At 37.4% G+C, this 144,179-nt stretch overlaps 3 protein-coding genes, 2 long non-coding RNA genes and 1 other non-coding gene across 8 annotated transcripts; 4 read left to right on the forward strand and 2 right to left on the reverse strand.

Annotated features, from left to right (window-relative positions):
- Positions 1-13,617: 13,617 nt before the first annotated feature.
- On the forward strand, positions 13,618-37,203 carry LOC109178923. Its single transcript, XR_002053792.1, has 3 exons — positions 13,618-13,628; positions 30,057-30,061; positions 37,124-37,203. It is a non-coding gene; the product is annotated as an uncharacterized LOC109178923 (long non-coding RNA).
- On the reverse strand, positions 27,883-31,095 carry LOC109178922 (E3 ubiquitin ligase BIG BROTHER-related-like). 2 transcript variants are annotated; one of them, XM_019328472.1, is made up of 7 exons: positions 30,731-31,080; positions 30,335-30,452; positions 29,995-30,041; positions 29,542-29,586; positions 29,335-29,456; positions 28,503-28,611; positions 27,883-28,082 (listed from the first exon to the last, which is right to left on the reverse strand). In XM_019328472.1, the coding sequence occupies exons 1-7, from the start codon at positions 30,788-30,790 to the stop codon at positions 28,026-28,028; spliced, it is 558 nt and encodes a 185-aa protein (XP_019184017.1). In that variant the 5' UTR covers positions 30,791-31,080; the 3' UTR covers positions 27,883-28,025. The 2 variants fall into 2 exon arrangements, with proteins under 2 accessions (XP_019184017.1, XP_019184018.1); XM_019328473.1 differs by lacking the exons at positions 27,883-28,082; positions 28,503-28,611 and adding an exon at positions 28,962-29,124 and having other exon boundaries at positions 29,311-29,456; positions 30,731-31,095.
- A 3,642-nt stretch (positions 37,204-40,845) lies between the features above and the next one.
- On the forward strand, positions 40,846-40,917 carry TRNAD-GUC. Its single transcript has one exon. It is a non-coding gene; the product is annotated as a tRNA-Asp (tRNA).
- A 3,521-nt stretch (positions 40,918-44,438) lies between these two features.
- Positions 44,439-66,411, reverse strand: LOC109178918 (ammonium transporter 3 member 1-like). Of its 2 annotated transcripts, XM_019328470.1 has the most exons (5): positions 65,871-66,411; positions 65,414-65,656; positions 58,932-59,217; positions 57,802-58,350; positions 44,439-44,449 (listed from the first exon to the last, which is right to left on the reverse strand). In XM_019328470.1, exons 1-4 carry the CDS (start codon positions 66,279-66,281, stop codon positions 57,824-57,826), a joined length of 1,467 nt encoding a protein of 488 aa, XP_019184015.1. In that variant the 5' UTR covers positions 66,282-66,411; the 3' UTR covers positions 44,439-44,449; positions 57,802-57,823. The 2 variants fall into 2 exon arrangements, with proteins under 2 accessions (XP_019184015.1, XP_019184014.1); XM_019328469.1 differs by lacking the exon at positions 44,439-44,449 and having other exon boundaries at positions 57,607-58,350; positions 65,871-66,410.
- Positions 66,412-73,406: 6,995 nt separating this feature from the next.
- LOC109178920 lies at positions 73,407-87,348 on the forward strand. The gene is made up of 3 exons (XR_002053791.1): positions 73,407-73,701; positions 75,330-75,335; positions 87,337-87,348. It is a non-coding gene; the product is annotated as an uncharacterized LOC109178920 (long non-coding RNA).
- A 33,030-nt stretch (positions 87,349-120,378) lies between these two features.
- LOC109178961 (ent-kaurenoic acid oxidase 2-like) lies at positions 120,379-122,490 on the forward strand. Its single transcript, XM_019328510.1, has 7 exons — positions 120,379-120,611; positions 120,695-121,169; positions 121,253-121,531; positions 121,617-121,706; positions 121,838-122,023; positions 122,132-122,253; positions 122,356-122,490. The coding sequence occupies exons 1-7, from the start codon at positions 120,379-120,381 to the stop codon at positions 122,471-122,473; spliced, it is 1,503 nt and encodes a 500-aa protein (XP_019184055.1). The 3' UTR covers positions 122,474-122,490.
- The last annotated feature ends 21,689 nt before the right edge of the window (positions 122,491-144,179 follow it).

Genomic DNA, 144,179 nt, shown 5'->3' on the forward strand with positions numbered 1-144,179 from the left:
CAACGCAACAGGAACATCAACTATGGCTGGAGATACACAGCTATCGCTTCCGCTCATACGAGGTCAGATCTCTCGTATACTATTGTTCAGTATTAGTTAGACTATTTATATCTAACAATAAACTTCAACAAACAACCATACTAAAGCGCAACCGGTCGCCCTGCAAAATCGAGAATAAACCTGCAAACCCCTCCGACACTGCTTGCATGGTTATATCCTCCAGTCGCACACCTAATAGCACTCCTTCGCTAGTCCACACTTAAACAACACATGCACCCCCGTCTCCTCCGTCACTCTGCAAATTTGACAAAGCGCCGGGCACAGCACTCTCCTCCCTCGCAACACATCTGCTGTTGGCAAACAACCTCTACACGCCTGCCACACAAATGCTTTAATATTTGGCGAAAGTGTCATCCCCCACACATCTGTCCACCCTAACCACCCCTCCCTTACAAAATCTCCAACTAAAACCCTATAACAGCTCTTCAACGTAAACCTCCCCCTTGTCTCCGCAGTCCAGAACAGCGTATCTTGCCATCGATGTCTAGGCAACGGAATACTCATCACTAAACTCGGGTTTCTCTCGTTCAAAATGTCACAGACAACTTCCTCATCCCACCCTACGCTTGTTGTCAGGAGTAGGCCGCTTACTCTCGCATTTACCAAATGCTTCGTCATCTCCGTCTCAACCTCCCTATTCTGATCATATGGGAGCCATGCATCGCCCCAGACCTTAATGTCCTCCCCATTGCCCACTCGCCAACAACATCCCCGCTTCAGTATGTCCCGCGTTTGCCAAATGCTATGCCACACGAAAGATGAGCAGCTACCTAGCTTGGCTTCCATAAACGACGAGGTTAGGAAGTACCTCGCCTTGAAAGCCTGCCCAGCCAGCGAATTGGGGCTTTGAACAAACCTCCAGCCTTGCTTACATAGCATTGTCATATTAAATTCTCGTATCCTCCTAAACCCCATCCCCCCAGCTTCTTCGGTACACGCAACGTTTCCCACCTCGACCACCTTATGCCTCCCCTCAGAGCCCCCCGCCCACCAGTAGCGATTCATGGCTATTTCGATTTCACGACACAGCTCCTGGGGGAAGAGAAAAACGTTCATTGTGTACGTTGGGATTGCCTGCAACACAGTCTTGATTAGAACTTCTCTACCCGCTTTGGATAAAAAGCGGTTGTTCCAGCCTTAGATGCATGCTAGTATATGCTCCTTGACAAAACCCAAGACCTCTCGCTTGTTCCACCCCACCAAAGAGGGCAACCCTAAATACCACCCACTAACAAATATAGTTTAAAATGTATTTAAAGAAGGATAAGCGGTAAATTAGTAATGTATTCACGATTCTTTATATGGTTTAAATTTTAATAAATATTATGTCCATATTTTTAGAAGGTGTAGCAAATGTATTAATGGTTAATAATTTATTTTGTAATCAAACATCTTGTTGAAAGGCAAAGACCAGGGTAACAATAGAGTCACCATCTCCAATTGAGAACGCAGATACGCTCGGTCGTTGTTATATATATATATATATATATATATATATATATATATATATATATATATATTCTTTGGTTAACTATTATTTATACTTATACTTTTTAAATTTGTGTTTTTATAATTGTAGTGTTGTTATTGCATTATTTTTGTATTTTTCTTATAGATTTATTATTCATTATTATAGGTATTGATTTGATTGGAAATATTAAGTTTTATTTATAATTTTAAGGATTTAAAAATTTAGTTTAAACAAACTTCGGTTAATCGACTAACCGAAAAAACTTTGGTTCGTTTAATTCGATAATAAAAAGTCCGGTTCAGTTAACGGTTAAAGATTTAAAAATTTCAATTAATTCGATTCAGTTAACCGAATGCACACTCCTAAAAATACGCATGCCCTAAATAGGCGGTAACTGTCCATGGCAACAACGTTGCAAGAATTTTAGCAATTGTTATACCATTGGCCAGAGTCCACAATGCATAATTGTTATACTATAAATTAGGGTTCATCTTGCATTGCGCACTCTAGTCCAAAAGAACATTCGAATTTTGTGTTTGTAGTTAACGGTTTTCAAGTACATATGGACACATAATCTAAATATAATTTTAGATCAGACAGAGTCCACAATATGCAAAGTGGACCTGGTTCGTGGTATAATTTGCAGAATTTTAGTATCGTTGCAAAGAAGGTAAATGGTACCGGAATGCACCAATATATGAATTCGATGGCAATGAAGGTAGATGGTACCAGAATGCGGTTGTTATACAGTGGACCATGGTCCGGAAACGGCGTTGTTTCTTTAAGTAAAGAACGACAGCCGTTAAATTTTAACAAATCTTGTATTTTTGTTGTGCTCATAACAAAATGAAATTACAATATAATGTATCTATAATATAACTGAATAACTTGTCCACAGCCGTTAAATTTTAACAAATCTTGTATTTTTGTTGTGCTCATAACAAAATGAAATTACAATATAATGTATCTATAATGAAACTGAATAACTTGTCCCGCATATTGTGTTTATATTATCAAATGAAACTGTAATTGAATTTAAATAATACTTTAGTTGTGTTGAAATGAAACTGAATAACATGTTCTCACATATTGAGTGTATTTTGTCAAATAAAACTGTAGTTGAATTGAAATGATACTTTAGTTTTGTTGAAATGAAACTAGAATATAATATGTACCAAAAGAAACTGATTGTACTAATTCCACGTGCTAGCGGTCCAAGTACTTAAATGAGATCAAGTAATAACAAATAAAGATATTTTATTGATCAAGAAGGACCTAATACAATCTAAATGATTATCCCGAGGGCCGACTGGCTGCGGTCGGGCAGCTCTGTAGATAATCTACCGATCGTCCAAAAGTCCCCCTCACTGTAGCCGCCGTGGGTATTTATAGCCGCTTGGCCAGAGACACACCTCTGGCCGGCCGGCATGTAGCCCACGTAACATCCACGCGTCTTCACCCAGCTAGCCGTCTCTGTCAACGCATAGCATTGCCACGCGTCTTTCCTCGAGATCCTTGACTTCTCGCCAGATAAGGCCCATCGAATGGGTGTTAAAGACCGGTCGGGAAGTCCACCGATCGGGTCCGACCAGTTCTCCTCTCAAGAATATCCGACCTGCAAAACCTGCACAAAGAACAAGAGAAGTCGAGTCGTGTCGGTCGGTCGGGATATACCCTACCAAGAGCCCCCCAGCCCGGGCCTTTTTGACCGCTCAGAAAAAAACAGGACGGATGAAAAGGTCTAATCACTCGGCCTTTAATCTCGACCGGACAACTGTCACTTGTCGTGCCACGTGTCGGCCCCTGCGCGCCTTGAAGTCTGCAATGGTCACATCGCGCAAGTGGGCTGTTTTCCCGCCCAAATATTTCCTATAAATAGGCGCTTCTAGGTTCATTTGAACTTTTACCATTCTGCGAGAATCAACCGGAGCTTCCCGAGCGAGTAGTACTGTGCATCGATCGAGCAACAGCTTCCAACTTTTTTAGCAGACAGCACTCAATAGGTAATGTTAGGAATAAAGTGTAATGGTTTTGATATGCCAAATATGTATTTGTAGATCCCCCAATTTTATTTCTTAGGTCTAGTAGAGTCTTAGACCATGATCGGGAAATTATTTACATTGGAAAAGAGAAAAACAGAGGAAGATGCATGAAAATAGAAGAAGAAGATATAAAGCCTAAAATCAAGAATTTGTCTGGAGAAAATGACAAATTGAAGAAGAAGGTGAATGATATGAAATCACGACGCTACTACTCAAAGAAATATCCCAGAAGAATTTTCGTGAAGAAAATTAAGATTGGAAGATTGCATGAATTTGACTTGGAGATCAAGTATCTATGGAAAGAAAGGAGTACATTAAAGATGATTGGAGATTTAACCAATAAGCTGTATGGATGAAGTGGAAGATGCTTGATATGTTATGTGAAATGGCTCAAGTTTGAAACTCACCGTTAACAATTTTACAAGGTAAAATTTGAAAAGCCAAATCTAATTAAATCTGATGGAGTTGGGCGGGCGTTGCACTTAGGAGCCTATTTCATAGGAAGGCTTTGGGCGTGGGAATCAATTCAAGATGGGAGCCTATTTCATAAGAAGGCTTTGGGCGTTGATTACAAGTGGAAATTGGGAAGCAAGCAATTTTCACATGGGAATCAATTCAAGATGGGAGCCAATGTAGAATTGATGGGAGCCAATGTAAAATGGGAATCAATTCAAGATGGGAGCCAATGTAGAATTGAAATTGGGAGCCAATTGAGGTTGGGAGGAAGTTCAAAGCCAGACGTGAGAATGAAGAAGATGAAGATGAACTTACAGTAAAAATATTCTCACAAGAAAAAATACTAGTTTAACTAGTATGGGATTAAATTGAAGAATATTTTTTAAATCCCAAAGAAACAAGGACCACTTCAGAGCTAATCAGAGAAGCCGTTCTACACCCAGATATTTCCACTCAACGTAAAACCAGAGGAATATCATATGAAGTTTGGGAAACCATTCGCATGAAGTTCAAGCTCTCAAACGGCTAGCTTATCCTTTCTGACATCTTTGCAGAAGATAAGATAAGATCTCTGACAAAAAGATACAAGATTTCAAAAATGAGATCGTCTCTTTCCAACGGACATATCCTCATTACCAGCTATAAAATGATGAAGATGTGAAAACTTGAAGATGACGGAGCAGAGATCACGAACTTAAGAAGAGAGTAGAGATTACGAACTCATCAGATATACGAGCAAAGAGCCTAAAAGAGAATAGAGCAAAAATCTCATTTGGTACAGAGCATACCAAAAATCTTCAAGTGAGAAGTGAGAAAAGAAAAAGAACTCAGAGAGCTTCAAGAGAAAAATATTCTAAGAGTTCTTAAACAGAGCAAAACAGAGCAAATATATCAAGTGCTTTACTTGATATATTCAAAGAGAGAAAACACTCAGAGCTATAAAGAGAAATCATTCCAGAGTGTTTATCTTCATCAAAGAGACCTGCGCATCATTGAAGATCAACTACAGAGTCTCAGAAGTTGGAAGCAAGACAACACTTGTTTTGGAGCAAAACAAGAGAAGGGAGGAAAGTAGCACGGAGCTGTGAAATCCTGGATTGTCACACGGAGCTGTGAGATCCGAAGCAGCAGTGTCAGAGGCACTGGGCGTGATTAGTGCGGGCTTTGTGATCAAAGCACTAGATCACGGGATACGTTTCTACCGGAGTGTGGAAGATGGGGGGAAAGTAACGCGGAGTCGTGAAATCCTGGGATAGTAGCGCGGCGACGTGAAACCTGAAGCAGTAGTGTGGTGTCACTAGGCGTGATTAGTGCGGGCTTTGTGATCAAAGCACTAGATCACGGAAATTCATTGTATCTTGGAACCAAGAAGTGGTAGATATAGTGAATTGCTCTTGGAGAGAAGAGCAAGTGGAGTAGGAGGATTACACCACCTCGCGAACCACTATAACTGTCTTGTGTTCTTTACTGCTTTCTTTACTTACTGCTCTTTACATAATTGCTCTACACGAAATATACTGCTCACACAATCTCACACACACTTTATCTTTATTTAATTCCGCTGTGCACCATACTCTAACAATCTAGTTAAAAGTTTCGGTTTATCTCTGGCTTAGCAATTGTTGTGCTGTGCGAAAAAGTTTGAAAGTCTATTCACCCCCCCCCTCTAGACTTTCACCTTACCTCTTTTGGGACCAACAATTGGTATCAGAGCCTGTAGCCTATTTGAGTCAGTTTATACCAACCTTTGGTATTAAAACACGTTGCCCAACTGGGTTAACTGTTTTTTACTGCTAGGCTGATCCATTCTACAAAGTGTGTGAATTGGATTAATCTTTCATATCTCTCGTGATGATGATGAAGAAAGATTTAGCTCAAAATCTATTATTCTCACTTGATAAATTTGATGATTGGAAAGTTCGTATGCAGGTACACTTATCGGCTTTACACGATGAAATGTGGGAAGTTATTTCCACTGGCCCTATAGAAATATTAAAAGTCAATACGGCATTTGTTATATCCCCAGATGCTCCACAGTACGTACAAAAGCCTAAACCGGAATGGACATCTGATGATAGAACGTGGAATAATCTTGAAAATATTGCCAAGGATATTCTATTCAAAGCCGTTGATGATACAATATTTTAGAAGATCTGAAAGTGTGCTACCGCAAAAGAAATATGGGAAACTCTCATCAAGATTGGCAAAGGAGATGAACAAGAAAAAGACAATAAGCTCACAATCGCCATGAAGAAGTTTGAAGATTTCAAAATGCTCTCAAATGAAAGTGTTGCAGACATGGAAGCTCGAATGATCAAAGTTCTTGGAGAGATTAATGATCTTGGCAAAAATATTAGCCAAAAAGAAATTAATCTCAAAATCCTACGAGGCTTACCATCTGCATGGGATATGAAGGTTACGGCTATGTGCGATCACCGAGATCTAAGAATGTTGTCAACAGACAAATTATTTAGTGATCTAAAAGCATATGAGTTCGAAATGAAGGCCAAAGATGATGATGTTCATGAAGCTCGAAATGCTGCTCTAATGGCCGAACAACCGTCAACCTCCAAGTCAGTAGAAAATAATGTTGATTTTATGAATGACGAACAGTTTGCTCTTTTTGTCAAAAAGTTTAGAAGGTTTATGCGAAAAGGAGACAACAAAAATTCTGCTCGTGGAAAATTCGTCTCTCGCACCCCACAAGAAGAAAAAGTCGAAGAGAACAACAATTTATGCTACAATTGCCGCAAACCCGGACATTTTAAAATAAATTGTCCATATCTGATCGTTAGCAAGTATCAAGGCAAAAATGTTGAATCCACGCCGAACAAATCCGAAAGCAAAAGGTTTAAGCGCGACAAAAGAAAAGCTCTCGTTAGCAACGAACCAAACGAAAATGATGATTCGGAGGATTCATCATCAAGCGATGGATGTTCATGTTCGGATGATGATACAGCGCTTGTATGTAAGTCAATTGAGTTGAGTACAAGTGAAGATTGTCTTATGGCTCTTGAAGCAGAGGAAGAAGAGGTAACATCTAATTCTTTCAATTCTGTTAATTCTTCTTTTTCTCGTGAATCTATTGACAATCTAATGCGAGAATGTCAAAAGATTATGCTCACTCATCCTCAACTCAAGGAGCGCAATAATATTCTAATTCTTGAAAAAGAAGAAATGAATAAAAAATTGCAAGATGCTTTACTTGAAGTGAGTAAATTGAAGAATGAAAATATTCATCTTCTAGAAGAGTGTAAAGCAAGAGAGGTTAGAAAACATAACCTTCAGGCAACCACTGCTACGTTCACTAATTCGTCTAAAATTATAGATAAAATGGTGAACATGCAAAATCCATCAGGAGATAGAACCGGAATCGGTTATGACACCACATGTTCTCAAACCCCTCAAAATCTTACTAATTCTACTACTACTTTAAATAATAAAGTTCAAGTGGTAAAATTTGTTAAAAGTCAGAATAGCACGATGAGACAAGGACTTGGCTATCATGAAAAAGCAGAGTTGAATGTTGAAAGGCCGAAACAATTCAATTACACGGCAAAGCAACAAAAATTCTTCAAGCAAAGATATGCCAAAGAGTCAAGTGCAAAAAGATTTCATAGAAAAGAAGGAAGCTTTTCTAGAAATAAAGTTGGGAAATTTTATCCCACTCAAAAGGATTGGTTGTGTAATAGATGTAATGCTTTTTATAGAACAAAGCAACCATTCTCTTCCCAGGTGCCAAAATATAAAAATGTTTTTCAAAATCCGGCGCCAAAAATGTTTTCTAAAGTGAGTTATGATTATCGTGTCTCTAATGGTTACAAATCACCTCATCTTAACTCAATAAGATCAAGGTGGGTTTGGTTACCAAAAATCACTAACAGTAAAGAACCCAAGCAAGTATGGATACCTAAAGTTAATTAATCTTTTTTGCAGGATGTTTGGTACATCGATAGTGGTTGCTCACGCCACATGACTAGAAATAAATCATATCTAGTGAATTTCAAAGAAATCGATGAACCAAAAGTTATATTCGGAGGAAATCAAAATTATGGAACTACAAAAGGAGTTGGCACGATCAAGAAAAATGGATTGAAGATTGAAGATGTTTCTTTCGTTGAAGGATTAAAATTCAATTTGTTGAGCACTAGTCAATTTTGTGATAAAGGCTATCTTGTAGAATTTTCTAAAGATAATTGCCTAATCAAAAATGAGCTCACAAATGAGATTGTTCTCTCTGGAAAAAGACGAAAGAATATGTATGTTGTTGATTGGAGTACAAGCAAAGATTCAGTGTGCTTAATGGCCAGAAATTCGAATGAAGCTAATTGGGAATGGCACAGAAGCTCAACCACTTAAACTTCAAGACTATCAATCAGCTTGCGAAGAAGAATCTAGTAGAAGGCTTGCCAGATATTATCTTCAAGAAGGACCAAGTGTGTGATGCATGCCAACGTGGAAAGCAAATCAAATCATCATTCAAATCAAAGACACACGAGTCAACATCAAGACCGCTAAGCTTACTACATATGGACTTATTTGGACTGGTTGATCCAGTAAGTGTAAGTGGTAAGAAATATACTCTCGTTGTTGTTGATGATTTTTCCAGGTACACTTGGACCGTGTTTTTCAAGAAGAAAAATGAAGTTGAGCAAGTTCTACCGAAGCTGTTGAAGCAACTACAAAATGAGAAAGAATTGAAAATATCAAAAATACGAACGGATCGTGGAACCGAGTTCGTGAATGGAGTTATACAAGCTTTTTGCAATTCACATGGAATTTCTCATCAATTATCTGCCGCAAGAACACCGCAACAAAACGGTGTTGCCGAAAGAAGAAATAGGACACTCAAAGAAGCCGCACGAGTGATGATTAGTGCTGCCGGTCTCCCGAAACGATACTGGGCGGAAGCTATCAATACTGCTTGCTACACGCAAAATCGAAGCATGATCCATAAGCAGTACAAGAAGACACCATATGAGCTTTATAAAGGGAGAAAACCAAATATTGGTTATTTTCATATTTTTGGATGCAAATGTTATTTCATATTAATGATAAATTGCATCTAAAAGTTTTTGATGAGCGTGCAGATGAAGGAATTTTTCTAGGATATTCGACTACCAGCAAGGCGTTCAGAGTTTTGAATAAAAGATCAATGGTGGTTGAAGAATCCATACACGTGGTATTTGATGAAAAATCACAAATAAAAAATGGCGCTCTGGACGAAGATTTCGAACAAAATGGTAACAAGTGTCATATTGATTTTTGTGATACTAATGATACGTGTGAAGATGATGTTTTGCAGGGAATGGATGAGTTGGAAATTAATTCTCTAGAAAATCCCATCCCTCATCCAGAAGAAGATGGAAATTCTTTTAATAATAGTTTTGGAGGTGATGCCGCACGTGAGAATGGAGATGCAGTACGGGTTGAGGTTGGTGATCCAATTAGTGATCAAGTTACTGGTGAAGTTGGTGATCAATTTCAAGAAGAATTAAATGATGAAATTCGAATCAACTCTTCCAGTACACAACAAATGGATCCACCCAGTACCATGCACCCATTTGAACCAGATTTAAGATGGCTCAAAAATCACCCTCCAGAATTAATTATTGGGAATATTCATGAAAGCGTGAAAACAAGATCATCTACCATGGAAGCATTGTTCACGTGTTATCTATCTCAAATTGAACCAAAAGAAGTTGACGAAGCTCTAAATGATCCGGATTGGATAAATGCTATGCAAGAGGAGCTCGATCAATTCAAAAGAAATGATGTTTGGGAACTTGTTCCAAGACCGGCGAACCACAATGTTGTAGGAACCAAATGGGTCTTCCGGAACAAAGCAAACGAAGAAGGCGTGGTTGTTAGGAATAAAGCAAGGCTCGTTGCAAAAGGATACTCTCAAGAAGAAGGAATAGATTTTGATGAAACTTTTGCACCAGTGGCTCGACTCGAAGCAATCAGAATTTTCCTAGCCTACGCCGCACACAAAGATTTCACTGTTTAACAAATGGACGTGAAAAGCGCATTCTTGATTGGTCTACTCGAAGAAGAAGTTTATGTCGAACAACACCCAGGTTTTGAGGTAAAAGGCGAAGGTGATAAAGTCTACAAACTTAAAAAGGCATTGTATGGGTTGAAACAAACACCTAGAGCTTGGTATGATACTTTGTCAATGTTCTTGATAAGCTGTGGATTCACCAAAGGCCTTGTTGACAAAACTCTATTTAGAATTCAAGATGGTGATCATATTTTATTAGTGCAAATATATGTTGATGATATTATTTTTGGAAGCACTAACAATTCTTTGTGTGATAAATTTTCGAAGCTTATGCAGAATAAATTTGAAATGAGCATGATGGGTGAATTGAATTACTTCTTGGGCTTACAAGTCAAACAACTGAAAGAAGCAGTATTCATCAATCAAGCAAAGTACACCCGCGACTTGATAAAGAAGTTTGGCCTTGATGGAAAATCATCGATCAAAATTCCGATGAGCACATCAATAAGGCTAGACAAAGATGAAGATGGAAAGGATGTCGATCAAACAAAATATAGAGGAATGATTGGTTCTCTTCTATATCTTACTGCAAGCAGGCCGGACATTTCTTATGCTGAAAATTCCATTGCAACTAGTACCGCCGAGGCCGAATACATTGCTGCAGGAAGTTGTTGTGCGCAAATTTTGTGGATGAAACAACAATTGAAGGATTACGGAGTTAATTGTGATGACGTTAGTATTTATTGTGATAATACTAGTGCAATCGCTATAACTCACAATCCGGTGCTTCACTCAAGAACCAAACATATCGACATTCGACATCATTTTATAAGGGATCACGTTGAAAAGAAAAATCTGAAGATCGAATATATCCCTACGGAAAACCAAGTTGCTGATATTCTCACGAAGCCTTTATGCGAAACGAGATTTTCTACGTTAAGGCACGAGTTGGGAATGATCGAAATGAGCTAAGTATCACTGGACTTAATCTCTCTATTTAATTTGATACTTGTGCTCAAAACAAATTGTTTTACGTGAATAATTTGTTTTATGTGATTATATGCATGTTTTTATTCGAATTTTTTTTGTGATAAAATTGCAATATGTGTTAGGAATTTAATTGTGTATTTGCATGTGTTATTTAACGTGAGATCATTGTCATGCAAATTAATTTGATGAAATGTGCAATTCCTGATTTATTTGATTATTTGTTTAAAATTGCATGTTTTAATGCGTTAATTAGTTTATAAGTATTTGTTCATGTTTGTATAATTTAAATAATTTGTTTGCATGAACAATTTGCTTTAAAAATCTAATTCAATATGTTTATTGCATTATATATGTGTTACGTGCATATATGGTTTATGTGATATAATTTGATATAAAATGTTTTAGAAATCTGAGCTGATAGTTAAATTTTTGTTAATTTCTAAAATGTTTTAGAATCTGATTTGTGTGCAAATTATGTGAAGAGGTTTCTAATTATTAATTTGGAATATATGTGTTAATTTGTTAGTTTCCAAAATTTGTTTGTTTTAATTGAAAATTACCGTGTATGTGTTTAATGTATATTAGCATGTGTGATTAATTATTTGTGGAATAATTTATGCTACTAACGAGATGTTTGAGTGTGATTATATTTGTGGTACACGATTTTGAGAAGGAAATCAGGAGACAAAGGAGGAAAATCATAGTTTAATTGGGTATCAAACCTCCACCCATAAACTCCTACCCTTTCTAAACCTCCACCCATCTTAAACCTCCCCCCATAATCATCTCCTAAATCAAATCTTTCCAAACAGATTCACCCTCTCTCTCAATCAACACCCGCATCTCGCCTGTCAGAAAAATCACCCTCTCAATCGATCCCCATAAACCAATCTCAAGGAGATCAGAACCCAAATCCTCTCTAAATGTCTCTTCAAATCTCCACCCTCTACACCTTACGTGTATTGGGTATTTCTAAAGAGGTGTGTGCATTAAATGCTCTTGTCTGCTAATGATCACATTTTCTCTTTCCTCGTAACACCCTCTATCAGATGACTCATCTACCCTAAACTCACCCAATCGACACACCTCAACCAAAGGGTACAATTGAGAAATCTCTTCACTCTCTTAAATCCGAAAAACCCCTTCGAGTCATCCTCCTCATATAAACCCCTCTCTTATATTTCAAAAACTCTTTCAAGACCTTCAGAATATCAGAAAACTCTCTCTCAAAAATTATCTCTCCTCTAACAATCATCTGATCATCATGGCTCAATCTGGAAGAAAGCAAATCGATCTTATTCTCTCCCTCTCGCAACAAGTGACAAATGGGATGGTACTCAACCCTGATTTTTTCAAACTAGGTTCTACCGACAAGGACACGACCGAGAAAATTCTTCAAGCTCTAAAAGACTGCGGACTGTTTGATTCTTTGTTGGTCCCGATAGAATGAGATGAGAGTCTAGAGGGGGGGGTGAATAGACTCTTTTCGTTAGAAGCCCTAAACGTCACCTTTCGGTGTCTTGGCGCAGCGGATAAGATAGATTCATTTTAAAATACTTTGCACGAGTTTACGTAATTAGACAAACTTTCGGTAATGATAATGAAGAAATGATATGAGAGCAAAATAAAAAGCGTAAGTAAGGAGATAAGGAGGACACGAGATTTTATAGTGGTTCGGCCAATGTTGCCTACTCCACTCTTCTTCCACAACTGTTGGAAGGATTGCACTATCACTCTTAGTACAATTACACAAAGACTTCCTTGATCACTAAGCCGGACAGCCTTCGTAGGTTTTTCAACTCCTCGAGTTTACTCCGCCTCTATCAACTTCTTCTCCTGAGTTGAGGTTGGTAGAAAATGATTTCTTGAATTCTCCAACAAAGAGATCTTGACTCTGAGATATGATAGCTTCAAACTGATGTCAAGACTTCCTTGAGGTGTAAGACAAGTGATTCTCCAAGTAACTTAACACCTCAAAAACTGGTTCACAAAAGCTTTTTGTAAATCGTAGACGTTTCAAGAGCTTTTGTAAGTGAGTAAGTCGAGTGATAATGAACCAGCACCTTCTTAGTTGATGAAGGTGAGTTTATATAGGTGATGAAAATCCATCCGTTGGAGGGAGATGAAATTTTCGAACCTTTTAACCATTGGACAAGGACCGGGGAGCTTCATGCATTAAATGCTTCATTAATGAGGTTGTACCATGTAACCGTTGAAGGTATAGAAAGCATTAGGGTTTTGTCCTTTAGCTCCAAGAGATAGTACATCTTCATTTAATGCTTCTTGAAAAGTGAGTCCCATAAAATGAAGTCCTTATTGTCCTAGGATGTTGTCAAATCAGACAGGTGAAACATTTTTCTCGTTGTTGAAGAGAAGTAATGTTTAATGAAGATCGTCTTTTACAAACACTGTCCTTTCGTGTTTGTTGACAACTCCTGCTTGACTCTCGTTGTTATTCTTCATGTCTCGTGTCTTATTTCGCCTTGGAGATCCTAACATCTAGTCATAACTCATTTTCGTGTGTTTGTCTAGCTTAACACGAATTACAAAAGAGTTATGGCAACTCTCGTCTAGGACGAAAGTAGCGAAACAAAAACAGCTAATGGTTAGGGGTCTACTTTTCTACATTACATTGGTATCATCAAAATCCTAATACAATGTTCCTAACAATTTCCCCCTTTTTGATGATGCCAAAACCTATACTCTTCTTATAAGGCTGATAAAAGTTCCATAAGGATTTTTCTTATATAAAAACAGCCATACTCGAGAGTTTACAAGTCTTTTTCTAGATAAAAGCGTTTAATAAGCGATATAAGAACAAGTAACTCAAACAGGTGACACGAGATGTGTAATAATGAGAGCTTCATATATAAAGATGTGATCATTACAAAAACTTCATAAAAGGAATATAGCAAAAGTTAACTTACATTTCTAAAAGCTTTGATTTCTGTTGTTCAGCTTCCTTGAGCTCTTGGTCATCCTTTTCTTTTTGTCGCTTTAGCATCCTGTTGAAGTCAATTTTCTCATTGATTTTTGCTCTGAAGACTTTGATAGGATTAGTCCTGACAAGCTCTTCATGTTCTCCTTTGATGTTCAGACCAGTGTAACTGTTGTAGGCTTCCCGAATGTTGCTTCCTTCAACAATACCATACTTCCACCACGAGATCAGTTCAAACGAATTCATGCCTTCTTGGTAGCTCTTTCCTGCTTCCTTGTGCACTTTGAAAGCTGCATTATGCATGACATTTTGTGGGGAATCTTTGGTTACACTCGAAAGATCTTCAATGAGATTGTTGATCCTCTTTCTTTCCATTGCTTCATCTTCTCTTCTCTTTCTTTCTTCATCATGCTTCCTCCACAGTTCTTTGTTTGCTCTTTTGATTCTTTCATTTTGAGTGCTCATGTGGTTTTGTCTTGTATGGTTGTCCTTTGTTTTCAACCAAGTGGGATTATTGCAACCCTCGAATCGTTTGCCACTACCTTCTTCATATGGGACAAAGTCCACAAAGTTTCCTATGCCATCCATAGTTACTTTGTTGTCTCTCATAAGCTTTTGCCTTAATTTCATCTGTTCTCTCTTTGGCAGTCCTGTGAAGATGTATTTGGCTTCAGAACCAAATGATTGTCGAGGCTTGATTTGTTTGGAAGATTGGTATCGACCATATCTTGACTTCGAGGAGTAATGACCACGAGACTTGGAAGATGGATTCGGGTTCCTTTGGTCATAGTCTCTTGGTGTCCGAGAGGGAGAGTGTCGTGCTTCACGAGCTTGATCTTTCATGCTATCTCTCGGCTGATCATCATCCTTATCTTTGTCATTATTTCTCTTTTCCCCCTTTTTGGCATCATCAGCACAAGTGGTAGGAGGAATGGAAGAGACCTTGTTGATTGCAAGCAAGATATCCTGAGCATATCCGAGAATTTGAAGTGCATATTCGCCCAGTTGGTACGAATTGTCCTGATATGTGTCAATCTTTGTACAGGCCAAATCCATACGCTCTTTGAGACCAAAATGAGAGTGTTTGATTTCGTGCTGTTGTCGCGCAACTTTGTTCAAAGAAGCTTCGAGATCATAAAGTTTCTTTGTCATTCGCTCAAGGACCTTGTGATCTGATTGGCTTTGTTGCTGCGGTTGAGGCTGTGCTGGAGGTGGAGATCGAGGTTTAGATTGAGCTGCTATCAGAAAATCGACCTTCTTGCATAGATCATCCATAACTTTCGTGTCCTTTTCTCGTAAAGCAAGATATTGCCTATGGATGGTCTCGGCTGAATGAACAGTTCCTCTCATGATGTTCATGATAGTTCTTGGGGACTTCGCAGGGGATTCTTCCTCAATGTTTGTTGGTGATGTGTCCATGTGATCATCTTGAGGTGGTGCTTCCCGGTTTCCACCACTATCTGAGCTAAGAGGGATTGGTGAAGCTTCCAGTTTGCCTTCACGCATTCTTTCGCTACCGTGCTTGATTGGAGTCTCGTCTATGGGTTGGATATGCGGAACAATAGCGCGAGATAGATCTTCGGGATGAATAGTTGAAGCTTCTTTCGAGTCTTCACTGTCAGATGGTAGTCTTCTTAAGGGAGATCTCTGAGGGTAGGTGTCATAGTCAGGACCGATCAAAATTGTGTGACTGTCTTTGGGTTCGGTTTCTTGAGCACCTTCATTGCCCATCTGATCATCATTATCATCATCGTCATCATTATCATCATTCTCATTATCATCATCATTATCATCATTATCATTATCATCATCATTATCATCATTCTCATCATCCGTATCGTCAACATCATCATTATCTTCATCTTCACCTTCATCACTCTCGCCTTCTTCAATCTGTCGTCCAAGCTCATCTTTCGTGCCACTGATATTACAATTTGGATCATTTTGGTGTTCCTTCTCTAAAGTGGTCTTGATCTTTGAAAGCAACATGGCATATCGAAGTTGCTTCAGTTCTTCTTCATAAACTGGATCCAAGGGTGGCTTGTTGAGCTCGATGCAGATTGGAGCTTTATCTCTCCCGAGAGTGCGATTTGTCATCTTGTAAGAGAAAACGCGATTGATCTCTTCAATTCGAAGAGCTTTTGAAAGATCATCAGTGCCAATCCATGCAAGTGCAAATTCCTCTTCATCCTGCATTGCATCAAAAGTTTCAAGAAAGATCCGCAGGGGAGCAGTGCGCCACTTTTGCCATTGTTGAACTCGTTTGTAATCTCGTTCAATGGATTCTCTAAGTAATTGATCTGGTGAAGGTTGAGGAACCTTTACTTCTGGAACTGGGGCTGATGGTTTCGGGATGTCTGGAGGTTGTACCTGCACTACTGCTGTCTCGTCTACCAACACAGGTTCTTGTGTCAGAGTTACCTGCTCTGTATTGATAGGTTCTTGTGGCAGACAAGGTAAAGCGATAAAGTATCAGTCGCCTCTTTCGTCTTTTCTGGTGACCCAGGTTCTTGTGGAAGACTTAAGCGACTGGCCTCCATGTCTACATTAGCAGGTTCTTGTGTCAGCTCTCGAAGGAGTTGATCTGCCAAAGTAGGTTCTTGTGGATGGTGGTCTTGAGGAAAACCGAGATCAGACTTGGGTTCTTGATCATCAGGAATTTTCTCAGGAAGAACATCTTTCGGTTGACCTTCCCCCTCAGAAAGTGCTTCTTTCGTGTCTCCTTCTTTCGATGTAGCTTCTTTCGGTGTAGAAGATTTCTTCGGGAAAGATTTAGCCTTGACTGGAGACCGAAAGTGACTGTCTTTGATAATTCTGGAGAGAATTAAATTATCTTCATCTTCGGATGAGTCTTTGACTACGATTGATTCTGGTAGAGGGGAGGGTGGAATAGGATCGTTCTTCTTTTGTGGAGATTTTGGTGAGATTGGAACACCTGAAGATTCTTCTGCCTTTTTCGCCTTACTCCTAGAGGAGTGCTTTTCTCGTCTTTGTCGTTTCGGCTTTGGCTGCTCATCTTCTGAAACCCTAGGTGTTCTTGATTTTCGCTTGGCTTTGACTTGCTCGATAGGGATTCCCAACTCCAACGCCTTCTGCTCATCTAATCCTGAACCAGAAACTCCTTCCACCATGGAAATCCCAAGCTTTCCAACAGAGGACCTAACTTTCATTGAATCCAGAGTACCCTTCATCGTAGGGGGAAGTATGTGGGACGCGCATGGATTCCTTGATTATTTGACTATCACTTCCAGAGTCAATAATCATCATGTGGTTCTTACCGCAGAGGACGTTCGATCAACATACGGGTTTCCACAAAGAGATGAGTCTTACAAGACAGATATTATCTATTATCATCTCGACCCAGAGGACTTCTACGAATCCATCAAGAACAATCACGCACCATCCAAGGCAGAAATCTCATGGCCGTTGAAGAAGAAATGGTTCCGGCTAGACTATGAGTTCACTGTTGATATCTTCAATAAACTCGTCGATCACAAGACCTCGGGCACGGATGATGTGACGAAGGAGAAATTGAAAATGCTGCATGCCTTCTTGAATAGATTTAAAGTCGACTGGTCAAAGATCATTTTCAACAATATTGTTCACACCATCACTTTTCATCGAAAAAGTCCAGGAGACATTGCGAAGAAGTTGGGATATGGTTTTGTAATAAGCCATCTTCTGGAAACGAAAGGAGTCGTCCTACGCCCAGGAATTCGGCCTGGTCAGACAAGCATGTCATATGAAACAAAAACCATCAAGAACACCTAGGGTTTCATCGGGGTCGAGCGGCTCGAGCAGTGACAGCGGCAGCGACAGCAGCGCCTCAACGAGCGGCCACAAATCTCCGACCGAAGAGGTTCGAGAAACGCCCACGAGGACTATTGGGTCCGACCACGGGGCTTCCGTTCCTGCACATGACCGGGAAGCCACACCTGACCCGATCGAGGAAGAAACGACTATAGCAGCCGCCGCACTGGAATTCGTCTTCCTCAATAGCGAAAGTGTTGAACAGCAAAAGTGCCTGCTGACGACCGGCGAAGTGGCGAAGATTGCTGCAAGGCTAAGTGGTCGGGTGCAATTCGTTACCCGACGGAGCCTAGGGAATATAAAGGAACGCCACCAAGGGAAGTGGATCGGGATGCATTTCGATTCTCTGCTAGCCCCGATCACTTTCCCCTTTTCCCCCCTTTTGACTGCGTTCTTGGGCTATTATCGAGTATTACCCGCCCAAGTATGCCCGAACGCGCATCGTATCCTGGCGTGCTTACCGCAGATTTGCGCTCGGCACGACGTTGCATGCTCGATGGAGCTTTTCAACTTCATCTACCAGGTCAAGCCCTTGGCGGCTAAGTACGAGGGTGGCTTCCTAATGGCTCAATCCCGGGCTGATCTGTGTTCGATCGAGGACTTGCTCGGGAACAACCGAGGATGGAAGAATCAGATTTTCTCGGTCAAGTATGAACCATGGATTCTCCCGGTCGATCAGACGTGGGGGACGCACTACAGGAAGCAAGTGCAGCAGGTCGAGACCCAAGCCCTCCGCGAAGCAACTTTCCGGATTTCTAGTGAAATTTACGAGCACAAGATTTTCCGGACAAAAGAAGCGTACGACGCCGCCCGATTGCCGCCACCTCGATACGACCTGGACCAGAAGTACAAACCCTAACTAACGGGCGTATCGGTTGCCGTAGCGGCTCCCCAGGCCGAGCCGGTCAATGAAGGCCTAACGCTAGCCTAGCTTTCCTGACCGTAACTCTCCCGATCGTAATCTGTTTTGCGTTCTTAACAATGTAATTTTTGTTTGCAGAGATGGGTCCGCCACGCAGCTTCTTGACGGCCAGTGCGCCCCGAGCCCCCCGAGCCAGAATAGTGCTCGGGAAGAAGAATACTAATGCCGGGTCATCCGGTGACAAGAAGACCGAAGGCGCTTCTATCCTGGACGCTCGTCCGCTAGGCGCTTCGACGATAACCACAGCTGAAGGGGTCGTGGTCGTGGACACGTCGACCGATGCATTGGCTCCCCGAGCCGTCGGGCGCAAGGGGAAAGAAAAGATGGCCGTGAAAGACACAGACAAAGGGGGCGCACTCAAGCGTCGATGAAAACAGAACAGCCCCCTGAGCGGGGCTGTCACGGGCGATGAGTCTATCCTCACCCGGATCGGTAATCTCCGGCCAGCCAAGGAGGATATCAGCAAGCTAACGCCCGGGCAGGCGGCCGAGAAAAGCGGCCAAGACTTGATCGAGGTACGATTTTGTTACTTCTTTAGTTCCAGCAAACTGTAGTCACTCGAGCTAACGTGTTTTCTTTTGTAGTTGTCCCGAGCGATCCAGCATCTTTAGCGCCGAGCGCTGTTGGCCAATGAAGCCAACGCTCTGAGGGAAATCGCCAAGCAGCAAGGAAAAGAGAATGCTGAGCTCCGTGACAAGCTGAAAGCGTCCGAGGATGCTCTAGCTATTGCCGAGAAAGCCGCTCGGGAAGCATTGGTGGAGGCGGCCGAGCTCAAGTCCCGACTAGGCAACCTCTCAGGCCTGGAAAAGTTCCTTTGTCGGGATGAGGCCTCGGCTGAGAAGTTCTTCAAGGAATTGATGAAGAAGAAGCTCGAAGAGGATATGATCTGGATGTTCGGGCACTGGGCCTTCAAGTCCGGCCAGCGGACTATGAGGGAGGAAACCCGATCCATCATGGAGGAGGTTTTCGAGGGCGACGATTTGAAGTCCGTTCTGTCGACCCTTCCCGACGAGGTTTCCGACCCCGGTCTGGCTCCTTTCACCGATCCCTCTGCCCCTGAGGCTACAGCTGAGCCCATCACCGGCGAGAAGGCTGTAGAAAAGGTCGTGTAGTGTCCGACCGGTTGTGCGATTTTACTTTTAACTTTTGTGAACTCAAACTGCTCGGGAGCCCGGTCCCGTTTGTACCGGGAAACCTTTGAATTTATGAATGAAAGAAGTTTTTGCTTCTCTTATACTTTGTCCGATGTGAATGTTTTTAATTTTTACGATCACTCGACCGTTCTTTTTGCGATCAACCTTAATTACTCTCCTTAGCCCCCACTGTCGAACACATGAGGAACAAATGAGTGCGAGAGTAGTCAAGGAAGGTTGATCGGGCTATGCTCTCCCGGATAGCCTGTTTTCCCGAGCGATGGCGTGACACAACCGTCCGCTGAAGATGACCGTTTTACTTCGGACGTTAGAATCTGCCCGAATGAAATGTAGAGGATGTTAAAATCCTCAAGGCTTTTACCCCTATCGGTCGGTCCCGAGGGAGAGGTAAACCTATATCGGCTATAACAGAATTTTGTAATCCCGGTATACTCGGGCAAGTTTTAGCGACATTGTGGTCATTGGGCTTTCGCCCGACCAGGCTGTCGCCCGACTGGATCGTTGATGCCGAATCTTGATCAGATGAAAACACAAACCGAATAACTTGGAATTTAACCAAACTACTTGCTATGTACATATATTGGTAGTCGGTCGAGCCGCCGTGCACAGATGAGCGAGCAATCATCGATCGACATTAAAAATTTATTCCCGTTCGCAGACGGACATAGTAATACACATTGTATATATACAACCAAAGATGAGCGTGTCCACTCGCAGGTGGAGCCCCACCCCATCCGAAATTATAAGACGACATTAATGTTGAAATAAAACCAGATTCTCAAAATTCCAGGTGCCTTCGATCACTCGCCCAGTAGATGTTTCCAACCGGTAAGTGCCCGGGCGAACAACGACCGTGATCACATAAGGGCCTTCCCAATTTTGAGCCAGCTTGCCTCCTTGTAACGGCTGGCTCGCTTCTCGACGTCGTAGCACATAGTCTCCGACTTGAAAATATCGTGGGTTAACCCGGACGTCTTTCGTGCTTTTGACCCTCTTTTGGTACTCGGCCATTGCGCCGAGCTGCTATCTCCCTCTTCTCTTCAACGCCGTCTAGATCCATGGCCATAGAGTGTTCATTCACTTCCGCATTATAAGATCGCTCTCTGGCGGTCGGGATCCATGCTTCGATTGGTAACCGTGCTTCAGCGCCATAAACTAAAGCGAACGGCGTTTCCAACGTTGCCTCTCTAGGGGTCGTGCGATATGTCCAGAGCACGTATGGGAGCTCGTCAGCCCAACTACGACCGGCTGAGTGTAACTTTTTCCTCAAACCCTCCAAGATTGTTCGATTGGCGTTCTCTACTTGACAATTGCCTTGCGGGTAAGCCACCGACGATCAGATTGAGGTTATCCCGATCGTTGCCAAGAAATTTGGAAAATATTGGCTCACGAATTGTCAACCGTTGTCACTGATCAAATGAACTGGCACGCCGAAGTGGGAAATAACATTCCGCCAGAAAAAACCTGGCGCACTGCTGAGAAGTGATCGTGGCTAACGGCTCTGCCTCGATCCACTTGGAGAAATAGTCAATGGCCACAATGACAAAGCGCCTTCGACCGGATAACTGCGGAAAGGGTCCCAAGATGTCTACCCCCCAACGATCAAAAAGAATCGCGGTCGTGAACGGCTAGTAAAACATGGACGGACGGCCAGGCATCCAGGCATATAGCTGACACGTCTCACACCCTCGGGCAAGCTTTTCACAATCAAGCTGAATGGACGGCCAGTAATATCCGATCACCATGATACGCCGGGCAAGCGATCAGCCTCCTTGATGAGATGAACATATGCCTGAATGCAATTCGTTCATGACTAAATCAGCTTCAAAAGAATTCAAACATCTCTGCAAAGGGCCCTGATACGACCGTCTATACAAACGATTGTCTTGGACTTGGAATCTCAGAGCCCTTAACTTCGCCTTTCGAGCGCGTTGTGGATCATCCGGTAAACGACCATGTTGAAGATACTCCATTAAATCAGAGATCCATGTTTCCTCAGCCGATTGGATCGGCGTGACCGGCAAGCGGTGAATACTGTGTCTCGGAATCATCAAAATCCGAGCGATCTTCGACATATGCTCAGGGGCATCCTGCGCCGACTTGGATAAGATGTCTGCATCGGCATTATCCAATCGAGGAACATGACGGACGGTATACGCCCGGAACAAACTGAGCTTTTCCATGGCCAGATCTCGATAAGCTTGTAACCGTTCTCCGTTAACCTCATAATCGCCGAAGACTTGCCCGACCACCAATGCAGAGTCGGTTTGCACCCGGATGTATTCAGCCCCCAATTCCCGAGCGCATTGTAAGCCGTTTACAAACGCTTCATACTTGGCTTCATTGTTGGTTAGGTTGAATTGATACATCAGGGCATAGTAAAGTTTGAAGCCCTCCGGGCTTGTTATCACGACTCCTCCGCCGGCTCCTTTCCTACTACTCGACCCATCGGTGGCCAACGACCACCACGCTGCCTCGGGATCTTCCACCTCCGGAGGTCGGGTTTCCCGAGCGGTATATTCAACCAAGAAATCGGCCAAAGCTTAACCCTTGATAGCTGGTCTCGGTCGGTATTCAATGGCATACTGTGTTAACATCAACGCCCATTTGAACAGGCGTCCAGAAGAAGAAGCGGTACGGAGAACTGCCCCGATTGGCTGATCGGTTAACACGTGAATGACTCGACCTTGAAAATAGGGGGCCAACTTCTTCGCTACTGTATACAAAGCATAGACTATCTTTTCCAGCAGGGAGTAACGGAGCTCGGGACCATGGAGCGCATGGCTCACATAGTAAACCGGTCACTGCACCCCCTCCGAATATGTTCGGCATAAAACTGCACTGACAGCTCGATCGGAAACGGCTAAATAGACGTCTAGCTCTTCCCCGAGCTCGGGCTTTGACAAGACGATCAGTGACATCAGATACTCTTTCAGCTCATCAAAAGCCGCTTGGCATTCATCATCCCATACGAACCCGTTGACCTTTCGCAATACCTTAAAGAACGGCAAAGCGCGCTCGGCCAATTTTGAAAGAAATCGGCACAGGGCTGCCAATATCTCGGTCAGTTGTTGCACCTCCCGAACGGTCGTGGGCGGCTGCATGTCAAGAATTACTTTGACCTTGGCGGGGTTGGGCTCGATTCCTCTTTTAGTCATCATTTAGCCAAGGAATTTTCCCGTTTGCACAGCAAACATGCACTTGTTGGGATTCAAACGTAGCTGGTATTTCCACATGATTTGAAAGCACTGTCGGAGATCCCGAGTATGATCTGCTCGGTCCCGACTCTTCACCAGCATATCGTCGATATAAGCTTCCATCGTTCGGCCTAGTAGGTCCTCAAAAAGCATATTGATCATCCGCTGATAAGTCGCTCCTGCATTTCGGATGCCGAACGACATAACCCGGTAACAATACAACCCGTAAGGTGTGACAAAGGCTGACTTACTCTCATCTTCATGGTTCATCATGATTTGATGATAACCTTTGAAAGCGTCCATGAAGCTCATCAGCTCAACCCGGCCGTTTCGTCAACCATCTGATGGATGCTCGGCAACGGGTAAGGATCTAGCGGGCACTCTTTGTTCAAGTCGGTGAAGTCAATGCACATCCTCCAGGACGGATGCTTTGGAACAAGTACAATGTTGGCTACCCACTCGGGATAAGTGACCGGGCGGATGTGCCGGATTGCAGCCAATTTCTTCACTTCTTCTCGAACGAACTCTCGGCGATTGGAGGACAAATGACGAGTCTTCTAAACGACCGGTTTAACCGTGGGATCTATAGCTAACTTGTGGCAGATTACAGTTCGGTCAATCCCGGGCATATCTTCAGGCCCCCATGCAAATATATCAGCGAATTCCCGGAGGATCGCCAACACTTCCAGTCGCAATTCAGGGGTGAGGGCCCGACCAATCTTTATCTTTCTCTCGGGTCGCTCCTCAAACAAAGGAACCTGCTCTATTTCCTCAGAGGGCTCGGGTTGTTCCTTTCGATCTTTGACGGCTTCCTTGACGATAGTGTTCACTCGGGAAGAATCGGCATCATGCCGATTGACGGCCCGGGAATAACATTTTCTCGCCGATTGCACGTCACCTCGTAAAACTCTGACACCAGCTGGGGTTGGAAATTTCATGCATAAATGAGGCATCGAAATGATTCCGCCGACCCTCATAATAGCCGATCGACCCAAAATAACGTTGTGGACGCAATGGAGGTTGACCACAACAAATTCTAACTCTGTCTTTACTGAATTTGGTGGGGTTCCAAGCTCGACCGGGAGCACGATTTTTCCCTTGGGGCGTATGGTAGCCCCGGTAAATCCCGACAAGGGCACGCCGACCGGAATCAGCTCTCGCTTGTCCAACTTTAGCTTCTCAAACACGTCTAAATAAAGGACGTTCACACTGCTCCCGGTGTCCACCATTACTCTTTGGACATTGGTTCCCATGATGTCAATCATGACAACAAGAGCTTCCATCCCATTGTCCCCGCTTTCCGGCTGGTCTTCAAGAGAGAAGGTAATTGGTTCCATCTTTTGCCTCTTACCGGTTTCTCGGGAGTCGACGATCGCGACCGGGCAACTTTCCCGAGCCTGGGAAGCATCTTCAAAACCTCCAAATATAACATGGATGGTCGGTTTGGATGTTGGTCGGCCACTTGATGGTGGATCGGGATCACGCCGGTCTTGATCTCTCCGGTTAGAGCGATGATGAGACCGCCTATGATCTTTTCTTTCGCCCACTCTTTTGTTCTCTTCTCTCTTGCCGACACATTTGTCCAACTTTCCCAACTGAAGCAAATCTTCTAACTGCTGTTTTAAGTGCGTGCATTCCTCTGTATCATGCCCAGCACATCGATGATAAGCACAATGTTTTGACTTATTCGGCCCATCCGGTCCCGGATGAGGTTGCAGGACTAGGCATATTGCATGGCCTCCGCCGCGGATCGGTTTAATGCCGTGAACTCTCCCGGTCGGATTCGGGGTCAGGAATGATCTTCGACCGACCGATGTTCCGCCCGGCCGGAAGGCTTTCGGGACGAAGCGCCGACCTCTTGTGACCTCTTGACGGCATTTGCCTCACCGGCGTTGGCATAGTCCGTCACTCTACGGAGGGCTTCTTCATAAGTGGTAGGCGGATGGAGTATAAAATCCTGGTACAGATAACCGGCCCGGAGGGATATGTGCAACATGTGAATGGCCGTCAGATCGTCCATCGGCTCGACCTCCCCGGCTGCCGCCTTCCACTTGACTAAGAATTCGGTCAAGCTTTTACCCCTCCAACTATTTAGCCTTCTCGAGGTACATGTAAGGCTTCGATAACCTTGGAGGTTACAAACTTCCGGTTGAACTTCATCGCCAAACTGGCGAAATCAGAGATAGAACCCAGTTGCAGTGTCCTGAACCATTCCGCCGCTCGACTAGTGAGCGTGGAATAGAAAGCCCTACACATCACGGCGTCATATACGCCCATCATCAGCATGTTGCCATAATATGTATTGACATGAACTTCTGGGTCTGTCCGCCCATCATATTCCTTATTCCCGGGGATGCCCAAATCGAGCGGGTAAGGCTGAGCCATGATCTCCACCGTGAAGGGTGTCCTCAATAACGAGGTTGTATGATCGGTAGGAGGCCTTACAGCGTGCTCGTTCTGCCAGCGAGTGAATTCTGCCCGGAGTTCGTTCAGCATTCCTCGGGTTTCGTCTTGTACGACCATTCGGGCTGGTTCCCGAGCCCGGCGTCGTCGATGTGATTTAGACCCACTATGCCCGGACGACCCCTCCTGGCTTGCCGCTCGCATGGGTGAATCAACCGAGCGTCTGTCTGGATCCTGCGGTCCCAATCTTTGCCGCATTGCTGGTCGAAGCTGATCGAATGCCATCGCCCGGTTGGCTTCTATCTCAGGGTCTTCGACCACCTGAGCATGTGTTTCCGGCTGAACATGTATTTCCGGCTGAACATGTGGAGCCTGCCGTGGTTCCTCCATGACCTCAGCCCCCTGCAACCCCAACCTCGAATGAGCCGAGCGCCTAGCCCGGGGAGCGGGATGAAGCTCCGCCGGTCAGCATGGTCGGGTAATTCGGGGGAGCGGAAGCTGGAGCCGTGTACGCAAGCATAAATTGCGGATAACCGGTTGGCGGTGGATAATACATCGGTGTCCCAGGCCAACACCCATATTGAGGAGGTGGAACTAGGTATCGATATTGCCCGGGAAATTGATATTGTGGCCCAGGCGGTGGATATGTCGGCTGAATATAATTGACCGGGTTCGGGCGCACCAATCGTGGTGGTGATAGGTTGAGGTTCAGGTCAACTGTTTGACATTGATACTGTGTACGTTGGTGGTCGGATGAGCTTGCTGCGTCCGCTTGCTCATCCTCGAGTGCTTGGTACATGAACGGATACATGGTGATAAGAAAGATCTGGTACTCGTCTAAGATAGCTTTTGTACCCGAATCCCCACGAACGGCGCCAAAATGATAGTACTAATTCCACGTGCTAGCGGTCCAAGTACTTAAATGAGATCAAGTAATAAAAAATAAAGATATTTTATTGATCAAGAAGGACCTAATACAATCTAAATGATTATCCCGAGGGCCGACTGACTGCGGTCAGGCAGCTCTGTAGATAATCTATCGATCGTCCAAAAGTCCCTCTCACTGTAGCCGCCATGGGTATTTATAGCCGCTTGACCAGAGACACACCTCCGGCCGGCCGACATGTAGCCCACGTAGCATCCACGCGTCTTCACCCAGCTAGCCCTCTCTGTTAACGCGTTGCATTGCCACACGTCTTTCCTCGAGATCCTTGACTTCTCGCCAGATAAGGCTCATCGAACGGGTGTTAAAAACCGGTCGGGAAGTCCACCGATCGGGTCCGACCAGTTCTCCTCTCAAGAATATCCGACCTGCAAAACCTGCACAAAGAACAAGAGAAGCCAAGTCGTGTCGTTCGAGATATACCCTACCAGAAACTAAATAACATGTCTCATATATATATATATATATATATATATATATATATATATATATATATATATATATAGTGTATATTGTCAAATGAAACTGTAGTTGTATCAAAATGATACTTTAGTTGTGTTGTAATGAAACTACAATGTATATAAAATGAAACTGAATAACAATTTCACATATTTGAGTGTATATTGTACAATGAAACTGTAGTTGAATTAGAATTATAATTTACTGGTGTTGTAATAAGAGTACTACAGTGTGTATAAAATGAAATTCAATAACAGGTTTCACTGTAATAACACTATTGTATGTACAATGTCAAATGAAACTGTAGTTGAAACAAAGTGAAATTTTAGTTGTGCGGAAATAACACTACAATGTATATAAAATGAAACTCAATATATTATATAAACAGAACTAATTACACGGAATGAGCAATTTATATCCTGCACCAGGGCGCGCATTGCATTGTGCGCCCTGATGCAAAACGACGTTGTTTCAGATTTTTTTTTTAAAAACATTTCGCTACCCTGTGTTCACGGTTAATTTTCTGTAAAAAAAAAAAATGTACATAAGTTTATACTAGAATACACATAATTGTATACATGAATGTACATAATTGTATAACAAAATGCACATACTTTTTTTTTAAAAAGATAATACATATAATCTAACATAACACATAATATACATAAACTTTTAACATAATAAACATCAACTCTTAACATAATACACATAAATTTCCTGTTTCGGATGTACATAATTGTATAAAAAAGATGTACATGATTGTATAAAAAATGTACATAATTGTATAAACAAATACACATAATTGTATAAATAAATACACATAATCGCGTCCATTCTTACATAACTTACCAAAACGACGTCGTTTTGGGAGGCGCCGGGCGCACAGTGCTACGCGCGCCGTGGTGCAAGGTATAACAATTGTACGAAATGGGTACCGTTTCTTTTCAGTAAAAGAAACGACACTGTTTTGGACCATGATTCACACAATTGTGTGGACCATGATCCACAGTAAAATTTGCCACCGGATCGAAACGCACCAATATATGAATTCGTAGATTGATTAAACATTACTTTATAATTTACAAAAGAATTTGTTGTTTCAAATATTGATATTCACATTTCTAATATGTTAACAAGTACGGAGTAATTATTTACAGATTGAACCGACATAAACAACTATAAAATCCTAGGACTTTTAGCTGACGAAACTTCTTCGCTGCATATCGGGCAAACCTATATATAAACATGCAAGACAAAATAAACATCAAATGAAGTTTATTGATAAATTACATTTCTTTTTAAATAATATATTATATATCATAGATATAAGTTTTGATTTTATAACTTTTATCTCCATTAGATATATAAAATAAAATACAAAAAGACATTAATAATTATAATTATATTAAAAAAGTTTACAATGACATATGCTTTATAAAATTATACCTTAATCACTTGTCATAACTCATGCCAGAAGTACAAAAGGAGAATATAATAAAATTTGTAAAGTATAAAGTATAAACAGTAATGTAAAACTTTCCAACATTTTCATTCTCTTTATATATATATTTTTTAAAATCATATATCATTTAAACACAGTGCAATTCCAAATTAGGGAACAAAAATCTAACTGTATGATTAGAAATTACCAACCTTCTTGATTTGGAGCCAGGTTGTAATGCATTCACAATGGTATGGATGATCACAAGGTAGGGCAACGAGCTTCTCTCCTTCGTCATATTCCAACTGACATACTACGCACCTGCCATTATATTCATGCACCAACATACGTACAATTAAGGTTTCCATGCATAACTATATTATATATTCCATCAATCCAATTGCGTATATATAGGCTTGCGCTCCTATGAGAACCACCCTTAAGTACTACATGAATACACCACAATTACTCTCAGTCATACCGGCCTAGATGACGGTGAAGACTCTGGAGTAGTTATGGTGCGTTCGTGTAGTAGATTTTGTGCACTCATGCAATTCTCACGTATTCACCTCTAAGGCTTGATTCTCATTTGAACGCAACTATATATATATATATATATATATATATATATATATATATATATAATTAAATAAGACCACCTCTTCCCGTGAGTCCCTTCATAAATGTACAAAAGCTACTACCCGGATGCACATGGACTATATTGTTTGCAAGTCGCGCAGCATGAATGTACACAATCTACCCTGTGTGTATTCGTGTAGTAGCTTTTGTGCATTTACAAAGGATCTCACGGAACTCACGAGAACAGGTGGATGCTATAGAGTTTATAGAACTGAATGAATTAACATTGCAAACACATGCAATTAACTATAAATAGTGTACAGAGGAGGAAAGATAGAAGGAAATTACAACCACTAATCTAACATATAGCTATTCAACATGAGCTAAATTATAACAAATATATAGATAATTAATGTGAGCCTCATATATTCTTAGTAGATGATGTTAGCTAGGTATAGTACTGACCGATCAACGAGGGTTTTGGAGGTGAGAGATTGGAAGGTAGAAGGATGCAAAGACTTGGTAATTTCTGCTTCTGATAATCCTCTGCTCTCCACTCCAACCAACTCCCCCAGAGCTATCAACTCCTGTCAGTAGTTTATTATCTCATTTTAGCAAACAATAATAATGTATACAAGCTAGCTACCAAGGTGGGTATAGTATATGGTTTACCTCGTACGATAGCAAATCCGGATCAATGTCATCCTCCTCTATCTCCTAATTAAACAATTCCGATCCGGCCACCATATATATTTTTAAAAACATTATTATTAGTCGTCAACATAATTTCTTACTTTAATTGTATATCTATCTAAATACAGATCAAAAGTTACTATACGTTGATACAAATTACATACGGAGTATATGTTATTGTTAACTACATCAATCCGTATAATATAGACATATATTAATTAAAAATTCATTATTTTATTATTATAGAATAACATTTTTATTTAAATATAATAACATTATTATACGTATGTAATGATATCATATTATATAATTGACAAAGAAAAAAAATATAATTTTATCAAATAAAAATATATTTGTAATAATATCATTATACACGACATCGATCGGTAGAATTTTTTGAAAATATATACGGATCCTAGAAGATTATGATACCTCATAATTACTGTAGTCGTCATAATCAGGATATTCTACTTCTTCTCCTGAGAAGAAACAAGGAATGGTAGAAATTAAAATAAATGAACAAGCTAAAAGACCCACAACATAGTAAACAAAGAAAATTGAGAAAATGTAAGATATTATGTGTTTTGCAAAGTTATACCTACCTTATATTTACAACCTTGAAATGTTTTTGAAAATTTAATTATTAAATTTCTTTTAAAAAAAAAAAAAATTAAGTGGATGGCGAAATGTCTTGATTAGAGTTTGGGTTTTGAATGAAGTGTGTGCGTGTTTATTTATGTTGTTTGATTCATTGTCTGATGGAATTAATTACCTTCAATCCCAGATCGTAGGGATGAAGCTTGAAAACTATCATCTGAATATTCACTCATATCATCATCATCCTCGCTTCCATCACTTTCGAACATTGCAAGCATCACCGATGTCCTTTCCTGCACGTACGATTACCATTATATTATATTGCCACACCAATAATTACCTAACTAATCCACACCACATATCTTGTTAGAATTTAGTTTGTTAAAATTTTTAATATACTCTCAGATTTAGTTGTTATCATAATAAATTTATAAATAATATAAATTTCTTAGTTTTATATTAATTTTCCTCGTATCATTAGTCACCTGTCAGACCTTATTTAAACTTTAATATATAAGTGCTGTAATGTAAAAAAAAAAAAAAAAAAAGGGATAAAAATCGGAAAACCTGCCTCGTCAAGATGATCGTGGAGTTCCCTTGATGTTGTTTTCCTCTGGTCGTCGTCAGCCATGGATTAGTTGGAGTTGATCAAAAGAAGGTTAGCTAGCTAGGATCAATCGGAATGAAGATCGGTGAAGTTATGTTTGCCTAAGGATCGGATATTCAATTCCCTTAGCTTGATATGAAGGATCGGATCGGAGATAAAGATGGGATTTCAGGAATACAAGAGGAGAAAAGGCGGCGGCGGCGGGGGCTTGATATATATGATATTGGAGAAACTTGTGGATAAGGAGAAAGCCTAGCTAAGACAACTTTAATTTGACGGAAAGCAAAGGTAGAAATGCTAATTAAAGACGTCTTTGATCGGCTGTGCAGATTCCATTAACGTTAGTTGATTGGTTCTTCCTCAGCTCATTTAACATAACTTCCGTGCGTGTGTGAGACAGTCAAAGAATATTCCTTCTTCACCACACTTTTTTTTTTTTTTTTTTTTTTTTGGGTTTCTTGCCCCATTGGATAACAACTTCTTGCCAATCCTTTTCCCTATAATCCACATTTTCAATATAATCCATTATATTGTTTTTAGGCAAAGTACTAATTTGTACTCATTCTTGTATAACTCAAGTTTATTTAAAAAATTTATGTTTGAAATAAAAAATTAAAGCACATGCATCATTCTATCAACCCGACAGAGCACAAGGAGCCCCTCATTTTCCACACTGCTGCTAGTGAGAGTCAATTCCTGATCATTTTTTCTAATTTTCACCTCTATTACCATTTAAATTGCTCATGCAGGCAAAGCACATGACTCATGAATTATCTGTTCGGGGTTTAATTTGGGAATTAGGTTGTTTATTTATTTATTTATTTATTTATTTATTTTTGGAGTCGCGCCGTCTTGTCTTGAATAAGAAAAAACGGTTGATCATGAAATTTGTTTAAATGACGTACGGTGCGGTCAAATTGAGATTTCTGGTCATTGGCACGCCTTCTTGTAATGTATCCATGAAAAAAAAAAAAAAAAAAAAAAAAAAAAAAAAAGTTTCTTATTGATCAATATTCATTAGACAAGTTACCTAATAGTGAAGGAAAACCCAGCTTGATCTAAACTAGAGTTAATTTTACCAGAGATTTTTTATCGATCTTTAGTGGCAATTTCAAATTTAGTCACAAAGTATCTTTTTATCGTTTAATATCCTAGACTATTATTTTTTGGACACTTTTAGTTATTCTCATGAATTTTCATATTTTTAGTAAAAAATTTTTGTCTTTTCATATTTTTCTTTTATTATTTTTCAGTTTCAACCGGTTTAATTGGTTTAGAACTTTAGGTAACCTCTGATTTTTAGTAACCATATTTTTCAACCGATTTTTAGTGAAGTCTTAAACCAATTAAACCGGCTGAAACTGGAAAAATTATAAAATAAAAATATGAAGAAACAAAAATGCCTTTACTAAAAATATGAAACGTAATGAGAAGGACTAAAAGTGTCCAAAAAATAATAGTTTGGGATGTTAAATGACAAAAACGATAGTATGTGACTAAATTTCAAATTGTCACCAAAGGCAAGAGACCTCTGGTGAAATTAACTCATCTAAATTATGTACTTATAAAATTGTAATTATCATATTATGTATACTAGTAATTCACCCGCGCGATGCACGGGGAAAAATTATGTAATTATAAATATAAATTAAAAAATAGAAAAATATAAAAATATTTTAAATTGTTTAATATAATAATATTTTTGAGCTTTCATTGGTAAATTATTTATTATTTTGATAGAATACAAAATTACAGTTAAAATTTTGTATGGTTAATATAATCTCTAATTATGTACATATTCAAATAAACTTATAGAAAGAATTTACATAACTACATTGATTTATTCTTAATCGTATTTCATCTATATTATAATTTTCACAATACGAATAATAACTAAGATAATTACATTTAGAAAGTAAATTTCAAATTTTGTATGAGTAAATTTAAACTCTAATTGAACACTTTTTTTTTATATGATTATATAATATATTCTTTATGCACGTGTCATTCTATAAACCCAAATGTCATTCTATAAGTCCAAGACCACTTTTTGTGGAGATAATTCAAATGTATTTTTTTTTTCTTTTAAAAGTCCTAAGTTTAGAAATCTAGAAAAACATTAAAGACCCATACCATATATATATATATATATATATATATATATATATATATATATATATATATATATATATAAATTTTTATTTATGGCTCAAATGATTTTTTTTTATATTATAAGTCCAATAATTGACCCACGGCCCGCAACATTTGCTTTCTTCATCCCTTCTCGCTTCTGCCATTTCTTTGAAGCATTTGAGGGGGAGAAAAATTATATGTAGAGGCTTGCATTAATTGCACTGTTTCAGATATCGAATAGGCTTAATCGAAAATTTAATTAATATTGTAATCCCAAGAAGCATCATAAATAACAAAAGCATATCAAATAGACTTTCATTGTAAAGCCAGAGATTTAATTAATATTGTATCGTTTCATATTTTTTATTAATCGGGAATCGGAATCCTTAATCCTATCATAACATTTAATAACTGCATTAATTCAATAAATGTAATTCTTTGTTATGGGCGAGAAAAAAAATAGCTATTTTATTTTTCAAATGTTGTGTTTTTTTTTTATAGTAAAAGATGCATGTTGTGGCTATTTTATATTTATAGCTAGTAATAATAATAATGTTGGTAATTAATTGTAACATTAATTACTTCCCAAACCATATAGCTTTATTATAGTTATTAAGATTAAGATTAAATTAACAAACATATACATAATCTATTAACTACATACATATATACATACATATTGATGAGGCCATAGGACCCCATGATCCATATTATTGGATAATGGTGAATAATGAGGCATCGAGCAAAATAAAATAAGATGTGCTTCCATGGGGTTCAAACCCACAACATCAAGCATAATAACATACATGAGATCCATATCACCAAACCACTCAAGATCTTGTGTATTAAAAGACAGGAAGCTCCACTTATGCAAGGGAGTGCACTGGAAGCAAAGTAGTGGGGCGACACTACGTGTGTGGCCAAAGAAACGTCTCAAGATAGCTCAATGTTAACTTAATTCACCTAATGGTCTATCAAGATGAGTGTGTTTTGAAACCGGAGATGGGGAAATCCTTCATATCATCATGAAATAATTGTGTTAGGAATGTGCTTTATTAATGCAACGCAAGGAATATCCAAAAGGAATAAAAACCCCTATCAAAGGATAGAATGAAATAGCAAAGGGAACACACTCTCTACACACTTAGCCAAGCATGCAACCAAATTTGGATTTACCTCTCATTTTGCAAAGGCCTTCAAGCCGAGCCCCCTAGTAGGAACGATGTGCACATCCCAACCGACATCCAACCTTATATCGCCAAGGTCATATACATTAAAATAAATGAAGGTTTGGTATGGACCGCTCCCTGCCAATAAGCAAAAGGTGGTCGGAAATAGCAACAAAGGTTTTTTGGATACCAAAAGTGGTCGGAACAAGGCTTTCGACTTGATTTAAGATCACTTTCAGGTGAATACCCTTATATGTTTTATGCATTTTTTTTTTGATAGTTTATATGTTGGTTTCACTTTATATTATCTTTTTCAAATTCTTAAACAATTCTTGAGTGTTATAAATTGTGGTGTAGTGTGTTGGTTCAAGGATCATCTTTGTGGCATAAGTGAGGTGAAAAACAAAAAGAAGAAAAAAAAAAATTTATTCATTCATTTATTTTATTTGTAATAATTTCATAGATTCTACTCCGCTGAATCAGCCACCTATATATACATGTACCATAAATCTACTATACTAATAAGAGCCCAAGAGAGTTAGGCCTATAATGGATAGAAAATGTGTCCGTCACAAATTTTAATCAAATGAATGGCTCAGATTAATCAAAAAATTGATCAGATTTAAATTTTACAATGAAATTTACTTAAATACCCACACACCGTTACTTTATCCGTTAATAATTTCAGAGTCTCCGTTAGTTCACCGTTAGGTGTAGCCAAACCACGCCAGTCATCCTTCAGAAAGAATTTACCCGTCGAGATCCTCGCCAAACCTCGCCAATCATCCGAATTTAGTCGTCGAGTTTCGCGCCAAATTGCAAGGAAATCGCTTGTTTTTTACCCAGAGTCCTCCTTTTGTTCATCGTTTTCATCATTCGGAAGGAATTTAGTCGCCACAGATTTCGAGCACTCACCTGTGATGGAATCCGATTTTCCCCCATATTTACAATTAGCATTTTTGAATCTCCAGGCTTTGGTTAACTAAATTGCTTTATTTGGCCATGATTGTACTTGAAGTTTTCTAATCAGCAGCTAAAGTATATGAATTTAAGGTTTGTATCATGTAATGTTCTAATTTCTTTTGTAGTATCTATTAATGAAATAATAGACGCGAAAAAAAAAAGAGTAAATAAATAAATAAAGAGATCATATTCATCTGAAATTTTGTTTGTCTTTTTGCATCTAAATCAAAGATCACCTGAACTTTGGTATTGCTTTTCCTGAAATAGTAGGATGTTCAATCATTAACTGTAGAAATATGAAGCAAGTATGTCACTACTTTTGTTTATTGTGTAGGTCACTAAATTGTGTTTGCATTAGAGTATTGCATGATGTTATCAAAATGGTCTTTGCAAAATTGTAGTCAGAGTCATTTTCAAGACCAATTGGCATTTTTTATTTAATAGCTTTTCTTTTAGTATTAGATGTACACAATATTTTCACATGATCATGGTTATTAAAATTGTTCCTTTCTGTCAAATATTTGCAGAGATATTTATTGTGGAGGGGGGTTCAGCTGGTGGAAGTGCTAAACAAGGCCGTGATCGGTGGTTTTAGGTGACAGTTCTATCTGTTTATCACCCAAGGATTGGTGCCCAAAGTGACAAATGTGGCTAGAATGGTTCTCATGTATTCTTTTTTTCTTTTCAAAATATCCAAACTCCAGCAACTGGCATATCAACTCATTGCTTTGTGCTAGCCATTCTTCCTTTACGGGGTAAAATTTTTGCACTAATAAACATATATTTGCGTTGGCTTCTGAATATTTTCGTTAGTTCCTCTTACTGCTGTGTTCCTTATGTTTTCTCTTGTTCAATTCTCTCTGATTTTGCTAAAGGTTTCGCCAAATCTTGCCAAATTGCAAGGATATTGCAGGTTCATAATTTGTCGGGAACCTTGGAACCTTCGAGTTGGCGGTTCATGGGTGGCTAATGTTGGCAAATTGCAGGAGCTGCGACGTTCTAGACCTATAAGACCTCGCCCGACGGTATGATTCCTGGACATCTTTTTTTTTTTTTCTCAGCATTGATTGTTCTTTTTGCCTCTCAGTTTTACTTTCTTAGGTAATCAAATGGAGATCTATCTTTTGTTACTTCTAGATAGTTCTCTTTTTACTAAGTAGAGACATACCCATGAAGGTCACCTGGTGATGAGTCCTAAGGAGCACTTTGCAGTTTGCATGTATTTCTTGAACATGAGCAATTTTCATTAAGGACTTCTTCCATTAGTGCATTTATCTGTTGAAAGCAAAAGCACAACTCTCAATCCATAGAACAAGCATGAACTGAAATTTACTTGAGAAGCATGAAATCAATAGTATGATACACATGATTGATTTATATTTTATACCTCCTCATTTGATAGTTGATAATCACGTAGAAAGCAAGACACTATCTCTTACCTCTGAGTAGTAATTTCAAGTTCCTGTTTCAACCTCTCTGTAGTACTAATAATATCACCAGTGGTGGCATTGCAAGTGTTTAAAGCCAAAGCAATTCTACACCAACAAATATATAAAATAAATAAATAAATAAATAAGATGATACAATGTTGCAAAAAAATTATGAATGTTGCATCTCTGCCACCAAATAACAAAAACAAAGAAGAAGAAAAAAGACACTTTATGATCCTCACACTATGGAGCAGAAGCACATTTACAAGAACAATGTAAATGAAATTCATGAAACAAAATCAGCAGTCAACTATGCAAATGATTTATGAATTTACAAATAAATAGTTTTTGCTGACATTAGCTTCTGCTTAAATGTTTAGCTCCTTGATAGATTCCCATTTAATTGTCTTTGAGCTTTTTTTTTTTTGTTTTTTGTTTAGGAATATACATATTGTGTTCATCGTTAAGAATAAACATACATGAAAATAAAGAACCCTAAACACAATCAAAAAGTATGTTATACGATATACTAATCTAAAATACTATATAAACTAAACTGATAATATTTAATCTAACAATAAAACAATTTATATATGATAATCTGTCTCAAAAGACCTTTAGTTTTATCTTTAGATTATATTTTTTTATAAATGTCTATGTAGGGTGAAAGAACATCGTGACACACTTGACGCATTGAAAAGATGCCGAGACTACAACAATGTTGCAATCAAACTTGCAAATCTAAAAAAAAAAAAGAAGAAATTAAAAAATAGCGATCGTTCCACCATTCATTAATCCTGTAAGTAAAATACTTATTGAGCATTCTTTAAATATATTTAAACTAATATAAATTAACAATCACTTTCATTTTATAGAGTCAACCTGCTTAGATTAAGGGCAAAATCAGCATTAACCTTGACAACAACAACAATTGGTATATAGGATGTAGCCATTGTATAAAAAAGGTTTATGTACAAAGTAACCAACAATTTAACTGTATGCATTGTGGTGAAAAGAGAGTGGTGGGTACTCCAAGGTTAGTGTCAATTCAACAAACCAATTTAACAATACACACACACACACACACACACACACACACACACAAGTTTAAGTACTACACTCATTCATACCAATCCCAAAAATATGAACTACAAAATGCACAGATGCAAAATGAATGTGAAAATTGTTGATGAAACTGGGCACATTGCGGCATTAGTATTCGGACTACCTACAGAGTTATTGTTGTTACATTCAAGTAAACAAGTTATGGAACTAAAACAAGATGTACTATTCATGAACCATCTACAAATATATTAATATTTTGTTTGATTCTGTCACATGAGAATATATGACACAAATCTCACAACGAATGAAACATGTAGGGGAAAAAACTACCACTGTCAAATATCAACAAGCGCCTACAAGATCAAGAGTTAGTTATACAACTAAGATCCCAGGCATATACACAACAAGGCAGATCAACATCTTCCTACTATAATCTCATTGCATGATGCTGCCCTTTATGCTATAACAACTAACACAATTGAACATGGCGCACTATCAATACAAAAGAAGAGGATATGTACTGAAGATGAAGAGAATGACAATGCTACCCTCAAGAGAATTAAGAAGGCTTAGAGAAATTTAAACCAAATGTAGTATTTATTTGCATTTTTATTTTTAGACTAGCATTATTTAGACTATTATTTTTAGACTAAGTATTTAGAAAATTACCATCAAGTATTTTAGTGACAATTATAATCAATAATGATTGCATTATCTTGCATTCATACACTTAAAATTATGTATTTAAATAAGCAAATTCAACATTCGATTATCTATGCATGAACAATTTCAATATAATCTTGCATTGATATACTTTAAAGTACTTATATAAAAAATAAAAAAAAAATAAAAAAACATTGGGCATTATCTCAATCGCGCAATGCGCGTGAAAAACTAGTAAATAAATAAGTGTTGTGGTCTGGTTTATGAGTACACATAAAATTCAAAACCCAAACATGCCTAGCGTAAAATGACGAGGTTTTTTGGGGAAGTTCTCTTTGGAAAAAGAGTAAAAGACAAAAAAAAAATAAAAAATAATGAGTGAACTTTGGAAGTGACGAGTATTTGCATTTTAATTTTAATAAATGCCTCGATCCTTGTTTCCTTCATGTTTTGCATCTGCATTGTGATAGAATATTTCTGAATTTGACTTAGGTTGCATTTAGTGAAATTTTCATATTTATTCTATTGAGTTTTTGTATATCTCGTATAAGGGGTACTAGCACACAACACATATTTCTTTATTTTTATTTGAACAGCATGATATTATAATAAAAGTTCTAGTCTAGTGTTTTATACATTTTTTGAGTTGACGTTACTTGGCATTCATGAGGCAAATAAATTTTAAAGGTCATTTGGGTAAAGCTTGATCTAATACTTGCTTTTATTTCAATTTCTTTTCTTGTTAATTAATAATGCATTTGCTTGAGGACAACTGGACAAACAACTAAATAAGTGTGGAAAATTTTGATAAGTACAATTTTTGTAATGTTTAATTGAATAATTGTTATAATTTAATAATGTTTTTCTATTGAATATTTACGCTTTTATCTAATATTTATAAATAGTAATAATATCACATATAATAATTACTTATAATAAAATAATAATAATAAGGGAAAATGACACTTTTTACCCCTGAGTTATATTTTTTCAGTTCGGAACATGAACCGTCCGTTCCGGTTCACGATTTTAATAAACTCTAAATATCGAATTTCGATTCTAAATTGTAATTGGAATATTTCGGTTTGGTTGCTATAGTGTTTCTTTAGTTTGAACCAAATTATGGTCATAATTTGTTGGAAAAAAAATAAATTAAATATTTAATTTAAGGGTAAATATGTCCATTTAACATTTCAGGGGGAAAAACAGTCACTTCAATAATTTAGGGGGAAATAATGCTATACGTATATAATTCAGGGGAAAAAATTGTCATTTTCTCTAATAATAATAATAATAATAATAATAATAATAATAATAGTTTAGTCAATACGTAGTATTAACAAATTAATTTGGGTTCTAATTGATTAAGGCTTTAAAATGTGAGAATTAGTTTTGCAGTGCATGTTGATTGTTGAAGCCCATTTTACAGTAGAATTAGAGTTTTAATATGATTAGCGTATTACGAGGACTCCATCGCAATTGGATCACGGCAGGGGATTTATTAGCAGAAACTCCAAACAAAGCACTGAGAGGGCGTTGAATTGGTCTCGTTTCTGTTCCGCATCCGAAAGAAATTGTTGCTAATTTTGTGATGAGTCCGATCACTGAGCGCTGAAATCTGATGAGAAGTCTAAACCGTAAGCATTATAAATAGAGGACAGAAGGCATCAAGTCGATCATCAATTCCTCCTCACCACGCTTGTTCCGGAGAATTCCGGGCAACATTTTGGTTCGTCGGAGTGTAGATTTTGTTCTACGACAAGAAACTCTCCATCAAATTAATTTTGGTTCACTTGGTGGCAGCGGCTAAATTTCATAAAGTTCTTCCTGGTTTTTGTTCTTTCTCTTCAATTCGTAATTTGTTTTAATCTTTTATTCCTAAATTGTGAGCACACTACTGTATTAATTATTCATTCCCTTCTTTACTCTCTTTAATTATTCATTTGATCTTTTGATTAGTGTTGAGAGATGGAGCATTGTGATTTAATTATTATTGCAAATTTCATAATTATGCACTGCTAGTTTTCTCTGGGAACATGAACAATAATACACTATGAAAGTTTTGCAGTAGTTATATTTTTAATGTTGTCAATTCAATTCTGTTTTATCTTACGCTTTAAACTGTGATTTGCATTTAAGTTATCTTAATATTTGATATTTGTTTTTAGTATTTTAAATTGTCAAACTCGTTATTTTAATTTGATATTTCCTTGTTGCTATATCATTTCGTTGTTATTTTATTATTATCTTTCCTATCTTGTTTTCTACTGCAATTTCGTTCAGTTAAGTCAATTCTGAGTATTGTTTGTTTCTGAACTTTAAATTAGTAATTATTTTCTATTTTACAAATTGCTTTGTTACATTTTCCAGAGCTTCATTGTTCTGGTTGGCTGCTGATTTATTTGCGATATTTCTTTCCTTGTTCTTTTAATTGCTCATTTATTTCTTGGTTTTCTACGTAGTATTTGGTTTAGTTATTTCAATTGATATTAAATTTTGAGTACTTTAAACATTTCATTTAATTATTTTTTAAGTTTAGTTGTTAAATTGCTTAGTATCAATTCCCTGTGGGTTCGACCCTTACTTTGCACACTATTGTTACAAATTGACTCATGCACTTGCGATAATATGTTGAAATTGTCCATCAATTTTTTTAGTTGTTGTAGTATAGTGGTGAGTATTCCCGCCTGTCACGCGGGTGACCCGGGTTCGATCCCCGACAACGGCACCAAAAATTGATGGACAATTTTAATATAGTCATCGCAAGTGCACGAATCAATTGTAGTGATAGTGTGCTTAAGCAAGGGTCGATCCCATAGAGAATTGGTACAATGCAATTTAACAACTAAACTAGAATAAAATTCCAAAGAAATTCAAATACAAAATAATTAAACCAAAACTCAAAGAAAAGCTAAGCTAATAAATTACCAGGAAGCCAGGAAGCAGATAAATTACCAGGTAGCAGCAAAATGAGATCAAGAAAGATTAACAATGGAAGATTGTACTAAAAACAATTAAGTGAAAATTAAAGTGAAAGAATGAAATTGTGAATAATTGATGCTAAACCTAAATTCTTTGGTAATCAAATGGTAGTAACTGAATATATTTTAACTCAAGAAAAGGAAAAGCAATACTTAAAAAGAATTAGTAACAAATGCTGCCACAACCATGATCCTAGAATGCTAGATTTATCATGCATATTTAAAGTTAGTCAACAAATGTAATAAAGCTTGGAATTTTAGCACTCTACTCAAGGCTCCACGCAGCAACACTTAAACAATTCATAAATTGAGGAAGTGACTCTGACAATTTAACAATGCAAATTAAATAATAAGGAAAAGAACCAGAGAGTATCTGCTAGGGAAATGAAGCCCTAGTCCGTAGAGACAATCTTAAAACTGCCCAGAAGGAATTACTCGCCTACGAAGCCGCTGCTAGAATTACTCACCGCTGCTGCCGGAAGACTTCTTCTTGTTGCGCCGAACGGAATCGCCGTTGCCACCGCCAAACACAAGAAACGGACTGCACCACCGCCGACCGGAAAAGCTCGGTACAACCGGAAAACCTCCGTGAATGGTTTCCGGGTGAAGAGATGTCGTCGAGATGGGGAGATTCGGCCTCCTTTTATACGGTTCAGCCCCCAACTACCGCTTCTCCTAACTCCCGCTGATCAACCGGATCGCCAAGACGACCGAGCCTCCTGCGAAAGTTCTGATTTTGATTTGTGGACTCCCATTTAAAAATAAATAAATAAATTCAGTTTCGATTCCTCTCAACAGCATTATTGTGGATATATAGTTATGAATTTGTGGATATTTAGTTCATTCATTGTGGATGTTTAGTTCATTCATTGTGAATATATTTAGTTCATTCGTTATGGATTTTGTGTTATTCATTGAGTGTAAATATATAGTTATGAACTTGTGAATATATAGTTATGAACTTGTGGATATATGATTTAAATTATGCACAAAAAAATGCTATTATCAAGAATCGAACCTGATTTTTTTTTTTAAAAAAAAAGTGAGACGCGCGTTTTTAGTCAAAACGACATCGTTTTTGCAATCGTGTGCACCATACGGTTGCACAACATAATTTGCGTTATAACGGGCTAATTAACCAACAATTTTCTTAACTAAACTAACTTAATAATAATACTAAAAGCCTAGACAAAACTAATTAATAAAATAAATAAAAGAATAAACAAAATTAACTAAAATTTGTAAATAAATTATAAAAGAAATTCGCATAAATTAACAATAGAAATAACATCTATCAGCTTAGACGGGTACTCTTTTCTTCTCATCCTCCGAAATTGTTACCGAGCGACTCGACTTCACATGGACCTTCATGCTTTTTCGAAGATCGGTGCTATGGGTGCCTGGTTTCCAGCGGGGTGGCTCACCTCCATTCTCTCTTCTCATCTCCTAGGACATCACATTTAGGACAATCGACTTCACGTACGCTTTTTTGAAGACAGTGCAGTGAAATTGTCCCAAATTCTAGTGAGATGGCTCACCTCGTTTCTTATTTCTAGGAGTGGCCATTTTTCTTGATCTTTGCCTCTTTCTCTTCTTCATTTCATACTTCAATTCCCTCATGCCTTTTACTCGGGATTTGGAAATTTGCTCTCAATTCTCACCAATAAGGCTCACCTTTTGCTCCACACCCTACCAAGATTAAGGGTGTGTTTGGTTCGCACATAGGAATCGAAATCGGAATGAGTATCAAATACTTGGTAATGGTAATGGGTTTTGGTGAAAGTATTTAACATGTTTGGTAGTAGGGTGGAATGGGAATGGTTACTAATAGGTAGTGCTTGAGAATGAATAAGGGAATGAAACCCTTATTTTATTTGGGTATGGGTTTTTCAATTGATGGGGTATTCGAAACCCATAGTAGTGTTCTAAAAACCTATCAACCAAACAACAACAATCACTTTCATACCCATTCCTATGGGCAAAACCCTCCAACCAAACACACCCTAAGTTCATTTCCGACCTTGCTTTTTATTATCTTTCCAACGTTGGAGAGTACACACACCCACTTCGAGAGATTCTTGACTAAGGTCCAAGCAAAATAAGAGGTAAATATCATGCAAGCATACAAAAGATATAAACTTAATGATTTCTATGCAAATCTCACTTGGTGTATGGAGGTAACTCCCTAAGGATACTCCAAGAATAAAAAACTTTTAAAACACATCACTAACACGTACACTTCCAAAATGATATAAGCAATAGCACACTCTCCAATATCAAACACAATTGTTAATCAAGCACCATTAGATCAATTAAGAAACACAAATCATTTAAGTACGAAGTGCGTCCTTTCCACACTTTAAAATAAACATTGTTCACGATGTTACTTTGAAGTTCAAGTGGAAAAAGAAAACAATAAAGGTCTTTAGCAAAAGTGCATGTCCCTTTCCACACTTTAGGATTTTTACTGGGACTTTGGTGCAAGAAAAACAAAAGAACAAACAATCCTTTGTGAATGACCATTCAAACATGTGCATATCAAAGCCATTTTTTTTTCCACACTTTAAAATTAGCAAGAGGGGTGCAAATAAAGTAGAACTTAAGGGATAGAGAATTGTCACCCAATGTAGTACATATCCCTTATCGGAAATATCATTTAACTTTGCCCCTTCTTAATGGAAAGCTTCACAACTTGTTAGTGGCATAAGAGCATAACCAAAAGAATAGCACATGTAATAAAGTAGGAAAGCTATCTACTAACTACTTATGAACTCACTTTTTCTCTTTTTTTTTTTTGTTTTTGTTTTTTTTTTTTTTTTTTTTTACTTTTTTTCTTCTTTCTTTTCTCATGGATAACAACAAACAAGACATTAAAGAAATGTAAAGCAAACGACTAATTCTAGACTCAACTCTCTTGAAGATTATGAAGTAAAAGATAACACTAAACTACCGTGCATCAAAGAGATAACATGCAAGAGCATAAATGGAAGCAATTAAAATAACAAGAAATTAAAATACGAGAATTTAAATGCAAGAATTTAAAGGTGCAAAAGTCTTAAAAGTAAACACAAGTGAAAATAAATCCAAGTCTAAATGTTTCATTGTTCGGGACCCATGAACTTATTCATATTCTTTCTTCCTTCGACTCCAGTCATGTTGGAATGGCTTACATCATCACTCGTCACCGGCCCCCGTGTGGACACCGCCAAAGACGCTGCCGCCTACCGGAGGGTTGTCCTTGGGCTCTCGCTAATAGGATTCTCAGCTCTACAACTTGTGCTTGTAAGACTTCGACTCTTCTATGTTGATCATTTATGATGTCGTGTTGCCTAGCCATGAGTTGTATTAGCTTCCGGGATATGTCCATGACCTCCTCCTCAATCTCTGTCAAACGTTGCATTTGCGCTTGATGAAGGCGATGCATGTGAGCTTGCATGGACGCCCAATCCCCAATTTCCGGGCACTCATGCGGTAGCATGGAGAATGACAACCTCCTTAGTGGGGGTATCGGTGTCGCTTCCCTATGTCCTTCCGTGGCTTGGCCGCGATCACCTAGGTCTTCCGAGTCACGAATCATTGATCCTACAATTGCTCACAAAAGAACACATTCTCTACAATTGTGCACAAAGATAGCAATACATTATACCACACAAATACACTATTCAAGAACAAAGCACAACACATCCCCTTCATCTTTTTTTTTTTCCTTCTCTTTTTCGAATTTCTTTCAAGAATGTGACCAAAATTTTGCAAAAATTTTGACATAGTTTCCCTTACATTTTGATCAATTCCATTCACAACAATTTGACAAAGAAGACTAATCATTATATTACATTCATCAATTTCGGAATGTATGCTCAAAGTCAAATAGTCAACTTCATCTTCTTCAATTTATCAATGGAGAATTTCACAAGTGGGTGTTGTTAGGAACCTTGTATTAGGATTTTGATGATACCAATGTAATGTAGAAAGTAGACCCCTAACTCTTTCGTTTTTCTTGTATCGCTACTTTCGTTCTAGACGAAAGTTGCCATAACTCATATGTAATTCGTGTTAAGCTAGAACAAACACACGAAAAGAGTTATGAATAGGAGATAGGCTGATCAAGACGAAAGAAGACTCCACAGCAACGAAAGAAGGAGTTGTCATTAAGAAGACAGTTCTTTTCAACAAGTATTCTTCTTCTCATCAACTAGAAGAATGTTCTACCTGTCTGATTTGACAACATCCTAGGACAATAAGGACCTCAACTCATGGGACACGCTATCCAAAGAGCATTTAATGAAGTCGTACTATCTCTGGAGCTAGAAGACAAAAGTCATCAGATCCTCCATACCTTCAACGGCTACATAGTACAAATCCATTAATGGAGCATTAAATGCATGAGGCTCCATGGTCCTTGTCCAACAGATAAAAGGTTTAAAAAAATTCATCTCCCTCCAACGGATGAATTTTCATCACCTATATAAACCAACCTTCATCAACTAAGAAGGTGCTGGTTCATTTATCACTCTACTCACTCTCTTGCAAAAAGCTCTTAAAAAAGGTGAACAAATCTCAAAGCTTTTTGCGAACCAGTTATTTAAGGTGTTAAGGCATTTGAAGTAGATCATCCATCACTGCCCTACATCTTGTAAGAAGTCTTGCACTCTTGAAGCAATCATCCCACACCAACAAGACTTCACAGTTGGAGGAATCAAGAAATACTTTCTCACCAACCTCAACTTAGAAGAAGAAGTTGATAGAGGCGGAGTAAACTCTCGGAGTTGAAAAACCTTCAAAGGCTGTCCGGCTTAGTGATCAAGGAAGTCTTTGTGTAATTGTACTAAAAGAGTGATAGTGCAATCCTTCCAGCAGTTGTGGAAGAAGAGTGGAAGTAGGCAAAGTTTGGCCGAACCACTATAAAATCTCGTCTCGCTCTTCTCTTTACTTACTGCTTTACTTTACTGCTTGCATATCATCTTTTTCATCACTCATCTTATCCGTTTTTCAAACTCGTGCAACTCTCTCTTTATAATCTTTCCGCTGTGCTTATTTTTACTCAAAAGTGTTGACAGGGTTTTTCTTTTAAAAATCTAAAGAAAAACGAGAGTCTATTCACCCCCCGCCCCTCTAGACTCACCACACAATCTATCGGGACCAACAAGTGGTATCAGAGCCGAATACCTTGAACGGTGAAGGCTTTTTGCATTTTACTGCCTGGTAGATCCACCTTTGATCTTTTTTTTTGGATCTTCTTTGTTGCACAATTTTTTTTTAAAATGGAAAAAGAACATGCACAAAATCGCTCTAGACAGCTTGCTTTTAGTCTTGCCAAGTTTGATGACTGGAAATTAAGAATGCAGGCTCTTCTGTTCTCTATTCATGATGAAATGTGGGACGTCATAACTACTGGACCTATCACAGTGATGATGGCAAATGCACAGGCTGCTGCTCAAGGACCAGATGCTCCACAAATAATACCTAAGCCGAAAGAGCAGTATAACTCGGAAGAAAGAACAAGAGCAAATCTGGACAATGTGGCAAGGAACATTCTTTACAACTCTCTAGATGATTCACTCTTCCCCAGAGTCAGAAAATGTAGAAATGCTATGGAAGTATGGAAAGTTCTAATGGACTTGGGAGAAGGAGATGAACAAGAAAAGGACAACAAACTGACAATAGCCATGAAGAAGTTCGAAGACTTTAAGATGCAACCAAACGAGACGATCATGGAGATGGAGCTAAGATTCACAAGACTAATGGGAGACTTATCAGACCTTGGAAAGGAACTCACCGAAAAGGAGATGAATCTAAAAATTCTTCGTGGATTGCCGAAGTCATGGGAGATGAAGGTCATCGCGATGAGAGATAATCGTGACATGAAAACAACATCCACAGCCAAAATCTTCAGTGATCTCAAAGCATATGAGTTTGAACATGAACCGAAAGATGCTGAGGAACCAGAAACGAGAAATATTGCCCTCGTAGCAAATCAGTCGGCGTCAACCCCTAACAGGTCGAAATCTAACTCTTGTGATTTTTTAACTGACGAACAATATGCCCTATTTGTCAGGAAGATGAAAAGATTCATGAGAAAGAACAACTTTCAAGATCCACAACGGTCAAGCCACCGAAAGAGGCATGAAAGCTTCCCTCAGGCTTCAAAGACCGAAACCACTGATTCACAACTGTTGTGCTACAACTGCCGAAAGCCAGGACACTTCAAAGCAAACTGCCCTTATCCAATGGTTAGCAAATATCAAGATGGCAACAATATCACAAGCTCCTCAAGGGAATCTGGAGAAAAGCACAAGAAAAGTGATAAACCAGAATCATCAAATTCCAAGAGTGAGGGAAGAAGAAAAGCAATGGTGGTTGCCGAAAACACTGAAAAAGCTATACCCGAAAGTAGTACCTCAAGCTCAAGCTCAGAAGACGAAAGCAGTGATGAGGAGAAAGGACTACTATGCCTCTACAGCCAAGAATCAGAGGAACTATGCCTCATGGCAGATGAAGAAGAGGTAAACTCTCATTCTTCTTCTTGTTTTTCAGCCGAATCAAGTTCTTTAGTGAGTCAAACCTCCAGTGAATCTGTCTCTGAAATGATGAGGAGGTTTAAGTTAATAAATAGCACTTACTCCAAGCTAAAAGAGGAGAACTCTCGGCTCATGACTAGCCATAATGAATTAGAGCAAGTTCGCATTGAGAACAAAATGCTGATCATTGCTAAGGAGCAGCTCGAGAAAAATGTTCTCGCTCTTAAGGAGCAGTGCACAGCAAAAGAAAAGAGAGAGCAAGAATTGCTTAAAGTGTTGGACAAGTTTAAAAAGTCATCCAACTTAATGGACAGAATGTTAAACGAATCCAGACTGCCCGGAGAGAAAACCGGAATTGGTTTTAACTCCAGCTCCTCTTCACAAGTCGAAACGAACAAATCCACGAATGCATACTCACATGAGAGTCTTGCAACCATATTTGTTCAAGGACCAACCCAGCAGCCCAAGCCTATGATGGTACATAACAATGTCACAGCACCACAATCAACAAGCCAACCGAAAGGAAAGGCTGTACAACGAATTGTGGAAACAGGAAAGAGAAAACCTAGTAAAGGCAATCCTAGACAAATATGTGTAAAAAGGAATGGACCAAATGGCAGTGGAAAAAGTCCACACCAAAAATTGAGTCAGCCTAACTGGAATTCTCGATCCTATAAAAAGACAAATGTTAACCAGAGGCAATATCGTCCAAAAAGTTCTGCTCAGGAAATCTCAAAGAACGGACAACCCGAAAGGATCCTCAGAAGATCTGGGTATGGGAATGGAAGGACTGGGCCTTCAGAGGAAGATTGGTTTGATTACCCGGAACTCCTCTCGAGGAAAGCTCTTAAGATAACACATCGACGTAAACAAACCAATTATCGTTGGCATTATGAAAATCTTCCACCAAAAGAGCAACAAAGGAAGTATAAGGACAAAATCTTTGCCAGTGTTTATTTCGATTATCGCACCTCCAACGGATACAAAGGACCAAGGATGAGTCATGTGCACTCTAGGTTAATGTGGGTTCCAAAATTGACTACTAACCTCCAAGGACCCGAAACTAAGTGGGTACCTAAAAATACATGATCTTTGATGCAGGAGAAACAGGTCATATGGTATGTAGACAGTGGATGCTCAAGACATATGACTGGTGACAAAACAATTTTGAGCAATTTCAAAGAAATAAATGGACCCAAAGTCATCTTTGGAGGAGAAACAAGTGGCCAAACTCGAGGAAAAGGAGACATCATCAAGAAAGGAATAATCATACAAGATGTCTCTTATGTAGAAGGACTTAAATTCAACCTTCTAAGCACAAGTCAGTTCTGCGACAAAGGATACAAAGTAGAATTCTTTAAAGAAGAGTGCAAAATCATAAATACGAAAGATGGCAGGACAGCACTTACAGGCCAACGAAAGAAGAACATGTATGTAATTTCATTAAATTCTTCTAATACTAACATCTGTCTTGTAGCTAAGAGCAATGCAGATCTCAATCAAGAATGGCACAACAAGCTAAGCCACTTGAACATGAAGACAATAAATAAGCTTGCAAAAAGGAATCTTGTAAGAGGCTTACCCGAAACATCTTACACGAAAGATAGGTTATGTGATGCCTGCCAAAAGGGAAAACAGCTGAAATCGTCCTTCAAGTCAAAAGATGTAGACACAAGTTCTCGATCTCTAAGCCTTCTGCACATGGATCTTTTTGGACCAATAGATCCAGCAAGTATAAGCGGAAGAAAGTACACCCTTGTGGTAGTAGATGACTTTTCAAGATATACATGGGTTCTTTTCTTGAAAAAGAAGAATGAAACAGAAACGGCTCTGCCAAATCTTTTGAAGCAACTTCAAACAGAGAAGGAAGTCAAAATAACAAGAATCAGATCGGATCAAGGAACCGAATTTGTCAACAAAGTGATAAAGGATTTCTGTGCTCAAAATGGAATATTTCATCAACTCTCAGCAGCACGAACTCCTCAGCAAAACGGAGTAGCCGAAAGGAGAAATAGAACTCTTAAAGAAGCAGCACGAACAATGATCTCACACTCAGGTCTACCAAAGAGATTTTGGGCTGAAGCCATAAACACCGCATGCTATACACAGAACAGATCCTTAATCAACAAGTCTCACAACAAAACACCATATGAGCTATGGAAAGGTAAGACTCCAAATATCGGATATTTTCATGTTTTTGGTTGCAGGTGCTTTATTCACAACAATGGCAAAAGCTATCTTAAAGCATTTGACGAAAGAGCTGACGAAGGATTATTCATGGGATATTCATCCATAAGCAAAGCATTCAGAGTTCTGAACAAGCGAACAATGGTTATCGAAGAATCCATACACGTCAAATTTGATGAACAATCTGAGAAAAATCCTTCTGGATACAAGATACCTGCTATCCCAGCTCAAAATGCTCAGAAATCCGTAGATGAAGACATCTCAGACGAAGAAGACTTACTTTCGTCTTACATGAAGTATCAGCCGAAAGTACCAGAACCCGAGATGTCATCTCAACAAGCAAATGAAAATCAATCTATCAATCCTTCTAGCAACGCACTATCTGAACCAATGATCTACATAGACCTGCCTTATATACCAGAAATGGACACTCAGCCTTTTCAAGATGTCTTTGAGCCAGATCTTAGATGGTTGAAAGATCATCCACCAGATCAAGTTATTGGAGATGTTCAAGAAGGTGTGAGAACAAGAGCGTCATTACACGAAAGTATGATGGCATGCTTCTTATCCCAAATAGAGCCAAAATCTGTAGATGAAGCTTTATGTGATCCTGACTGGGTAATAGCTATGCAAGAAGAACTTCATCAATTTGAACGAAATGAAGTATGGGAACTAGTACCAAGACCATCACATCAAAATGTCATTGGAACTAAATGGGTTTTTAGAAACAAAATGAGTGAAGATGGACTCATTGTTAGGAACAAAGCTCGCCTTGTGGCTAAAGGATATTGTCAGGAGGAAGGTATTGATTTTGATGAGACCTTCGCCCCCGTGGCCAGATTGGAAGCTATACGAATATTCTTAGTTTTTGCAGCTTACAAAAATTTCAAAGTCTATCAAATGGATGTCAAAAGCGCTTTCCTGAATGGACTTCTTGAAGAAGAAGTATATGTTGAACAACCTCCTGGTTTTGCTATCAACAATGACCTCGAAAAGGTGTACCACCTTAAGAAAGCTCTCTACGGTTTGAAACAAGCTCCACGAGCTTGGTATGATACACTGTCTTGTTTCCTAATCAATCGTGGCTTCACGAAAGGAGTGGTTGACAAAACACTCTTTCGTATAAAGGATAATGATCATATCCTACTGGTTCCAATTTTCCGCGCTATAAAAGATGGTATAGGGAAGTGTTTGGAAGGGTGAAGAAAGATAAGCCTGAATGTTCTTCATCCAAGAAGGTTGAGAGGAAGAAAAAGTGATTTTCTGAAAATCATCATCTATGTTTATGTATCTTCTCTTCTCGTTTGTTGAATAAAAGCTTGCCTATCTATGTGCTAATAAGATGTCATATCTTATCTGTGTAACCTTGCTGACAGTCTTAGAATTTTGTTCTAATCAAAAATTACTCGCATCTTTCGGGTAATATTGTTGATTGCTCATCATGAATCTCTCGGGCAACATTATGTGCGTCTTGTGAAATTCTGAACAACATTCGGGTTTTTGAATCGTACTTAAGACGCTACTTCTTCTTGAATCTAAACCGTTCATAAAGTATCATTGAGATCATATGGCCGAGAAAATCGCCTCTATCCCACTAGTCTGACAGGACTAAGACGTGCATTTAATGCACCTCTCAGCACTTGAGTGCTTTTTCTCTCTCCTCATTAAATGAGGGAATGATCGTTTCAGATCTGTACACGTTCTTATCACGTAACCATGATGATCAGTTACCTTTTGAGGAAGAGGAACCGCTGAATTTTTTAAAAATTCGAATAAGTTGTCTTAATGGGCTGATTTAAGGACACCAACCCGGAGCTTTATAAATCCTGCTCAATCTTTCATTCCGTCTGTTTTACATCTCTCAATTTTCAACCCTTCCTCTCAAAAATCTCTATAGTCAAGCTTTCTATCATCAATGGCGGCTCCTTCCGAAAAGAACCCAGAGAACCCTGAATCATCATCCACTCCAGTAATACCAAGCTTTCCCACGGAAGACATAGAGTTTATCAAGTCCAGAATTCCTTTTATCGTCGGAGGAAGTATGTGGGACGAAGAAGGGTTTCGTAAGTATGTCTTGGATAAAGCCTTTGGAGATCGGATAATCGCTCTTTTACTAGAAACAGGTTTATTTGGTTTGGTAACTCACCGCTATGATGAATGGTACCCTCTTGATGTTGCTCAGTTTTATTTGAATGCTTATGTGACTTCTGATTTCTCAAGCATATCTTCAAGAGTTAATAACCATCACATTGTGCTTACTGCTGAGGATATTCGATCAACTTTTGGGTTTCCTAGACGAGATGAGTCCTACAAATCCAATCTGATATATTATCATCTGGATCCGGAGGACTTCTATGAATCCATACGACACAAGGAGGCACCTTCCAAAGATAAAATCTTCTGGCCCCTCAAGAAAAAATGGTTCCGGTTGGATTATGAGTTTGCAGTAGACATCTTCAACAAGATTGTGGACCACAAGACTTCTGGCACAGATGATGTCACAAGGGAAAAACTGAAAATGCTGCACGCTTTTCTTCATGAGCATAAGGTTGATTGGTCCAAAATCATTTTCCACAATATCGCTCACACCATCACATACAATCGCAGGAATCCTGGTGACATTGCAAAGAAGATGGGCTTCGGTTTCATTATAAGCCATCTTCTTGCCACAAAAGGAGTGATTCTACGTGCTGGTGCTCCACCTGGTCAAAAGGTCTGTCACATGAAACACAAGCCATCTGGATATGACAAACAGAAGGCATTGGAATTGGGCATTCCTCTTGAACCCAATCTACCCAAAGGGAAGTCCAAACGAAAGTTAAAAACCCCCAAAGCAGACGAAGAAGCAAATGAAGAAGCTCAACCAAAACCAAAACGGCAGAAACAAGAAAAACCCTCTTCTCGGGTTAAGACTCAAAAGACGGACACCACCCAATCCAAGACGAAAGATGATCCTTCTCTCGAAACCTTGATAGTGCAGAACTCCTCTGATGATGATGATGATCAACCTCTCATTCGTCTAAGCAAACGAAGTCGAATGAGACCTGTTCAAAATCGGGAACCCTTGTCAAAAGAAGCAACATCACAGGGGGAAGGTATCCCGAAAGCAGCTACCGCTGAGGGGGAACTGAAAAACTCTCTGCCCGAAAGAAGTCCCGTTGATCACAAATCCATCAATTCGAATGCATCTCCTGTTCCTCATCCACAAGAACCTACCTTAGCAGAGCAACTTCTACGAGAGTTGACACAAGACCCTGCTACTGTAGAAATGGAGGGAAGATGTCAAAGTTTTCCACAAGAGCCGGGCTCTCCAGAAAACATTCCGAAAGCAGCCTCAGATGCTACAACTGATGCTCATTCTCTCCCACAAGAACCTACTATTGCAGAGCAGGTAATTCTGACACAAGAACCTGCACTAGTAGACGAGATAACAGCTGCTCAAACATCTTTTATCCCGAAACCATCTGCTCGTCAATCTTCTCCAGACCGGTACACCCTTGATAAATCTCTCAGAGAATCGATTGAAAGAGATTACAATCGAGTTCTACAATGGCACAAGTGGCGCACGGCACCTCTCAGAACCTTTCTCGAAACTTTTGAAGCCATGATCGACGAAGAGGAATTCGCACTTCAATGGCTTGAAACTCAGGACGTCACAAAGGCTGTGCGAATTGAGGAGATCCACCGAGTGTACTCTTATAGAATAACTCATCGATCTCTCGGGAAGGACAAAGCTCCCTTGGTAGTTCCTCTTCATAAACCTCCGATGGATCCAGCAACTGAAGCCGAATTGAAACAACTTCGCTACATCATGCTGCTATCCAAAATTAAAGCCCAAATGGCAGAAGATCATCCTCGAGATCCCAAAGGAAGTGCTAGTGGAACAAAAGATGTTCATGGCAACGAAATCGAAGAAGAGGATGAAGAAGACAGTGAAGACGAGAGCAATGAAGAAGAGAATGAAGATGATGACAATGATGATGAAACAGAAGACGACAACAGTAGTACTGATGATGATAATGATGATGACAATAATCAACAAGGAGGAGAAGGTGCTGAAGAAGAAGAACCAAAAGATAGCCACACTATCTTGGTCGAAACGGACTATGCTAACTGCCCACAAAGACCACCTCTCTTGAAAATACCATCTGAAAACGAAGACTCGGATGAAGCATCCAGTAAAAATCCAATTCACTCATCTCGTGCTATCATTCCGCATCTGAACGAATCTATTCAACTACATCATAATCGTCCAGTTCATGAGGACAGAAAGGAAGCCTCACCTGAACCTGGACACTCGATGCATGGTGGAAATCCGGAAGCACCACATCATGACGAACACAGGAACTCTTCTCCAACACACATTGAGGACGATTCTATCGCTGAGTCCCCACGGACCATTATGAACCTCATGCGAGAAACTGTTCATTCAGCTGAACTGATTCACAAGCAATATCTCGCCCTAAGGGAGAAGGACACGAGAGTATTGAATGACTTGTGTCAAAAAGTCAATCTACTCCTTGATGTACAATCTCAACCACAGCAACCGAATCCTTCTCACGACAAAACTCTTAAGCAATTGGTGAAAAGAGTTTCTGATCTTGAAGAAAGTTCAAACAAAGTCGCTAAGCAGCAACACGAGATTAAGCATTCTCATTACGGCCTCAAGGAACGTGTTGACCTAGCTTGTACCAAGATTGACACTTATCAAGACAATTCCTATCAACTTGGTAAATATGCTCTTCAGATTCTGGGATATGCTCAAGACATCCTGCTTGCAATCAGACAAATCCCCTCTGTACCTCCTTCTGCCTGCGCTGATGATGCCAAAAAGGGGGAAAATAGGGATGATGACAGAGATAAGGATGATGACAACCAACCAAGAAGGGATAACACGAAAGAAAGATCTTCAGAAAAGCGAGTCTCTCCTCACAAAGTCTCGGGTCACTCTCATCCACCTAAGTCTCGTGGACAGTCTCATGATCAAAGACGCTATGATCGCACTCAAGACAGACCTCACAAGGCTCGACAATCTTTCGGCTCTGAAGCCAAATATCTCTTCACAGGACTGTCAAGAAGAGATCAAGCAAGTCTAAGACAAAGGCTCATGAAAAATACCTCAGTTACCATGGATGGCATTGGAAACTTCGTGGACTATGTCCCATACGAAGAAGGAAGCGGTAAGAGGTTTGAAGGTTGCAACAATCCCATCTGGTTGAAGAAGAAAGACAACCACACAAGGCAAAACTACATGAGCACTCAGAACGAAAGGATTAAAAGACAAAACAAGGAGTTGTGGGAAAAACACGATGAAGAGATCAGGAGAAGAGATGATGAAGCTAGAGAAAGAGAAAGGATTAAGAATCTCATCAAAGATCTATCAAATGTGACCAAAGACTCTCCTGATAATGTCACATACAATGCAGCTTTCAAAGTGCATAAAGAGTCAGGCAAGAGCTATCAAGAAGGAATGAATTCATTTGAACTAATCTCCTGGTGGAAGTCTGGAGTAGTGGAAGGCAACAACATTCGAGAAGCCTACAACAATTACACGAGTCTAAACATCAAAGGAGGATATGAAGAGCTCGTCAGAAACAATTCAATCAGGACTTTCAGAGCAAGTATCAACAAGAAGATAGACTACGAGAGAACACAAAAAAGACAGGAAGTGAAGGACAATCAAGAAAGAAAGAAGGAAGCTCAGCAAAGGTTAAATCTTTTAGAAATGTAACTTATCTTTATTTTGATTTCTTTTGACAGAGTTTTTGTAATGATCTTACCTGAATATCTATAAAACTCTCATTGTCACACATCTCGTGTCACTTGTCTGAGTTAAAAAGTTCTTGTCCTTATTTCTGTTGCTTCTTCGTAGAAAATACTTGTAAACTCTCAATAATGGCTGTGTTATTAATAGAATTATCCTTAAGGAGCACTTTCTCAGCCTTATAAGAAGAGTATAGGTTTTGGCATCATCAAAAAGGGGGAAATTGTTAGGAACCTTGTATTAGGATTTTGATGATACCAATGTAATGTAGAAAGTAGACCCCTAACTCTTTCGTTTTTCTTGTATCGCTACTTTCGTTCTAGACGAAAGTTATCACAACTCATATGTAATTCGTGTTAAGCTAGAACAAACACACGAAAAGAGTTATGAATAGGAGATAGGCTGATCAAGACGAAAGAAGACTCCACAGCAACGAAAGAAGGAGTTGTCATTAAGAAGACAGTTCTTTTCAACAAGTATTCTTCTTCTCATCAACTAGAAGAATGTTCTACCTGTCTGATTTGACAACATCCTAGGACAATAAGGACCTCAACTCATGGGACACGCTATCCAAAGAGCATTTAATGAAGTCGTACTATCTCTGGAGCTAGAAGACAAAAGTCATCAGATCCTCCATACCTTCAACGGCTACATAGTACAAATCCATTAATGGAGCATTAAATGCATGAGGCTCCATGGTCCTTGTCCAACAGATAAAAGGTTTAAAAAAATTCATCTCCCTCCAACGGATGAATTTTCATCACCTATATAAACCAACCTTCATCAACTAAGAAGGTGCTGGTTCATTTATCACTCTACTCACTCTCTTGCAAAAAGCTCTTAAAAAAGGTGAACAAATCTCAAAGCTTTTTGCGAACCAGTTATTTAAGGTGTTAAGGCATTTGAAGTAGATCATCCATCACTGCCCTACATCTTGTAAGAAGTCTTGCACTCTTGAAGCAATCATCCCACACCAACAAGACTTCACAGTTGGAGGAATCAAGAAATACTTTCTCACCAACCTCAACTTAGAAGAAGAAGTTGATAGAGGCGGAGTAAACTCTCGGAGTTGAAAAACCTTCAAAGGCTGTCCGGCTTAGTGATCAAGGAAGTCTTTGTGTAATTGTACTAAAAGAGTGATAGTGCAATCCTTCCAGCAGTTGTGGAAGAAGAGTGGAAGTAGGCAAAGTTTGGCCGAACCACTATAAAATCTCGTCTCGCTCTTCTCTTTACTTACTGCTTTACTTTACTGCTTGCATATCATCTTTTTCATCACTCATCTTATCCGTTTTTCAAACTCGTGCAACTCTCTCTTTATAATCTTTCCGCTGTGCTTATTTTTACTCAAAAGTGTTGACAGGGTTTTTCTTTTAAAAATCTAAAGAAAAACGAGAGTCTATTCACCCCCCCCCCCCTCTAGACTCACCACACAATCTATCGGGACCAACAGGTGTGTGCAAATTCAATGGCTTGTCAAGGAGAGTTGATGGAGAATGGCAAACCCATGTAAAGTCTACTGATGAATGGCGCTTCTTCTTCCTTCTTCCCATCCATCTTCGTTCTTCCTTCGTAATATAAAGCTAGGGTTACAAATTTCTAAATCGAAATTTCCCCTTTTGCATTAATTTGAAAAGACAATTTTGCTTTATGATTTCAGCACTAATAACTCAATTAAAACTTTCTAGCGACTTTTAGTCGATAATTTGACCTGATGGATTAATATTGAAAAAAATTAAATAGTTGTGGATTGAAATTGAAAAAAAAAAAAAAAAAGAATTTTGAACTGAAAATTAAAAACTTTTAAATTCATAGACCGAACTTAAAAATACCCAATAGTTATAAGACCAAAAGTAACATTTTTTTCTTCTACATTTATATGCAATCAAAATAGTTACCAATCATAGTTGGGAATTTGGAGCACAAAAACTTGTAATAAGTATGAAACTTATATAATTAATAATAACAGCTACAATTAAGTACATTTTAGTAACAAGATACAATATTTCTTGAATTGTAAGTAAAAAAAAAAAAAAATACAATGAAATTACATATACTGCACATTGAGCATGGATGAATTCAAGCTTAATCATAATACTTCGAACCATAAACAACTATTATAACTACAAATAAAAGTTGATCATATATATTCAAATTCCGTAAACTATATTCCAGGGCATTTTAATTTCACACCACTTGAGTTGCCCCACTGGCCGTCTTCCCGAATTGCGTACCCTCGTAATCCGGCGAGTATCCATGTCTGGTCGCGTCGTAAACCTCTCCGTCGCCCCACAAAGCATACGCCTCCTCCCCGTGGACGGCGTCGTCTCCGATCTTCAGTTGCTCTTCCGACATCCTCAGGGGAATTATGAGGCTTATCACCACGCATATGATCGAGGTGACGACGATGTTCCACCCGATGACGAAACCGGCGCCCACTATTTGTTTCAGGAACTGGACCCCGCCGGAGCCACGGTAGAAGCCGCCTCGCGAGTTTGTGACCGGAAGGAAGAGGTTGCAGAGAACCGGCTCGGCAAATAGGCCTGTGAGACAGCCGCCCAGTATGCCAGCGACGGCGTGTGTGTGGAAGACGCCCAGCGTGTCATCGATTTTTTGGAGTAAGGTCCATCGCTTGTGGATGATCATCATCGTGAACCAGGGTACGCTTCCGGAGAGAACTCCCATTATTATGGCTGCCCATCCTTGTACGAGACCTGTTGAATTTGAAGAAATTCATGTTAATTGAGGTAAGTTACTAGTTTGAAGTTGATATATAGGCCTATTTGGTAAAAAATTGGTTTTGACTAATTTTGGCTTATTTGATCACTATTAATTGTTTGATTTAGTTGAAATATCAATATAAATGTTTAGTTAATTAACTTTTTGCAACTTCAAAAGGCTAAAATTCAAAAAGCTACTCAAAAAGTAACTTTTTCAATTAGCTTTTTGAGAAAAGAAATTATACCAAACAGCTATCAGCTAACGCTAATTTACCAAACACTTTTCTCCAATCCGCTAATGTTATCAACTATTTATACCCTCGAATTAACATAATCAACTGACCGACAACAACTATCAGCTAATTGCTATTTTACCAAATAGGGTCATATTTTTTTTTTAGTTGATCAAATGAATCCCTCCAGAACATAGCCAGAAGACTAATCCTTCTTCCTACTGTCAGCACACTAAATGGTAGGTGACTGACCAAATAATTTGTTCTATTCACATAGATGGGATCGAAGTTGATATATTATTTACACTTGTTCCATGGTTCAAACAAATAATACATACATACCTGCACCAGGAGTGATGCAAACAAGGCCAGTGATCATTCCCTGAACGGCTCCAATGACGGATGGCTTGTGGAAGAAAATGACGTCGAGACAAGTCCAGACAAGGAGGCTGGTGGTGGCGCAGATGTTGGTGTTGAGGACAGCCATGGAGGAGTCGATGTTTGCACTGTAAGGGTCGCCGCCGTTGAAGCCGGCCCACCCCATCCATAGCAGCCCTGCACCGGCCAACATCAGCAGCACGTTGTTTGGTGGAAACCTCTCTCTGTCGTTTTTCGATCTTGGCCCCACCTACCATCAACATAACAATTCTTATATGTTTACCAAAGTTGATTAAGGAAACAGGATCAAGTTTATTGCCAATGCTCTGCTAGTCTGCTCTGCTCTGGGATAAACTTGCTTTAATCTCTACCCTCTGCTATGCACATCCCTTCTATGTTTTTAGTTTTTACTATGGTCCTGTTTGGTAAAATATTTAGTTTATCAGTCAATTTTGGCTTATTCGACCACCATTAACTATTTGACTTAGTTAAAAAATCAATGTAAGTATTTGGTTAATCAATTTTTTTGTAATTCCAAAATGTTAAAATTCAAAAAGCCACTCAAAACAACTTTTTTAATTAGCTTTTTGAGAAAAAGAAATTATATCAAAAGTTATCAACTAATAGCTAATTTATCAAATACCTTTGTACAATCAACTAATGTTATCAACTAGTCATACCGTCTAACAACTATCAGCTAACAGTCATTTACCAAAGAGTCTCGTATTTTTCATTTGGAACAATCAGTAAGAGCTGCTATGGTAAGGTCTTTTTTTTTTGGTGGGTATATATACACAATATCTTTGAAAATCATGCATAGTTTATATATGCAAGTCTTTAGGTGGAAAATTAAATTAAAACAAAAATTAATTTGGATGATGAAATAGGTCTAAAAAATTGAATTGAATGATTAATTATTATTCTATTATTTATTGTCCCAAATGATATAGGGCGTATTTAGTAAAATAGTTAGTTTATCAGTCAATTTTGGAGGTCATTTAAAATTCGGATGACCACAACTGGTAAATTGATAATACTCGGAGGACTATTAGAGGTATTGACTCAATTTTACTATATATTAAAACATCTGAAAGAAAATCATAAGTAATAAAAATAAGTGTTATTGAAAGTTTGTAATGATGTATCTAATTTAAACTTTTAATAACTTTTGTAAACATTTTATAATAAAAAAAATTCATAAAAGTTAATAAAAGCATATAAATATCTCTAATATGGATTTTGATAGTCTTATAAAGTTAATTAACAAAAGTTTAGAGAAACTTTATGAAAGTCCCTACGAGTTTATTAATATCAATCATTTTAAATTAAAAATCTACAAATATCATAATTGAATACACCACTAATAATTTAATTAGTCATGATTTGATTTGGTCACTTACATACTTAAATTTAAAGAACAAAGCTATTTTTTCTCAAATTATTTACACTAAATATTTATCCCAAAATTATATAGCTTACATTTAATTTGAGAAAATAAATTTTAACCGTAATATAATTAGATTATTATTTTTATCGATCTAACCATATATTTCTTCTGTCAAATACGATAGAATTTTACACATCGAAATTAATTCAATTCGTATCGAGTAAGACCTAAAGGATGGCGAAGCATTCCCTTATGACCTAAGATCTAAAGGATGTCGAAGCATTCCCTTATGCGTTTTAAGGTAATTATATTTTAAACACTCTAACCTGAAATCTCTGGTTAATATTGAAATAGATCTGGTACATCTCATTCACACTTCTATTGACAATTTTATCGTAGATCAGGGTTACCATGTGCATTATATAGTTGACCTTAGTCCAGATTATGTATTATAGTTAACATATTATCTACCTTAAGTTTATTCATCGACCGTTCACATATTATGAACAATAGGTAAATAAACTGAAGGTACATAACATCTTAGTTGTGGATAATAATTTGGAGCATGGTCCACACAATGTGCATGGTGAACCTTGGTCCATAGTAAAATGATTGCACTTCTATGGTTATTAGATTTTTTTTTTTTTTTTAAAGATACAACTAAAATGATTAAGAATGACTCTCTTATGAGATTCGCGAGACTGATCGTGCAAATATGAAAATGTAATACTTATACTAAAAAATGTAATACTAATCTGGAATAAAGTATTTGTTATTTGGGAAAGTATAATATAATACTTTTGAAGAAAAATGTAATACTTTTACATTTTGATTTAAAAGCGCAAATTATGCCATGGAATCGTGTTTACCGAGAATGGTGAACACAAGGCAAAACGACGTCGTTTTTAGGCAAAAAAAAAAAAAAAAAAAATTGCGGATGTGGAGTTAACGGCGCGCGTTTGATCAAATTATGAATTTTCTGTTATGAGATTATGAATTTTATGAAAATTCATAATCTCATAACAGAAAATTCATAATCGCATAACAGAAAATTCATAATCTCACAACTGAAAATTCATAATCTCATAACAGAAAATTCATAATCTTATAACAGAAAATTCATAATCTCATGGTTCCAAAGTGAATGTGTAGGCATGGTTCCAAAGTGAATGTGCAGGCATGGATTCATAATTTATGAATGTCCGTGATTTCGGACGGGAATATGTAGGCATGGTTCTAAAGTGAATGTGCAGGCATGAATTCATAATTTATGAATGTCCGAAATTATGAATGTAATGAAAATTCATAATCTCATAACAGAAAATTCATAATCGCATAATAGAAAATTCATAATCTCATAACTGAAAATTCATAATCTCATAACAGAAAATTCATAATCTTATAACAGAAAATTCATAATCTCATGGTTCCAAAGTGAATTTGTAGGCATGGTTCCAAAGTGAATGTGCAGGCATGGATTCATAATTTATGAATGTTCGTGATTTCGGACGGGAATGTGTAGGCATGGTTCCAAAGTAAATGTGCAGGCATGAATTCATAATTTATGAATGTCCGAAATCTTTGTTCACCTCAAATTAAAGTGAAGCCGCAAAATGTGAAAATAAAGAAGAAAAGTCAAGCAATTAATTAAGAAAAAAAAAAAAAAAAAAGATAACGGTGTACTAACACGGTTCCATGGCATAACGTCTCAGTATTACATTTCCCTTCAAAAGTATTACATTATTTCTTCTGTCAAATACGATAGAATTTTACACATCGAAATTAATTCAATTCGTATCGAGTAAGACCTAAAGGATGGCAAAGCATTCCCTTATGACCTAAGATCTAAAGGATGTCGAAGCATTCCCTTATGCGTTTTAAGGTAATTATATTTTAAACACTCTAACCCGAAATCTCTGGTTAATATTGAAATAGATCTGGTACATCTCATTCACACTTCTATTGACAATTTTATCGTAGATCAGGGTTACCATGTGCATTATATAGTTGACCTTAGTCCAGATTATGTATTATAGTTAACATATTGTCTACCTTAAGTTTATTCATCGACCGTTCACATATTATGAACAGTAGGTAAATAAACTGAAGATACATAACATCTTAGTTGTGGATAATAATTTGGAGCATGGTCCACACAATGTGCATGGTGAACCTTGGTCCATAGTAAAATGATTGCACTTCTATGGTTATTAATTTTTTTTTTTTTTTTTTTTTTTAAAGATACAACTAAAATGGTTAAGAATGACTCTCTTATGAGATTCGCGAGACTGATCATGCAAATATGAAAATGTAATACTTATACTAAAAAATGTAATACTAATCTGGAATAAAGTATTTGTTATTTGGGAAAGTATAATATAATACTTTTGAAGAAAAATGTAATACTTTTACATTTTGATTTAAAAGTATTACATTTCCCTTCAAAAGTATTACATTTTCTCTTATAAGTAACAAACACTTTATTCCTAATTAGTATTATTACATTTTTCAGTATAAGTTATTACATTTTCATTTTGACCCGACCCATTCACAGGTCCCACACAAAATTTTGCCAAATATTAAAGAGAAGGAAAATTGGTGAAATAGGCCCTCCAACTTTAAACAAAAGTGCAATTAGCCCCCTAAATTTTTAAAAGGTGCAATTAAACTTTCCAACGTATTAAAATCGATCAAATAAGCCTAATTTACCAGTAACCAACACGTTTCCGGTAAATAGGACATCGTTGATCACCAGAAACCGCCCATTGACCACCGTCGGTTGTCATTGACCACCATCGTTGAGAAAAAAAAAATCAACGACCAACGAGCGAACGATCGCGGTTGCAAGGCCTCCTCGGTCATGGAGAAGGCGATCGTGGTCGCCTTTTCACGTTGAGAAGGTGACCATCTGGGTCGCCTTCTCTGGCAACCATTGGTTGTCTTTTGAGAAAGCGACCGTGCGACCACGGTTGCCTTCTCAACGTGAGAAGGCAACCCAGTGGTCGCCTTCTCACGTTGAGAAATGAGAAGGCAAGCGATCGGCGACCGCTTGAAGTCACCGGTGGCCGGTATTAATCCTCTGAGCATCACCGGAATAGGCTGGATTATCGCTAGAATCTAGTGACCTGCTATTACATGTTACTAATAGGATTTTGAGTTTCAATGTATTGAAATTACATGTTTATGTACTTAATTGCACATTTTAAAAGTGTAGATACCAATTAACTTTTCGAGTAATGTTTATGGTCTTATTTGATATTTTCTCAAGATTGAATTATAAGTTGATATAGGACAAATAATTTACCCAATTTAATCATTGTCAGTATTATTTATTATTATTATTATTGTTGTTGTTGTTGATGTTGTTATTATTTATGTAGCTTAGCTTGATTGCGACTTTACAAAATTCCACCCGGTTGATCCAATAGAAGTTTCGAACCAGTAGCCAAACAAATAAAAATACCATAATTAGATTACTATTTTTATCTGATCACATATTTCTTCTGGTTTTTTTTTTTTTTTAATTTTTTTTTTAGGAAATTTCTTCTGTTAAATACCCTAAAATCTTACACACCAAAATTAATTAAATTCGTGCCGAGTAAGATCTCGAGGATGGCGAAACATTCCCTTATAGATTTTAAGGTAATTATTTTTTCAGGGCTCTAACCCAAGCCTTTTAGTTAATGTTGAAATAGATCCGTTACATCTCATTCACACTTCTACCGCAAATTATATCTTGGACCAGGGTATACTATGTGCATTATATTGTTGACCTTGGGTCAAATTATGTATTATAGTTAACATATTGTCTACCTTCAGCTTATTTAGGGGTATTCAATTGAACCGTTTTAATCGAACCAATTTAACCTTAAAACCTTTAACCGTTAACCGAATTGAAATTTGTGTTACCGAATTAATCGAACCGAATTTTTTTTGGTTAACCAAAGTTTTTTAAGTTAAAATTTAAAATTATAAAAATAACACCTAAAATAATAAATTTGAATTAAAATAATACATATCATAATAAATTCTAACAAAATATACAAAAACAATACCGTAACAACACTATAAACATATTACATTACATATTATATTTAAATATTTAATACGTTATATATATATATATATATATATATATATATATATATATATATATATATATATATATATATATATATATATATATATTAAAAAGTTCGGTTAACCGACAATTTCGAATTGAATTAACCGTTAACCGAACTTTGGAAAAAAACCTTTAACCATTAACCGAATCGAAAAAGTTCAGATAAAAAACGGTTAATCGAACTTTATCAGTTCGGCCGGTTAACCAAAAATTATCCAAAGTTTGCACACCCATAAACTTATTTACGGACTGTTCACATATTATGAGCAGTAGGTAAATAAACTAAAAGTACATTATATGTTAGCTGTGGATAATAATTTGGATCATGATCCACAATGCTATGGTGAACCTCAGTCCAAGGTAAAATGATTGCACTTCTATGGGTATTAGATTTTTTTTTTTCAAAGATACAACTAAAAAAATTAAGAGTGACTCTACTGTGATACCGTCTCACAGATCCTTATCTGTGAGATAGGTCGAACGAATATGATAATATAATACCTATACTAGAAAATGTAATACTAATTAAGAATAAAGTGTTTCTTACTTATAATGGAGAGTCTTTCTTCAAGTTTTCCTCGGAAGTATTATTATTATTATTATTATTATTATTATTATTATTATTATTATTATTATTATTATTATTATTATTATTATTATTATAATTATTATTGTTATTTGTGTAGCTTAGCTTGATTGCGACTTCACAAAATTCCACCTAGTTGCTCCAATTAGAAGTTTCGAACCAGTAGTCAAAAAATATTGCGGAATTTTGTTTATATATTTTGTTTATATATAAAGCTCGGAGAAAACGGTTAAGTGGGCGGGAAGATCCAATACAAAGCTAGTATTTGGTCAAAGTCCACTTAATACAGTGTGTGAGCACGCATATATGCCGGAAATTTAAAAAGGAAAAAACAAATAAAAGATACTTACCCAATAAGCGGCGGTGATGCCGGCTATGCCGGAAGAGAGATGGATGACGTAACCGCCGGAATAGTCAATAACGCCCCAGTGAAAGAGAAAGCCGCCTCCCCACAGGCTGAACGCCCCCACCGTGTAGGAGAAGGTTAGCCATAACGGCACGAACATCATCCACGCCTTGATGTTCATCCGCCCCAGCAGCGACCCCGCCAGGAGTATCAGCGTGATCGCTGCGAACACGCACTGGAACCATACCTGTCCGATCCACGTATAATAAAATAATTTGTATTAGATGATGATTTAATTTGATTGTGGCAGGGCAGCCAGGCACACCCCTGGAAATTATGAAATTTTCGACCCTGCTAATCTTAAACGAGTCGAAAGCCTTGTTCAAGATAATTTTCAGGTAATCAGGTGATCGGAAATTCCATAATTTCCAGTAGTGGTAGGTGTATGTGCTGATACTTACCATGGATGCCATGGGGTAGAGCGGCGTGGCCTCGGCGGTCTCTAGGTCGCCGTTGCTGAAATAGTGGACGGTGGCGGGGAGCGCCGCCTGCTTGATGAGGAACTTCAGGCCCAGAGCCGGCCCGGCTTTGCCCCAGAAGGGGAGGAGCTTCTCGCCAAAGGACATCTTGTATGCCCAGGTGACCCAGCAGATGACGACGGCGGCGAAAGCGTAGAGCGCCATGAAGGCGGAGTTGACGGCCCATTTTTTCTTGACAATGCTTCCGTAGAGGATGACTAGGCCGGGGACGCTCTGGAGCCCAACCAAGGTTGCGGAGATCATCTGCCATGCGTTGTCTCCTTTGTTCAACCAGTCCGGCGACGTTGATGTGTTGTTCTGGTATGCCAGTGGCACCACCGCCGCTGCCGCCATGACCACCGCAAAATACAAAATTCTAGTTTTCCAATTCACAAGTGGAGTAGTTAATATATATATAGGACGGGCTGGTGGTTGTACTTACCTAGGGAACATGGAGAAGATGGGAAGACTTTGACTCTAGCAGTCTGGCCAGTTAGAGAAGACTTTTTCATAGTTTTTTCTTGGAAAAATATTATATGGACTTATTTTTTACTTTCAATTTTTATTTGTGCATTCAAAATTTTGATGATGACATTTTTATTATATTAGGGCTTTTATAAATGGAAACATTCACATTGAGCTTCAGCCAACCAGCTTGAGGTTTCTCCTGCCATTATGGTAGTAAAGATTTGGATTGTGGTATCACTTCTGTCGTTGACCTCTGTCTAGTCATGGAGGTGCAGGCTTGCCAAAAGAAATTTTTTACCCTGGGAGCTGAGGGATTTTATGTTTCCACATTGCAGTCCAAATCATGTTGTCATTGATGTTAGGCACTCTAACAAGAGATTTATAATAGCTCTTAACAGTGAAAATGTCATTTTCCTCAATTGCCCAAATTAGTTCATCGTTGCAGCTTGTTGATGATATCAAAATGTTCTGATCTGTATATAAGATTAAGATCCCTGTTGTTGAAAATATCAAGTGTTACATCTGTATTCAAGTAGTGCATTGGCTGGTCATGATATTTAGAGGATATGTCGAGAGCTTGTGCTATGGATTTATTGGGGTCATGGGATGAACTTAACATTTAGATTTAATTGAGTTTTCTTACAATAATAATTACAAATGACCCTTATGAGGTGTTGTATGATCAAAAGTGTAGAAGTCCATTGTATTGAGGAGATATGGGTGATGCATTGGTATTAGGGCCTCAATATTTGCATGATACTATGAAAAGGTGAAACTTATTTAAGGTAGGATGAATGCTACACATGACCGGCAAAAATCATATGCTGACATGGGTAGACAAATGACTGATTTCAAGAAGAGGAAAATGTACTACTAAGGGTGTCACCTACTAAAGGAGTAATCGGGTTTGGCAAGAAGGGCAAGTTGAGCCCGAGGTTCATTGGTCCATATGATATCTTAGAGAGGATGGGGAAAATGGCTTATAGTATAGGTTGGCATTGCCAATTAAGTTGGAGAAGGTTTATAATGTATTCCATGTGTCTCAACTAAAGAAGTATATTCATGACCCATCCCATGTCATTAATTTGGAGGTAGTTGAGATGGATGGTTTTTTGACGTACGATGATGTGCCAATAAGGGTTTTTGATACAAAAACACGAGAGACAAGAAGGAAGGATATCAAGTTGGTGAAGGTGTTGTGGTCTAACCATCAAGTTGAGGAGCCCACTTAGGAGGTGGAGGATGATATGAGTAACCGGTATCCTGAGCTGTTTCTTTGAGATAATTGTTAAGTTAAGAGGATGTAAATTTCTTTTTTAAGGGGGTAGAGTTTATCCCGAGTGATTTTGGTTTTAGGTTTCTCAAACAAGCCTTCACTGCTGGAAATTATGAAATTTCCGACCACTTGAAAGTGATCTTAAATCAAGTCGAAAGTAAAGAGTGGTCGGAAATAACAACAAAGCTTTTTCCGGATACCAAAAGTGATCAGAACAAGACTTTCGACTTGATTTAAAATCACTTTCAAGTGGTCGGAAATTCCATAATTTCCAGCAGTGCTTCCTGTGGGGTATTTTCCTTCTACTTAACTTGTGGTATTTGGTGGTAAAATATAGAAATTTCTATAGAATTATAACATATGTTTTATAAAATTCTACGTGGTGTGAATTATGTTTTACAAATTCTTATTTTTGGTGTGAGTTATATATTTATATTATATACTATATATATAATAATTACTTTAGGGGGTGAAGTGAATCTTAATTAGTGTTAAGCTAATTATGTGAGTTTCCTGGTATTCTATTCTTTAATTCTTTTTAGGTGATTCTGCATGAGCATGAGACATGACAGCGAATCATATCACTTAGAGCGCATTTAATATTAGGCAAAAACTTGTGTGAGACCGTCTCACGGATTGTTGTCGTTGAGATGGGTCAGGTCAATACGAAATGTAATACTTATAGTAGCAAATGTAATACTAAATCATGAATAAAATGTTTATTACTTATATCGGAAAATGAATTTCTTTTGAAGTAAAATGTAATACTTTTACATTTTGATGTAAAAGTATTACTTTTTTCAACAAAAGTATTATATTTTCCCTTGTAAGTAACAAACACTTGTAATACTTTTACATCGAAATGTAAAAGTATTACATTTGTTGTCAAAAGTATTACAATTTCTCTTATAAGTAACAAACACTTTATTCCTAAATAGCATTACATTTGCTAGCATAAGTATTACATTTGCATATCGATCCGACCCGTGTCACGGATAAGGATCCGTGAGACGGTCTCACACAAGTGTGACCCTTAATATTAACATTTATTAGTTAGTTAGTTGGCTATTTGGATTTAGATTTGTTTAGTTTATCAGTTAATAACCTCAAATTTATTTTATTGTATTAGAACATTCTTTTCGGTTGGGCGGCTTTGAAGCTGGACATGGCGAAGGTATATGACTAGATGGAATGGGCTTTTTTTAGAAAAGATGATGCTAGGGATGGAATTTGCTAGAGGATGGTTTGATAAGGTGATGTTGTGCCTTACCATGGTTAAATATAATATTTTGGTTAATGGTAGCTCAAGGGGATTGGTTCCCCATCTCGTGGGCTCAGACAGAGTTACCCCTTATCCCCTTATCTTTTTATCATTTGTGCAGAGGGCCTGACCCTGATGTTGCAACGTGAATGTGGTCGAGGTTTTGGAAATAAAGCGACATCTCTCGGCTTATGAAGCTATGCCAGTGAAAGTGGTTAACTATCATAAGTCCAGTATTGTGTTTAGCTGTAATATTTTGGTGGATGACAAAGAAGCAGTAGTAGGCCTGCTTAATGTTACTGAGGCGCCGGATTTTGGGAAATATCTAAGACTCCCTTCAGTGGCAGACTATAATAGGAGGTTGGTATTCTCGTATATTAAGCAAAAGGTGAGATAAAAATTCGTTCCTAGAATAAGCGGTTATTGTCACAGGCGGGGAAGGAAATTTTGTTGAAAAGTGTTGTGCAAGCTATGCCCACGTTCACTATGAGTGTGTTCCTGCTTCTAGCTTATTTGTGCGAGAATCTGAAGCATTGTATGAATAGGTACTGGTGGGGTAACGCGGATGGGAGAAGGGGCATTCATTGGTTTGCTTGGAACAAGATGTGGGCGCCTAAGAAGTTTGGGGAACTAGGGTTTAAAAAGATGCACTCTTTTAATTTGGCACTCCTTTGGAAGCAGAGGTGGCATTTCATGACTAACCTAGACTCATTGGTTGCTAGAATTTATAAGGCCATGTATTACCCTAACTCCTCATTTTTGGAAACCTCGCTTGCTTGGTCATAATCCTAGCTACTATTGGAGGAGCATTTTTACTGCACATGGTTTAATCAAGATGGGGGTTAGACGACATATTGGTAATGGTTTAACCACTATTTGGGAATAAACGTGGCTGCCAAACAAGGAAAACCCAAGGATCATAACTGAAGTGCCTCCACCTTTAAATAATGTGATAGTAGCAAATTTGATGAGGACTGATGGTTTTGGTTTGGATTTAGAGATTTTGACGGATATATTTAATAATAGGGATACTGAGCTTATACGGAGGACACCTATTTGCTTAGACTTTGAAGATGCATGATTGGTACTGGTTTTGGGGATGTGAGAGCGTAGTATTCTATGTGTCATGGTGAGTTATGCATTCAAAGAAGGGAAAGATATAGGTTTGAAAAGAATGTCAAAGTAAGATGTATCGTCAAGTGTAAACAAATTGGATGTCCATGGTCAATAACCCTAAGATGGATTAAGGAAGTGAACTGTTGGAGGGTTACTGCATTCAGAGACACTCATGATGGCTGCTCTTGGGTGTGGGAGAATTCAAGTGTAAAGTCTAGCATACTAGCTAAGAGGTGGAAAAAAGACATAGGTAGCAATTCAACTCGGAAAGTCAGTGAGTTCAAGGAGAGATTGGCCACTGATGACCACTTCCATATCACCTCAAAGGTTATTTATAAGGCCTAAGCTTACCTCTTATACATGTAAAATAGGTTCCAGTTCAAGTTCAGAGGTCAGAACTTGCTGATGAAAGGGAATTGAATGTCGATGTTGAGCCTATTGAGGTTGAGCTTGTCCATCTCTTATTTATTTATCCTATTTACTTAATATTTTTCTTATTTGAATGAGGTTGTGGTTATATTTGGAACTTTGCTTATTATATTTTTTTAGGTCATTTAAACTGCACCAGATGAGATACCATTACCCACAAAATTTGACTTTGGAGATGGTGAAGCCTATAACATGTCTATACAATATGAAAGCATTGAACCTGCAGCTGGTGAAGGAATTCAACCTGAAGGCCATAACATGTTTGAAGCACCTCCCCCTCCCAAAAAGCTTTGAAAGACACCTGAGCTAACAAAAAAAGTGAAGATGGTTGCTAAGAAATCTGGTACTGCTCCATAGAGGAAGTATAGGACAAGGTCTCAAATGAAAACCAAGTTTGGTGGAAATAGTAAAAACCGAATTCAAATTGAATAACCTTGTAGCAATGATGTAATTATGTGTAAGTCTTTTTATTATACTGTGGAAAGCGCAACTTTTTTGCTGTTAAATTTGCCTCTTCCAGTTTAGAACTTTAGCAGCTGGTTCTCTTGCTTTTGGATACTTTGGTCTTTGACAGTATGTATTGTTGTGTTTTTTATCAAAAGTAGAAAACCCGAAGGTGATGTGAAAACAGCAATGTCGAATGCTTTATGCTTCTAGTTGATTTGGCTAGTTTGTAGAGTTAATGCCGCATGAAGTCCTCCGAGTATAGTGGTCTTGCCACGTTAAGTCCTAAACTTTCAAATTGACCATCTGTGGTCATTCGACTTTCAAATTTAGCCATTCGTGGTCCGAGTTAACCACCCATGGTCCTTCAACTTTCAAAATTTAACCAGCCGTGGTCCTCTTGAAAGGACCATGGTTGGTTAAAATTTAATAGTTGAAGGACCATGGGTGGTTAACTTGGACCACGAATGGTTAAATTTGAAAATCGAAGGACCACAGATGGTTAATTTGAAAGTTTAGGACGAAACGTGGCAAAACCACTATACTCGGAGGACCTTAGATGGTATTAACTCCTAGTTTGTAACTAGGAGGAGTATAAACTAATATCTGTGTCGTGTTGACACTGCCTTAAAAGCAATTGTGACCAGGGTATTGCATGCTCCCGACAGGACTCACAGATATTTGCAGTATTTCTGCTTAACGAACTCAGGCAAAAGATGAAATTGGCATCTCCGTATCGAAATGGGAAGCCAGGTTATATAGTATAAACTATAACAGGGTCCATCGCTTGTCAGCCATGCAAAGAAGCAAGAAATATGGACAGAAAATGGGAAGCTGTACGCATGTTCACGCAATGATGAACATAGTGCGGACAAGGTGGTCAAAAGACCCACAAAAATAGGGGTTAAAAGAATAAGGCGAGAGCAAAATTCTGACCCCACCACACCGCGACTCGCGTGCGAACCGAACTGAGCGGGCGGGTAGTGGCGCCCGCTCGAGATTTCTCCTTATTCCCTCTCCATAACATTTCAAACCTTCTAAAAAGGCTTGGAGTATAAAAGGTGAGAAATGTTGGGTTAGCCAAGCAATGTGGGACAACTAGATGGAGACAAACTCAATGAATGCCTCATTAAATGTTCCCAACAATTCCCCACACATTTAAGGTGGCAAGGCTAGACCCACTAATGCTTGAGTCTGCACATGAGCTAATTTCCATATCAGTGTATTATACTTGAACTGACATGTAGTGATATTAAGTAACTTGTTACCGGTGAGTGAATTGTATCTTGAACTCCTCGGTTAGTTGAGTTTTGAACTTAAAAGCACTCATTAGCCTTGAAGAATCCCTGTTTAGTCTATCTCAACATAGACATTTCACTCTGTCAAGTCTATCTCAATATAGACTACCCATAGCAGGCTTCAGAGTAGGCACTGTTTTCTACAGTCCCTTTTAATGTAAGTCTTTCCGTGACTTCGTTTGACCACCAAGGTGGTATCCATCACGAATTTCTTACCTCATTGGGTTTTAATCCCATCTCCCTTGAAGTATCAAAGACGGCCTTTCGATTTAGACCTTTTGTGAATGGATCTGCAATGTTCTTTTCAGATCTCACAAACTCCATTGTGATCACCCCATTTAGTATCAACTGTCGTACAGACTCATGTCTAAGTCTTATGTGTATTCTCTTGCCATTGTAGACACTATTTTGCGCAACACAGATGGCAGTTTGTGAATCACAACGAATAGGAACAACAGATGTTGGACACCCCCACAATGACATGTCTACCAGTAGGTTTCTCAGCCAATCGACTTCTTGGCTTTCCAGATCTAGAGCTATGAACTCAGCTTTCATAGTTGATCTGGCAATGCATGATTGTTTAGTTGACTTCCATGATATAGTAGCTCCACACATAGTGAATACGTATCCACTAGTTGAGCTTGCATCATCGCTACCATTCACCCAATTCGCATCACAATACCCTTCTAGTACAGTTGGGGACCCTTTATAGTCAAGACCCCAGTCTATTGTGCCTCTCAGGTATCGAAGTACTCTTTTCAGTGCATCCCAATGTGAAGCAATAGGGTTGTGTGTGTAGCAACTGAGCTTGTTTACTGCGTATGCAATATCGGGTCTAGTATAGTTCATAAGGAACACTCGACTTCCGATTATCTTTGCATACTCTTCTTGTTACACACCAGCCTCTACGTTCTTTGACAGTTTTACACTAGGATCGAAAGTGGTCATTGCCGGAGTTACATCATAACTCGCAAACTTCTTTAGAAGTTTCTCCGTGTAATGACTTTGAGATAAAAGATAACCTGTCTTAGTTTTTGTGACTTTTATCCCAAGTATTACATCAGCTTCCCCTAGATCCTTCATGTCAAAGTTGTCACAGAGAGTTCTTTTGGTCGCATTTATATCCTTAATATTGGAGCTAAAAATTAACATATCATCTACATAGAAACAGATAATCACAATGCTAGACTATCGACCCGTGCAGTGCTGCAGCTAACGCGTTAAGTATCCCGCCTGGGGAGTACGTTCGCACGAATGAAACTCAAAGGAATTGACGGGGGCCCGCACAAGCGGTGGAGCATGTGGTTTAATTCGATGCAAAGCGAAGAACCTTACTAGGGCTTGACATGCCGCGAATCCTCTTGAAAGAGAGGGGTGCCTTCGGGAACGCGGACACAGGTGGTGCATGGCTGTCGTCAGCTCATGCCGTAAGGTGTTGGGTTAAGTCCCGCAACGAGCGCAACCCTCGTGTTTAGTTGCCACGTTGAGTTTGGAACCCTGGTCCCTGCGGGATCTATCTCTTTAGTGTATAGGCAGGCATCTGACCGGTTAGTAGAATAACCCAGGTCTAATAGAGTTTTATGAAATTTTTCATACCACTATTTAGGAGTTTGTTTCAAGCCATATAGAGATCTCTTAAGTCTACATACTTTCCCCTCTTGACCTGGATCAACACACCCGGGAGGTTGTTGCATGTAGATTTCTTCTCATTGAGGAATGCGGTTTTAACATCCATTTGGTGAACTATCAACCTGTGTAAAGATGTCAAAGCAAAAAGAACACGAATGGTTGCTATCTTTGTTACTGGTGAGTATGTATAGAAGTAGTCTTCACCGAATTTTTGAGCGTAGCCTTTGGCTACTAGCCTGGCCTTGAATCTTTCAATTGAACCATTTGGTCTCAATTTTTTTTAAAGATCCATTTACACCCAATTGGTTTACAGCCCTTTGGCAGATTAACCAATTCCCAAGTGTGGTTAGATTGGATAGAGTCTAATTCACTCTTAACAGCTTCTTTCCACAGTGTGGAATCTACCGAGCGCATAGCTTCTTGGAAGGTTTTTGGTTCTTCTTCTAGGACTAGTTGACATATGAATTGATCACAAAGTTCATTCAGATCTTTCAGTTCTGTCATATAGGTTATGAAATTAGAACAAAAGTTTTTCTCTGTTCTAGGCCTTTTGCTTCTTCTAGGCTCCTCAGAGTTACTTGTGGAACTAGGAAAAATAGTAGGAGAATTTTGGTGTAGGCTAACATCAGGTGAAGTATAAGCCTTTTTCATAGGAAATATAGTTTCAAAGAAAATGGCATCTCTAGATTCACACATTGCACAATTTTCTAAATACATGAATCTATATGCAGCACTATTCTCAGCATACCCAACAAAGATGGCATCCAGAGTTTTAGGTCCCAGATTGGGCCTCTTGAAGGACGGTAGTCCTACTTTTGCCAAGCAGCCCCATACCTTAAAGTAGTTAAGATTGGGGGTATGGCCCTTCCATAGTTCATAGGGGGTTTTTTCAAACCCTTTGTGCGGTACTCTATTTAAAATGTGGTTTGCTATTAGTGCAGCTTCCCCCCCCCCCCCCACAAAGATTCCGGAGCACCTGAACTGATCAGCATTGCATTAATCATTTCTTTGATAGTTCTATTTTTACTCGCAGCAATGCCATTTTGTTGGGGAGTATATGGTGCTGTTACTTCATGAATAATGCCATAATTTTCACACAGACTTTTAAGTGTGTTTGACTCATATTCTCCTCCTCTGTCGGATCGAAGCCTTTTAATCTTTTTGTCTAACTGGTATTCTACTTCATTTTTAAAAACCACAAATTTCTGTTCGGCTTCGTCTTTTGATCTTAATAAATAAAGTTTTGTGAAACGTGAGAAGTCATCAATAAACGTAATGTAGTAACGTTTTCCACCTCTACTTTCAGTGGTTTTGAAGTCTGCTAAGTCAGTGTGAATAAGTTCTAAAATAGATGAAGTTCGACTATTCACTGTAGAAAAAGGAATTTCTAGCATACTTAGCTTCATCGCAAGTTTCACATTGTGTGCATGCATCATTAGACAATTCTGGCAACATATTCATGTTTTTTTAGTCTATTTAAGCACTTTGTACCAACATGGCTTAATCTATCATGCTAGAGATTTATTGAAACAACAATGTAAGCAGAAGATGAAGCTTTATTATTAGCATTGTTTGGAATGAAATCACAAATAGTTGAATTGGAACCATCTACAGCAGTATGATTTCTAGCTACAGAAGCATCTAACACAAAAATGCTTCCACGCAGATATCCCTTTCCCAAATATTTCCCACAGTGAGTCAGAACCAGTCGGTCAGACTCAAAAACCATTTTTATTCTAGCTTTATTGAGTAGGCCTCCAGAAATCAGGTTTCTACGGAGGGAAGGGACATATAGCACATTTTGCAATAATAGAAGCTTCCCAAAATAAAGCATTAACTCTATTTTTCCTCTACCACTTACCTTAGAGATGCTGGAGTTTCCCATGAATACTTATTTTTCTCCAGTGTTGGGCTCAAGCACCTTAAACAAGTCCTTGTTGTTGCAGAAGTGGCGAGATACCCCGGTGTCCACAACCCATTCGTCTAGATCACCCACCATATTTACCTCGGTTATCACAGCTGCTACAATGTCTGTGTTCTCCGTATTTTTCAGCAAGTGAGCCTGGTTCTTTGGCCCTTCATTATTTGGCTTCTGACCAGTCTGGCTTGTGGATCATTTCCTGTGATAACAGTGTGCAGCACAGTGGCCTCGTTTTCCACAAACGTAACATTCGTTATTATTTTTTTCTCTTTTTTCTGAATTTTCCCATTTTTGAAACGATTGTTGCCATTTGGTTTTGAGTTCCGTTATTTGCTTCTAGAACTCGCACCAGTCATTGGCTTATCAGAACCAACATTTGTTTCAACTACATTAGCTTTAATATTATCAGAAAGAACACCTGACATTTGCACCAGACGGTTTTCTTATTCAATGTTGAGGCTGTTGATTAACTGTTGCAAGGTGTAATTGCGCCGATCATGCTTCATTTTATTTTTTAAGTCCACCCATGAATCGGGCAGCTTATCAACCAGCGAATCTCACAGGATGACATCATTCACTTCACCCCCTTCTGCTTTCGTGTCAGCAACCAGGTTTTCAAAGTCATGTACCTGTTCAGTGATTGATTTAGCATCCGTCATTGTGAAGTGCAACCAGTGACCCACAACATACTTTCGCCTTCCAACATTATCAGCGCCATATTTCTCTTGCATTAAGTCCCAAATCAGTTTGGCAGACTTATGTGGCGAGAACATGTCAAATAGAGGATTGGTTGTAACACCCCAGATTTTCAAGATATTTAAAACTTATAAAATAAAGGTGAAATCTCATTAAATCCCAAAACATAATACAAGAGTACGGGGTGCTATGCCACACCTGAGCTAGAGAACTCAGGTGCACAGGCTAACTAACTAATATCCTCAATAATGTAACGCATAAACATGGCACGCAGGCCGAAAGGGAAGCTATCTACTTCTACGTTCCAAGTTCTAGCGCGCTCCAGTGACCTACTCTTCTGTGCCTGAAAGCCAAATATATCTGTTCAGCGAGAGATGCTGGTAACCCACTCCAACGCGTTGAAATACAATACATATATATATATATATATATATATATGTATATATATATATATAGATATACGAAAAGTCATTTTGAACATGAAGATATATCCTACGAACTCTAGCTTTTAAAACAGGGATAGACTCAACAGATAGGGCTAAGCACGGACAGCAACTATACCAAGCATATACAGTTTACAACAGGCAAGACAGATAAGATAAGCACAATTAATAATCATAACCCAACATATACGATCCCTGGTACAAATCTCATAGTCTCATTCCCAAGATACTCATAACAACAACTCATCCATACTTCATCACATAGCACACTTTGTTGGCGCCACAGGACCAATCGCATGCCCATACATGAGGGTCAGCGCATATAGCTCTGACACGGCCCCGCAGCACCCTGCCCCGTCTCACAGCACGGAGGGGTCGATCGCAACCGACCGATGAGCCGCAGCTCTATATAATATTTATATACCTGACCGGTCTTTACCATCCTGGTTAACAGTTGGGATGGTTCTCAACCCATTCAACTGCCCGTATAGTGGACCTTTGTCCTATATAATATTTATATACCTGACCGGTCTCTACCAGCCTGGTTAACAGTTGGGATGGTTCTCAACCCATTCAATTGCCCGTATAGTGGATCTTAGTCCTATATAATATTTATATACCTGACCGGTCTCTACCAGCCTGGTTAACAGCCGGTATGGTTCTCAGCCCACCCGACTGCCCGTATAGCCCGATTGATCTTCAACCAAGTCGGGGTAACATGCACACATAACATATAGCAAGCACATGCAACCCACATTAACACATTGGGAAGGGGGAGAAAACGTATAACAAAACCTATGCGTGATCCTTCACATGCTAAGAATAGTCCTAAGGGGTTCATACTTCTTTCACCTAGGTCAACGTGATACCAATTCGACTAACATGCAATATACAAGACTCATACGACCTACGAACGGTACCCGAAAATCAAACTAGACATAGGCACGATAGACGGAGTCTGTTGGGACACCACGGGGGTCGGGGGAACATAAAACGGGGAAGCCGGGATCCCGAAGAGTGGGAATTTCCAGCGGGTAGCCGGTGGGTGGGGGATCACCCGCCGGCTGCCCGCCGGTATGTACTGTTCCGGGCAGCGGGTGCCCGGCGGGCAGCTGCCTGCCCGCCGGCTGCCTGCTCCACTTTTTGGCCGCGGGTAGGTGGCGGGTCCCCTACCCCCACCTACCCCCCACTGACTCTTTTTCACCAAAAACGCCCCGGGAACCTTTGTGGAACCCGAAACCATGCTTAGACACTTTCAAACGCAATTGATAACACACGTAGACAATTAACGGATCAAAATCAAGAAACAAACGGCACATAACCTATCATGCTTTTCTAAACATAATAAACACCCAATCATGCGAAATCCCACCCAATATACCAAGAATAATACCATACGAATTCCACGATATAACCTAGGGTTCTAATTATTTTTAAATCAACAAGAACACGATTCATCTTCCAAAATCAAGATTCGATAGGAATATCCTATAACTATCAAGAACCTCATATAATCATTAAGAACATCAAGAACACCATATAATTATCAAGAACGTCATATAATCATCAAGAACACCATAATTATCAAGAACCTTTCATCATCAAGATCACCCATGGAAATCATCCCACCAATCATCAATAATAATATCACAAATCATCAATACACAATAATATGGGGAAATCCTAAGAGGGGAATCATAGCTATGAAAATAGGTTTTGTTGAGACATGGGTTACCTCTTAGCCTTAATTAATTCCTTGGCTACGAAGGGTCTTTCTTTAAGCTTTCTTGCTTTCTTGATTTCTTCTAAGGGAATTCTTGGAGCTCTTTGGGGTGGTGGAACGTTTATTGTGGTGGGGGCGTTCTAGGTGCCTCTTAAGTCCCCTATTTATATATTTAGGAGTCCTAGTTAGGAACTAATATTGTAGGCTTGCTAATTCTATTTCTTTTGGAACTAAGGATTGGGTTTAGGGATAAGGGCCCCTGGACTATGGTGGGCCTTTCCTAATTAATTATTGTGATTTAATTCTTTCTTTTGGGTAATTGATTAAATGATTTAATTGATTTTAGGGATCGTAACACGGGGTGTTACACCCTCCCCCCCCCCCCTTAACAGGAAGCTTCGTCCCCGAAGCTTGGTCCTTGTCGAGTGACTTCTTCCTAGTTACCTGGTGCGAATAGTTCGGGGTAGCGTTCCCTCATCGTGTCCTTGAGTTCCCATGTTGCTTCCTCGGTCCCATGATTGGTCCAGAGAACTTTCACCATTTCTATGGTTCGACGTCGTGTGGTCCTCGTCTTGGTGTCCAGGATTCTCACGGGTTTTTCTTCGTATACTAGTGACTCGTCGAGGTCCACGACCTCGGGTTGAAGTACGTGTCTCGGGTCGTGCACGTATTTCTTTAGCCGGGATACGTGGAATACGTTGTGTACTCGTTCTAGTTCAACGGGTAGCGCGAGGCGATAGGCTAGGTTCCCAACTCTTTCTATGATCTCGTAGGGGCCGATGAATCGTGGGCTGAGCTTCCCTTTTCTTCCGAATCTCATCACCCCTCGTGTGGGCGAGATTCTCAACCAAACCTTGTCCCGGGTGTTGAACTCGGCTTGTTTCCTCTTTAGATCGGCATAGGACTTCTGGCGGTCCTGGGCAGTCTTCATCCTTTCCCGGATGTGCTTGGTCTTGGTGATGGTATCTTGTAGGTGTTGGGGACCTAGTGCTATTGGGTCGACCATGTCTTCCCAACATAAGGGGGTCCTACACTTTTGTCCGTATAGAGCTTCGTAGGGCGCCATACGAATGCTTGCGTGGTAGCTGTTGTTGTATGAAAATTCGATGAGGTCTAGATGTTCCTCCCATGTCCCTTGAAAGTCTAACACACAGGCTCTTAGCATGTCTTCGAGAGTTTGAATGGTTCTCTCGGTCTGGCCGTCCGTGGTGGGGTGGAAGGAGGTGCTTAGCTTTAGTTGTGTTCCCAAGGCTAGCTGCAGGGATTTCCAGAATTGTGATAGGAACCTGGAGTCTCTGTCGGATACGATGTTTCGGGGGACTCCGTGGTACTTTACTACTCGACTCAAGTAGGCTTGGGCTAATTGCGTCATTGTCCACGTTTCCTTCATAGCGATGAATCGCGCAGTTTTGGTTAGTCGGTCCACTATGACCCAAATCTTATCCTTGCCGGTCTTTGTTGGGGGTAATCCTCTGACGAAGTCCATGGATATGGAATCCCACTTTCCTTGTGGTATCTCAAGGGGTTGTACGAGTCCCTTGGGTTTGCATCGTTCGGCCTTCACCCTTTGGCAATTCAGGCACTTGGCCACGAAATCTGCGATCTCCTTTTTCATGTTGGGCCACCAAAACGACCTTTTTATGTCTTGGTATAGTTTGTCACCTCCTGGGTGAACTGAGTATGGGGAGTTGTGTCCTTCTTCCAAGATTTGTTGTTTCAAGTGGGGGTGCGTTGAGGGCACGCACCACCTTCCTTGGTAACGGAGACTGTCGTCTTCATGTATTTTGAAGGGCCCTTCCTTCCCTTGGGTCAGGTCGCGGCGGATCTTACCTAGTTCCGGGTCCTGCTGTTGTCCTATTTTGATTTCTTCGAAGAGTGTAGGTAAGACTTGTGCGTTGAGCAAGTGGGCGTCGGGGTAGATTTGATCTTGCTTTATTATTTCCAAATTCAGTCTTTGGAAGTCCCTGTACAGCTGGTCCGGTAGGATCCAGGTGGTGTTGAGAGCGTGGCTAGTCTTCCTACTTAGGGCATCCGCCACCACGTTAGCTTTTCCCTCATGGTATTGGATGTCCAGGTCGTAGTCCTTTATGAGTTCTAACCACCTTCGTTGTCTCATGTTTAGGTCTTTCTGGGTGAAGATGTATTTGAGGCTCTTATGGTCCGTGTAGATCTTGCATTGCACACCATATAAGTAATGCCTCCGAATTTTTAGTGCGAACACGATGGCGGCTAGTTCGAGGTCGTGGGTGGGGTAGTTCTCTTCGTGGGTTTTGAGTTGCCTGGATGCGTAGGCTATTACTCGGCCCTTTTGCATTAGCACGCACCCCAGTCCCTTTTTGGATGCATCACTGAAGACCTCGAATCCTTCTTCTCCGGAGGGGATGGCGAGTACGGGTGCCGTGGTTAGCTTATCCTTCAATCCTTGAAAAGCCGAGATGCAGTCGTTGTCCCATCGGAAGGGGGTTTCCTTTTTCATGAGTTTGTTGAGGGGTTGGGCTATCCTGGTAAAGTCGGGTACAAACCTTCTGTAGTAGCCTGCCAAGCCTAGGAAGCTTCGGACTTTTGTGAGTGAGCTGGTGTGGTCCATTCCTTAACGGCACGGATTTTGGCGGGGTCTACCTTAATTCCTTCCTTGGTTATCACGTGACCCAGGAAGGCCACACTGTCCTTCCAGAATTCGCATTTAGAGAACTTGGCGTAAAGTTGGTGCTTCCTTAGTGTTTGCAGGGTTATGCGGAGGTGTCTTTCATGTTCTTCCTTGTTGCGGGAGTAGACTAGGATGTCGTCGATGAATACAATGATGAAGTCATCCAAGTGGGGTCGGAATACTCGGTTCATAAGGTCCATGAATATGGCAGGTGCGTTGGTGAGTCCGAAGGGCATTACTGTGAATTCGTAGTGGCCGTAGCGTGTTCGGAAAGCTGTTTTCTGAATGTCCGGTCGGGCCACTTGTATTTGGTGATACCCGGATCTCAGATCGATTTTCGAAAATACCCCTGCCCCTTTAAGTTGGTCGAATAAGTCGTCAATTCGGGGAAGGGGGTACTTATTCTTTATTGTGACTTGGTTAAGTTCCCTGTAGTCGATGCACAGGCGCATGCTTCCATCCTTCTTTTTGACAAACAACACTGGCGCTCCCCATGGGGAGGTGCTAGGGCGGATGTAACCCTTGTCCAGCAATTCTTGTAGTTGTGTTTTCAGTTCCTTCATTTCTTTTGGTGCCAACCGGTAGGGTGGTTTAGAAATCGGGGCAGCGCCTGGTACGAGATCTATGGTGAACTCGACTTCTCTGGCTGGGGGTGCCCCGGGGATTTCGTCCGGGAAGACGTCGGTGAACTCGTTTACTACTGGGATGGTTTGTGGTTCGGGGATTTTGGTGTTGAGGTCCTCGACCGTACATAGGAAGGCCTCACTCCCCTTGTTTAGGTATTTCTTCATTTTCACCATGTTTACCAATTTGATCCCGGCTTCCCGGTGGGTCCCACGGTATGACACTCTCTTACCGTTCGGTCCCCGTAGGACCACTTTTTGTTCTCCGCATAGGATCTGTGCGTGGTATTTCCCTAGCCAATCCATGCCCAAAATCACATGTACTCTATCTAGTTTGAATCGGATAAGGTTGCTGAGAAAATCCACCCCTTGTATGGTAATCATTACATTTTCATACATGCGGTTGCATTTCAGGATCTCGCCGGAGGCCACCTTGACCTGAAGTCGGACCTTGGTGCTGGCGTTGAGGTCGAGCTGAGTGGCAAACTCAGTTGCTATAAACGAGTTGGTAGCCCCCGAGTCAAATAGTATAGTGGCGGGGGTGGCGTGTACCAGAAAGGTTTCGGAGACTATGTTGCTATCTCCAATCCTGGCTTTGCTTAGAGTAAGGATTCTCCCTTGAGTGGTTGGTGTTGTGACCTGTTGAGGTGAGGTGGCCCTGGGGTTTTTAGGTCCGCGGTTGGAGTTCATATGATTTCCTTCGGATTTCCTTTTGTACCCCAGGTGTGTCTCCCGGGGTTGGTTGGGCACTTGTTGTAGTTGGGATGCCTTGGCATAGGCCTCCCCGAGGGTTCCTAACTCTTGTGTGGCCAGGGCTTTTTGATATTCGGGGTCAAGGCCTGTTATGAACTTTTCGATCTTGATCCTCTCGGTGGGTACTAGCTCTGGGATGAGGCGAGCCAGTCGGTGGAATTGTTGGTAGTATTCCGTGATCGAGGTTGCACCTTGTCTTAGGTGGGAGAATTCTTCGTATATGGTGGCTCTTAGATGATTGGGATAGAATCGTTCTCGTAGTCGTGCCTTTAGGGATTCCCAGTTGAATTCATGGTTATGTTTACATGTTGGTCCCTCGTGGTCCCACCAGGTATCGGCCTCATGCTTGAAGTAGAAGGAGGCTATTCTTACTTGGTGGTCTTCGGGGCATTTGGTTGCCCTGAATATCTTGTCGAAAGTTCCGATCCATTCCTCGAGGGCTGTGGGGTCTTCGTTCCCTGAGAAGGTGGGTGGTTGATGTGCTGAGACTTGGTGGTGGATTTCCAAGTTCTCGTTTCTTGGTAAGGGTTGGGGAATGGTAGTCCTCAGTGCCTGGGCAATTTGGGCCAGGCGTTGCAGATTCTGTGTCAAGAATTCCTGAGTGGGGAGTTTCGGTGTTCCTGTCTGTCCCTTTTTCGGTGCCATCCTGGTGTTCATAAGTCGATGTTATTTTGTATTCTTACCTGGATGCAACAAGTGAAGGGGGGAGTTTCTTTTTAGAGAGGGAGTAAGTGGGTGGGTTATGTGTAGGTTTCACAATCTCACCGCGCGTCCAAGGATTTCCAAATCTTATGTTCCTAAGTACCTAGAGTTTGAGCTTAAAGTCCTAAAGTCTGGTCTAAGAGTCTTACCCTAGGGTCAATCTTAGGCTCTGATACCAACTGTAACACCCCAGATTTTCAAGATATTTAAAACTTATAAAATAAAGGTGAAATCTCATTAAATCCCAAAACATAATACAAGAGTACGAGGTGCTATGCCACACTTGAGCTAGAGAACTCAGGTGCACAGGCTAACTAACTAATATCCTCAATAATGTAACGCATAAACATGGCACGCAAGCCGAAAGGGAAGCTATCTACTTCTACGTTCCAAGTTCTAGCGCGCTCCAGTAACCTACTCTTCTGTGCCTGAAAGCCAAATATATCTGTTCAGCGAGAGATGCTGGTAACCCACTCCAACGCATTGAAATACAATACATATAGATATATATATATAGATATATGAAAAGTCATTTTGAACATGAAGATATATCCTACGAACTCTAGCTTTTAAAACAGGGATAGACTCAACAGATAGGGCTAAGCATGGACAGCAGCTATACCAAGCATATACAGTTTGCAACAGGCAAGACAGATAAGATAAGCACAATTAATAATCATAACCCAACATATACGATCCCTGGTACAAATCCCATAGTCTCATCCCCAAGATACTCATAACAACAACTCATCCATACTTCATCACAAGATATATAAACGATCTAAATCATATCTTTAATTGTACTATATTATATTTGATGTTCTAATTTAAATAATTATATATTGATTCATATATTATTAATATATTACAACAAATCCATTCCGTGCATCGCACGGGTGCAAATACTAGTTAATAAGAGTAATAAAATTAAAAAAAAAAAAACAAGGGTAAAATAGACAATCCATATCCCCTTTTTTTTTTTCCATCTTTCATGGAAAACAAAATCCTTGATCCAACCAAAGATTTTGTTTCCTCAAATTTGAGGAATTCATTTTCCAATGGAAAACAAATTCCATGAACTAAACACCAGAAAACAACATTTTCTTCCACTTTACAGGGCGTTTGGTTGGAGGGGGGAATTATGTGGGAAGAGAATTGTAATTCCATGGGAGTTGAATTACTGGGAATAAAGTGGGAATTTAAATTCCAGTGTTTGGTTGACAGGAATAGAATTACTGGGAATTTCAATTCCAATGTTTGGTATACATGGGAATTGAAAGGGAATAAGTAGTATAAAGTCAAAAATGTCCATTATTGTTGTTAGACATTAATTTTAGGCTAAAAAGGAAGGAATAATTTTGACTCATCACTATCTTTTTTTCCCAGGAATTAAAATACCAGGGGGGACATGTGATTTTAATTCCATGAAAATGGGGGAATTACAATTCCATGGAATTGCAATTCCCTCCAACCAAACTACGGAATTTAATGGCCTTTGAAATTAGGTGGGAATTAAGTGGGAAGGGAATTTAAAATCCCTCCAACCAAACGCCCTGTTAAGAAAAATATTTTTCTTTAAAAAACATTTTCCATGAACCAAAAGATCCCCTTAAAAAAAAAAAAAGAAAAAAAAAATTTCTCCGGAAAACGGTATCTTGTTTTATTTCGTACTTTCCACACGGTCGGCTGCTTAAACTATTATTTCCTTTCTGAAAAGAAAGAAAAAAAAAAAAACTATTACTTCCTTCACTTGCAAACAAAAAGCTTGACTTTTTATAGGGACGACAACTGTAACCAAGATTCTAATTTCAGAAAATGATTTGATGATTTTTTTTTAATTGGAATTTTGATATTATTATTATTATTATTATTATTATTATTATTATTATTATTATTATTATTATTATTATTATTATTATATTTTATAGGAAATGCTACTATGCCGATTGATATTGTACCTCTTCATACTATATAGGTCAAAGTACTTATGAGGTCCTTGTACTATAGTATTTTATTCAATTTAATCATTTTATCTTAATTTTATTCAATTTAATCCCTATACTTTAAAAAGTGAAACAATTAAGGACAATAGCTTATGTAGCATTGGCATTATATGTCACGTCATCATACTTACATGCTAACTCATATATTATTTTAAAGAAGGTCGCAAGTGAAACATGTAGATAAACCTGATCATTAGCCTTAATTAGATCAAGTGTTCTTTGAAAACAAAAGTTCGCCACCTACAATCTTCAATAATGTGCACCAGAAGACACAATACTGTGCTCTGAAAAGCACAACAATGTGCAATGGAAGTCTTGAACACTCCGTTGAAGGGCCTTCGGAATTCAAGTGACTTGATATTCAGCTTATATGTTTGTTCTTCATTGAAGGGCCACCAGGTTCAACTGGCTTGATTTTCAATAGAGGTTTGGATAAACATGATTGACATAATCTTCATGGAGGGGCTTTTATTTTCATGATCATTTTATTGTGATCTATGAATAATATTTTCAAATGTTTACATTATTTTTTCCTATGATGTTTACATAGAAATGAAAACTCCAGTTTATAGCGGTAGGATATAAGAGTTTTCATAAGTTCAAACTCTTTTGATATTATCTAATTAAACAAATTAGATAATATTAAGACTATCCAAAATATTCAAATATTTTAATATTATCTTTATTAAATTTTCAATGTCAACCAATGCACGTTTTTAAAAATAATTTCATTCTAACCCTTGATCTGGACTAAACTAATGAATGAGACTAAATCATATTTTCCACTTAAAGGAAGCTTTTCACCTAATCTCTTTTATATATATATATATATATATATATATATATATATATATATATATATATATATATAGGGAAGGGTTCAGGGGTATAGTTTCCCGTGCGGTTAGATCTGAGTCGTTGATCAAATCTAGATCAACGGCTCAAATCAATGAAAATTAAAAAAAAAAAAAAAAAAAAAAAAAAAAAAAAACCGCGTGTCTGGAAGTAAGAAGCATAAGCTAAAAATGGTGCACCTTAAGTGATAGAAACACGCAGCTTAAGTGTTAGATCTTAAGCACAAACTCACGCACATTAAGTACAAACTCCACGCACATTAAGCACAACCCCACGCACATTAAGTACAAAACCCACGCACTTTAATTATTAACTCACATACCTTAAGTTTCAACAACTACTGACATTAAGCACAAACTTACGCATATTAAGTACAAAACTCACGCACATTAAAAACAAAACCCGCGCACTTTAAGTATTAACTCACAGACCTTAAGTTTCAACAACTACTGACATTAATCACTAACCTCACACACATTAAGCACAAACCCTACGCACATTAAGCACAAACTCTACTCACATTAAGAACAAATCTCACGTACCTTAAGTAAAAAAACCTACACTTTAAGTTTTTACAACTACTCACATTAAGCTCAAATCCACGCACATTAAGCACAAAACTCACGCACCTTACGCACAAGACTCACGCATCTTATATACAAAACTCACGCACATTAATCACAGAACCGCTCACCTTAATTTTGACCTAGATGCAAAAATTACAAAATTGCCACCGCGTTTTTTTTAAAAAAAATTTTGATAATCCTGGACGTTGATTTAAGCGAGATGAATCACCCAGATTAAACCGCACAACCACATTTGGGCACCCTAACAGCACCAGAACCTAATTATATATATATATATATATATATATATATATATATATATATATATATATATTTGTTTATTTATTTATTTATTTATTTATGTCCGGTGAAAACTAGATAAAAATAACAGTTTTCTCATTTTTTTTTGGAGAATTAATAGTTATCTTAAAGTAGAATAAATAAGAAAGAGAAGATTTTGAAATATAGAACTAAACAGAATATTCTTTCCTTGATCACCAATTAAGGAGATTCTAATCTACCAAAATCTACGGGCAGTTACGCCATGATTCTTGAGATTGTGGGCACGATTCCTCACGACCATTGACTTAGTTAATTGTTGGTCCCGATGAATTAGGTTATAAATATGGAATGGTGAATAAACTTGAACTCGAAATTGAAGTTTTAACACAAAATATGCAACGGAAATATATTAACCACTTTTTAATTATCTTGCAGTTTTTTTTATCTTGCAAATACTTAGGTTGGTTGGTTAATACTAAATATATATAAATGCCTATAAATAAAGAGAGAGCGAGATTTTTATTGTGGTTCGATCAAATTCAGCCTACTTCATTCTTTTCCTAAAACTCCTAAGAAGATTTGCACTATTATCACTTAGTATACAATAGAGAGGACCCGAGCCTTGGCCACAAAACTGGCCTAAAGTTTTAGGTTTTTAACAAATATAAATCACTTGTTACTCCGCATCTTTCTACTTTTTCGAGTAGAGATTATTGGTTGATCACACAAAATTGTTGACTCTCCAACTTGATGTAGACATGGCCTGGGATCTTCTTAATGATTGCCAAAGTCTTGAGTTTGATCTTGAATTTTTTTAGCTCTTGAGATTTATTTCTCACTGATCGCGGGTTTGAATACTGAATTATATTCCTTTTCTCTCTTAGCACTTGTAAGCTAACAAACACCTTATTCAGCTTCGAATCGAGGTATTTATAGACTCATTTGAATATGTCCAATGAAGTGTTCAATGGATTTTAATCGAAGATTTCCCATCAACGCCAACTTCTTGATCAAATCTTTGGTGTACTTGGTTTGGTTGATGAAGATTCCTTCATCATTTTGCTTGACTTGCAATCCCAAGAAATAATTGAGTTCTCTCATCATGCTCATCTGGAACTTGCTCTTCATTAGCTCAAAGAATTTCTCACACAGCAAAGGGTTGGTGCTCCCAAAGATGATGTTATCAACATAAATTTGAACTAACAGAATATGATCACCATACTTGATTCGATATAGGCATTAATATTATACTCCGTTTTTTTGGCAAATGGTAAATATATAGTAATTGCTTGTCTTTGAAATATTAATGCCTTTTAGTTCCTCCTATTTTTGGCATTAAATTCATAATTAAATTATTATTCAATTTTGGACAAATATTAAGTTTTAAATTTACTATTTGAATTTTAATTTAATATTAAAATGTATATTAAATTACCTGAAATATTGCAATTTCTCTAGGATATATATATATATATATATATATATATATATATATATATATATATATATATGAGTTAATATATATTAAAATGTAAAATCCAAGCATGCTATGTATGTTTATAATCATTTTATTGTTATAATTATGCATTTAGAAAAAGCATGTTTTAAGGATGGATTTAATATATTATTAACTCATAGTCTAAATATTAAATATCATTCAACCTTGGATCCTTAGGCCAATTTAAGATATTATGGTCCATTAAGACAGCTTGTTTGGTTTCTCATTTAATTTTGAGCATATTTAAGTCCTATATTTCACTTGAGACTTTAAAACTTATTTTGAACAAACTATTTGGGACCTATCTTGGGGTCATTAAAGTATGGATCCCACCATTTTGATTGATATTTTAAATAATAATTATAACTATTTTATTTGACTTATAACATATTCATTATGGTAATAATATTGATTATTATGCATAACATGTTCACGTACTAAGTCTTAATGGGTCATTAAAGTATGGATCCCACCATTTTGATTGATATTTTAAATAATAATTATAACTATTTTATTTGACTTATAACATGTTTATTATGGTAATAATATTGATTATTATGCATAACATGTTCACGTACTAAGTCTTAATTATTACTGACTACCATATTTTGTTAATGGTATTCATGGTTGGTAATAATATTAAGTTTGGATATATTTCAATACTAGACCATTTTATATCCATGTCATATAACTCACTTGGATCATTGAGTTTTTGGGTCTAATTTGAGTGATTAAGTGCTATAATTATTATCTTAGGTCTATTTATGATCCATTAAGAATTTAAGAATTATAATTGTTATTTTGGCCATTGAGAATTACAACTATTGTTTAAGTTGATTATATATATATTTTTAATCTATCAATAGTTTTCAGGGTCTTAATAATAATATTAATTCATTTAATAATATAGTAAGCAATATAGTTGGTATATTGCCTTTACATGGTAATTTGATTATTACCTTAATTTTAGTCTCCCTAAAAGACATTATAATCCTGGTTAATTATTATGTGATAATATGAGATTGGCATTCAGTATCCCTTAATTACAGTTTTGCTTTTTATTACAGTTAATAAATGGCATTATTAATTAATCTTATTAAATTTAGGGGTTAATCTCGTTTATTACCTTTCATAATAATTATTATTGCTTGGTAATCTATTATGTTTAGAAAGATTACCTATTTGGTGATTATTGTTATGTGACGTTGCATTGAGGTTACTGACGGTGAAGATGTGAGAATTTTAGCACTATGGGAGATGCGATTTGCATCATTAAGGTAAGTCATTAAGTTTTTATCATTATTTTTTGATAAATAATGCTACAGTTATAGTTTGACTACTATATTTTTTGAAATTGCCACATTTTATTTCTTTATTTAAAAAAAATGAAAACATTAAGAAGGTGTATTACAATACTTTTGTTGTTATTATGAAATGTAAATGGTGATTATAAAATTATTTATTACCATTAATACTTTAATGATGACATTATTATTATGGTTTATTTATGAATCCTGAATTGTTCCCAATTATGTTTATGTGGCAATGCTTCAGACAAGAAATTTTTTGTTTAGGCAACTAACTATTGCCATTACTGTACATTTATTCCATAATTCATTTAGTCTTTGAATTATGATTAATGTTATTGCACATATTTGGTTATGTGTGATTCATATTCTTTGGACTGTTATTTTATGCATTTGATCATATTAAGTGCGTAATATTAAGTTTAATTATGTAATTAGGGTTTGTAGATTTTAATTTACAAATGACAACATATCATTTTGGCTTGATATTGTTATAATTTGTGAATTCAGTTATTTCTCATAAATTTGATCTTTATGCATTAAAACATTTTGTCATGGGCTTACAATTTAAAATATCAAAGATTATTGAAATCTCATATTGTAAATTGCTTTAAGTTATGCAATTTGTTTGGAATATATGAGTTTAATGTTTAATTGTATGCTTTTTTTTTGTCCTAAGCATAATATTCTGTTTTAAATTATGCAATTTTTATTATGCCTTTAGCAATGCATAAATTTGGAATGGAATTATATTAGTTCCTAATTAAGTTGGACTAATGCATAAACTTTAGTTGCGGCAGTGTCTGAATTTAAGCACGTTTAGTCCGTTAATTGAATATACAATCTTTAGATCTTCCAAACGATTTTACTTCAAACATGAGAACGCATGACTTAGGGAAGTTTCTTGGGGAGGAATACTAGTTCTATGGCCCTGGCTTAAAAACCTTGTTGCTACTAGTCCCCTTGCAACACTACTCTGTCTAAGGAGTTGGTATTTAACCGAGCTTCATCTCGACTAGCTTTCTCGACCAACTTTCCTGGGAGTATACCTAATAATTGTCTATCATGTGTTGGTTTAATTTGTTTGTTAGGCTTTAAATTCCCCTTTTGCCAAGTGATTACAATTTTAGATTAATTAAAGAGTAGTCACAACATCTTTAATTTACTAAAATTGTCTAAAGTTTAAATTACATGAAGATGACAATGATAATTGTCTTGATCTTATAATTTTAATTTGGTTGGGGAGTAGCCACAACATCCTTAATCAGTTAAAATTATATATTAAGCGGTTTATCTTGATCACATAAAACTTTAGACATATCGTTTGTGATTAGTTATATGTAATATGATGGAATTTAGCCCACATGCAATTTTTTTTATATTTGTATAATTAATAAGGATTCATCCTGGACTACGGTCATAATTTAGCCCACATGCAATTATGTATCGAATGTAGTTTAGTAGTTTTATCAGTAATGATAGAAATAAATCAAATTTATTTAATTTATGTTTATTTGTAAATAATTCCATCTCTATCATAAAGTTTAATTTTATGATGTAAACTTTAGATCATATTTCTTAATTTATCCACATGGATTAAGGAAAGGAACATGATTTCTCAATTTTTTATTAGGGAAAATGGCACTTTTTCCCCCTGAGTTATATACTTATAGCACTTTTTTCCCCCTCAATTATTTAGGTAAGCACATTAGCCCCCTCAATTATTCTAAAAGTGGTTATTTCCATCCTTGATATATTAAATTGACATTTCTACCCTTAAAGTAAACATTTTATTTATTTTACTTCTCCAACAAATTATTGCGTATACGTAGGGATGACCACGGTTCAATTCGAACTGAACTGGACACTAAAGCAATCGAATTTAAAGTTTCCGTTATGATTCAGATCTAGAACCCAATATTTGGATTTTAATTTATTAAAATTATGAATTAAAAAAAAATGGATCCTGAACCGTGAACCGACGGTTCTGGATCCGGTTTGCGATTTTGAACTGTCTTTATTTTAAAATTTTGTTTTTTTTTTTTAATTTTAAAATAGTCTAAATTCAACAATAAATGTATTTTATTTTTTCAGTTCGGAACTTGAACCGTCTGGTCTGGTTCGCGATTTTAATAAACTCTAAATATCGGGTTTCGATTCTAAATTGTAATTGGAATATTTCGGATTGGTTGCTATAGCGTTTGTTTGGTTTAAACCAAATTATGGTCATAATTTGTTGGAGAAGAAAAATAAATGAAATATTTATTTTAAGGGTAAATATGTCCATTTAACATTTCAGGGGGAAAAACAGCCACTTCAATAATTTAGGGGGGAAAAGTGCTATAGGTATAACGGTATATAACTCAGGGGTAAAAAGTGCCATTTTCCCTTTTTATTATAATAGTTGTAATGAATCTTATTGAGTAAAACTTTAGCCTACAGGCAAGTTTTATGTCACTTGATTCTTCAACTTAATTATTTGATAATTGTTTCATCATAAAATTTAAAATTTCAGTTGGATCTAATTGAGTAAAACTTTAGCCCACATGCAAGTTTTATATCACTAGATTCTTCTGTCCATTTAGTAATTGAGATAAAATATTATCATAAGGGTTTAATTGGATTTAATAGAATTAAAACATTAGCCTACAGATAAGTTTTATGTCAATAAATCTCTTAACCCACAAGATAATAATTTTATCACAATTTCTTTGAATTTATAAATTTTATCGGTTGTCTCCGAAGAGACAGAATTTATAAATTTAGTTCAATTGTAATTCTAAGTTTTATGGTTTGTATTGACAAAACATGTATTCAGCCACTTCCCAAAATTTAGACACTTTTATTAATTGATCCACGATTCCTGCTCGGTACTTCGGACTAACTGTAGTAAGTTACGTGATTTGACATACCTCTTTTGAATTCCAAAAATAATAAAATGTATCTTTCAAGCCAAATTCCAAAATGGTTTTGGAAAGTGTATTTTATTACTTCAGTATGTCCAACTATGATGTGGAATTAATATCTTCATTATTTAGTTGGACTTTAATTGGAACCAAAAATTAATTTTTAGTATGCCCAACTAATAGTGGAGAATTATATCTTCATTAATTAGTTGGTCAAATCAATTATGAGTACGTATATCATTAATTTTGCTGAAGAATATCTTAATCAGTGGGAGTGATCATTTAGAAAAATGATCATTAAGATACTCCACTAAAGATTTTGGATTTAATTGGCTTCATACATCCCATATTGGATTGTATGTCAAACAATAAGCCCAAAAGATTCCACGAGTATTAATCTTATATTTGTTCATATAAATTCATATTGGTTGTGCAACATATTTATGAAAGTGCTGTAACAATATTAATGAGTTTATTAGAACAAATTAAAACAATTAACTTGTGGTGCACTGTTATTTAATAAATTCTTTAGCATTTAATAGAGTCTTTAGTTTCTTCAAAATTGATCCTGGGTCATTTTGGTTTGTAAGGCTCAAGACAACTTTGCGAGACATAGTAGTAAAACTCATAATGTTTAGTTCATTTTGAGGTGGACCTTGAGATTATTTGGGAAGTTATGGTGTATGTTTAACATTCCAAATTTATGGACTTAGAGTTTTGGTTTATTGTCTAAGTTATTGGAATGCTTCTGTGACTTGACTATCTTTTGGCTATTTTTGATGAGTAGGAGTGACAGACGTGTTAACTCCAAGCTCTTAGCCGTTAGAGTAGTGCTTATGTTAACTTATAAAGAAGTCATAGAATATAGTTAGCATTATGCTAACATTAAGAGATCTCTACTTAAGACATGCTTTTAAGGATCTTAGAGATCATACAATGTACTCTTTTGTACAATTTGGATGGTTTTCTCTCTTAAGTTGCGCATATATATATATATATATATATATATATATATATATATATATATATATATATATATATATATATATATATATATATATATATATATATATATTATTGTGAGAAATATCCCTTAACGTACCAAGAATAAACGTTGGGTTTGTTCATAAAGGATTCAAGTTGGGGAATAAAAAATGCATGTGATTGTAAGCATTGAAAATTTAAATAGTATTGTTGCACCGTGGTGGATAATTGATTGTTAAATTAATTACTTTAATTAAGCTAATTAGACTGGTATTTATTTAATCGGGTTAATTAAAATGGCCCATTAAATATTTATTTGGTTTAATTGCTTAATTAAATGTAATTGGATGTTGGAGTGTTCAGCCCGAAACGATGAAATATTTAATTTAGTTGGACCGGGCTGCTTGGAGTAATTGGGTTGCTAATTAGCGGGATTGACTTGGTCTTGGCCCATCAAAATTATATGTGGATTATATAATTTTGAGAAATTTGAATATTTGATATTATTTGGAAATTTAATGAAATCATGAACCTGTACGCAATGGTGTCCCGATACATTCCTTAATTTAATTAAAGAAATTAAATTAAATAAGGAATTAAGAGTTGGTTGGAGATTTTCTCTCACCCTCACCACTATAAATAGTGGTTTCATTTTCAAAGAAGGAGCTCTGAAAATCGGCATATCGAAGCTCTGCCGAAATCTCGCCAGGATATCGTCTGGAACACGCCCGCAGTTATATATACTGCGTATATTGCGCTGAGGAATACGCCACTTGAACACCGGAAGCCCTTCTTTGAAGATCAAGCTGCACATTAGCCCTTCATTGAGGAACAAGCTACTAACTCCGGAGGCCCTTCAGCAAGGAACTACTCCAGTTCGGCCATACTCCCGAACTTGGCATACTTCCAGTTCAACATACTTTGAATTCGGCACACTTCCAATTCGGCATACTCCGGATTCGGCCTACTTCAAGTTCAGCATACTCTGAACTCGGCACACTTCCAATTCGGCATACTCCGGATTCGGCCTACTTCAAGTTCAGCATACTCTGAACTCGGCACACTTCCAATTTGGCATATTCCAAATTCGACACACATCCTAGGAAAAGTGATGTAAACATCTAGAAAAATATTATTCAGGATCACAATAAAAATGTGATACTGAAAGTAGAAGTCTCTCCTCCATAATGATCATGCCTATGCCTATTGATCCAAACCTCCATTGAAGATCAAGCCATTTGAACCCGGAGGCCCTTCAAGAAGAACAAGCTATATATACAAGCCCTTCTTTGAAGATCAAGCCACTTGAAACCCGGAGGCCCTTCAATGGTGGAGTGTCAAGGCATCAAATTGAAGAATCAGAGGACTTCTCATATACAGAGATTGTACCCCTTCCTGTTTGATATATACTTGATACTACTTGTAACCGATACTTTGAATTTTGAATATATACAATTCAAGTTTTTCGCGTTTACATATTTTGGCACGCCCAGTGGGACAGCTCTGCCTCTCATCTCTCTACTACTACTATACCTCTACCTGCGCATCAAATGGCATCGAACAATCCCATGTTCAGGAGGACCTATGCCCAAGCTACCAAGTCCAAGTCTGCGCCTGTAGCTAGCTCTGGCACTACCCCAAAAACGCATGGTCCGCTGACAAGGAACCGCGCAAAGGATTTGGGGGTCCAAGTGCCTGAACCTCAGTCCATGGCACGACGGGTGGTTCGAAGGCTCGACAAGGCCCCTGCTGCCTCAAAGGCAATTGCTTTTGCTGGAAGTCCACCCTCTCCCAAGGGAGCTACCGATGGTGGTAGTCTAACTTCTATGCAAGGGAACGCTAGTAGCGGGAGCACTTCCCCCGTAACTCCGCCACATCCATTATGGAAGGCTGCACCTGAGTGGTCGCATGTCTACAACGTCATGCCGGCCATGGCGACAAACACAGTCTGTGGATGAGCAATTAGCTAGAATTGCTAGGTCTCTGGAAGGAATGGCTGTCGCTCTCCAAAATCAAGAGAAACGGCTTAACACCCTCGATAATAGGGTAGGAAACATCATGGAGGAGCAAGGAAGCCGGGCTCCAGGAAAACAACCTGAAGGGCAAGAAGAGGTTGGTCAGCAATCACCACCACCTCATGTTAGCCATGTGGTAGGAGAAGCTACTTCCCATTTACCTGCAACTGAGAAAACTATTCCAGTTACCGAAGGCATGATACCGGTGGATCAGTTGAAGGACTACATAATGGGGGCCATCAAAGGCAAGTTGGATGAAGGACAACCTTCATATTCCTATACTAAGCCCTACACACAAAGAATTGAGGAATTGAAAATGCCCTACGGCTATCAACCTCCTAAGTTCCAGCAATTCGATGGCAAGGGAAATCCCCGACAACACATTGCCCACTTTGTGGAAACATGCAATGATGCAGGGACTTATGGCGATCTGTTGGTAAAGCAGTTTGTCCGTTCGTTAAAAGGAACTGCGTTTGATTGGTACACTGACCTCGCGCCCGGCTGCATTGATAGCTGGCATGATATGGAACGTGAGTTCTTAACTCGTTTCTATAGCACAAGGAGAACGGTCAGCTTCTTGGAACTCACCACTACTCGCCAATGGAAGGGTGAATGCGCCGGTACCTACATCGAAAGGTGGAGGGAACTATGCCTGAATTGCAAAGAAAGAATATCCCAAAGTTCTGCAATTGAGATGTGCATCCAAGGAATGCACTTTGAACTCTCCTATATCCTACAAGGGATTAAGCCAAAGTCCTTTGAGGAGTTATCCAGTCGTGCTCACGACATGGAATTGAGCATCGAAGCCAGCGGAGGGCTCAATATATTGAACTTGCCTAGCTCCTCCAATGCACCTGGAAAACAAGAAGTTAAGAAGTGGAACAAACCTTTTCCAAAGCAGGAAAAGAAAGAAGTGATGAATGTGAAGGCTACTCCTATGATAGTCTTCACTAAGGCAACTGAAAGGCCTAGGCCAAGACCATTTTCTGGCTCGTCAAGGGGTGGTAGAAGGCCGACAATTGAAGAGAGGCAAGAGAAGATTTATCCTTTCATGGATTCCGATGTATCTCCCATGTTTGATGAGCTACTCAAACTTAGACTCATTGAGCTGCCAGAAATTAAACGTCCTGAGGAAGCTTCAAGGGTGGATGATCCACACTATTGCAAGTACCACCGACTTCTTGGTCATCCGATTGAGAAGTGTTTTATCTTCAAAGATAAAGTAATGGCACTGGCCAGGGATGGGAAAATTGAGCTTGCCGATGCCAAAGCGAGCTCAAATCAAATCTCGATTACGCCCGGACGGTTCGCTCCGCTGTGTACTGAAAAGGAAGATGGAAAACAACGGAAGCGTCCACTCCCCTTCATTGTTAAGTATGCTGTTGGTCAAAGTTCAAAACCACAGCAAAATGATAGCACATCTGAAGGAAAATGGGTGATAGTCACTCATAGAAAGAAGAAAGTTGAGCCTGGGAGACATCCTAAGCACACAGCGAGAAGTCGGGTTGAGAAAACCTCAACAAGTGGCAATGCCCGCAGACTAAAGACGAAGGGGCATGTCAAGAAACCACGAGCACCAGTTCCTTTGGCTCAATATATGCCAAAAGAATTTAATCTTCAAGGGGTAGACCGTGCTAGCTCCTGCCTAAATACAAATGACAAGCCAGAAGACGGAGGGGAATGTTTATCTCCTAAACACATCGGGGATGAGGAAGTGCTAATGCATAAGGCTACTTCCTACTCCACAGAAATTACCTTCAAGGATGAAGACTTGTTACTTGGAGGCACGCCACACAATCGCCCATTGTTTGTTAAAGGCTATACCCGTGGGCAAAGGCTCAAAAGAATTATGGTTGATCAAGGCTCAGCTGTCAACATCCTATCCCTCCGAGCTGTGAAGGACCTTGGTATATCTACAGATGAGCTTGCCCAAAGTCGTCTAATGATACAAGGCTTCAACCAGGGAGGGCAAAGAGCAATCGGCATCATCAGACTTGACTTAAGAATTGGGAGCCTAAGTTCAGGTGTCCTCTGCCATGTCATAGATGCGAGGACATCTTATAACTTGTTACTTGGAAGGCCGTGGATACACGAAAATGGGGTGGTACCCTCGTCTTGGCATCAATGCCTTATGTTTGAAAGGAACGGCGTAGTTGAAAAGGTTGTCGCCGATGAAAGCCCTTTCACAGAGGCTGAGTCTTACTTTGCGGACGCAAAGTTCTACATTAAAAGGAAAGTTATTGTTGAAGATATTGAGGAAAGCAATGACGATCCACCTTCCCAATCAAAGTCAAAGGGAAAACAAGTTGTAGAGGGAGATCAACACAACACAAAACTCATCTTCCCGCTTGCAAGGATTGATACACTCAAAACAAATGCAGCAAAATCATCCGAAGAGAAATGTGGTGACAAAGTGGGCCAAATACTCCCCGCCAAACGTACCGAGGGTTTCGACCCTAACGCTTATAAGCTTCTAGCCAAGGCTGGCTATAACCCCAACGAGCCACAGAAGTTGGGAAAGCTTATCCCAGAAGCCGGTGGTAAAGGCAAGGCAAGCCACCAAGAACCTCAAACTCGCAAAGGGTTGGGCTATGTTCCCCCTAAACCAGTGCGAATTCTTATAAATAGGGCTGCAAGTAATTGTATTTCCGCGGAGGGAAGCGAGTATGACCCAAAGCTCACTCCTACCAATGATAATGGGCAAGACAAAAAGAAGTCAGTCTTCGACCGAATCAGTAAGGCGGACTCTCGACGCTCAGTCTTCGATAGACTGGGGTCAAGTCCTAAAGCCCTAAAGAGAAAGTCAATGCATGATCGACTTGGAGCTATCCAAGTTATTAAAGACAGTGCCAATGTTCCCGCTGAAGTGGAACCTCCCAAAAGGCTTAGAAGCATGATTCCTTCTCGGATGAGACGAGAAACATATATTCATGTTTCATGCGGTGAAGTGTTGAAAGTCCAACCGAAGACCATTGTACACACTCGTGTACATAAAGAAGAAAATGAGGAAAGCGTAGGCTCAAGTGATGACGTACCACCAACCACTCAGGGAGAGGTGGCATCGTCGTTCCATATCACTTTGTGTGATGAGACCCCGATTGAGGGAGAAGATGCGGAAGAGGCACCCCATGAGTTAGAAGAAGGGGTACGAGCTGCAGTGGATGAATTAAAAGAAGTTGATCTGGGAACTCCTGAAAATCCTCGTCCTATCTTCATTAGCGCACTCCTTTCTGATGAAGATGAAGAAATCTATGTCACATTGCTGAAAGAATATATTGATGTCTTTGCATGGACATACAAGGAGATGCCAGGGTTAGACCCAAAGGTAGCTGTGCACCGCTTAGCAGTGAAGAAAGGGTGTCGCCCGGTTAAGCAAGCTCAACGACGCTTCCGCCCCGAGCTCATTCCCTCGATTGAAACAGAAGTTAATAAGCTTATTGAGGCTGGCTTCATTCGTGAAGTTAAATATCCAACCTGGATATCCAGTATTGTGCCCGTGCGCAAGAAGAACGGCCAGATCCGCGTCTGCGTAGATTTTCGGGACCTCAATGTGGCATGCCCGAAAGATGACTTCCCGCTTCCTATCACCGAGTTAATGATAGATGCTGTGACTGGGCATGAGATCCTGTCATTCATGGATGGCTCCTCCGGTTACAATCAAATCCGCATGGCGCCGGAGGATGAAGACTTAACTGCATTCCGAACGCCGAAAGGCATCTACTGTTACAAAGTAATGCCCTTTGGTTTGAAAAATGCAGGTGCCACATACCAACGGGCTATGCAGACAATATTTGATGATATGCTGCACAAAATGGTTGAATGCTATGTAGACGACCTGGTTGTGAAGTCGAAATTGCGCACAAATCACTTGGTGCATTTAAGGCAAGTCTTCGACCGCCTACGGAAGTTTCAACTCAAAATGAACCCCCTGAAATGTGCTTTTGGGGTTGCTGCTGGAAAGTTCCTCGGGTTTACTGTTCGACACAGGGGCATCGAGATTGAACAAGCAAAGATTGACGCCATAATGAAGATGCCTGAACCAAGAAACCTTCATGAGCTTAAAAGCTTACAAGGGAAGTTGGCTTACATCCGAAGGTTCATATCAAACCTAGCAGGAAGATGTCAACCTTTTAGTCGGTTGATGAAAAAGGGCATCCCATTCATGTGGGATGAGGCATGCAAGAACGCATTTGAGAGTATCAAGTCATACTTGATGAAGCCGCCTGTGCTAACCGCTCCTGTTCACAGTCGCCCACTAATCCTCTATATCTCCGCCCAAGACAGTTCTGTGGGCGCCTTGCTTGCTCAGGAAAATGACAAGGGGAAGGAGAATGCTCTGTACTATCTCAGCAGAATGATGACCCCGAACGAGTTAAAGTACTCCCCAATTGAAAAGCTATGTTTGGCACTTGTGTTCTCTATCAAAAAACTTAAGCACTACTTCGAGGCTCATACCATCCGGCTTGTTTCCAAAGCGAACCCGGTGAAATATGTTATGGCAAAGGTCGTTCTCTCCGACCGCCTCGCAAGGTGGTACTTATTGTTTCAACAGTTTGAAATTGTATATGTGCCGCAAAAGTCTGTCAAGGGACAAGCCTTGGCCGATTTCCTGGCAGACCACCCAATACCTGCTGAATGGGAGTTGTCTGACGATTTGCCTGATGAAGATGTGCTTGTCATTGAAGTCCTACCCCCATGGAAAATGTACTTTGATGGAGCTTCGCATAGAGAAGGGGCAGGTGCTGGAGTTGTTTTCGTCACTCCAGAAGGCGAGGTGTTGCCATATTCATTCACCTTGACCGAGCAATGTTCAAACAACATTGCTGAGTATCAAGCATTGATACTTGGGCTCGAGATAGCGGCTGACATGAAGCAACTGAGAATTAACATTTATGGAGATTCAAAGTTGATCATAAACCAAGTGTTGGGTCTATATGAAGTGAAAAAGGCGGAGTTAGTCCCATATAACAACTATGCAAAGATACTCATGCAATGGTTAGGGGATGTCACAATTGAACATGTACCGAGGAAAGAAAACAAGCAAGCTGACGCCTTAGCCGCATTGGCTTCAACTATTGCTCATCCTGCAGCCCGAATACAAGTATGTCAAAGGTGGGTGGTTCCACCAATCTTTAATGAAGACGGCTCAGTTGATGAAACTGTTGAACTCCCTACTGCCTCAGTTTATGATATAGGCAAAGATGACTGGAGGCAACCGTTAATTGACTACCTCACTGATCAAAAGTTACCTGAAGATCCCCGTAAAAGGGTGGATATAAAGCGCCGAACTCCTCGCTTCATCTACTATAAAGAAACATTGTATCGTCGTTCCTTTGATGGAATATTTCTCCGATGTCTAGGGGAAGAGGAAGCTTTACAAGCTATGCAAGAAGCTCATTCTGGGGTTTGCGGTGCACATCAATCCGGTCCCAAGTTGCATTTCCACATTAAGCGAATGGGATATTATTGGCCTACAATGGTAAAGGATTGCATAGACTATGCTCGAATGTGCCAAGCTTGTCAATATCATGCAAACTTTATTCATCAGCCACCAGAACCTTTACACCCAACAGTTGCATCTTGGCCATTTGATGCTTGGGGACTTGATGTGGTTGGCCCAATTACGCCTAAGTCATCTGCAGGGCATAACTACATACTAGCTGCCACCGATTACTTTTCAAAGTGGGCGGAAGCCGTGGCATTGAAGGAGGTGAAGAAAGAAAATGTTGCAGACTTTCTCCGTGTCCACATCGTCTATCGATTTGGTATCCCGCGATATATCTTAACAGATAATGGGAAGCCCTTTGACAACAAGTTGATGGACAAGATCTGCAAGCTTTTTGACTTTAAGCAGCGAAACTCATCAGCTTACTATGCAGCTGCAAATGGGCTTGCTGAAGCTTTTAACAAGACCCTATGCAATTTGTTGAAGAAAGTGGTCTCAAAATCGAAAAGAGACTGGCATGACAGAATGGAAGAAGCTTTGTGGGCGTATAGAACCACATACCGCACACCTACTCAAAGCACTCCATACTCTTTGGTGTATGGTGTAGAAGCGGTCTTGCCTCTAGAGCGCCAAATACCTTCCTTGAGGTTGGCCATACAGGAGGGTCTTACCGATGAAGAAAATGCTAAACTACGCTTGGCCGAGCTAGAAGCCTTGGATGAGAAACGGCTGCAAGCGCAACAAAGCCTGGAGTGCTATCAAGCTCGCATGTCTAAAGCTTTTAACAAAAGGGTTAGGACCCGTTCCTTTCAAATTGGGGACAAAGTCCTAGCTGTTCGCAGGCCCATCATTGTCACGAGAAAAACTGGCCACAAGTTCACTTCAAGGTGGGATGGTCCCTACGTGATTTTGGAAGTTTACACAGGCGGGGCTTATAAGCTAATTAGTGAAGATGGTTTGAAGATCGGTCCGATTAATGGAAGGTTCCTAAAGCTTTACCACCCTTAAACTTGGGTGTCAACGCAAGTCATGAAGATGTGATGAATGGCTGATCCACCAAAAATGCAGCACGTGGATAAACTGCTAATGCATCTCGCTTTGTCTATGGGTGGGCTCAAATCATAGACGCTCCTGACCCGCATGAGTCTAAACTGTGAACGGCTCTACTTTGTAAAAAAAAAAATAATAAAATAAAAAAAAAAATCATTTGAACTACGTTTGACTTGATCTCCGTGATAGGAGTACGTAGGCAGCTTAGAATCAAATTATCTAAGTTCAGTCATAACAAAATCAAATCCAATTTATGTTGCAAGAGTGGGTTATCTAGACAATCCTTCAACGGGTGAAAGAAAAGTTGTTTGAATTATCGCTAAAAAACTGGCACATAAATGAGGAGCATTCAATTATTAAAAGTTAGAAACGAAACAACGAAAGTTCTTGCAATCAAAAGAGAAACTAAATGACAAAGAGTATCAGTCAATAAAAAAGCCTAAAGCTAAGCATATCGTCTTTGCACGCTTCTAAGCCTCTCTTTGCCTCCTTTAAGCTCGTTTCATCTTCTGGCGTCAGTACAGTCAGGTCCTTAATGCGGGTGACCTTTGCCCCAGCCTCCGAAACGGCAGTCTTAGCATTGCCCAGGTCATCTGTAATTTTGGCAATCGCAGTGTCGCATTCCTCTGCCTTGGCACGAACTAACTTCAGTTCTTTTTCCAATTCCTCTTCCCGATCTTTTGTGGCCTTAAGCATCTTATGTTGGCCTAATAGATCTTTCTTGAGTTTCCTAAACTCGTCTTGTGCATTCTTAAGCGCATCCTTCGCCAGGGATAAAGACTGAGACTCGCTCGATGTTTTGTCAGAAATTGTGGACCTTAAGTTATCAAAGGCTTGAGCTTTCGTGAAAATGTCTGCAACCCGTGTTTCCAAGGGAGAGATATCAATGTCTAACTTCCGCAGATTTGCAAAAGCGTTCAAAAAGCTCTCTTGCAAAGATGAAATCTGTTCTACCGAGGTGTCGTCCAACTTTTTGCGAAGCTTGTTCCAGACATTTATGACAACCACCTTAAATTCTTCCAGTACGAGGTCTTTCCCATCAAAGACAGAGACCTCAGGTCTATCTTGCTGACCTACGCGTGGCTCGTCGAGGGAATTCCCCAATTGGTGCGTGCTTGATGCTGAGGCATTGTTTGAATGTCCACTTTCTCCAGTATTGCTGGCTGCCACCCTTTTATTTGATGACTCAGCCCCTCCACTAGCAGGTATCGCCACATTTTCCTGTCAAGAAGTAAAAGAGGGTAAATTAAGTGCTACCGGCAATCATTGGGACAAGCGAGAACAATGATTTACCTCCACTGGGGAAGGCGAACGTCTGTCTCGTCGCCGTTTCCAGTGACGGTCATGGCTTTCCTCATCACCCGAGTCCGACCGTACCACGTCGGCCCTGTTTTTCGAGATGATATGCTCCTTTCTCTTCTTGGGTGGTGGTTCATCTCCCTGGACTGGATGTTTGCCCTTCTTGGCGATGCCAGCCTCCTGCTGCACGTTGGCTGGATCCTCAGGAGCTAAACCCTTGATATTGCGCTCGAGGTAGTCCCCATGGACTTGGGCCCACCAATCTTTATAGCCCGGCGAGAAATACTTCTTCATGGTGACAGTAACTCGAGTCCCGGGAAATGTCACTCGCGACCCTGAACCCCTAAGTGTAGAGTGGCGCCAACGTTGGAAACCCTCCGAAAGCGTGACCTCACGCTCATCATTGCCCAGTATGCCAGAGCTGCCGTCTTGGTAGTAGCCGAACTGTCGGCTGAATCGATGAGGAGTGTAAGGCTCTGTGATACATGCATCCGCCCATCGCAATATGAGGTGGTTAGAACGAAGACACATGAGGTACTTGTGGTCGGTAGAGTGTGCGTCCCCATCATCGAGGAAGTGGAGATCTTTAGTTAGGCGGCGCGTCGTGCAGAGCCAATTGGCGCTGTCGGCTTTGAACATCTTACGACGAGCCTCTACTGGTCCATAATACCTCGCGCCACCCTCTCCAGAGTAGGAAATCATCATCGGGGAAGCGGACGTTTGATCATTTGCGAAATGAGTGTCGAAGTAGAACGACAGCCATCCATACACATAGTGAATGGGAAAGTGACTATCAACTGACCCCGGCGTACTAGAGTGCGATATTACATTCAATCCATTGTAGATGCTCGCAAGAATGGGGATCCCGAGGTTCAGTGTCTTGCCCGTCGCCATTAGACTAGCCATTTTGAATGTTTGGGCTCGAATGAGTCGCGTTGCTTTGATGGGGAGCACGAATACGCACAGCCAACAACTTAGGTATGCCGCCAAATGGGTCTCCTCCTCGTATTCGGAGGGAATTCCAAGCTCAGCAAAAGGCGCTTTGGTCGTTCTGGTCCAACCCCCGAATGCTGGGATCTTGCCACTTGGATTATGGGTGTTCCTCGGGCGAGTCTTCTTCTTATCCTCCTTCCTAGGCGGTGGCCTGTCATAAACTTGCGGTCTTCTGCTCCAGAATTCTATCCACTCAACAACGTGAACTGAACGACTTTTCTCCTGTTGCCCACGGCGACTACCTCGTTGCCTAATTCGGTTACCAAGGTGATAGTATGCTTGGAACAAAAACTTACAACATTGAGGGGCGGAGTTGATGTCTTCCCCTGTTAATTGCGAGGCAGTTGGAACATACTCATCGTAGATGTCGCCAGATATCGGTAGACCGCAAAGTACATGCATATCCCAAAGTGAGATTGAAAGCTCACCAAGGGATGTAAGCAAGGTATTTGTCATGGGGCACCACGCTTAGCAGAATGCTTGGACGATAGGCGTCGAGAGGTCATATGTGAATAAGGAGGCATATACGCCGTCGTAGATAGTCACATCCTCTAGAAGTTTGCGATGCCGACTGAGTATAGCCTCAGTCCATTCCCAATACCCCTTTGTGAAGCTAAATTCACCTTTAAAGCTGGGGTGCTGATTCCATGAAGCCTCACCTTCAAGTATCCATCTCCCTAATGTCGGGAGTGTGTCTGTGTAGTCCACATGACTTAAGCCGGTCTTCAGAACCCATGTTTTCGATGGCTGGGTGTCAGTGTCATGGGTCCAATTTTCCACTTTATATGGCGGTATCTGGGAAAGACGAGTTCTCGACGCCATTGGTGGGTAAACGATGAACGACATGCTATCTTTTCCAGTCTCGTCGCTTGATACTTTGAGCCTCCTCTTCTGATCGGCTCCCACGGTTTCCCAAAACACTACCATTGTTCAAAGATGGTTTGCGATGTATGAATCTGCATGAAAATCAAGAGGCCAAGTCCATAAGTAATAACAATTTGTAAAGCAAGGAAAAGTTCTAAGTCTAAAATCGCCATGAAAGTGTTCAAGGAAATTCTCGTGTAACATATATGTACATAGTACCCAAGGCAACATATTATATATATTGTATGTATATGCATACCACGTGTATATATATATATATATATATATATATATATATATATATACTATATGCGTGTGTGCATATATATACCCACACAATGTTATGCAAAGCAAATATATAATATATATGTTACACGCACAACATTGTCAAAGTTAGTGCATCACATATATATTATTATATACATATGTGTACATTCACGCAATCATGAAGCAGAGGCATGAAGATGGGCTACACATTACATATATACATATATATACATTGCATGAGAAACAAGGATTATATATATTATATACATATGTGTTAGCATGCAAAGAAAAAAAACCATTAAACATGGCATGCAAAGTGACAAAGCAAAACCATTAAATGGGTATACACGTACGCACAAATAATGGTGACAAGAAAAAGAGGATGAGGTCTGTTCTATTCAAACCAAAGGTAGTCACGTGTATATTCACTGATACACGCAAGATGAGGTATAGGGAAGCAATGAAAAGAAGAAAAGGACCTGTTCTACACACGAAGTGCATACACAACAGAGTAACCCATGAACCAATGGGTATATGTATTATGCTTCGTATATATGTGAGCACGCCGGAATAAGAAAAGAAAACAGAGAGCGTGGCCATGCGATATGCTTCCTCTCAACAAAATTAAAAAAAAAAAACTCAGAAAAAAAACTCAGGTAGTCAAGCATGGCAGGAAAAAAAACTCAGAAAAAAAAAACTCAAACAGTCCAGCAGCCAAAAGATTTCGAAGCAGTGAAACAATATCTTACTTGGTTGGAGGGAGAGTTTCGTGTCTTCAAGATGCGTAGTCGCGTTCGAAGCGACGATAACGTCTGAACAAGCTTTCTTCTCTGTCAAGCTCGCCGGCGGTCGGTCCAAGCAGTTGGTCCTTCGGCGACGATTCTATGGTGCACGGCGAACTCCTGGGGCACGGGAAATTTTCTTTAAACAAAGGGGGAGGAGAAGAAACAAAGCATAGTTTGTTTCCGAGACGGTGGTTTCGGACTCCGTTCGTAGAAATGGAAGGGTGCCGGAGCAACACCGTCGACGGCAACGGCAACGGCAACGCGCCGGAGCGCGTGCCCAACGATTACATGGCAGCTTTCGTCCCCAAAGGGCTAATGGCGCGAAACCAAACCATTCCGGAAAGAATCGATTTCCAGTCGACGGTGAGTTCAAGCAATGGTGAAATACACGGTCAGTTCCCAGGTGTTTCTACCCAATGCCTCACATATCTTGTTTCCTTTATTCCTCCTGTCAAAATAAAAGCAAGAAAAACAAGAAGATAGTACACTGGAAGAATTAGAATTACCTTGTTAGAGGCAAAATTGAAGGCTCAGCCAAATCAGTTGCAAGCAGCTCTGTGTCTTCGGTTGAAGAAAAAGAATTCATGGAGACTATTTATAGTCCTCAAGTTCGCTGGAATGGGAGTATGTTTAGGTTTTATCCCATCAAGTCGTTGCTCTCAATCCTTATCAAATTCATATTCTGCGGATGAATGGTGGGATTTTGAGCGAAATGGTAGGATGAAGCTGAGCATTAATTTTCCAGGTGTTAAAAAATTTTTTATTAAACATTTGATTAAAATTAAAGGAAGGAGAGGAAAAGAAATGGGCCTTTAATGTGATGTTGAATATACTATGGGTTCTGAATATTGAATATGGGCTACTATCAAACTGGGCTTCTACATGCAGATATAGACACTTGCAGTCTAAATGACATGTATCGAGTTGCTACAAATATGGACTCTTGGACTGCTACGGTTAATTTCGAGACTACCTTCCCTTTGCATTTGAGGCACATCAAGCAAGTCTCGAAGGGGCAATTTGTAAGCATTGAAAATTTAAATAGTATTGTTGCACCGTGGTGGATAATTGATTGTTAAATTAATTACTTTAATTAAGCTAATTAGACTGGTATTTATTTAATCGGGTTAATTAAAATGGCCCATTAAATATTTATTTGGTTTAATTGCTTAATTAAATGTAATTGGATGTTGGAGTGTTCGGCCCGAAACGATGAAATATTTAATTTAGTTGGACCGGGCTGCTTGGAGTAATTGGGTTGCTAATTAGCGGGTTTGACTTGGTCTTGGCCCATCAAAATTATATGTGGATTATATAAGTTTGAGAAATTTGAATATTTGATATTATTTGGAAATTTAATGAAATCATGAACCTGTACGCAATGGTGTCCCGATACATTCCTTAATTTAATTAAATAAATTAAATTAAATAAGGAATTAAGAGTTGGTTGGAGATTTTCTCTCACCCTCACCACTATAAATAGTGGTTTCATTTTCAAAGAAGGAGCTCTGAAAATCGGCATATCGAAGCTCTGCCGAAATCTCGCCAGGATATCGTCTGGAACACGCCCGCAGTTATATATACTGAGGAATACGCCACTTGAACACCGGAAGCCCTTCTTTGAAGATCAAGATGCACATTAGCCCTTCATTGAGGAACAAGCTACTAACTCCGGAGGCCCTTCAGCAAGGAACTACTCCAGTTCGGCCATACTCCCGAACTTGGCATACTTCCAGTTCAACATACTTTGAACTCGGCACACTTCCAATTCGGCATACTCCGGATTCGGCCTACTTCAAGTTCAGCATACTCTGAACTCGGCACACTTCCAATTCGGCATACTCCGGATTCGGCCTACTTCAAGTTCAGCATACTCTGAACTCGGCACACTTCCAATTTGGCATATTCCAAATTCGACACACATCCTAGGAAAAGTGATGTAAACATCTAGAAAAATATTATTCAGGATCACAATAAAAATGTGATACTGAAAGTAGAAGTCTCTCCTCCATAATGATCATGCCTATGCCTATTGATCCAAACCTCCATTGAAGATCAAGCCATTTGAACCCGGAGGCCCTTCAAGAAGAACAAGCTATATATACAAGCCCTTCTTTGAAGATCAAGCCACTTGAAACCCGGAGGCCCTTCAATGGTGGAGTGTTCAAGGCATCAAATTGAAGAATCAGAGGACATCCAGAGATCTTGTACCCACACCGCATTTGATACTCAATGTAACTCTAGAATTTTGAATTTCTAAATATTATTCAATTTTCTTTGTTCACAGTGATCATAGAAGATATTACTCACTTTTTCAATAGAGGACATATTACTATGGTTCGTGTGTTTTGTTCTTTGATGAGAGTTTGCTAGTACTTGCACCAAGTGGGAGACTGTAAGACTTTTCCGTATAATATATATTATATATTATGGGTCTTACTTATGTTATGGTGTAAGTGGACTATGCCCATTAAGTAATTTGTTTGACTGAACATTTAGGTTTAAGTCTGTATTCCACCAATGTGCCTATATAAAGCCTGTATTGATGGGATACATGATACATTATTCATTATTATGGTACTCATTATGCTCAGAAAATACCAGTACACCATTTAGGGTTCTGAGTCAAGTATGAGACAAAACGGCTAACCCTATTCTGCAGATTTATCGTTCAAGAGGCAATACAACAGGATATCAACTATAATTAGAGATCTACAGTGCTTCCGCTTCTGCTACTACGAGTTAAGTTTCTCGTAGATTATTCTTTATATAGTTAGATCATATTTAGATCTTACTATCATGTTTTATCATTTTTGCTCAAAAATTCTTGAAAATCAAATGTTAACGAACTAAGCACCAAATTCTATCGAAATAAACAAGAAAGAGGCCCAAATGATAAGAAATATCTATGAAAATATGTTCATTTGAACACTTATCAATACTCTACCTTTCTATCTAGAATTCATATAATTTATTGCATGAATGATCAAGCCATAATTCTCAATCCTAGAGAATGACATTTTACCCACTCATTTCATACGTACATCATATATCTCTTTATTAGTGAGGGATTGTTTGAAAATCAAATACCCAAAGTTTTTATATTAAATACTCCCTTTGTCCCATTTTATGTGTCGAGTTCTGTTAACGAAACCTGATTAAAATTATTTACAATTTAATTTTACATAATATTAAGTTTATAATTAGTATGTAAAATTTATATATTTAAAAACTCATTAAAAGTACTATTAAACACACAAAAATAAATTTAAAAGTTATAAGAAATAATCAAAGAATAACAAGTTGATTTAACAAATGAATAATAATAAGTAGGACACATAAATTGAGACAGAGAGAATATTTTTTTAATAAGTGCTTGTTTCACCACATTGTAACCTTTTAATGTTTGTTGGATTGCAAATTTCATTAGACATTAATATAAATTTTACTATGCTATTACATTGCTATAAAATTCTAAATGTTATAATAATATTTAAGTTTTATGGCAACAGCAAGCTATAATACCACCACTAGGTGGTTGACATACGCCACGTTTGAAACCTTGTTGTTTGCATTGAGTGTTGCAATCTGCAGGATTTGGGGTACATGCCCAATTGCAAGCCTCTTGTCCATTTGTTTCTCCTGAAATCATAAAATTCAAAATAGATCGATTAAACTCATCATAACAATAATATTCCATACATAATTAACTACGCAATACTTCAATTCCAACATAGATTTTGGGAAATTTGTTTTTTAAAAATTATAAATAATATCAAAAATGATTATTATTACTTTCTATCCATTCATTTTAATTTTGATCATCATCACTTCTAATCCTCGACTTTTTAAATCAGCCAAATTTTGTTATGATTATGCGCTTAGCACTACGCCAAACATTATAGTTAGTAGTGAACACGCAACTTTATTTTCTTATATCACCACATTTTCGAGAGACAATGTGTTGGACTTGGACATTCCGGCCTTCCAAAACAACATTTTTTTTGTAGGGTCCAAAATAACATTACTTCTTATCCAAAATAACATTTGAGTTGATAAACATATGTCATAAGTAAAAAAGTCACCTTTGAACATGAAAATGATTCCAAATGACTAAAAAAAAAAGAAAAAAAAAAGAAAAAAAAAAAACTAAGCCAAGTTATTTACCAATGTTTAATAGATATTCAACAGGGGTAGCCAAGTCTTTTTCTCCTTCGTTTTCTGTTGTAACGATCGTAACGGCTTTGGCGCCTTTTTCCCTTTGTTTATATTCTGTATCGTTCCTTTCCAGAGACAAGTTTCTCAATAACAGTCTTCCACTTTCTTCCTTATGCGCACCACAATTCACTTTCCTCTTCTCTAATCGTTGCTCCATCATGGTATCAGAGCTACGGGCCAGTTATGCCGCAGTGGTAACCGGAGCTGGAGAATCCAGTGAAGGAACGCCTGTCGATCAACCTCCCGGCAACGGTTCTCTGGCGATTGATCCTCGGCGAAGTCAGAGCAACAGAGAAGACATAGACAACCCTCTATACTTGAATAGCAACGAGAGTTCTAATGCCGTCCTTGTTAGCCTACCTCTTTCCGGCAGCGCAAACTACGCGACCTGGAGCATCTCAATGCGAGTCGCACTTGAGGTGAAGAATAAATGGGGAATCGTAGATGGAAGCATCCTAGCCCCAGACAGATCGCACAGCCAGTACGCAGCATGGAGGCGCTGCAATCTGATGATCTATTCGTGGATTTGCAGATTCGTCCATCCTTCCATGGTGCAGAGCATCGTCTACATGGATGACGCCAAAGAGGTGTGGAACGATCTGAGGAAGAGATTTGCTCAGCGAGATGCTCTCCGTATCTCCATCTTGCAAGGCGAGATTTATGCTTTGAAACAGGGAAGTCTCACGGTGAATGAGTATTACACCAAATGCAGAGCGCTTTGGGAGCAGATGAATGAGCTGAGACCTATCCCGATATGCAAATGTCTTCCACGAGGTTCCTGTGATCTCCTTGCCGAGATCAAAAATGAATGGGAAGTTGATCGCATCATCAGATTCCTCCAAGGTCTGAATGACGAATTTAACTCTCTTAAATCTAACGTGTTAGTCCTTGATCCTTTGCCAGATATTCATAGAGTGTTTGTGATGGCCGAGAAATCTGAGAGGCAAATGAACCTTGTTCACATGACTGGCCTAGAGAGCAGCCATGCTAATGCAACGCAATCTGATCCGGCTCCTAGTGAAGAAACCATTGCTGCCGTTAACTACTCTAATGGCAGGAAGTACATGAACAACAATACACACACCAGGCCGAAATGTACGTATTGTGGTATGAATGGCCATACGGTTGAAAAGTGCTATAAGAAGCACGGATATCCCCCCGGTTGGGTGCCCAGTTTCAAGTCAAAAGCTAGGCAACAAATGGCAGCAGCTTCCACAAGCAATGATGGTAACTTCTCCCCTGAGCAAATCCAAAAACTAATTTCTATGTTACAGAATCAAGCTGGACAGAGCCTTCCTTCTACCACTGCTGCCATAACACTCACACCTACCTTCAAGGAGGATTCTCACAATGAAGGTAACTACTCAATTAATACTCATATTAATTCTGTTAGTTTGGAATCTTCTGCCTAGCTACTCGATTCGGGAGCTACTGACCACATAGCATGCTCCATAAATATGTTCAATGATTATCACTCAGTAAAAGGGGCTGTAGTAAATCTGCCAAATGGAAAGCATATTCCAGTACAGCACATTGGGAATATAAGATTGAATGATGACTTATGGCTGAGAAATGTTTTGCATATTCCAGAATTTCAGTTCAATATTCTATCTGTTGCTAAGTTGCTTCGAGATTCATCTTATACTCTAGTCTTTACTGCTGATCAGTGCTTACTTCGGGAGAAAAGTGGGAAGATGACTGGTTTTGCTAAAAGAGAGAGTGGATTATACTTGCTGCTTCAGCCTCCAAGGAACTTTGAGAAATCTTATACTCATTCTGTTGTGTCTTGTAGCATTGATATTTGGCATCAACGTTTAGGGCATTTTCCCATAAATAAGATGCATCATATACATAATGTTCCTATGTCTAATAATAAAAGTTCAGCTTGTGATGTTTGCCATTTTGCAAAACATAAGAGATCTCCCTTTCCTATTAGCAACACAACATCAAATTCTTGTTTTGAGCTCATACATGTAGATATTTGGGGGCCTTTCATGGTTCGCTCATTAGGAGGTGAAAGATACTTCCTAACCATTGTTGATGACTACTCAAGGTTCACATGGTTACATCTAATGAGAGCAAAATCTGAGACACAAGATCTAATAAAGAAGTTTCACAAATTCGTCCATACACAGTTTGGCTTGCCTATTAAAACTATACGCAGTGACAATGGGATGGAATTTAATATGATGGATTTCTTTGATGAACACGGGATTATCCACCAACGCTCGTGTGTCAACACTCCACAACAAAATGCCGTGGTGGAGAGGAAGCATCAACACATATTAAATGTAGCCCGAGCTCTTCGTTTTCAGGCCAAACTCCCCTTGGAGTTCTGGGGGCAGTGTGTTCTTCATGCCACCTTCCTCATTAATCGGCTCCCCTCTCTCGTTACTACCTGGCAAAGTCCATATCAGAAGCTATATGGAACAGCCCCGGATCTTAGCAACATCAAAGTCTTCGGATGTTTATGCTTTGCTTCTACTCTTTCTCAGTCCCGGCATAAGATGACACCTCGTGGCAGAAAAGGTATATTCATTGGCATTCCTGCAAATATTAAGGGATATATGATCTATGATATCAATGAGAAATCCGTGTTTATTTCACGTGATGTAACTTTCTATGAGACACAGTTCCCTTTTGGCAAAGATACTCAAGTTTCAGATGGTTGTCTGCCTACTACTGATGAGCCATGCCTGCCAGTTATTCCCATAACCAATCATGAGGAATTTATCTTTCCAGAAGGTGGTGCAAGTCTTACTCCAAGTGTTGGTAGTCCTCTCATTCTAGCAGCCCCCTTGATCGAGCCAGTGCCCTTGGATAACAATAATAATCAAGACCAGGCTAGTGGCGTTATCCCTACTGAGGCAGATATATGTGATGATTCAGGCAGTATTCTAAGCATTGACATGCCAGCATGCGACCCTAACCCTTCGGTTCCTCTCAGAAGGTCAAATAGGCAGAGGCTACTCCTTAACAGGCTACAAGACTACTATTATGATACAGTGTTGACAAACAAGACCTCACCTCATGCCCTTTCTAAGGTGGTCTCCTACAATGCTCTCACACCTTCTCACAAGTTTCTCTCAATGGCCGTCACTGCCTTAAATGAGCCAAAGACATACAATTAAGCAGTCAAGCACGATTGTTGGAAAGAAGCTATGAATGTAGAGCTTACAACCCTACAGAACAACAGAACCCGGGAGTTAACCGATCTTCCCCCGGGAAAAACACCCATCGGGTGTAAGTGGGTCTATAAGACCAAACTTAAGGCCGATGGAACCATTGAACGGCACAAGGCGAGGCTTGTTGCAAAGGGCTACACACAACAATTCGGGGTAGATTATCTTGAAACTTTTTCGCCGGTTGCTCGAATTACCACGATTCGCACATTTTTGAGTGTGGCTGCTTCTCGTTCTTGGCATATTCATCAGTTGGATGTCAATAGTGCGTTCCTACATGGCGACTTAAATGAAGAAGTATATATGTCTCTCCCACCTGGATTTCATTGTGACAAGCCGAATCAAGTCTGCAAGTTGCTTAGATCTTTGTATGGCCTCAAGCAGGCCAGCAGACAGTGGAACTCCAAGTTGAATGCAGCTCTGCTTCGCAACGGTTTTGTTCAATCAAAGGCTGATCCATCTCTGTTTACAAAAGGGGCCGACGCCAACTTTATTGCCCTTCTAATATATGTCGATGACATTATTGTGGCCAGTGGCAGATTAGACTTGATTCAGGAGCTCAAACAGTTCATGGATAATACCTTCAAAATCAAAGATCTAGGTGCTTTGAGCTATTTTCTGGGAATCGAAGCAAAACAGTCACCTGCCGGGCTAAACATTTGCCAACGCAAATATGCCTTGGAGATACTTGATGAGGCCGGCTTCCTTGCTTGTAAACCAATCAGTACTCCTATGGCGCAAGGCTTACAATTACTTCACAATGATGGAGTACCTCTCTTTGATCCCGGCAGCTATAGACGGTTGGTAGGCAGGCTCTTATATCTTACAGCTACATGGCCTGACATCACTTATGCCGTTCAACACATAAGCCAGTTCATTGATAATCCCACTGATAAACACCTAGCGGCAGCCCATCGTGTCCTGAGATACATCAAGGCCTCCCCTGGACAAGGCATTTTCTACCCCAGTAACACAGAGTTACATCTCCAAGTTTTCTCCGATTCGGATTGGGCCACTTGCCATGAGACTCGGAAGTCTATCACTGGATGTTGTGCGTTCTTGGGATCCTCTTTGATCTCTTGGAGGTCCAAGAAACAAGCCACTGTTTCGAAGTCATCATCCGAAGCGGAATACCGGGCGCTTGCCTCCACGGTTTGTGAGGTGCAATGACTCGTTTATCTTCTACATGATCTACAAGTTAAATTGAACAGACCAGCTACCATTTACTGTGACAATAAATCTGCCGTGGCCACAGCTGAAAATCACGTTTTCCATGAGCGAACAAAGCATATTGATATTGATTGCCACATTGTTAGAGAGAAGCTCACTCAAGGTTTGATCAAGTTGTTGGCAGTTTCATCTTCGAATCAAGTCGCTGATGGCTTTACTAAGCCATTACCTGCTCCTTTGTTCATGTCCTTCAAGTCTAAGCTGGGCACACAAGATTTGCATGCGCCAGCTTACGGGAGGGTAATAGATATTCAACAGGGGTAGCCAAGTCTTTTTCTCCTTCGTTTGCTGTTGTAACGATCGTAACGGCTTTGGCACCTTTTTCCCTTTGTTTATATTCTGTATCGTTCCTTTCCAGAGACAAGTTTCTCAATAACAGTCTTCCACTTTCTTCCTTATGCGCACCACAAATCACTTTCCTCTTCTCTGATCGTTGCTCCATCAATGTTAGAAAGCATGACAAAATATATGATGGCGAAAAAGGCGCACACAGTGAAAGCTTTACCCATTTTCATTGGTGTTCTAGTATTTGTGAATTATTATGTGAGTCAATTTGTGACCTTAAATATTGAAACATTATTGTCATATTTGGTAACTTTTTTACCATTCAGGATAAAAATCATTCCATTTCCAAACTATATTAAGAATCAATGATTTCCAAAAGAGTATTGATTTAATTCCATATAAATATTATGTATATTTAAAGATATAATCGTGCCTCATTTTGTATTCATTTTGTTACTAAAGATATAATCGTGCCTCAGCTCATATTATGTATACTCACTCAGTTATACAGAAGTCGATAGTAACAAACTACAACATATAAATTACTTAATTACAATTTACATAATTGACTCCAGTTACCAATTTGTCCAATCATTGGCACCAAGTAACTAACTCACACGTCACAAGTCACAAAAAAAAGTGATACAAAACAATTTTGGATTTAATTTTTAAATTCTAGACAGACACAAACTCTACTCAATTTGCTATTCGTCTTCTTCGCTCATGCACTTAACCCAATATTTCTGATAGTGCTAATTGCGAAATTAACCTTTCAAATACTTAATTAAATATTAAAATAAAGAGATTATAACGTGTGTGTATATACATATACATAAGGGTCAAATTGGCCACTGAACGTAACGCAAAAATGTAATCAAGCCACCGAACTTAAAAAACGTGCAATTACACCCCTCAACGCTTCAAATACCTCCAATTTCACCTGGTAGCAGGTTTCTAACCTTTTCTTCGGGTTAAATGCTGACTTGGATGATTACATGGTAATATATATTATTTTCTTTTAATTCCTTTGTTTTTGTTGCTTCCACGTGTAATCCTCTTCAATTTTTTCTTTTATTGAAACTAGTATTTGTCCCGTGCGATGCACGGAAAATATGTTATAAAAATATACACTATATGAGGTTTATTCATATATAAAATTTTTGTTATTTAATAATTATTATGTGTGAATTCCTATGATAAAATTATGAACATAAATATATTTACAATTAAAATAATATTTAAGGTGGGTGATTACTACAAATTTTAAACTATATTAAAAATTTAGTACATAGTATTTAATATTATAAATTTTTAAGAACTTAGTAAACTACAATAGTAATTGAATTACAATTTTAGAGTCACCACGGATCAAAATTTTTAGACCTTTGAGATTTCTAACTCTAGATGTAGCAACATACAATTGACCTTTAAAGGCCAAAATCACAATCTTAGTTAGAACATTGATTTTTTTTTTCTTCCAAATACTATCGAATTAAGTGTGTAATCAATAAAAGATGAGAAATAATAATTCGAGAATATAATCTTAATGTTACTAAGCCTACTTCACGTCAATTAAGTTGGAGAGTGTTGTTGGATAGTATCCGATGAATCCACGAATAACGCATCTTTGTTTCCGTAGTCCTCAATATGCACATCAACAATCTTAAATATTAAGCCATATAGCTATGCTATATATTAATTTCAAACTTATGGACTTTGGGGTTGCATGCATGCTTCTTAAAGCCATATGACTTTAAGATGTGAAAATTAAATGTTGCATTTAATTTTCACATCTTAAAGTAATTTTCACAATCTTAAAGCCCATTTAATTTTCACAAGACTTTCACATCTTAAAGTCATATGGTCTTGTGAAAATTAAATGCAACATTCAATTTTCATAAGACCATACAGCTTTATTATATATAGGATTAAAAGAAAAGCTGTAACATCATCACTGTTAGAAACAAAGCTGTAACATCATCGCTGTTAGAAACAAATTTCACCTCTTCAACATATTATGACTTCCAGCTGTAACAAACCACTCTAATTTCTTCTTCGATTTCTCTTATTTCTCTGCAATTTCTCAAGCATCAGCACAACCATGGTGTCCATGACGATCCTGTGGTCAATCCGCGTCTTCTCTTCAGATTTGAGTTGAGTTCGGAGATGGAATCGACGTCGAGAAATTGGGAGGTGAGTGGATTATTGTGATGTTATTCGGGTCTCTAGGGAAACCCAGGAAGGAGCCATTGGCTAGGGTTACTTGGGAGGCGAAGGCGGTGAGGGAGATGGGGTCATAGGTGTATATCAATTTCTTGTTAGGGTTTTTGACAGAGAGGGTTAGGTTGAGCTTGGCGGTGAAGTGGGTCGTGTCGTCGACGTCGGTGGTGGTGAGGTTGAATTGGGAGATCTTGAGGGTCCGTAAACCTTTTTTTTTACTCTGCTTCTGTTAGTTTCATCTTAACATCAACTATCAGAACCAATCATGGCTGAGAGAGGGGGCTTTGGCCGTGGTTTTGGAGGACGCCGGCGTGGTGGAGACCACGGAGGTCGCGGAAGGGGTGACCGCCGTCTGTGATTCCGGTGAGGAGATGGTACTGGGGGAACAAGATTGGGAAGCCCCACACTGTGTCAAGGTCCGATTGATTTACCTGATTTAATCTTGGTTTCCAAATCTGTCTATAGTAACATTTTGAGTTCTTGTTTGAAATCATGTTGGTTTCTGCATCATTTGCTCTTCTGTGTTTTCCATCTAATTTTGTTTTTTCTTTTATGCCATTGTTGAGAAGATGAACTTATGAACAATAGAGTGGTTAGTGTCTTAATTCTTACACGCTGGAAGCAAAAAAAAACAAAGGAAATTAAATGAAAATAATATATATTGCCATGTAATCATCCAAGTCATCAGATAACCGGAAGAAAGGGTTGAAAACCGGCTACTAGGTGAAATTGAAGGTATTAGAAGCGTTGAATGGCCTAATTGCACGTTTTTTAAGTTCGGTGACCTGATTGCACTTTCGCGTTACGTTCAGTGGCCAATTTGACCCTTATTCCAATATATAAATTCCTGTCAATTTCATATTGAATTAATATTCAAAGAGTTATAATGGTTAAATGAAAGCAATATTAAATAGCAACTTTTAATATTCCAAATTCTAAGTTTACTCAAGAATGAGCTCATGTACTTAACCCAATATTCCTGCTAGTGCTATTTGCCAAACCAACCCTTCAAATACTAAATTAAATATTAAAATAAAGGGATTATAACGTACAATATATATATATATATATATATATATATATATATATATATAGATATATATAAATTCCTGGCAATTTCATACTGAATTGGGGCTTTTGTATTAATTGAATTAATATTCAAAGAGTTATAATGGTTAAATGAAAGCAATATTAGCAACTTTTAATATTCCAAGTTCTAAGTTTACCCAATATTTCTGATAGTGCTAATTGCGAAACTAACCCTTCAAATACTTAATTAAATATTAAAATAAAGAGATTATAACGTTACACACACACACACACACACACACACACATATATATATATATATATATATATATATATATATATATATATATATATATATATATATATATAAAATTCCAGGCAATTTCATATTGAATTGGAGCTTTTGTATTAATTGAATTAATATTCGAAGAGTTATAATATAATGGTTAAATGAAAGCAATATTAAATAGCAACTTTTAATATTTCAAGTTCTAAGTTTACTCAAGAATCAGCTCATGTACTTAATCCAATATTCCTGCTAGTGGTAATTGCGAAGCCAACCCGTCAAATACTAAATTAAATATTAAAATAAGTAAATTTATGTATATATAGATCACAGTAGGGATTATAACGTACAATATTATAAATTGAATATTAAAATAAGTAAATTTAAGTAAATTCAAATACTTGTCGTAAAATAAATTTTGTCTAATCAATTAAGGAAATTAATAGCGATTACTATACTTGAATAAAAAAAAATTTATTATCTTAAAATAATATAAATAATAATAATAATAATAATAATAATAATCCGTAATTATTATTATTATAAATTATAAATTATAAATATAAATATAAAAAACTCTTTATATAATTTCTTAATATAAATAAATTTCATAATGCACTTAATCCAATATAATATTTCAAGTTCCAAGGTTACTAAAAGATCAGGTCATGCATGCATTTAACCCAATAATATTCCTGCTACTGCTAATTGCGAAACCAACCAATCCTTCAAATATTAAATTAAAATAAATTTAATTTAATAGACCGGTGTAGAAGCGAGCTATGGAATTAAATAAATTCAAGTATATATAGATCATAGTAGGGATTATAACGTACATACAGTTACATAAATTATTCGAATTCACATATTATTACACATATGGAATTATATATGCTAATTATTAGTTTTGAATAAAATATTAATAATTATGGTAATTAAGAACAATATATTTTTATTAAACTATTTTTTATACTTGTCATAATATAAATTTTATATAATCAATTAAGGAAATTAATGGCTATTAGCCAGTATACTTGAATAAAAAAGAAATTGTATGTTAAAATAATAATAATAATAATAATAATAATAATAATAATAATAATAATAATAATAATCCGTAATTATTATAAATTATAAATTATAAATATAAATATAAATATAAAAAACTCTTTATATAATTTCTTAATATAAATAAATTTCCTAATGCACTTAATCCAATATAATATTCCAAGTTCCAATTTTACTCAAAAATCAGCTCATGAATGCACTTAATTGCAAAACCAACCCTTCAAATACTAATACTAATACTAAATTAAATATTAAAATAAATTTAAAGCTTCTAGCGGGTCTATAAATAGCGAGCGAGAAATTGAAGAGCAGGCAGGCAGGCAGGCAGGCCAGGGGATCGGAGCGGAGCAGATCAGAATCAGAAAGAAAAGAGTGAGTTTGAAAATGGAGTTTTGGTGGGGTGTGTCATTGGCTGGGGTTTTGGGTTTAAGCAGCTTTTGGTGGGTGCTTGGGAGGGTGAATTGTTGGTACTATGAGATACTGAAGCTTGGTGATAAGAAAAGACTGAGTTTGCCTCCAGGTGATTTAGGTTGGCCTTTCATTGGCCACATGTGGTCTTTCCTAAGAGCTTTCAAGTCCAACAACCCGGATTCCTTCATCGCCTCATTTGTTTCCAAGTATGTATAGTACTCTGATCTGATAGATATATCTCGATCTTTAATTATATTAATTAATTTCTCTAATTTATATATGTATATAGATATGGAGCAACTGGGATGTACAAAACCTTCATGTTTGGTAGCCCAAGTATCATCGTTACAACACCCGAGGCCTGCCGAAGAGTTCTATCAGATGATGAATTCCAGCCTGGGTGGCCTGAATCCACCAATGTACTCATGGGCAGAAAGTCTTTCATTGGCATTTCTGTGGAAGAGCACAAGCGTTTGCGGAAGCTGACAGCCGCCCCCGTGAATGGGCACGAAGCATTGTCTTTTTACATTGAATACATTGAAAAAAATGTGAAGATAGCACTGGAGAAATGGGCTTCCATGGGAGAAATAGAGTTCTTGACACAGATGCGGAAGCTCACGTTTACCATAATTATGTACATTTTCTTGAGCTCAGAGAGTGAACAGGTCACGGAGGCTTTGGAGAGGGAATACACAACTCTCAACTATGGGGTTAGAGCTCTGGCAATTAATCTTCCAGGATTTGCTTACTATAATAGTCTCAAGGTATATATATATTGTTCAATCCATTTTATTTTGATGAAAAGAAAAGATTTGATTTTGATGAATAATGTTTGTCTGTCTGTCAGGCGCGAAAAAGGCTCGTGGCTATTTTTCAATCCGTAGTGGATGAAAGAAGAGAGTTGAGAAGGATGAACCCTAAAGCTAGTCTTCTTGAGAATGGAAAGAAAGACATGATGGATAGACTAATGGATGTTAAAGATGAGAATGGGAGAGAGCTGGATGATGAGGAAATAATTGATGTTATGCTCATGTACTTAAATGCTGGGCATGAATCATCAGGCCATATCACAATGTGGGCTACTGTGTTTCTGCAGAGCCACCCTGAGGCCTTCAAAAAAGCGAGGGTTCGTTATTTGGACAATATAATCATTTCTTTTCTTTTCTTCCAAACATAAATTAATTTCTCATCATAACATATATATAATGCAGGCAGAGCAAGAGGAAATTAGGCGCAATATGCCTCCTGATCAGAAGAGTTTGACACTCAAAGAGGTCCGACAGATGGAGTATTTGTCTAAGGTCAATCTCCACCCTTTATCCTTTCTCATGCATATATGCTATTATTATTATTTTATTATATTATATTGCTCATCCAAATATGCTATATATGCTTGCACATACACATAATCTTTATTTGTTTTGAAATTAAGGTGGTTGATGAAACACTTCGTCTGGTAACCTTCTCTCTCATGGTGTTTCGCGTGGCAAATAAGGATATCAATATTTCGGGATATACAATTCCAGCGGGATGGAAAGTTTTGACGTGGTTTAGAGGTCCTCATTATGATGAGGAGCTATATGAAGACCCGTTTGCATTCAAACCTTCCAGATGGGATGTAAGTTCAATTCAATTCGTTTATTAAATTTTCCTCATTATCATTATTATTATTACTATTATATCGGAATTATATATATGACAGACACAATAATTGAAATTGGTGCAGGATTTTACACCAAAAGCAGGAGCGTTTCTTCCATTTGGAGCGGGAAGCAGACTCTGCCCAGGAAATGACCTTGCCAAGCTTGAAATCTCTATTTTTCTTCACCATTTTTTACTGGGTTATGAGTGAGTTTAATTTAATTAATACTTTAATTTGAAGTTATGATTGGTCTTTGGGAATTTTGCAGTGTTGACTGGGTTATGTTGTTGGTTTTATTTAATTTGTAGGCTGCAGAGGAAAAATCCTGACTCCCCACTCATGTATTTACCGCACACCAGGCCTAAAGACAACTGTCTGGGAAGAATTGTTAGAACATCATCTTCTACTGTCAAGACAACAAAATAAACAACCTCACCACGTAGCTGGATGCTATATTGTCTCGATCGATCTCTTCAAAATTAATCTATGTTCGAATTGGGTTGTAAGAATTGTTCGAATTTATTATTATAACCTTTGGAATCCGCACACAGCCACATGAATTGTTTATCATATGTACAATGATCATCTTGAAAAAAAAAATTAATATAATAACATTGATTCAAGATATATAGATACCAGAATAACATACACACGTATTCAATGAATCGGCATATATAAAATTTAAAAAAAAATGTAATAATGTGTTCAGTTTTTTCCAATGCTAATTGCAGAAGTATAGTCCCACTTTTGAAATGCCCCTTGAAAATTTTTCAATATTCTAATCAAATTAATAACAAAGCATTAATGGAGAGGTACAATTGCTACTCAAAAAAATAGTATAAATATGCACTTATCCGAGAGTGTTCTTTACCATTGAAACTTTCTGAAAAAAAAAAAACTCTGCAAAAATGTTTTTCCAATAATGTCTTGCATCTCAGGTTAGCCCTATGCAAACCCGAAGAGCAATCCGGGTGCGTTTGGTGAGAACTTATAAAGTCCCTGAATTACGTGGAGGAGCAGGGGCAAGGCAAGAGTAAAGAATGCCGCTTCCATGACGAAGAGGTAAGTTTAATACACTTGGCAGTAGTATCAAATGCATCACTAATGTTTAACTTTGTTTTTAACCTAATCTATTATCTTTTTTCTATTAAATTCTTTTGTTTTCTATTTCTATGTGTTACAGAAAGGATTGCAGCCTTACATTACAACCTGGGCTAGGGCTGGATTGAAGATTCAAGACATGACAACCTAAGGAGAATTGAAGAATTGGATCTATTTTTTTTTTTGTCTAACTTTCACCTTTTGTAAAACTTTACATGAATACTTTTGTAGTTTCAAGCTATTCTGTAAATTTATTCTACACTTAACAACTACACAACTGTTCAAGAGATTCTATTGTACTGAAATAAATTAAAGCATAACACTTAGCATCAACACAAACTTATCAACACAAACTTTTCAAGTAATGAATTCTATTCTACTCAAATAAATTAAATCATAACACTTAAACTCAGTATTCGTAAACTCATTCAAGTATAGAATCCAATACTAACAAGTAGAGTCATAACACACTTAATTAAGTCTACACAAAATTTTTATTTTTTTTTAACTTTAATTATTTTAGAAGTAATATGACTACACTATAATTAAACAGCTTTTCCTTTGACTAAAGGAACTTTTATAAAAGTCCACAGAGAGTTTTTTGATTCAAATAAATAATTTGAAACAAATATTTTTAAACTAATTGAAAGGCTTTAAAAATATAATTTGAATTTTTTTGGCACAAAGCAAAATTTTATGACTGAGATTAATAGTGAAACTGTCAATTGAATAAGTAAAAAAAAAAAAAAAAAAAAAAAAACTAAAGTAAACTTTGCAGTAAGAAAATGTCATAATTCTAGGGTCAGTCTGCACTGAAATATATATGTAGGGTCTGCTTTCCTGCACTAATATATATATATATATATATATATATATATATATATATATATATATATTCAAGAGGTATGTTCTGAACTTGCATGTAGATCCGTGAATTCATTGCTCAATGAATTGAAATTGTAAGTCTCAAATCCATACCTGACCAGGTCGAAATCCAGATCTGTTATTTTTTATTGAGACTCTGTATCGTGATTATTATCGCCATTAATGATACAAAATCGTGATATAAGCTATCATAAATCCAAAATGAAAATTTTAGTGGAAGAAATTAGGGTAGAAGCAAGTGTTGGACAAAGTAGATCAGAGATCCGCATATCGCCACTGTCGAGAGAGAATATGAAGGGTCGGATTGCTTTGGAAAGTTCTAAGGTTGGATAGGTTTATATATCACGATTATTGTGTCGGGTTTTGGGTCATGAATAGTACACTACATTGGGCCTGAAATATTGTTTGATATCAGTTCTCAATTTTTTTGCCTAACAAATTATATAATCTAAATAGTAAGCCTGAATATATATATATATATATATATATATATATATATATATATATAATTCACAATCTTATTCAATTATTATTATTATATCTTATCTTATATACAATTATATAATGATATATTAAACATTATATAATATTCTGAAAATATTAATATGTTATTGTGAGAATATTAACATACTTTAATGATACAAGGTTATTGTTACAAAGTTGACTGATCATGTTTTGGAAGCTCAAATCATGTGTGGAACGAGTGTAGGAACAAAAGTTTAATTCCTCGAATGTCGTTAACACCTTCTGATTCAAGATTTTTGTTTCAAGTTCCAAAGAAAGCAATTCATTTTGATGTTATCATATGCTATGCTAATAAATAAAAGTTAATGGCAAACATTATCACACGTGGATTTGTTTTTTAGAAAGCCAATCTTTAATTATGGTGTATCATTTGCAGTCTCAAGAGTTAGTAATCCTAGGGGATTAAAAATTTTGATGTGGGAATAATGTACCATCTGTAAGTACGACTAAAAAATCGTATACAAAGAAGTTTTCAATAATGTGTAATACAATTACAATGTTCTTCGTTTTTCAATAATTAATTCATATACTATTATATTTTTTTTATCAATACTGTTAATCTTACTATTGTATCATATGTCTGAGCATCGCACCGGTGCAACTACTAGGTTGTCAGACTTACATATGAATATGGAGGTATAACATATTTGAGTAGTGATTAAGTGTTTCCGATTCAAATGTTGAATTATTATAAAAACATTTTGCTATTACATAGAATAAGAAGATTATACGATAATCTTAAATTATTATGAGGCCATATTTAATGACCGTGCATCGCATAAAATCCATATAGCATTATCCCACAGGCCATTTTTAAATTCTAGAGGGCAAATTATTGTCCACACAATGTTATGTGGACCATAACAAAAAGTCTATTTTTAATATACTAAATGTACATTATTTTTGTACTGAATGTACATTATACAATATAATGTACATTATTCAATATAATGTACACTCAGAACAAAAATAATGTACATCCCCTGAATACAATGTACATTATTTTTGTATTGAATATACATTATTTTTGTACTGAATGTACATTATTTTATAGTAAACAAAATATGGTCCACACAACTTGTGTGGACCATGATCCACATAATAATGATTGGAGAGAGAACTTTAAAAAATCAGTCAAAATTTATTAATGGAATAAGGTTCAAATAGGCCATCCAACTGCACACCAACATGCAATTAGGCCACCCAACTAAAAAAATTTACAATTAGGTCCCTAAACTACACACCCTAAACTACACAAATTCATGCAATTTCATAAAAAATGACTTGTTTACCTGTTGATACGCTGACGTGTCGGTTACCAAATTAAAAAATAAATTTTTAACTTTTATTTTAATAATTTTAGATAAAAATTTATTTTAAAATTAAAAAAAAATTAAAAATAATCCTGGTTAATACGCTGACGTGTCAGATTTTTTTTTTTTAATTTTAAAATAATTTATTATTTAAAATTATTAAAATAAAAGTTTAAAAATTATTTTTAATTCTAAAAACAGACACAATAGGTAAACAAGTCATTTTTTTTTGTGAAATTGCATTAATTTGCGTAATTCAGGGACCTAATTGTATTTTTTTTTTTAGTTCGATGACCTAATTGCATTTTTGTGTGTTTAGGATTTTCCAATAATTACACTTTTCTCTTTTTTTGAAAACAATTACACTGTTCTCTTAAAATTATATATCAACAAGGTCCCTGAATTTTTTAAGCCTAGTAGGTGAATTTCTCACACATTTAACTGCCCCCCTCACCTTCCTTACAGAAATGTCTACATCCTTTAATCTATCTTGCACAACTAAATTTAAGGTATGTGAAATGCATCTCATGTGCACATAATTGCATTTCACAAAAGAGACCCCCCAAGACAACAACTTTTTGAAGAAACTCATAGTAGTGTCATTACTAGATGCATTGTCAACAGTGATAGTGAATACATATTTTAGCCCCCCCCCCCCTCCCCCCCAACACACACACACTCAAGCAAGCAACTTTCTAAGGCTTTAGCAATATATTCCCTCGTATGTGAGGTGACAAAGACAAAGAAAATAATCTTTTCGTGTAGCTTCCATTGGTCATCAATAAAATGTGCAGTTATGCACATATAATTTATCCTTTGGACAGAAGTCCAAGTATTAGTTGTAATACTAACTCTTTGACAGCATGTCCTAAATAGTTTCTTCAGATTTAACCTCTCATCAGAAAAAATCTGATAAATATCTCTACTTATAGTCCATCTAGATGGAATTTTAAATCTAAGACAGGCAACAACAATAACTTTCCTAAACGTACTCCTTCCCCTCTACAAATTTGAAAGCGAGATCACCAATGATTATCATTTCTGCTAGATACTTTTTGATTGAACACCCAAGTACTTAAGACCCCCTCATTAACCCCACTGTCAGTTGCACTAGGATTAACCTCAATATAGTCTGGTTAAGACTCATAAGTCATGACACAACAATCACACACAATCATGTATTTAAGAATTAATAACATATTAGATTTTTGGGCCTCCACACATGCCAAATTACCAAGTTAGACATTTAACATATATTGCCATATTGGGCTTCCACCATGCCAGATTGGCATATTATATTGGTTGATGATTTGATTCACAAGTCACAAGGTACATTCATCATTTTGTGAACAAATCACAAAATTAATGGTCCATAATTAATAATTCCATGATTTCCATCAACAACATTTTTTAAGGGTCCATAATTCTATAAACTTATTTATATTATTTTCCTTTTTCAATATTCACTATTCAGATTTCGGAACTTCCAAAGTTCATCATTTAGGACTCATGACTTCATGTACAGAAAATTAGGGCTTCCACAATATCACTTATCAAAGTATCAATTAAAGGCTTCCACACTTTTATTGAATTAGGGCAAACCCTAATTATAGAAAACCATAATACTAATATATATATATATATATATAAATATATATATATATATGTATATATATATATATATACATATATATATATATATATATATATATATATATATTAATAAGAGCCAATAAAGTTAGGTCGGCCTATAACGGGAACTAAAAAATGTTTGTCAAATTATTTGATGAAATGAATAGTTTAGATTATTTTGATTTTAGTAACCTACAAGAAAAATGCACATAGACAACGGTTTTTCACCGTTGTCATAGGGGTAAAATTTCTGTTGTTGAAGCTAGTATTGTTATATGTCTCGTGCATAGACAACGGTTTTTAACCATTGTCTTTTCTAGAAAAAACAACGGTTTTTGAACCGTTGGCTATTAAATGTTGTTGAAACAGGTGTTGTTAAAAGTCATGCACATAGACAACGGTTTTTAACTGTTGTTTTTTTTTTTCTAGAAAAGACAACAGTTTTTGAACCGTTGTCTATTGAGTGCTGTTGAAACCGGTGTTGTTAAAAGTCACGCACATAGACAACGATTTTTAACCGTTGTCTTTTCTAGAAAAACAACAGTTTTTGAACCGTTGTCTATTAAGTGTTGTTGAAACCGGTGTTGTTAAAAGTCACGCACATAGACAACGATTTTAGTGTTGTTGAAACCAGTGTTGTTAAAAGTCATGCACATAGACAACAATTTTTAGCCGTTGTCTTTTCTAGAAAAGACAACGGTTTTTGAACCGTTGTCTATTAAGTGTTGCTGAAACCGGTGTTGTTAAAAGTCACGCACATAGACAACAGTTTTTAACTGTTTTCGTTTGTAGAAAAGACAACAGTTTTTTACTATTGTTTATTGTGTGTTGTCGAAACCTGCTGTATTATTGATAATTTAAAGAATAGACAACGATTTTTAGCTGTTGTCTTATATATGAAAGACAACGATTTTAAACCGTTGTTTTTAACCTGCTTAGATTTTAAACATAATTATATAACAAAAACAATTTATCCAATCACCATCACCAAGTGTAGTTACACAATTTTGCACAAGCTAAGGTTTAAAATACAAAAGAACTAATTACCAAGTCTAAATACTTTAATGACCAATTCCAATCCAATCACCATCAAAGTCATAATACTTCAAAAAACAATTCCAAAAACCAAGTCTAAATGTTCACAAAGTTATAATCATCAAAATCATACCTACTATGATCTATACAACTTGATACAATATCTGCCCATTCAGAACGCACTAAATCAATAATCGTTTTGTCGCAATCAACTTAGCGAAATAAATAATAAAAAAAAAAAGGTCCACAGTGCACACAATATGTTCATGGGTGAACATTAGATACCTATATAGTGAGATACACATGTACATAACATCTATATCTATATATCTTCTTTATATATAATAAAGCAAAATCCAAGGCCACACAATTTTCCCTCCAAAACATTTTTATATTTTTTGGGAAGGTAAATCAAACATATTATTTTTATGAGCAATTATTGTTACAATTATTATCTTTATCCTTACTATCATATATATATATATATATATATATATATATATATATATATATAATAATAATAATAATAATAATAATAATAATAATAATAATAAAATTCAAAATGTATAAGGAGATGTAGCTCAGATGGTAGAGCGCGTGCTTAGCATGCGAGAGGTACGTGGATTGATACCCTGCATCTCCACTCTAAGTGTCAATTATGCCTATGAACTTTTAAAATCAAGCACTTCGCTATTTTCCTTCGTCTTCTTGGGCTAGATATATGACCCAACTAGCGTCTGAATGGTTCGGGTCCACTAATCCTATTTCTTATAGGGTTTAAGGATAAGGGTCCGTGGTCCATTGTGGGCCATGCCCATCAATTGATGGGGATTCTTAGTCTAATTAAATCATTCTTAATTATATGGTGACGGGATTAATTAATAATTAATCCGGATACGGAGGCCGTAACACGGGGTGTTACACCCTCTCCCCTTACAATAATTAATCCGAAGCTCGGGTACAGATTACTCTTTTTGCTCCTAGGTCACATGCCAATTGGTCGTTTATTTGAGGAAATGGGGCCCAGGCTTGCTATTTAATGTGCATAGGGTGGGGGTTGATTAGGTCGGTGGTAGGCTAGATATATGACCCAACTAGGGTCTGAATGGTGAGGGTCCACTAATCCTATTTCTTATAGGATTTAAGGATTTGGTTTAAGGATAAGGGTTCGTGGTCCATTGTGGGCCATGCTGATCAATTGCTGGGGATTCTTAGTCTAATTAAATCATTCTTAATTATATGGCGACGTAATTAATTAAATAATTAATCTGGATACGGAGGCTGTAACACGGGGTGTTACACCCTCCCCCTTCACAAGGAGCTTCGTCCCTGAAGCTCGGGTACAGATTACTCTTTTTGCTCCTAGGTGTCATGCCAATTGGTGGTTTATTTGAGGAAATGGGGCTCATGCTTGCTATTTATTGTTACAATTATTATCTTTATCATTGCTATCCCCTCTCTCTCTCTCTCTCTCTCTCTCTATATATATATATATATATATATATATATATATATATATATATAACATTTAGATTAAATAAATAATTTTATTAATTACTTTATGTAACTCTTCGTTGTCCAATGTTTATTGGATTTATAATTTAAAAAAAAAAAATATTTTGGTATTTGAAAGGTTATTATATACATATTCAGAATTTTTGTTATAACATTTAGAGTAAATTATATATAATAAAGCAAAATCCAAGGCCACAAAATTTTCTCTCCAAAACATTTTTATATTTTTTGTGAAGGTAAAACAAACATATTATTTTTATGAGCAATTTTTGTTACAATTATATATATATATATATATACATTTAGATTAAATAAATATTTTTATTAATTACTTTATGTAACTCTTCATTGTCAATGTTTATTGGATTTGTAAATTTTTTTTAATTAATATTTTGGTATTTGAAAGGTTATATACATATCAGAATTTTTGTTTAATTAACCATTTAAGAGGATATTCTACCACTTCGTATACTTAAATCACTATTACAAATCATAAATACAAATGTGAATGCAAAATGAACGAAAACTTTTGTAATCTTCAATACTAACATTAAATTAAATATACACATACATAGCGCGATAAACCTGAACCCTATAAATAAGTCTTGTGGAGAAAAATGTTGGAGCTGCATATGACAAGTTAGGACCGCGGCCGCATTCACGAGGGTGAAGAAGACAGTTGGTTGAAGATTAAGGTGCGTTGATGCAACATAAAAAATTATGTAAATCCAATTTCATATATAGTATGTGAGTTGTGAGTTCTGCAGTTGTATGTGAAGAAAAATAAAAATGTTGAAGAAATAAACCACCATTGATAAGAGAAATAAGTCAAAGGTACCATTAAATAATATGGAGTATTTGCTTTTTTTTTTTTTTTTTTTTTTTAATGATTTTGAACCTGCTTCACATATGTGAATAACGTCAGACTTCAAAACATTGTCAATGTGAATAAAAATTTCAAAAGTGAAATACAAATAATTAAATGTTAGTATGTTCATAAACGTTGAATATTAGTATTTCATAAACATTAAATATTAGTATGTTCATAATAGACTAAGTAGTATAGAAATATTAGAGAATGTTTATTTTCCTCATTTTAGAGAATGATTAATCCAATATTTAAGTCATATATTTCCCCTTAACAAATGTTTGAATTAATTATGGAAAAAATATTTTCTATAATTTTGTATTTTTAAAAAATTACTGTGCCATTATTATTATTATTATATATATATATATATATATATATATATATATATATACACACACACAGACACACATATATATCCGGATTAATCAATATTTTAATCCTATATTTCCCTTTAACAAATGTTAGAATTAATTTTTTCAAAATATATTCTGTAATTTTATATGAAAAAAAATCCAATTGTGCCCTCATTATATATAGACGGACAGAACCGGGTTAATAAAATATTTTGAAAGTAATATATTCGAATATAATTTTGTATATGAAAAAAAATTCAACTGTGTTAATAAATCTGAAAAAATATATTAAATGGAAAATTACTCTATAGCAAATTTTATATTTATATAAGTTATAATTCATATAATTATTTCATTCATTTTTTTAGTTTTATGGTTATAAATATTTAAAATTTCTTAGTTTTATATTTATACAAGTTCAAAATTTTTAGTTTTAAGTTATAATTTATTAAATTATTCCATCTCATTGTTGAACTTTTTTTTATTTTTCTAAAAAAAAAAAATCAGTATTTAAGCATAGTTAGTGATATATAGATATCTTTTGGGTTAGTAGTTCACACTCAATTAACAGATAGTCGAAGGAGCGTGGAATGCCGCAGAAAGAAGAAAACGTAGAGAGATTATCGACAAGCGTATTTGAAAGAGAAGCTGCGCAATAATAATCGAGGGTTAGGGATTTACATATTTGAGAGCCTGTACAATAGTAATGGGTCTAGGGTTTGTTATTTGGGTTCTGTTTTGTTTTTTTTTTTTGCGCAAATTATGTCGTGCAACCGTGTTGCACCATGCATGGTGCACACGGTTGCAAAAATGGCATCGTTTTGATTAAAAACGCGCGTCGGACTTTAAAAAAAAATCAGTTTCAATTGCCGTTAACGGCGTTATGTTGTGCATAATTTAAACTATATATCCAGAATTAATGAACTATATATCCAGAATGAATGAACAATATATCCAGAATGAATGAAATATATATCCAAAATGAATGAACTATATATCCAGAATGAATGAACTATATAGTTTAAATTATGCACAACATAACGTTGTTAACAACAATCGAAACTAATTTTCTTTTTTAAGCGGACGTCAAAACGATGTCGTTTTTGCAACATGGTGCACACGGTTTCACATCATATCGCTCTATTTTTTTGGTTTTAGGACGATTTTTTGCAAGATGAATAAAGACTTTGATTTTAAGATATGTATTAACTTTTATTTAAAAAAAAAAAAGAAAAAAAGATATGTACTAACTTTTTAATAATTTGTAATTTAGATTAGTATTTTAATAATTGTTTTTAATAATTTGTAATTTAATTTGTAATTTTGAATAGTTTTATTTGATATTACTAATTTAACTTTTTATAGTCAAAATAACGATTGATATGAGACCATAATATTTATACTTAAATTTTTCATACCGTGTATCGCACGGGTAAAATACTAATACTAATACTAATACTAATATATATATATATATATATATATATATATATATATATATATATATATATATATATAAAAGTAAAATCATCCTAGCAAATTTTCCCCCCAAAATTTAGGGGCATTTTTGTAATATAATAATAATAATAATAATAATAATAATAATACCTTAAATAAATAAATTATTATACTTTCCTTTTGAATTAGTATTTTCTACTTATAAATACAAATTTATAATTCTTTTAATTCCTAGCATTCCCATCATTTCCTTCTCCACATCGGTAGGGCTTCTCCACCCCGTATCTTCTCCATCATTTCATTGACTTTTGTTAATCATCCTGTGATCTTCCACAGTTGAGGCTGATACGTGATTTGCACGGGTGAGGTTTTCATTATCTTAGTTTTTTTTTTTCTTTTTGGGTTTGTAATAAAAATGTTGATATATTCTTTTTTTTTTTGTTTATTTTTTATGGAGAAGATACGGATCTAGAAAGATTGATCAGGAAGCAATAGAGTTCATTGCTCATCAAGTGGATAAAGTTTGGAGAGGGACGCATTCTGTGTATATGTAAAGAGATATAGAGGGAAGCATGATAAGAATACAGTAAAATTAAAATGAAATTCAAAGCATTTTTTAGTTGTTAATATATCAAAGCGTTGAGCTTTGTTTCGACTCAATCTCTCTTCATTTTTAAAGTGTGCATTTTCTCTAGTACTGAGTAGTTTGTCTATCCCTTCAAGAGGTTTTTCTTGCCATTTAAACCTTTTTTTTGGACAAAAAGATTATGAAGTACTGTAGCTTAGTTTGAATAGAGTATTAAAAACACATTTCTAATGTGAAATAATGTTATTGACTTACCATGTTTGCTTCGATATGCTAAGCCATTTAAAATATAATAAAATTTATAATTGTAATACTTTCGTAATAATATTGAATAAATATTAACATATATTTAGATTTAATAATATATTATATTAAAAGAATTATATATTAATCTAATATAGTGATGGTTAATACAGGTAAATCATATATAAGCATAATCTAATATAGAAAAATATTAATTATTACTCATATATAATTTAGGGAATAAATAAACTTATTGAAACTTAATTATTTATAACTTCAACTTTAATCTGAATATATAATTTTAATATCCGAAATTAATAAGGTTTTCTTAATGTGAATCTATATATTTTTAATAATTTTGATTTAATAATATTATACCTTAATTATAAAAATTCTACCTAACAACTTTAGTATTACATGGCATACAATTATTACCATAAATAATATTTTATAATTGACAATTTGTATTAGGCAATAAAAATTAATAGTTAATTATTAAGTCTATAATAAAACCTTTTGTACTGTGAACAAATTATTTTTAATTATTTTAATTTAATAATATTATATCTTATTTATAAAAATTAAAAGTAATACTTTTAGTACTATAGATGTGACTAATAATTAAATTAAGGCAGTTAATATGTATTTAACTATAAAAATCTTTAAATGTATGAATTATAGTAGCATGAAATTAATTAGTGGGACAATTATATTAGGCAATCTAATTATACTTGACTTAATAATTAATTATTAATATTATTGCCTAATAATTATATATTGTTACCTTTTTCAGTGTAATTATTATGGTAATTTATATACATATATATATTTTTATACTTAATGTATAATATTATTGGCATGAAATAAATTATACTTACCTTAATATATAATTAATTTTTAATATAAATTCCTTATTTTTATTAAAGGTAATTATTCTCATAATTTTTCTTTCATTCTTTTGTGTAATTATTATGGTAAAGTATTTAAATATTGAAATTTTTATTATAATTTTCTTATTTTTATTAAAGGTAATTATTCTGATAATTTTTCTTTCATTATTTTGTGTAAATATTATGGTAATGTATTTAAATATTAGAAGAGATTAGAACAAATATTATAATTAATATAATTAATAAAATTATTATGGTAATTGCCACAATATTTGGCAATTATAATTAACATAATTAATGAAATTATTATGGTAATTGCCACAATATTTGATAATTATAATTAATATAATTAATGAAATTTAGAAATATAAGATTTTTTCCATAGAAATGTTTGTGGCAATTTCATTAAATTACAATTAATAAAATATGAAATATAATTAAAGAAATAAAATTATTAAATTAACAAAACATGAATATTTCTAATTTCTAAAATATTCATACATACACTTATGCACTATAATAATCATACAAAATTTAAATGCTACTTTTTAAATTTTTAATGTAATTTTTAAATTATAAATCTATCAATATAAATTATAATTAATGAAATTATATTATAGAACTTTCCTATATACTATTAATAAATATTATGTGTATATACAATGAATTATACAATCATATAAGAAAATGTGTCGGATTAGAGTTTAAATTTATTCATACAAAACTTAGAATTTATATTTTTTTTTATAAAACTAATCAAATGTTAATGTTAATAATAATAAGAAGAATTTTGAAGTCAGAATTATAAATTAAGTATTTGGGTAAATAATTAACCTATATATATATATATATATATATATATATATATATATATATATATATATATTATATAAAAACAAAACCATCCATTTTCAAAACAAAAAAAAAAAAAAACAAAACAAAACAAAATCATCCTATTTCATTTTTCCGCCCAAACTTTTGTAGTAACGCTTATTTGATAAGTAAATGTCAAATGGAAATTAAATAAAATCTATTAATTGGTCATATTGCATAATTGATAATATTATGTATGGTATATTATATTCTATAATATAATTGATAATATTATTGTTCAAGTATAATAAAAATCCTATGTAATAATGTAATAATGTAATAATAATAAAAAAAAATTAAAATTAAAATAATAACAATAACAACAATAATAACAACAATAATAATGACATTAACAACAACAACAACAACAATAATAATAATCCAAACAAAACTATATACAAAATAAAATTAAAATTAAAAAAAAAATATGAAGAAGACAAAGGTGGCTTCCCTTTGTAAATGATGTGGGATCATTTTGATCCCACATTGAAAATGTTTGAAAAGAGAGAGATCCTCGATATAAGAGGAGCAATGATCCTGTTATACATAATTGCTTGCACATCAATGTGGGTATTGATAAGTCAAAAGGTTCTTATTTAAGAAGCTTTAACTTTGTCTTCTTATTTTAGTTTTTATTTATTTAATTATTATTGATTTATTATTAGTGGGGATTGTGAAAGATTAACCCAAAATGTATGTGTTATATTAGTTTGTAGCAGTTTGGAGCAAATTACTGGGTTGTTATGTAATATATTTTGGTGTTTTGATTAAAGTTAAAATGTTAAAATGACAAATTTATTAAAATTTTGGTGAATTTATCAATAATAAAATTACAAATAATAATAATAATAATAATAATAATAATAATAATAATAATAATAATAATAATAATAATAATAATAATCCAAACAAAATGATATACAAAATAAAATAAAAATTAAAATTAAAAATAACAAGAAGAAGACAAAAGGGAGCCACAGGCTCCCTTTGTAAATGATGTTGGATCATTTTGATCCCACATTGCAAATGTTTGGAAAGAGGAGCTCTTGAGCTCATCTATATAAGAGGAGCAATGCTCCTCTTACAAACATAATTGTTTGACCATCAATGTGGGCAAGTATTGAGAAGTCCGAAGGCTCCTATTTTATTTTTGAGTACTATTGACCCGGCAAATTATGTTGTGAAACCGTGTCCATCTTGCATGGTAGACACAGTTCAAAAATTATTCATAATTATGAATATATAGTTCTATAATTATGAACATAGTGTTGTGAACATAATTATGGACATATAGTTATGTAATTATGAATATAGAGCTTCAATAATTGTGAATATGAAGTTCAAAAATTATGAATATATAGCTTTATAATTATGAACATATAGTTCAGTAATTATGAACATATAGTTTTGTAATTGTGAATATAAAGTTCAATAATTATGAATATGAAGTTCAAAGATTATGAATATATAACTTTATAATTATGAACATATAGTTCAGTAATTATTAACATATTCCACAACATAACTATTCGATTGACCCTGTTACATATAATATCTGCTCATATAAACTTTCTCAAACCTATTGATGCCTAACGAGTCAAAAGGCTCTTATTTAATAAACCTTATCTTAGTGACTTCTTATTTTAGTTTTTTTTTTTTGTTTATTTTTTTTTTTAATTTATTAGGGGGTTTGAGAAAGATTAACCCAAAATGTATATGTATTGTTTTAGTTTTTAGCAATTTGGAGCAAGTTGCTAAGTTATTAAATAATATTTTTGGTGTTTTGATTAAATATAAAATGTTAAACATGCAAATTTTTTAAAATTTTGTCGAATTTGCCAAATAATCAAATTACAACAACAACAACAACAACAATAATAATAATCCAAACAAAACTATATACAAAATAAAAATAAAAAAAAATAAAAAAATAATAAGACAAAGGGGGGCCACGGGCTCCCTTTGTAAATGATATGAGATTATTTTGATCCCACATTCAAAATGTTTGAAAAGATGAGCTCTTGAGCTCCTCTATATAAGATGTAGAAACATAATTGTTTGCCCACCGATGTTGCAAGTATTTAGAAGTCAAAACGTTTTTATTTAAGAAACCTTAGCTTTGTCTTCTTATTTTAGTTTTTATTTTTTTATTATTTATTATTTATTATTTATTATTTATTTATTATTAGTGACGGTTGGGAAAGATTAACCCAAAATGTATGTGTTATTTTAGTTTTTAGCAGTTTAGAGCAAATTACTGAATTATTAAATAATATTTTTGGTGTTTTGATTAGAGATAAATTGTTAAAATGGCGAATTTGTTAAAATTTTGGTGAATTTATTAATCTCTATTTTTGTTAAATCGTCAATAATAATAATAATAATAATAATAATAATAATAATAATAATAATAATAATAATAATAATAATAATAATAATAATAATAATAATAATCCAAACAAAACGATATACAAAATAAAATTAAAATTAGAAAAAAAATAAGAAGAATGATGTGAGATCATTTTGATCTCACATTGAAAATGTTTGGAAAGAGGAGCTCTTGAAAATGTTAACAAACATATATAATTGCTTGCCCATCAATGTAGGCAAGTAGTGAGATGTCCAATTTTTTTTTTTTTTTCTTCAATTTTTAGAAGTAAAGGAAAATTAAAAATGGAAAGGAAATATTTCAATAATAATATTTTACATCATCAAGTAGTAAAGGTATATTTTAAAAAATAGTAAATGTAAATTAAAAATGAAACAAAAATATTTCATTAATAATATTCTACATCATCAAATTAAAATGTAACGGAAATTAGGTAAAAATATCACTACATCTATATTCTAATTGACTAATTGAATCTAATATTACTAATTGAATGAAAACATAAAAGGAAATGAATATTAATAATTGACTGCAAATAAAAAATGATCCATATAACTGGCTAAAAAAATTGTCAGATCATTGCATTTTAATTAAAAATGGAATGAAAATTAAAAATTAGATGAAAACATTTCAATAATAATATTCTACATTATCAATAGTAAATGTATATTCTAAACAATAGTACAGGTAAATTAAAAATGGAACGAAAATATTTCAATAATAATATCTACATCATCAATTAAAAATGGAACGAAAATTAGGTAAAAATATCACTGCATTTGATATTCTAATTGACTAATTGACTGAAAATAAAAAAAGAATAATTGGCTGAAAATGAATCTGATATCACTAATTGACTGAAAATATAAAAGGATAACTAATTGAGTAATATTCTACCATTATATATTTTAACCCAAGTAACCCGTCCTGATGGATTGAAGGTGTTAGCTCTAGATGAATATGAACAAGATTGTGTTGTCACTACTAATGTCGTCTACAAAGAGGTTTCAATAATGTTTAAATATAATCGGTGATATTAAGTTTTTTTTTTTAAATGAAAAAATTGCTATATATCTAGACAAAAAAATATATCTTCCATACAAATGAATAAGGATACCAATTCATTTCTATAACTGAGTTGTTAGAGAATGAGCACATTTGCCTAATTTCTGAAAATACTAAATAATGATAAATAAAATCTTCAAAGTTATAGCACCGTATGCGTACATCTAGACATTAGCTATTAATTTGAGCAATTATTTGCACAAATTCAAACAATGATAACATCAAAATATATAAACGATACAAACAATATCTTTAATTGCACTATATAATATTTGGTGTTCTAATTTAAATAATTATATATCAATTCATATATTCTTAATATATTACAACAAATTCATTCTGTGCATCGCACGGGTGCAAATACTAGTTATATAACAGTAACAAATAATTGGTGTGTCCGCGTATTTGTTATGGCGTGTGCAAATGGTAGAGATGTTGGCTCCACACATTTTTTCACTTTATTTTTTTTATCAAAAATTATTATTGGGGGCGTGCGTGGATTCATGTTGTAAGTTTGTTTTGAAAGGAAAATATTGTAAGAGTACTATTTGTTTAGTTTTCTGTGCACCGTACTTGTAATTCACGGTGGTGTGTGCGTATATGTGATATGGCGTGTGCAAAGTTGAATAGCGTGTGTATGTAATTGGCATAATAGTGTTACTGTAGTTGTTTTTCTATTTTTTTTTTGTATGTGAATTAAACTAATTGGTAATTAGAATGAGTATGAAACTTCGCGGTATTCTTTTAGAAAAATTATATGAAAAGAATGCAGAAGCTTTGGGCGGTGGATTCTGACGGAAGTGTGTGCGTAACAGTGGTACGGGGTGTGTGTTTTATAAGAATGTAGTCAATGTAGTCAAGTTGACACCAACAGAATCAGATGGATTTGCGCGGTCAACCGTTGGAACAAAGGGTCCGATCACGTCCCCCAGACCAAAGCCCTCAATTTTCCTCTCCAATAACTCACGGCCCTTAAGATGTCTCGTATTCCAACCTCTCAACGAAGGGAAAGCACGGGGAACAACCCTGTCTGAATGCATAACCCTGTCCAGATATAGCAGCTAAACCTTGCCAGCATAAGTAAATTGCACACACCAAACAAATCAAACGCACACATAAAACAAAGAAGTGCTGAATCTAAGATCATACCAACAACAGTAGAATAGGCCCCGCAAATGGTTGTGACGGGTTAGTGATCCACTTGGAATTCCTCTCGACCAAACATTATATTATAGCACAAACATACACATCCTCAAAATGATGAAAGAGCAATTGGTTGGCGTAACCATTTTTCATAGGGGAATCCAAGATACTAAGGGCTAGAACGACAAAGTGACGCTTAAACCAAACATCCCCCTCCAAACAAGGACGCAACATGGTTCCAATCATAGACAACGTGACCGTATGCTTAGACATCTCGAACTTAGCCCGCCATTCTTTCAATGTGTCACTAACCTCATCTTTATCTCTTTTAGTAATAACCACATCTCCACAAGGCAACCCCAAAGTGGAATGCACATCCTTCTCCGTAACAGGGATTACCACCCCATTTCCCAATCACAAGCAAATGTTTGATGGATCAAAATTAGTTAGCACCCATCGGCTCATGCGCTTTGGGAAATTATCAACCTGAAGGTTCGATAATTCCCCTAACCCAATTTCATTCACAGCTTTGCGTTGACCTGTATTAAAGCGCTTCAATTGTGCAACTAAATGCTTTGGAGATGCACGAGTCTTCATAGTTGGGAAGATAGCTACAATATCCTCATCGGACCCATCTTGTAGATCATCCAAAGGCTGATCTCCTTGAGTATGAGGAGACACCGCGACGGGGGGAGCTGGCGGGTCTACTTGGGCAGTAGGCAACGCTGCACCGGTGGGAGCTCCAAAGACCTCAGTAGTGTTCCCTACAAAAAATGCCAAGCTTTACGCACAGACAAGCAAAAGGGTGCTAAACAGAAACAAACGCACAAACAAAAAAAAAGAAAAAAAAAAAAAGAGAAAGAGGTAGTACCATAGCAAGAAGACACCCCAACAAAATCAGTAATTTTTTTTAAAAAAATAAAAAAGCAAAATCCCCTTGTCGGTATATCGCACACGACAAAATAATGCATTGCACACACCAAAAATAACAAAAACAAAACAACCGGGAACTAGCACAGAGATCATGTTTTGTATACACTACCGACAAGGACATTTAAAAAAAACGATAAAAAAACACAGTGTATATAGACGTATGTACATTTTTAAAAGAACCAAGATACATTAACGCACACGCCATATGAGAATAATGCACACCCCACTATGAGAATACATTTTAAAATAAAGCAGTACATTAAAAAAGAACCATTTCTAAAACGAGCAACAAAAGAACCATTTTTAAAACGAGCAAATGCAAACCCAATACAAAAAAGAACTAATGGCAAGGATTTTTACAATCTTTTTTGGACTAAAAATAAAACAACAACATGAATTCACGCACAACCCCTACTTAGAATATTGGTAAGAAAAAAAAAAGGAAAAAAAAAATTGACCCCAGCCTATATTATGCGCACACCATACCACGCCTTGTTTGGCCTTGACATTAGAGGCATATTCTTGTATATATCTAGTTAGTTTGAATAAAGTAGAGCTAGAAAGCATTTTTGTTGGGGTGGTCACTTTTGGGCCATCTTTGTGAGACTTGAAGTTTTGATTTATGCATTCCCTTTGTTGAAAAAAAAATAAATAAATACAGGATAATGGAAGGATGTATGCAGCTCTTCAATTCTGTATCTTTCTTTATTCACAATCTATTTAGAATAGCATATTGAATAATTATGGAGTTTAGTTTACTGGAAGATCAACCCAGCAGCGGCGACCACGGCATGGAGGCGCTCGTGGTCACAATTGATGTGAAAGGGACGGATGTCCAGAGGGTTATGGTCGACACTGGCAGCAGTGTGAACGTCCTTTATTTAGACGTGTTTGAAAAGCTTGGACTAGACAGGAAGGAGCTGACTCCGGTCGGTGTACCACTGTCTGGCTTTACCGGGGCTCTTATTTACCCCGAGGGAAAGATAACGCTCCCGGTCGAGATCGGCACAGCCCCGAAGTCGATCAAGACGGAGCTAGAATTCGTTGTGGTTAACCTCCACTGTGTCCACAACATTATCTTGGGCCGACCCGCCATTATGAAGATTGGTGGGATAATTTCAATGCCCCACCTGTGCATGAAATTCCCCACCCCCAATGGGGTCGGTGTAGTCCGTGGCGATGTCCAATCTGCCCGCAAGTGTTACACCCGAGCGGTTAACAAACGCGATTCCGGTTCGTCTTCCCGGGTGAACACCATAGCCAAAGAGGAGGCTAAAGATCGGAAGGAACAACCAGAGCCTTTCGAGGAGATAGAAGAAGTTCCCCTATCCGAGGACCGACCGGATAGGAAGATTAAGATTGGCCGGGCCCTTACCCCCGAGCTCCGAGCAGAAATTTTGGCCATACTTCGGGAGTATGCTGATATCTTCGCCTGGGGGCCCGAAGACATGCCCGGGATCGACCGATCGGTAATTTGCCACAAGCTAGCCGTTGATCCCGCAGCAAAGCCGGTCATGCAAAAAACCCGGCACCTTTCTTCCGATCGCCGCGAGTTTGTTAGAGAGGAAGTCAAGAAAATGGCGGCGATCGAGCACATCCGACCAGTGATCTATCCCGAGTGGGTGGCTAATATAGTTCTTGTTCCTAAGCCCCCAGCGTGGAGGATGTGCATTGACTTTACCGACCTCAATAAGGCCTGTCCGCTCGACCCGTATCCTCTACCGAGTATCCACCAGATGGTCGACGAGACGGCCGGGGCCGAATTAATGAGTTTCATGGATGCATTCAAGGGTTATCACCAAATCATGATGCACCATGAAGATGAGAGCAAGACAACCTTTGTGACCCCGGACGGGCTATATTGTTACCGAGTGATGCCGTTCGGCCTCCGTAACGCAGGAGCGACCTACCAGAGAATGGTCAATATGCTCTTTGCCGATTTGCTGGGCCGAACGATGGAAGCTTACATTGATGACATGCTGGTTAAGAGTCGGGACCGATCCGACCACACTCGGGATCTCCGGGAGTGCTTCCAGATCATGAGGAAGTACCAGCTGCGGCTGAACCCGACCAAATGTACATTTGCGGTTCAGACCGGCAAGTTCCTCGGCTATATGATGACTAAGAGAGGAATTGAGCCCAACCCGGCCAAAGTGAAAGCGATTCTGGACATGCAACCACCTTCTACCGTTCGGGAAGTCCAGCAATTGACCGGTCGGTTGGCAGCCCTCAGCCGATTCCTCTCCAAGTTAGCCGAGCGCGCTTTACCTTTCTTCAAGGTATTGCGAGAGGTTAATGGATTCGTCTGGGACGAAGAATGCCGAGCGGCTTTCGATGAGCTGAAGAAGTATCTCATGTCACCAATCGTGCTCTCAAAGCCCGAGCTCGGAGAAGAGCTAGACGTATACCTCGCCGTCTCCGATCGTGCAGTAAGCGCAGTATTGTGCCGAACCGATCCGGAAGGGGTCCAGCGACCGATGTACTATGTAAGCCACGCGCTACATGGTCTTGAGCTCCGGTACTCCCGGTTAGAGAAGGTCGTCTATGCCTTATACATTGCCGCGAAGAAGTTGGCTCCCTATTTCCAGGGTTGAGCAATTCGCGTGCTGACCGATCAGCCGATCGGGCCAGTCCTCCGAACTGCTTCATCATCCGGTCGCCTAGTCAAGTGGGCGTTGATGCTGACCCAGTATGCGATCGAATACCGACCGAGACCAGCCATCAAGGGTCAAGCTTTGGCTAATTTCTTGGTCGAGTGCACCGCCCGGGATACCCGACCCCCCGAGGTTGCGGATCCCGAGGCTGAGTGGTGGTCGTTGGCTACTGACGGGTTAAGTAGCAAGAAAGGGGCAGGAGGAGGAGTGGTGGTCACGAGCCCGGAGGGATTCAAAGTCTATTTTGCTCTCATGTATCAGTTCCATTCGACCAATAATGAAGCCGAGTACGAAGCCTTTGTTAATGGTTTACAATGTGCTCGGGACTTGGGGGCTGAATACATCCGAGCTCAAACAGATTCTGCGCTCGTGGTCGGGCAGGTTCTCGGAGATTATGAAGTCAATGGAGAGCGTCTGCAGTTATACCGAGACCTGGCCATGGAGAAGCTTTCTCAGTTCCGGGGGTATACCGTCCGGCACATACCCCGACTGGATAATGCCAACGCGGACATCTTGTCTAAGTTGACTCAAGACGCCCCGGAACATATGTCGAAGATAGCACGAATTTTGGTGATCCCGAGACATAGCATCCATCGCCTACCGGTCAATCCAATCCAACCGGTAGAAGACGATTGGATCACCGATCTAAAGGAGTTCCTCGAGCACGG

The sequence above is a fragment of the Ipomoea nil genome, unplaced genomic scaffold (genome assembly GCF_001879475.1).
Source record: "Ipomoea nil cultivar Tokyo-kokei standard unplaced genomic scaffold, Asagao_1.1 scaffold0875, whole genome shotgun sequence".
NCBI lineage: Eukaryota > Viridiplantae > Streptophyta > Magnoliopsida > Solanales > Convolvulaceae > Ipomoea > Ipomoea nil.

Coding starts and splice junctions, on each gene's coding strand:
- LOC109178922 (XM_019328472.1), bottom strand. CDS start 30,790: ATGGCTGACGACGACCAGAGGAAAACAACATCAAGGGAACTCCACGAT. Junction 29,587..29,994: donor ACGACTACAGTAATTATGAG/GTATCATAATCT, acceptor TTGTTTAATTAG/GAGATAGAGGAGGATGACAT. Junction 29,457..29,541: donor CGGATTTGCTATCGTACGAG/GTAAACCATATA, acceptor AACTACTGACAG/GAGTTGATAGCTCTGGGGGA.
- LOC109178918 (XM_019328470.1), bottom strand. CDS start 66,281: ATGGCGGCAGCGGCGGTGGTGCCACTGGCATACCAGAACAACACATCA. Junction 65,657..65,870: donor TCTACCCCATGGCATCCATG/GTAAGTATCAGC, acceptor TGGATCGGACAG/GTATGGTTCCAGTGCGTGTT. Junction 59,218..65,413: donor GCATCACCGCCGCTTATTGG/GTAAGTATCTTT, acceptor TGTTGATGGTAG/GTGGGGCCAAGATCGAAAAA.
- LOC109178961 (XM_019328510.1), top strand. CDS start 120,379: ATGGAGTTTTGGTGGGGTGTGTCATTGGCTGGGGTTTTGGGTTTAAGC. Junction 121,170..121,252: donor CTTACTATAATAGTCTCAAG/GTATATATATAT, acceptor TCTGTCTGTCAG/GCGCGAAAAAGGCTCGTGGC. Junction 122,254..122,355: donor CATTTTTTACTGGGTTATGA/GTGAGTTTAATT, acceptor TTTAATTTGTAG/GCTGCAGAGGAAAAATCCTG.